The sequence below is a fragment of the Delphinus delphis genome, chromosome X (assembly GCF_949987515.2).
Source record: "Delphinus delphis chromosome X, mDelDel1.2, whole genome shotgun sequence".
Classification (NCBI taxonomy): Eukaryota; Metazoa; Chordata; class Mammalia; order Artiodactyla; family Delphinidae; genus Delphinus; species Delphinus delphis.
Window position 1 is genome coordinate 68,307,203 of NC_082704.1, and position 141,129 is coordinate 68,448,331.

The window sequence follows — 141,129 nt, forward strand, 5'->3', positions numbered from 1 at the left end:
GCTGGGTTTGCTATGGCACCTTGAGTTCTTAGAGGAGAAGCAATGTCTAAATCTTCCCAACTAGAAAGCCTCCTAATTTGGAGGTACACACACACCCCCCATAAGAGGAGGCCCAATTTGGTAATATCTGACATGGAGCAATGAAAGGATCATGACAACAAAGACTCTGAATTGATCTAAAATGGTCACGTAACCCAGCCCTCTCCGCCTTCAGGAAGGTGAGCACCATGGCTTCCCTTAGTCATTCACTCAATTTGGCAATTATTATTGAGGACTTACTACGTGCCATGATCAGCTCCTATCTACAGCAAAGTTTTGCCGTGTGTTTAACAATCTTTTCCCCTCTATCTGTCTCAGAAGAAATGGAGAACAGATCACCAGCTCTGTCCTTATTTAAGAGTTACATTTTTGAAGATGGTATAGCACACTTGTCATATAGTAGGTGCTCTACAATTATTGAATGTTACTTCATCAGCTTCTTCCTTTCTAAATTAAAAAAAAAAAAAACCCTAGTCCTTTGGCACATTGTTTTTGCTCTTCTCCAGACCCTCTGCAGCTTTTCTACATATGCTGAAAATGTGTTGACCAAGGGCAGACCCACGACTGTTTTCAAAGGCCTAACCAATACTAGGTAGAGTGGAGAAAGTTGAGGAGCATGAGAAAGGTCATATGTTACTGGACTGCATTCTAGATCTGTTTCTAACACTGTGACATTGTGCTTTTCTGAGCCCATTTACCCAATTATAAAATAAGTGGGTTGGACTACATGACTCTGAGGTTACTTCTAATTCTAAAAATTCAGATTCTGATTACTTCCCAGGGATTCCATCCTAAATTTTTGTTATGATATGCTAGTATTTATTTATTTATTTATTTTGCAGTATGCGGGCCTCTCACTGTTGTGGCCTCTCCCGTTGCAGAGCACAGGCTCCGGACGTGCAGGCTCAGCGGCCATGGCTCACAGGCCCAGCCGCTCCGCAGCATGTGGGATCTTCCCGGACCGGGGCACGAACCCGTGTCCCCTGCATGAGCAGGTGGACTCTCAACCACTGCGCCACCAGGGAAGCCCCAATGATATGCTATATTTGAGTTAGTTTTGGAAAGAAGGAAGGAAGGGAGGGAGGGAGGGAGGAAGAGAAAGAAGAGGGTGGGAGGGAGCAGGGAGGGAAGAGAAAACCAGTTCTACACTACGGACTCAGACTCATTCAACTCGTGACCCACCCTGCCAGCCTCCCCCCAGTTCTTTTTTTCTTTTTTAACTAACCTGGGTCAAGTCAATCATTGCCCATCTCTCTTGTCCCCACGTACCATATTAGTATACTAGTCCTCGATTTTGGTCTTTGTACTGCCTTGTGTTTGTCCCCTCTGAACATCATCCTGTTGTGTTGGTTCATCTCCCTCATTTTGTCAGGGTCACTTTGAAGAATTCTATTCCTGGTTTCTGAGGTGTCAGCAACCCCACCCAACTGTCACACTTGATGAGCAGACTCCTGGTTCAGTCCTTCAAGTCACTGAGAATAATACGATACCATAATGCTAACTCTGTGGAGCCCATTGAATCTGTCCCCCAGGGTTGACAGGGAGCCACTGATCACCATCCTGGAGAGGAATGCTCCAAGAGCCCCAGTGACCTCTCCAATTTTAATTCATAGACCAGGAAACCAGTATCTCTGGGGAGGAGAGGGCCCCTGCTCTGTCAGTCACCCAAGGCCAGGGAGTCCACATATCTGATGCTGCACTGGATTCAGACACGAAAAAGAATTTCAGCACGTTAGAGGGCAGACCTCCTCCCAGCCCCCAGTCCAGGACGAGGGCAGGGTGGTGGCAATGGTGGCAGTGGCAGAGGCAGCGGCGGGTGGTGGCGGCGGCAGCAGAGTGGTGCAGTGAAGAAGGAAGTGTTTTTTTTTGATGTTTCATTAGGAGGCCCGAGGTGCTGAGAGAAGGCTTCAGCTGCAGGAACCCAGAGCGTGGGGGGGGGTAGGGGGGTGGGGACTGCAACCTGATTAAGATTGGAGAGGCCTTCGTGAAGGGGGCCGGTAGTGTGCTGCCCAGACTTGTATCAGCTTAAAGGCACAGGATGCAGAGGGAGGCGCCCTGCCAGGAGGTCTGTTGGGCAAGGCCTGTGCAAGGGAGGCAGGTTGGGAGTGCTAACTGGATTTTTTATTTTTATATCAAGACACTGTGTTTAAAATTTTTACAAAGGACAAACTCCGTGGGTTTCCGTTAGTGTTTTAAGAACTTTTCTTTAAAAAAAAAAAAAAGCCAACAACAACAAAAAACACCACCTTTTTGAAAGAGAAATGACAGACACAAAAGAGACTCTGTAAAGAAAATGGGGCGAACTTCTGATAGCATTACCCCAAGGGCAGAGGCAGAACCCAGATTGTACCCAGGGCACCGATAATCACATGGCCTCCACAAAACCTCCTTCACCAAATTTGCAGTCCCCTGCCTGGTCTAGCTAGGCCGATGCTCCTGGCCTCTGGGGGACGCAGGTCACCCTGTGGTCTCTGCAGCCCTCCGCAGAGATACAGAGGTGGCTGGCAAGTTGCCCCCTAAGGCCCTCCAACCCCATCCAGTGAGAGCCCCTTCCTCCTTCACCCCATGGTTTTGCTGGAACCTGTTTCTTGGGGGCCATGTTCCTTGGTCGGATTGTGTGAGCACTGGGAGTTCCAGAGCCAGAGAGACCTGGGCCTGGAGCCCTCCCTTCCGGAGCTTCTTTGCACCCATCGGTTGGAGAAGCATTTGTTCCAAAATTTTTTTTAAAAATCAACAAAAACAAGACCCAGAAAAAAGACCAAGTCTGGGGGAGAAAGAGCTACTCTGCTCTTTAAAGCTCCCAAGTCTGGAGTTGGTCGGTGGTGCAGTTCCAAGAGAGGTGGAAGGCGAGCACCAAGGGGGTGTCCAGCTGGTGCTTCAGGCTCCCCAGTAGTGTCTGTGGTCAGGCTCGGGGAGCCGGCTTCAGCTGCTGTTCCACGGGTCCTCAGTTCCCCAAGGACTTGTTTGCGTCCCCACTTGAAGGGTTTGTTCAGGTTTACTTCCTTATTTGTGTTGTTGCACATGCGGGTGCATGCCCACATCTGTCTATGTTTGTGCAGGTGGGTCTGCTGTCGGGTGTGGGTGCGTGCGTATACATATATGTCTGTGTGTGTGTGTGTGTGTGTGTGTGTGTGTGTGTGTGTGTGTGTTCGTGGATCCGGGAGGGACAGAGCCGGGATATATGCTGTGCTCTGGGCTGCAGCTATACCCGGGTGGTGGAGTGTGAGTGGGGCAGCCCGGTACTGTTGAACCCTGCGGCAAAGGTGTTATAGGGGTGCAATGTCTGCAGCCCCACCAGGGAGTTGGGGATCATAGTGATAGTGTTGGGGGTCATGAGTGGGATGTCATCAGGGGAGCGCCGCAGGGTCAGCGTGTAGTCGGGCAGTGCAGTGAGGCGCAGGGTGTCATGGGGGGGACCCGCCTCACACTCGTGGTGGGTGGGGCCCAGCTGCAGTGCTGCCAGCTCCTCCTCGGGAGCAGCTCCCAATTCAGGAGCCCCGGCTCCCCTCTGAGGGCTGGGCTGCCGCAGGGGCTCCTGACGCCGCTTGTCCTTCCGATAGTAGAGGGCAGCGAAGGCCAGGACATTAAGGAAGAGGAGGGAGGCCCCCACGGCGATGGTGACGCTTAATTCAGTGGAGTAGTCACGAGGGTTCTCCACCAGGAGCGGCCCTGCATCCTGGTCCCCGTTCCAGGACCCTTGGGCATTCTCATTGCTGTAGGCAGGTGAGATGGCTGGTCGTTTGGTGCTCCAGGTCTTGCCATTGGGCCTGCGGGTGATGTGGGAGCTGTGGGTGGTATCCGGGGGTGGCACTTTGGTGGTTGTGGACGTGTAGTGGAACATGTCATGCAGGTTGTATAGGTGGGGCACCAGGTGTTTCCAAAAGGCCACCTTAGTGGCACGGTAATGATCGCGGACCCTTGGCTTCAGGCCGATGTGAAGGTAGAGCTGGTCTCGGGGATTGTATTTGGACCAGGCCACTTCCTCAAAGCGGTTGGCCTTGGTGTGAATGAACTTGGTGTCCTGGGGGACCGGCTTGTTGGGATCCCTGAAATACCACATGGAAATCTGGGGTCACCACTCTACCTAGACAAGGAAAGGGTCCAGGATTCTTCCTCTCACACCCAGCCCTAAACCCCTTTCCCAGTCCAAAATGTCCCACCGTTTCCATCTTTTTCAGGGTCCTTCCCTCTGTCCATACCCCTGTTTGTCCCCAGGCCTTGAACTCCTATTGCCCGTGACATCATGGAAACCATTTCATCCTTCCCTACGCCCATCCTGTGAGATCAACCTATAGGACGCTTCTTCTTCTTCTCACAAGCTACAGAGCACCCATCAATCTTTTCAGCTGCCCAATTTTTCTGAGCGCCCTTTAAAAGTTCTTTCTGAATGTACTTTATTCCCACTTCACATGGCCTCCGACCATCTAACCTTGAATCCCATAGTTCTGCCAGTAACTCTCACTCCTGCTCAATCCTAATGCTGAGTTCTGAGCCTCAACAAAATTTTTTTACTTTTTTTTTTTTTTTTTTTTTTTTTTTGCAGTATGTGGGCCTCTCATTGTTGTGGCCTCTCCCGTTGCGGAGCACAGGCTCCGGACGCGCAGGCTCAGCGGCCATGGCTCACGGGCCCAGCCGCTCCACAGCATGTGGGATCTTCCCGGACCGGGGCACGAACCCGCGTCCCCTGCATCGGCGGGCGGACTGTCAACCACTGCGCCACCAGGGAAGCCCAGCAAAATTTTTAAGGGAAGGAAATGGCATGAAAGACTAGAAAGGGGGACGTAGGAAGAGGGATGAAGGGGTTACCAATCAAGATTTGGGGACTGTCTTAGGAAGGGAGATGATGGAAGAGGTTTGGATAGAGGAGCAGAGGGGAGGGCATGCTGGGGTCCCAAAGAAGAACCCCCAGTTTCTCCTTACCCGGTCTTGGCAAAGTTGGTCCAGTAGGTCATGACGACAGCACTGAGCATAACGTCATTCTTGGAGAAGTTGCAGGGGAAAAGGTCAGTGGGGCCTACCATAGGGACACCGAAAACATAGGGTACTTCATCCCCATGAGCTGCGTCTGACCAAGCAGGCTTCATGAGGCTCTGGCAGTGATGGTAGAAGGCGTAGAAGTAGGTAGGCGAGCCATAGCGGGCGTGCAGATCAGCTGTCACCACTGAGGGCTCCACCCACTGGTGGTCAGTGAAGAGTGCCACCAGTGTTTTACGGCGGGTCTCAGGATTGTCACGGTCTGCCCAGTCTGTGTACATGAACTTGATGGTCTCCCGCAGGGTGTCCTTACCCTCAGGATAGCCATACAGATTGTCCACAAAGTTGGAGACTGAGTAATCAAAGTCAGTGCCAGAGACACCATCTTCAGGGTCCACCACCCCTTCCACAAACTTGAGCCCCTCACCCTGGTTGACGCCTAGCATGATGTCATAGTTGAGGAACTCGCCCTGTTCCATGAGAATCTCCGGGTCATCAGGAATGACATCACCGTCAATCACGGGGCCAAAGGCCACATGGTAGCGGGCAGGCTGGATGTCCTGCTCTACCAGCTCCTTGGCACTCTTTTGCCGAAGACAGTCCACCATGTCGACGGTGTCTAGCACGTTACAGCCTACCTTGTCTGCCAGCAGGCTGGTGTACTTCACTGGTTGGTAGTTCACAGCCCAGCTGGACAGAGCAGAACCACTTTGGATGATGGCCCTCTGGAAAAGCCCTATAGAAAATAAGCAGCACCAGGTCAGATCTGTCGTGTCTCTCACAGCCTAAGCCTCCCTTGCTTGTCCCTGAGGGACAGATCGAACACCTCCTCATTCCTTTGTTACTGAGGCTGCCCTCTGGGTTGAATGGACTGCAAAGGACAAGTAACCCTTTCGGCTGGAATGATGGGTTAGGACCAGAGGATGGGTTGTTGGGCTCCTTTCCTGACTGATCCCCTGCCTGCTTCTTGCTTCCTTGTTCTGGGTGATGGTTGGTAACTTGGGGGTTAAGGAAACACCAGGAAGAATTAACCCCTTGGGTCCCAGACATCAGCTTCCTTATGCTCCCTCTCTTTATCTCTCCTTGTCTTCCCCTCTTGCTTCCTGCCCAGCTGGGCCCAGCTCTGTGCCAGCACACCACCAGGGAGCTGGCGCTTCCACCACAAAGGGGTCTTTTTCATGAGAGATGAGAAATGCAGACAGGAGAGAGCCTCACATTCTGGGAGTTTAGGGAAAGATTCCCAAGGGCAAAGGCCCTATGGTCTGAAAGTCTCCAGGGAACGTGCCCTCCCAGGCTGTAACCTCCACAGACACTTTCCTTTTCCCGAAGCTACTGATGCCTCAGATCCAAATTTCCCCCTAGGTGAGAGGGAACCAGTCCCCCAAACTCAAAAAGTAGATGATTCTTCCCCCCTAGGCGAAAAAGGTATCATTCTCTCTCTGGCCCCAACATTCCCAAGTAAGGGAGAACCTGGCCCTCAGGTGCACAGTTCTGTTCCTCTAAGAGAAAGGGAGTTTACGGGACTTCCCTGGTGGTCCAGTGGTTAAGACTCCATGCTCCCAATGCAGGGGCCACGGGTTCGATCCCTGGTCAGGGAACTAAGATCCTGCATGCCGCATGGTGCGGCCAAAAAAAAAAAAAAAAGAGAGAGAGAGAGAGAGAGAGAGAGAGAGAGAGAGAAAGGGAGTTTGCATGGGTGAAAAAGAGAGGGAGAGAAATATAGATGAGTACTTAAGTGAGCCTCACTTTTTGAAAGATTATTCTCCATTAATCAGTTACAGAAAAACAGAGAGAATAAATCTTTTTTTTTAGATTTTGTTTTAAAACGTCTTTATTGAATTTGTTACAATATTGCTTCTGTTTTCTGTTTTGGTTTTTTGGCCAGGAGGCATGTGGGATCTTAGCTCCTGGACCAGGGATCGAACCTGCACCCCATACACTGGACGGCAAAGTCTTAACCTCTGGATCACCGGGGAAGTCCCAAGAGAATAAATCTTAAAAGCAGCCAGGTCTCCAGGGACACAGGCCCCCTATGAGACAGAGAATAGCAGCACACCAAGAAAGGCCTTCTCCTCCCAGGGAAATAGTCCCTAATCAGAGGAGGCACCGTTCCTCTTTCCAAACAGAGGCACCCTCACAACTAGTCACTTCACCCTCCTTGGTGGAAAAAAGGAATTCCCGTTCCTGTACTGTCACCTAGAAACATATTCTAAAGGAGGGATGTACATCCAACATTCCCTACATCCCACCTTAGTCTCCCCTCATGGAGTCCCTGGAGGGATAGAGACAGAATTTCTAGGTCAGAGAAGGTGATTTTTCTTCTTCAGAAAGACAGGCCTTCTTCAAAGAGAGACTGCAAGTCTTTCTGTTAGAATATCACTAACTCATAAGGTTGATTTCAGTAATAAACCCTGTCCTCTCTTACGGCCTTCCTTATCTTGGAGAAGGACACTTATTTTGGGAAGATCTCTTTGTGAGAAGCTCATCTTTGCCTCTCAGAGGTAGAAAGGGCTCTTATAGTCCAGAGGTGAAGAGAATGAAGAGAACACTTCCTGCTGAGCAAAAAAAAGGCCCTATTTGGCCCCCTTGGAAGGGTCACTGGCAGGGGGACCCACAGCAAGGAGAGAGGTTTCCCTTCGGGCTAAAAATGAAAGTCTCCCTTAGAGGGGGCTGTACAGCCCGGGGGCGGGAGAGGTCTGGTCTGGAGTCTGATAAGAGCTCGACATCCCTCAGGCAAAGCCCACCCGCAGGTTTGTAATCCTCACTTCGGTCCCATCTCTGCCCCCCCATCCCCACCCCCACCCCCATCAAGGGCAGTTCCCGTCTTGCACAGACTTGTTCTTCAGCGAGAAAGGCAGAGAATGTCTCTTACACCTAAAAACTAATTTCCACTCTAGAGCTCTACCCGCAGTCATGTGTCCTTCCCACACGGAAAGATTTCCCCCCCGCCCCCGCCCAAAAAGAGCCGTTGTCCTTCAGAGAGAGACATTCTACTCCCACGCTCCTCAATAAGACTCCCACATCAGGAGAACATTCCTTTCTCAAGATGTAAATGGGATTCTCTCCTTCCCTCTCTCACAGTGGGAGAATTACATCTTCCCCTCGAGAAACATTTCCCTTCCACTTCTCCCCAAAGGGACACCGAGCTGGCAGGTGAGGGCTGCTGACTCCCCTGGATGCTCCTGGGACATGGAATTGGGTACCCTGGAGCCTGGAGGGACTGGGGCTCAGGGTCGGCGGCCAGCACTTGTCTAGTTCCTGTTTCGTTCCAAGAGCTACTCACCCTCAGAGTGATGCGACAGCGTGAGGAGGCTGACACAGGACGCGCCAATGCCCGAGCCAAAGACGGTGATACGGCGGGGATCACCACCGAAGAAGGCAATATTCTCGCTCACCCAGCGGAGGGCCTGGATTTGGTCAAGGAGCCCATAGTTGCCCTTGGCAGCCTGATCGCCAGTGCTCAGGAAACCTGGATTCAACAAAGGGCACGAGGACAGTGAAGGTGGAGGGATGGAGGATTTGGATGACGGTGACAGTTGGGGGCATGAGGACGGAGGATGAGCATGCAGTGCAGCTCTTTCCACCCAGCTAGCATTAACCATTGCTCCTTTCTGCAAGGACCAGCGCCATCACTATAGGAAGGATTGGCTTCCTACCTCCCACCCATTCTCCAGTTTGGAAGGTGAGGTCTCCAAACCGTTCAAAAGGGATGCCTCCAGCTGGGAGACTTAAACTGCAGGAACTGCAAATGACCAGGACCCAGCATCCTCTGCCCTGATGTACCAGCCGGGACTTTACCCTAGCACCTGGCAAGATAGAGTGGAAAGAGCAGGGACCCTGGAGTCAGTTTGGTTTGAGTCCTGGCTCTACCACTTACTGGCCATGTAGCTTTAGGCAAGTTATTGAGAATCTCTGGGCTCTAGTTTCCTCTTCTGTAAAATGGGGATAAAATACCTCAAAGGGTTGTAACAAGGATAAAATGAACATAAGCGTCTCGAATATGCTCAGCACATTACACATCTATAGTTACTTCTCGTTCCCCATCCTTCTCTCTCTGGAGGAAGTGAAGATCCCAAGAGGCTACAATTCCTAAGCCTTCCTTGCCCCTCCTGTCCAAGTTCATCCATTTCCACTTCCTTCCAGGGTCTCGGATGCCCCCTTCTCTTCATTCTCACGGCAGGTCCTCACTTCCCCCTCCTCCAAGACCTAATGAATCGGAAACTCTGGGGATGGGGCCCAGCAATCCGTGTGTTTAACAAGCTCTCCAGGTAATTCTGATGCCTGCTAAAGTTGGAAAACCACTGGGTTAGACCATCTTTTTCCTCTAGTGGAGAAATGGGGAAGTCAGTGCAGTGCGGTTACCACAGAAACAGGTCTTCCTGCCCACCCACTGGGATTTGCTGCTGAGGAGACATGTCACCATGGAGACTACCTTCCCACCCACCTGCTGGGATTTGCTGCTGTGGAGACTTGTTGCCATGGCAACTACCTTCCCGCCCACCTGCTGGCTATCCCACAGAGATGTCCTATATTCCCCCCCACCCTGCTTCCATTTTAGTCTGATCTTGCTGCTTCATTTTTTCTCTCTTCCCTGATCCTTAGTCTACTTGGAAGGCTCTATCTTCTCCTGCCCTAGGCTTTTAGAAAGGTTCTTTCCAAGTGGGTAGCTGTGGTGCTCCTACACATTGGAAACCTATACCTGGGTGAGTATTTTTTGACCCCACAGTTAAAAGCTCATTTGTAGCCCCTGGGATCAACTTTGTGGGAGGCCATGTTTGAGGAGGCTCCCTCAGCTCACAGAGAGTTCTCTGACGGTCCTGGTAGTCCACGGGCAGAAGCTGACCTTAAACAGACTCAGGCAGGCACAAGACCCCATCACTGTCTTTCTTGAGTCCTTTTGTTTCTAGTTTCTGTAAAAGAGCTCATTTCACCCTCTTCAAGTGTGTTATTAATTTACCTTTGGTGCAATTAAGTATGTAAAGTACTTAGTTATTCCTCCCAGGACCTAGTCACAAGCCCTCTTTAGCCCCAGGTTCCCGATGAGGAAATGAGAAGGAATTAGAGAAAGCCTGAATGAGGATGAACGGAGGAGCTCTTGTTCCTCTAGACAAGAGAACCAGCTTCTCCTTTGCCTGGCTCGTTCACAAGCTGAAGTTGCTCCTGCAAGTCTTAAAGTATGCTGACCAAGATCCATCCCGGCTGTCCAAGCCTTGCGACCCTCCAGCAAAAATCACTATGTGTTTCTCTTAGCCTGCCTGTCCTCTCTCCCTCCTCTCTCCTTCCCCCGTTTTCTCTCTCCCTTTTCTCTTATTTTCGCAATAGCAGACTTGGCTTCGGTCTTTGCCAAGGTATCGTTCAGTGAAATGTGTCAAATACGTCTGTCCTAACCAGCATGAAGAGCCTGCATTTGGGTGCAGTAGATTTCTCCAACATGTACCAATTCCCTGGGTTAGAAACAAAGGTCTGAAAGGGCTGGGTGGAGGATTTGACCATCACTCTCTGCTCCCTCAGATCCCACAAACCTCAGGATAAGAGGCACTGAAGCCTGTGGATGACGTCATGCCAACCATCCTACTACAAGCGTCCTGCTTGAAGTGCTCTATCCAACAGGCTCAGGCGGATGATACAGAAAACGTCGCCGACCACAAGCACACAAAAACCTGTCAGTCTGGGAGAGCGATCACTCGCTACTAGCTCCCCAGTAACTCAGTCACCCACAGAAACCATGTGAGAATGAGGGCTGAAACACCAAACTCCATAAACTGTTAGAGCAAATCTGAGCCAGTCTCCCTGGGCCCAAGTTTATACTGCAGTGCATGGTAAGCTGCTTGTCAACAGAAGACAGGGGAATCTGGCACATTGTATCAAAACCAGGTATCTGTGTCACCCAAGGCTTGACATTTATCAGGTTTTCAGTTTGCCTGAAGGGTACCTGAGCAAGAATGTAGGATTAAATTCTGAAACCCAGAATAAAACTCGGCAAGCCCCTACTTCCTCAGCCCCAGGGATATCCACGTCCTGTATCCTGCTGGGGTCCCTTTCTTTTGTTGGTCTCAAGCCCAGTGGGGGCTTCTCCGATTATAGCTACCCCTCTGCCTTGGATGGGATCCATGGAATAGCCTGTGACATTCTCCAAATACATGAATCACCAAGATGTCTAAAGAAGCACCTTGGAGGAAACCGTCTGCTTGGGCTCAGGGCTCAGAGAAGCTGATGGGAGGGAGGGTGAATGAATGCATATAATTGAGGTCCAAAACTGGCCACCTGTTCTGGGATGTTTTGGGAAACAAAACAACAGAGCCTCAGCTCTACAGCAAAATCCCCAAGATTCAGAGACAGACCCGTGTTCTAAATCTGGCGCCAAGAGACAAAAACATCTTGAATGTACCCAGAATCCAATCAGCGGCTTATTGATTACATTTGTGTTCCAGAGCAGGCACTAAAGGGTACACAGGAAGTGGTGGGGAACTTCTGGCCAAATCTCAGTTTATGGCTCCTTCTGAGGTTTGGGTAATATTAGTTTGATCATTAACTATTTAAGCTCAAAGAATAAAAATCCTACCCCGAGATGTGCTGTTCTGGTTATCCAAACAAGAGGAGGTTATAAGGTGGTGGTGGTGGGGTCTTTTAACCTGAATTTCGTGGATGAGTTTCAGCGGGATCCATGAAATAACTTCTGTGTGTGTGTGTGTGCACACACATGCATTTTTGGGGGAAGAGTCCATAGATTTCATGAGAATTTCAAAGGGGTCCAAGACTCCCCAAAAGGTTAAGAACTTCTGATATACAAGCTTAAAGATTAGAGCAATTGAAGGGTTGTGAAGTAATCAGCAAATCAGGATATCATAGGGAGCGCTCGCCAGCAATAATAGCCTTCCGTGAAGCCCACAGCTCCCAACTGACACTTCAAATCTTGAGTCTCTCCTCTGTCTCCTTTCCGCCTCCTTTCTGTGTGTCACTCGTATCCTCTTTTCTCTTTCCCGTCCTTTCCTTCTCTTCCTTATTTTCTCCTCTCTTCTCCCCCGATGCTCCACTCTCTCTTTTCTTTCATTCCTACCTGGTCCGATCATTTGGAACTGAAGCATATTCTTAGTATTCTCCGTGCTTTCCATTGATCCTTAGAGACTGGAGCTTTCTGTTGATAATTTTTAAAAGCAACCGAGTTGAATATTTCCTGTCACCCTCATTTAGAAAATAAAGTAACACAGTTACTTCTGGCCTTCAACAACCATGCACTTGTGCCTGTGTATCTGTGTGTGATTACGTTTGTATACGCATTACTCTTCAGGAACTATGCAGCCCAAGCGTGTGGGTTTGCAGCCACCTTCATGGTACCATTTTTACTATCAGAGACTCAGATCCCCTTTCTCAACAGGACAGAACAGCTTACAGAACAGAGCCTTGCCATGATGTCTGTGGCAACTCAGAGAGACAGAGGAGCAGTGGCAGAACCATGAAACCCAAAGCCCACTAGACTGTGGAGAGGCCAGGGAGATGCCCTGCATATGTCACACCCAGCATCCAGATGCCGCTGAAGGGAACGCAGGCTCCACTTTTTTCTGGGAATATCATTTCTCTCATCTGAACCCCCAGAAGGTGTCTTGCTATCCCACATAGTATTAAGGGGAAGTCAAGAGAAGATTGCCTTTCCGTGTACGTGGATGCACCCAGAAGTGAAACGCAGCTCTGGGGCCTCTGGGATGCCAACTGCCAAAGCCACAACATACTCAAAAGGAAATTAAAATAGGGTCCTGTCAGCCGACAAGCCCTGGAGTAAGCCGTGCCTAATTGCTCGTTCAGCACCCAGGCCTGCAGACCTGAGAAACAGCCCAGACACCCACTGGGACTCAGGACCCCAGCCTTCCGGGCAGGAAGTTGGCTTCTTTGTGCCACTCCAGGGCTATGGGGCCGCGTGTGCCCTCAGAGGCCTGGGTGAGCATCCGAAAGGGAGCAAGGCCGTGTGTGCTTGGTCGCCCTCTCTGAGGCACTTGTTTACCTCAAGACCTTGGCCAGTTAGGCATTAACAGTTACCAAGGAAGGCACAGGGTAGAGGGGCAGCGTAAATCACCAAAATAAGCATGTGGGTGACAGAGTATGTGTGGGGAAGGGGATATGGGTGTGTATCAGGAGGTATTTGGGAAGTAAGTGTGTGTGTGTGGGAGGAAGATGGTGTAATGGGTGGGAGTGTATGGGGATGTATGTGTGGAGAGAGTAGAATAAATGTGCAATGTGTGTATGTGGGATATGTAAGTGTGGGGTGTGCATGAGTGTGTATGCGTGTATGGATATGGAAGACCAGGTGTGGGGATATGGATGCGTGTATATTCGTGGGGTAGGAATATGTAATATGTATGTATTGGACATATATATGCCAGATGTGTATAGGAAGAGTGTGTGTGTGTATGTGATACGGCTACGTGTATCGGGGCCTGTGGGTGTGTGTTTAAGGGGGGATGTGTAAGCGTAGTGCATGGGATGTGTACGTAGATGTGGAAGCAGGGATATGAGGGGTCCGTGCGTAGTATCTGTGTACTATGGGCTGGGGAGGTGTGGACGTGCAGGTATGGCTCCCACGTGTGTAGGGAGGGGAACGCTGGTTCGTGTTTGTGTAGGGAAGGTGAGGGACATACGTGTGTGTGTGGCTGTTGGAGGAGAGGTGGAAGTGGGGTGTGTAGGGGGACGTGGATCTGCCCGTGTATGTGTGGAAGGAACATTTGTGTACACTTAAGGTGTATATATGTGGGGCTTGTGCGCGGATGTGGACGTGCAGGGTGTGGGTCTTTGTGTAGAGTGTATTATGGGGGTAGAGGAAAGCGTGAGCGTGGGGGCACTTGTGGTGTATGTGGGCACAGATGTGGATACAGAGATGTGGAGGGAGAGATACATGGGAACGTGTGTGTGTGTATGCGTCCATGGAAGGTGAGAGAAATCTGTGTAGATGTGCGGTGTGGATGTGGAGTGTAGAGAGGCATCTGGGTATGTAGATATGTGCATCAGGGAGACTATATGTGTGCAGTGTGTATGGAGTGGTGGGGGAATGTGCATATATGTGAGGGGGTCTGTAGATGTAGATGTCGGGGTCTGTATGTGTATGGGTATGTATGTGTGTTTGGGGGGGTGAGCGAGAAATAGATGCATGCTGGTGGATGTGGGCAGCGTGGACGGTGGACATGTGAGGGTACGTGGGTGTGTGGATATGTGATTGGCTAGAAGGAGTATCTGTGCATGTGTGGGGTGTTTAGGGATGTGGGGTGGGTGGGTCGGGATGAGGCTAGGACACCAGAAAATGAATCGACTCTATAAAACTCAGCCAGGCAAAAGTCTGGAACCAGAGACCTGGCTGGAGACCTAAGAGAAGGTGTGAAGCTTGAATTGAGTTTCCAGTGGCATCTCAACATTCCAGGAACGGCCCTAGGGACACTGTGGGGAAGCCCCGGGCAGTTGGGTAGGGGCTATGGGATAACAACATTGTGGCCATGGTCATTAGCACCAGCTAGAGAACCAAGGCGGCCTGTTCTCAGCTCCTCAGCTTTCTTTCCTCCCTCCTTGAGAACCCAGGCTTCCTTCTAGGCACCCAGCAGGGAACCATACCTAGCACTCCAACCCGATAGTTGAGGGTGATGACGATGACGTTGCCATAACTGGCCAGGACGCTGCCGTCAATCATGTTGCCTGTCCCTTCCATGTAAGAGCCTCCATGGATGTAGACCATGACAGGCTTAGCGCCACTGTCCCGGATGTCTGCAAGGAGAAGGGGTGAGACACAGGCTGGGTAGGCTGCCCTTCCTCCCCCACCCCCGCCAGCCCTGGGTGGGGGGGTGTGGGCAGCAAAGCTATCCCAGGTGCCAGGACACCACCGCCATCTCTGAGGGCAGGACTCATGGGGCTGTTCAGCCCGGAGCTTGAGCATCAGCCAGAGAAAGTTGGACGTCGGTGATGCTTTTAAAGACTCTGGTTTCAAGTGCCTCCCAGTAGAAGGCAGCCAGGCGTTCCTGATACAGCTAGGTCTACAGAGGCCGTGGCTGGGCCTGGGGGACAGGGGGAGGGAGGAAGAGAAAGGGCAGGTCCCTTAGCTGGATCAGTGAGTCCCTGCCCCGGGCACCCAGGAGTCCTGGGACCTGACATGGCTTTAGAGAGCAGGGGCTGGGGAGCCCTGAAACCCCCAGGACTAGACCAGTTACATGGAAATACGGCCATTGGCAGCAGCTGGCCCCCCAGTGCAGACAGAGACAAGAGGGGCGGGAATAGGGGGTGGCACAGGAAGAGAACAAGGGACAATGTGGGGACAGGGGAGTGAATGGCAGAGATGGGGTGTGTGTGTTGTGGCGGGGAGAACCTCACTGACATGGTTTCTCAGCCACGTGCTCGTTTACCCCATTCTCCCCGGGCATCAGGCAGACTTAACTGGAAACACTGGGGATGGGGAAGAGGTGGGGGCAGAACTAAGGATGAGAGAGCCTGCCCCCAGGCAGCTTTAAGATGAAGATGGAGCCTCCGCAGAGGCCACTCAACGAGAGACCTTTAAGCGGCTGCTCCCAAGACCCGAGCAGTGCGGCGACTGGGCTGGGCGGCCACGAGAAGGCTCCCAGCCTGATCACCTCGACCTGAAGCCTCTCGGCCTGTGAGCTGGACCACACTCTGCCGCACCGGCACAGCCCTACCAGCCACCAGTGGGCCCCCCTGAGCTGTGTGGCCCCCAGGCCAGGTCTGGGGCGTGGAGGTAGAAGAGAATGCTCTCTGCTGCCGAGCAAACACAACCTGTTTTCCTGAGGAGGAAGGAAGACTGGTTCAACCGTCACCCAAGGATCTTATGCCATCCACTGACCGGGCTGTGGCGTCCTGGCCTCAGCCCGGTGCTTTGGCCCAGTCCTTGTGGCCCTGTCCTGAACCTAATGCAGCCCCTGGCCCTGAGGCCATCTCTCTCTTTCTGGGTGAAGGCCAAGGAGGTTCTAGGTGGCGCTGTTCCCCAGGCCCTGTGGTTGTCACTGCCTCACTCCTCAGTTCAGCATCCTGCTGGGCCCCTCTTCCAGGAGCCAGCCTCCCCGCAGAAACACAGGGGCTCCTCGCCATTCCGTTTCCTCTGTGCCTCTCCTCGCCCCCGCCCCCCTCAGTCCTGCTTTCTCTCCACTCTCGCTGCTGCTCAGTAGGGGCAGGTGCCCGTGAACCACAGAAGATGGGGGAGGAAGCTGTCTCTGGGCAGTGGGGACCGGGGCGAGGAGGATGCCCTCCCCATGGCTCTGCTCGTGGTGCCCTGTTCCCGCCAGCCGTGTCCATCACCCTGGAACTCCCAGTGGCCGACCAGGCCAAAGATGGATGAACAGCCCAACGGCCTCATACAGGAACAGAAACACACCAACGGACGGACAGACAGACAGACGGGGCTTCTCCCCATCGAGAGGGGGAGGGGCTCTGTGCCATGCACCAGCCGCCACGCCCTGCAGCCCCCAAATACCTTCATCTTCATCCCCGTCATTATCCGCTAAGTCCTCGCCCTGTTTCTTAGCGCCGGATCCTGGGGACCAGACACGGGGAGACACAACAGCACAGAACAGAGAACAAAACAGAGAGAGAATTCAAAAACAGCATGACTGCAGTGTGGCCCAGCAAGCCAGCTCTGGGCCTGGGCCCAGGACAGGCAGGAGGGATGGCAAGAACTGAGGGAATGGGTGGGCTGAGGCCCAGACCTTCATCAGGATGACAGTGTTGCAAGGCCCCTGCTGTGCTGGCCTCCCTGCACCTCTCTGTCCCCAACAGCCTGTCTCAACCAACCACCTTCCCAGTTAGGAAGGAGGTAGCAGCAGGTGGGCCAGGGCACAGAGCCAGAGGCCCACTCAGGGAAAGGACTTCTCCTGGGTGGAAGGGGCTGCACGTGTGTACACAGGCAGGCTGAGCTGGAGAGCAGAGGCAGGCACCAAAGGTGAGAGGCGGCATCGCCAGCACGTGTAGATACGGATATGAGCTGTTAAGGCAGAGCCAGGGACCCCAGCCCTGAGCTATTCGGGCCCAGTGGGCAGGCTCCAGCTGGGCCTCAGCTGACCCTGATTCCCACAGGAGAAAATGGGAGATGAAGCTTTCCCTCCGGTCTTCCTCACTGGGGCCTGCTCTGGGTAATGGCAAATGGGGTTCCTGCCCACAGGAACCAGGCCTGAGAGCAGCAAGCATTGCTCTGAGATCGAAAGAGAGCCAGAGAGGGAGGGAGGGAGAGAAGGAAGGGGAAAAGGAGAAAAGGGACATGAGAGAGAGAGAAAGAGAGAGAGGGGGAGAGAGAGAGAAAAAAACAGAGATAGGAATAATGGTAGCAGCTCCTACCATGTACCGAATGGTTACCATGTGCCAGACACTCTACTTCTGCCTTACTGTCTGATCCTTACACCCCACTGAGGGAGGGACTATCTTTATTCCTGTTTCACTGATGGGGAAACTGAGGTTCAGAGAGGCAAAGTGACTTGCTTAAGATTGCACAGCTAGGAAGTGCTAGAGGTGAGATCCAAACCCAGGTCTGCTTGATTCCAAAGCCCATGGTCTTTCCACTGCACCATGCCACCTTTCTGGGACGGGGGAAAGGGAAGGGAAAAAATAAGTCAGGAAAGAGGTGGAGCATGGGGTGGGGTGGAGGGGAGGGGAGGGAAGGAGAGAAAAGAAGAGACCCGAGGAGAGAAGAGAGACGTTTAGGGCCTGGGTGAGCTATCCCCAATTCTCCTTCTCATTCTAAGGAGGTGAGAAGTTCATCATGAGAACGGCTTTGAGAAAGAGGACCCACCGCCTGGGTGCTTGTCAGTGTGTAGAAACGGAGGTCATTCTGTTGGCACCCCAGGGCTTATCCTCTTGTCTAAGACGTCAGATACTCTCGGCCTGGAGGCAGCAAATAGCCCTCTTTCTCAGCTGGTCTGGGTTCCCTTACAGCTATTAATCACAACAGGAGCCGCCCTCCAATTACAAAATGGCTTTTCAACCAGGGCAAGAGCCCAGCCTGAGGGGCAGAAACTGCCTCCGGCTTCCCGAACCTCCCGTGGCGCCTACCCTCTTAACACCTGACACGACGGTGCTGCCCTCAGAAACCCTGTGGGACATGGGGCGTCATCACCCACACAGCAGACAGCCCCCCGAACGGCAAGGAATCACCCATCCCTAAACATGAATTCCCTCCAACTTGTTGGGGGTGGAGGTTGGGGGACAGGGCTTATCTTCCCCAAGAAATCCTTCGCTTCCCCTGGACCCCGACTTAGAAGATGCATCCCGTTTGCCCCCCTCTGGGAATGTCCCTGGGTTGCTGCCTTGTCCCAGCTTCCTCCTTACAGATGCCTTTGCTCCCTCAGCTTAGCACTCGCTGAGCAACTCCTTGCTGCCACGCCTGTCCCCCACCCCCGGGCCAGCTCGACCACCGTCCCCCAGCCCAACAACTGTGCTGCGGCAGGAGCCCAGCCAGGCCAGCCCTGCCTGCCCTGCACACATCACAACCCTAACCACCTCTGGGGACGGGTCTCCCCCGAGAGGCAGACTTTTTAAGTCTGTTCCAAATGGCCAACAGGCCCTGGATAGGGAACTCATTTGAGCAGCTAAATGACCAGATGCCCTCTCCCACGCTGTCTGGAACCCACTTCCCAGCTCGGCCTGTGGGGCTTAGCTAAACCAGCTGAGTTTCAATGCTAGGCTAGGAGTTTCCTCAGAGTAGCGATCAGGTCTTCAGTTATTTCTAAATCTTTCCTCCACCTCGTATCCCTCCACATCCCAACAGCACCTAGCACGTGACCTTGCCCATAGTCAACAATCACGATTGGTAAGTGTTTGAACTTGACTGGAGCGTCCAGTTGGCTCTCTAGCCAAACTCTCAGGACTGGACTGGACTGGACTGCCCTAGGCTCTTACTGGTGCCCTGGGGGATCATTGCTCCTAGGAAATGGTTAATGTCATCGCCTCCCCCTCTGCCACCCTGCACCCAAGTAAGCAAGTAACTAGTAGCAGTAGGTTTAAGAGACCCTCTTCCTGAAATCTTTTATACGTTAATGGAATGTTAAGACCAGAATAGTCCCCTACCACCTTCAGATGCAGAAACAGAGGTTCTCAAAGGAAAAGACTTGTCTAAGGTTTCACTGTGAGTGAGCAGCAGAGCTGGGACTCGGTCAGGCTTGTGGCTCCCAGACCCATACTCTTTCTGCGGCACCGCAATGCGTCTTCATTCGTGCAAAAACATGTTTACTGATTGCCTTCTGAGTGTGAGGTCCTGGCCTGGGTGTGGGGAGGTGGTGTAACGCTTATCCCCAGGGCAGCAGACCTCACTCAAAGCTTCAGTGAGCATCAAAAGTGCAACAGGCAGATCGCCGGGCTCTGCCCGCAGAGATTCTTACTTAGTAGGGGGCGCTCCGTCCCCTACTCAAGAATCCTGACGACCCCACTTGGGGGAACCCCGCCCTATGATTTCAAAGGAAAACAAACTCCAAGCTTGCCAAAGGGTTGTAGGGACTAGGCTGTGCTTTTCCACTTGTTCCTTAGTCTTACTGTTTCCAATTCGGTTCAACCCATCCACATTTCACCATTTGTTTCAGAGTAGGGGAGGTGGGAAGGACCAGATGGGAGTTGCCTCGCATGCTACAGTGGAAAGAACACGGCCCTGAGGGTCAAGAGACCCAGGTTATGGTCCAGGCCCTGCCACAGACCAGCGACGGGGCCCTGAGCAGCAGCAAGTCACTCCCCTGGGCCTGTTTCCTCATCTGTAAAATTGGGATACCAATTCCTGCCTCATAAGCTTCCACAGAAGTGGGAGGGGGGGATTTTCTGAGGTAAGTGTGCAAGCGCTTTGCAGAAAACATAAAGTGGTATTTGAACAGGAAGAATTATTACACGGGTGGAGGGTGACAGATTCCTCCCGGAAAGAGGGTCAGTTTGCAATTCGGGATCCCGTGCCTCCTTCAGAGTGCACAGTTCCTGGAGACCCCCAAGGTCTGCCACCAGGCTAGCCCGGGTCACTCAGCTAGGCCCTGGCCAGAGGTGGTGGGCGGGGGTGGGGTGGGTGGGCAGGGTTGCTACACTTGGCTACAGTTTGGTCTAAGCTCCACGGCTGGAGAGTTGACTCTCGACTTTCAATCCGGGAAAGAGCACGGAAGGATGAGCTGGTGGCTCCCTCACCAGGCAAAGGTCAGAGCCTCTGGCTCCATCTTGGCGGCTTAGAGTTTCTCCTGAGGTGTCCCAGAGGGAACCACTGGCTCTGTCTTTGGCACACACTTTAGGGTGGACTTTGGGGCTGGGAAGGTTGGAAGAAATGGGGTTGCTGCTTCTGCTCTGGACCTGCCTTAGGCCACCAGAGCCTCCCTGAAGAGCAGCCGGGGCCCTCGGATGAGATGGAGCTTATGCTTGCTCACCGACCGCCCCCTGAGCCTGGGCTACTTGAAGGAAGGCTGGGTCCTCGGGGGCAAGGGCAGGTGGGCAGGCAGCCCTCCCTCTCTCTCTCTCTCCCTCCCCGCCGGCTCGCTACCTACCTCCTTTCCTACAAATTTTCTTGTTGGGCTTTCGGGCGCATTCCTTGGAAATCCGCTTTACTGTAAAATGAATAAAAAACTAAAAAATAACAGGAGGCCTCTGCCCAGGGGCATGCACCCGCACCCCCCCAGGCCCCAAGAGCTGCTCTGCAGGCGGCACGTGGCAGAGAGCCTGTCCCACCATCTCCTTGCTTCTGTCACTTACCTTAGTGTGACCCCCGCGGGAGGAGGCATCAGCTAGTGAAAGAGGAGGCACCTGAGCACTGCCCACCAGGCTTGCCCCCTGCCCCCCTCACACACCCAGCTCCCTTGGCCACACACACCTACCACCTCTCCGAGCAGGTGGAATGGCAACAGGGGGGCCTGGTGGCGCCAGCATCCTCCCGCGGGCAGCTGCCAGCAGTGACCCATACTCCCCCAGGGAACCCCCATCCAGCACCTGGCCCTAGACCTGTCAAAGCTCTCAGGCCTGGCCAGGCCCCTCCTGGTAACAGTGTCACTCACACATGGGAGCTCAGACAATGCTGGGAGAGGAAAGAACAGGGAGGAGGAAGGGGGAGGCCAAGCAGAGTGATGGTTAGAAGCATTTTCACAGACAGACAGATGCATGCAGCAGGGCACACCACCACATGCCAGCCACAAACACAGCGGGGCGGGTGGGAGGCAAGGAGGGCACAGTGCCTGGCCGCACTCACCATCCTCCGTGGGCACATAGACGTTCAGGTAGAGGCAGTCTTCGTTGGGCTCCTGAATGTAAGTAGCGACGATATCCAAGTTGGCCGTGAACCAGACAGGGAGCATGACTTCGGGCACAGCTGTGTGGATGTTCTGGGGGCACACTGGGGGAAAGTGTGTGGCGTTCCGGATGCCCGACCAGGATGGGGGTGGTTCAGGGGGCAGGAAACGTTTCTCGCCGATGGGGGGGGCTGCGTAGGGCACCCCAAGGTATTGGTCCACAGGCCCCAGGATCTCACTGGGCAATGGTACCCGGGCACCCCTTAGCTTCCCAAAGTGAGTATTGACTGTGGGTGCTGGGGCCTGGGTACTGGCCCTCAGCACCAAGCTCAGGAACCACAGGGTGAGGCACAGGCTCCGGCCAACTGTGGGCTTGGGGCTCAGGGACAGCGAGGGCAGGCCAAGCCGCAGCCACATGTTCCGGGCCGGGGGACTGGCAGGAAATGCAGACTCCGGGGTCACAGCATCAGCCCAATAGGCAGCCCCTTCATGGCCACACTGACTTGAACCTCAAAACTGAGCTCTCGAGGGACACCTACAGGTGCCCGGCAACGTAGAGAGCAGGTCTTCCGAGCACCACCGCTTCAGAAAGGGGACTCCCTCAGGGCCAGACAGGCCTGTGGAAAGAGGGAAGTATGCGTCATCCAAGATGGTCGCGGAGGGCTATGGAGTGGGTCTTTGGGGCCCTGCTGCTCTTGGGCTACTCTCCTACAGTTAGGAGAGGTTTCCCATGCCCGGGGTTCCAGGGACCCTCAGACGATCTCCACTGCCAGTCAGAGCCACTTGCTGTGTCCGGGCCATGGCTGGAAAAGCCAAGGGGGTCGACAGATTGACAATTGTTGCCACTGCAAGTTGCCAGTCCCCGACTTCAACTCCTCAGCCAATGGAGCTCATCGGGGTCAGCTGGAACCAGAGTAGCATATGGTAGCAGGCGATGGGAGAACAGGAAATGGAGCTGGGCACGCTGCGTGGACACTGAGCTCCTAGCCCCCCAAGACCCATGACCCCACACAGGGACCTCAACCTCAGGAGACGGTAGGGTTGTGAACCTCACTCCGGGACTAAGGCAGAAGAAGGGAACACAGCAGATAGGCAAAGGGGCCCCCAGAGAGACCCCGTCTCCCTCTGGCAGGGCAGGGGGCAGGACAGCCATTCACCAGAGTCCCCAGACCCTCCTGTACATTTCTCAAAGCCTTCACTGCTCCCACATCCTTAAGCCTTGGTCCTTTCTGTCAGCTATCTCTAATTCACGTGGGGTGCCAGAGACTGAGGCAGAAAGCGTTCTGCCTAGCACCCTAGGCATTGTTGATGCTCAGCCAGTGTAAAATAAACAGCAGAGTGCGGGGGACACACACTCAGAGACTCATAGAAATAAACTCACAAACACTCAAAGAGGGAGTGAGAGAGCAAGCCGGGACCACAGACACCATGATGTTCACTCACAGAGACATACAATCCAAACCCACAGAGATCGCCTCATATAGTCTCACATTCTGAGACAGAGAGCTTCACAGAGCCAGAGACTCACAGAGAGATACATTCAGAGACACACGCAGAGACTTACTGAAACATAATCACACACACATCGCATAGGTAAATATCCAGAGACACATGCAGCATAATGGTGACACATAGGTGGAGACAGGAACAGAAACAGCAACACACTCGAGGCACACAGGCCTTCTGACAAAACAGTTGTACAGTCAACATATATACACAGGCACACACAGACACTTCCGCATGGACACACACACACACACAATTTAGCTTCCCCCTATTTCTCCCGCCTTCCAAGATTGTGGGCCTGCTCCTTTAAGAACTGGCTGAAGGGGTGGGGGGAGGGAGATTGGGAACGCCCGGCAATCGGCCACCGAGAGAGGGGAATGAGAATGTGTGTGTGTGTGTGTGTGTGTGTGTCTCGTGTGTGTGTGTGTGTGTGTGTGTGTGTGTGTGTCTCGTGTGTGTGTGTGTGTGTGTGTGTGTGTGTGTGTGTGTGTGTGTGTGAGAGAGAGAGAGAAAGAGAAAAAGAAGGAGGAGGAGGAGGGAGGGCGGGCAAAGCGACTAAAGGGGTGGGGGCTCGGAGGAAAAGGGGAGCAAAGTATGGGTGGTTAGATCCCAGACGCTGCCCAGAATGCACCCGGGTGGAGGGGAGGAGGGGACGGGGAAGGAAGGGGTAAGGGTAGGGAGGTGGGGCAGGAGGGAGTGTGTGTGTGTGTGTGTGTGTGTGTGTGTGTGTGTGTGTGTGTGTGTATGGGGGGGGATAGTCCGCAGCTGAGTTCACACAATCCCCCCATTCACTGTCTCCATGGCAACTCCGGGGCACAGACCGCTCATTCACACGGCTTCCCCGCCAGCAACCCCCCCACACACACATCATTAACCCCCTCGGTGCCGCCCCTCCCCGCAAATTCCATTAACCCTTTCGGGTGCCTCCCACTCCAGTAACCCTTCCGCACCAAATGCCATTCTCCTTTGAGTCAATTTCCTGCAGCCCCTCCCCCCGTGAACACCTAGACAAATCGACCGACCCCCAAACGCCCTTTGTACCCTAGGACCCACTGTGAGTCTTCAAGGCCAAGATCTCCATCCTGGTCCAACTTGCAATTTGGGAGAAGACAAGGGGAGGCGGCAATGCCGGGGATTAGAATGGCATCTGGGGGTACTTTCTGGGCTAGAGCAGTATTGGGCTAGGGGCATTGTGCAGGAATGGACTGGTGTCAAGAACTGCAGTATTGGGGGCTATGCGGGTTCGGAATGGTATTGGGGGACGGAGCTGCATTGGAATGGGGGAGGATAGGATAAAGGCCTCCATTGGGGGGGGCTGCAGAGAGTGGGGGAGGGAGCCTGGCTGTGAGATGCTATGATGGAAGAGAGATGGGGCTGCACTGCGGGGGAGGGGGGACTGGCAATGTACTATACAGGAATGGGGCTGGGGGCCTTCAGGAGGGATATTTTGATGAGCATGCGGGCCGGGCTGTGGAAATAGAGGGACCATGGGTGGGAGGATGATAAGGGTGCGGGATTCAGGGAGGAGGTGGAGGAGAAAAGCAGGGGAGGATTGGGGGGTCAGGGGTGCTGATGGAGAACGTGGGGTTGAGATGGATGGGGAGCACTGGCTGGGAAGTGGAGCACCCCAGGATTGGGGGGGGGATAGGATCAGGGCAAGGTATGGGCAGCTAGAGGATGAGAGACCGGGGCAGGCGGCCTCACCTGTTCCCCGGGCTGTTGCGAGCGACTGAACCGGGCCACGGACCACCCATATCGCCTCCAGGCCAAGGGCTCCGCACCCGAATCCCCGAGATCTGCTCTCCGGCAGCCTGGCTGCTGTGCCCGCGCACCGAGGGGGCGCGCTGCGCGTGCCCGGACACGGGGGGGCGCGGTCCCTGCCATTAACTCCTTTTGTGCCAGAGATGGCTCAAGTCCTGGGGCATGGCCCAATTCCTCCCAGGCTCAAGCACGCTCTCCTCAAGCTCTCTCCCCACCCTCTCTCTCTCACACCCCTCAAGTCACAGTCAGGTGATCTTCTGGGGCAGCTAGTCCAAACTTTACCTGCAAAGCTTGAGACCTTGAAACAAAGGGAGAAACTGAGGCACTGCCTGCAGGAGTCCCCAGTCACACTCCACGAAGACCCACCTCCACCTCACTTGGCATCCCTCACCTCTCCTCAGCACCAGCACCACTCAAGCAGCAACCAGGAGGTGTGCGTGTGGGAGGGGCACTTTGCCCTCATCCTGTCACTTTCCCAAAGGTCAATGCTGTTCCTTTCTGCTGGGGCATGTCACACTCCGGCTGTCAGCGTGCCAGTTGTCGGACCACTTCAGTCTCTCTCCTCCAGATCTGGCTGTCTTTGTGTCTTGTGTTTCTGTGTGTAGTGCACCTGTCCAGTTTCAGTAACCCCCCACCCCAAGCCCCTCTGAGTGTCCCTTATCCCAGCAAAGCCTCTACCCCTATAGCTCCTCAGAATGTTTCTGTCAGGATAGGACAGGGCAGAAGAAAGCTTTAATCATGTTCAACTTTACCCTGTCGGGGAGTTCCACTCCTTGTGTACGCAACTCTTAAACTTGGTAAGTCCCATCTGAGCAAGGGCTTCATGGACCTCAAAGAGGGAATTTTTTGTAACTTGGGTATTGACTGGTGCTCCTGCTTTTACCAGCACACTTGACACTTCCCAGTAATAGAGTGCAACTACGACCTGGACGGTATCCTGAAGTTGTCAGATCATCTGGTACCACCCACCCATGAGGCTGGGGCTAGCCCTCTTCCAGCTCCAGCCTGGGCATACCAGAAGACTCCATGGTAGTAAACCAGTTGGCTCTACTGGATAGCCTTAGATCTAGGGCCCCAAACCTGAAGGCAAGGGGGCTGAGAATGGCCCCGCTGCAGTTCCAAACGTGACCCCGGAGCAACAGTTTTGAGTTTTCTCTACTGTAAAATGGGAGTGAGCAGGTCACACTGGGTAACTGCCAAGGTGGGTCGTGTGAAAACAAGCAGTTCCGGCAACAGAGCAGAGAGAGAAAAGGGTGCTTCCTTTTGCTGGTTTCTCTTCCTCCTAGAACCATACTGTCCTTCCACCACCTATGTGGTGGCGACACTTGCCAATGGAGGGCAATGTTTCATCCCAGAAATGTGACTCAGGGAAGTTCTCTATCTAGGATATCACTTGGAACGTTAGGGAGACCACAGAAGGTGGCAAAATGGGTAAGCAGTGTCTGTCACCCCCCCACCCCGAAGCTTGTTCGAGACCCAGCATGTGGGATGGGTGGAAGGAGAATCAGGTTCCAGTGACTTTTCCTCTGGCCCAGCGGCCCCCCACCAATCCCAGTGGTGTATCCTCCCATGGAGACAAACTATACAGAAGCCGCACCATCTAGCTGAGAAGGTGAACCACCCTTACTGAGAGACTAAGGCCCCAACCCTTAACACGTTGCCAGGTTGGAGAAAAGAGAGGGTAGTAAGCCAATTAGAATTCAGAAATTTAGGAGGTGGAAGGTAAACAGGGGAGATGATCTGAACAGAATGAAGGTGCTGACTTGCTGGTCCGGCCCGCACCCTTCCGAGAGCCCGCCCTTCCCGGACATGCAGACTCACACACTCCCTTTGCAAAGAAGCTCTGTGTATTGGGTGCAACAGCTCTGGGGTCTCTATATAAATAATATACAAAACCCAACAGCTCAATGCCTCACATTAACAAAAATACTAAAAACTCATTAAAAATGGAGCCTGAGGGAAGAGCCCCAACCACTACTGGTGCTAGCCCAGGAAGGGGACTGGGAATTAAGAGGAAAGGGTGGGGCCCCATCCAGTGCACAAGCAGTTCCTCCAGGTGGCTCAGTAGCGTCCAAATATGTTGGTACTGGGCTGTGGCTGGGTATCTGTGAAAAACCAGAGATTATCAGGGGTGGGAGGCCGAGCAGGGGTGGCGGCGGTCTGCATTGAGGAGAGCCATTCAGGCACCGAGGGAAGGGATGGAAGGCAACGCTTCCCCTCACAACCGGGGCCTGAAGCAATCACCTCAGCTACTTTGGCCTTCCCCGCCCCGCCGGCCCCCCAGTTATTCTGTGGGGCTCTCCTTGGGAAGAAAGGCGGGCTTACTGGAGAGCTGTTGTTGGAGCTGCCGGACCAAAGCTGCTGTCTGCTGTTGTTGCTGGGTCTGCTGAAGCCCCTGGCGCTGGAACTGAGGTGAAAATGGGAAGGGGAAGACTGAACTCGAACCTTCCCCCTTCCTTCCCCGTCCTCATGTCCCCAGCTCTCAGAGGAGGGCCCTGCCTTGCCCCCCGCCTCGCCATGGCTGCACACTGTCCCCAGCCTGGGCCGCTGTCCCAGAGCCCGGGGCTGGAGTCCAGCAGCTACCTGGGGCTGGGACTGGGGCTGGGGCTGGGGAGGAGCTGCCTGCTGCTGCTGCTGCTGGTGTGCCTGCTGCTGCTGCTGCTGCTGCTGCTGCTGCTGTTGCTGCTGCTGCTGCTGCTGCTGCTGCTGCTGCTGTTGCTGCTGCTGCTGCTGCTGCTGCTGTGAAGACAGAAGAGATCTGTCTAAGGAGAGCGAGGGGCTGAACCTCAGTGGTGGAGGGATGGGGATGGGGGGAGAAGCACAGGGTGGGAACTCCGGCTCCGCTGCCCTCCCCGCTCGGAGAGCTGCAGAGAAAATCAAATGTGGAGCACCAAGCAGATGACCCCCAACACTCTCCCACCAGGACCCCCGGAAAAAGGGGGAGGGAAGGAACTGGCTTCTTAAGCCCCCACTATGTGCCAGCTGCCCTGCCGGGGTACGCCCTTACACTGCCTCATTCAGCGCTGAAAACCACCTGGAAGAGCCTGTGCCTCTCCTCCCCCTCCTCCTCTCCGCTCCCAGTCCCCTTCCTCCTCCTCCCCCTCCTCCTCGGGCTCCCAGGTCCCAGGCGAAAATCCTAGGGCCTTACCCGCAGGATCTGCTGCTGCTGCTGCTGCCGGATGTGGTACTGTTGCTGCTGCTGCTGCTGCTGCTGCTGCTGTTGCTGCTGCTGCTGCTGCTGCTGTTGCTGCTGCTGCTGCTGCTGCTGCTCAGGCAGGATGGAAGCCGACCGGACGCCAGCCTGGACACCCTGGGCACCCAGTGGGGTCATAGTGCCTATCATGGGTGTCTGCTGCAGTGTCTGGTGGGAAAACCTACAAAGACAAGGAGGCGCAGAGATCAAGGCACGGGCTGTGGGAGATGGGGGTGCAGATGAGCCCCAGGTCCCTGACCCCAAAGAAACATCAACAGGCCATTTCATTCACTCCTCCTGTCACCAACCAGAAGAGACTTTTTGGCTTCTGACAGATTTCTAGGTTGGGGAATGAGGAGCAAAGACAACACTCCATTTTAGTGTCTCCTAACCTTCGTGGTTAGGAATTTTTCAATTCTGTTGTAGCTGGTTTTCTCTTATGAAAATGAAACACAGTCTCAGCACAAGCTAGGCATTCCATAGACACCACTGAGGTGGTTCTGCTTATCACTGTTGTTGGTCCCCAGTAACCATCAGGGTCTTGAAGACTGTTGTGTTCTATTGCTCCTTACACCTTTCTGACCCCAATCTGTACTTCACTGCAACAGGCTACTGGCTGGGCCCGTCTCAAGTCTTCTGTCACCTTCCGTACGCATCCTCTCCATGAATTCCACATTAATCTCTCAACACGCCCAAATCATCACATCACTTTCCTGATCAAAAGAGTACTTTCTGGGGACTTCCCTGGTGGTGCAGTGGTTAAGAATCCGCCTGCCAATGCAGGGATCACGGGTTCGATTCCTGGTCCGGGAAGATCCCACATGCCGCGAAGCAACTAAGCCCGTGCGCCACAACTACCGAGCCTGCGCTCTAGAGCCCACGAGCCACAACTGCTGAGCCTATGTGCCACAACTCCTGAAGCCCGCATGCCTAGAGTCCGTGCTCTGCAACAAGAGAAGCCACTGCAATGAGAAGCCCCCGCACCGCAACGAAGAGTAGCCCCCCATCGCCGCAACTAGAGAAAGCCCGCGCACAGCAACAAAGACCCAACGCAGCCAAAAATAAATAAAATATAAATAAATTTGTTAAAAAAAAAAGAATGCTTTCTGGGATTGTGTCTCAATCCCTCACCGAACGTTCAAGGCTCTCTCTCAACCTGCACACTCCCAGCTTATCCCTACTCCTTCCCTGGCACAAGTCTTACATTTCAGCCAAGCTCTTCTCCTTCCTGTCCTCCCAGCCACCCTACTCACTCGGGTCCCCATGTCTTTGTTCATGCTACATCCTCTACCTGGGATCCCCCTCCTTCTCCTCCTCCCCGCAAATCCAAATCACAGCTATGCTTCAAAGGCCAACTCAAGTCTGACCTCCTTCACGGAACTTTCTCTGATGACTCAGGCCCACAGTGATATCATCCCGCACTCTTCCTGAATTCCCATTTACTTCGCGGCACCCAACTGCACAGCTGATTATATCTTTCATCACTGTGTTCCCTAAGTGTTCTTCTGAGTAAGTCTCCTCTCCCCAGGTATAGTAGAAATTCTCTGTGGTGAGGGACTTTGTATTTTTTTCAAATAGCTTTCCTCACCCCACCTGGTCCTAGCATAGTGCTGGCCACACAGGGGGCCTAAGGCACGTCTAAGTAAGGGACTTTGCTTCTGGTCCACCCTGCAATGTTCTCCACCCTAAGCTGCAGAGCCTCAAGCCATGACTCCAAAGTCTTAACTAAGGCCTGACAGACGTTCGGCATGGTGGGAGAATGTGTTCGCTGGTCCATTCCAGCACTAAACTGCTCTAATAGTGGCTGGATGACTCCTTACCACACACTGCATCTATGAACCCCCGATCTTTCCTTTTCATAGTCATATATAAATGATTTCCCCTCTTTGGTCCTCGAAGAAATGTTGGGAAGCAGGTGTGAGAACACTGGCCGCCAGGGTCCCTTCCAGCTCCGGCATTTTGTGGCGACAGGCCAGGTGGCCAGATAAGTGTTCTTGATGCCTCCAAAAGTTCTGACTAGTCCCATCACCTCCAGGCCCAGGTTCTCCCTAATTGAAAGCCTCAGTGTGTCTTCACGACCCCCGGCTCCCTTGGGTACCTTTGAGTAGAGGTCAGCCCGTGTCCGTAGGTTGGGGCCTGCTGGTGCACATAGCCACTGGGCCGCTGCTGCAGATGGCGGGTAGGATCTACAAGAGTAGGATTGGTAGAAGAGTGGGTGCTCTGATAAGGCTGGCTGGAGTAGCTGGGGGGCACCATGGTACCTGCGGGGCCTGTGTGTTGCTGCAATCCCACATGAGAAACGTAAGGAGTATAGCCCTGGAGGGAAGGAAGAGAGACGGAGTCAGGGCCAAGACTGTGCAGCGCAGCCTGCCTCAAGCTCCCTGATTCTTACCATCTCGTGCCCTTACCTGGGAGGTCTGCAAACCGTAGGAAGAGCTGGGAGTCATCTGATGGACAGATGACTGTCCCAACATCCCCTGACTCTGCTAGAGGGAAAAAGGAGACAAACTCAAACTCAGGAAGGGCTTTCTGCCACCTCGTTTCTTGTATCTCCTTCTCTGTGTGTCCTTGTGAAGATCCCAATCCCTGTGACCCCAAAAGCCCCTCTCCCTGACGGCCCTCCCTACGGCCCCTCTCACTATCTTTGCCTGGAGCTGTTGGCGAAGGCGCTGTCCCTGGGGCACCGCAGGCTGCTGCTGTCGGTACACAGACGTCTTGTAGGAGGAGGGTTCCAGTCCCATGACGCCAGTCATGGTGGTGGGCAGCACTCCAGGGTAAGGTGGTCGGGTCGGCAGCTTCTGCATCGGTAACCGCACAGGGCGGTACGGGTCCACACGGGGGCCACCTGGAAAGGGGAGCAGGCTGACCTCTTTAGGCTCTTCGTCCCTCTGCGCCCTGCTCAGCGCCCCGGGCATCCACAGCTCCTGGGAGGAGTGGCATCGCCCCTCAGGCGGAAGGCATGTTCGGGTCAGTCCCTCGTGCCTGGTAGCTGGCACTCACCTGCCGGCAGTGGCTGGTTCTGGGTGTAGAGGCCTATGGAGCCCTGCCTGTAGCTAAGGTGGGATATGGAGCCAGGGTTGGTGTGGTGCAGGAGGTCCGGAGGCACTGTCACTCCATAGGGGCCACTCCGGCCTGGGCCCATTCCATAGTCCTGTGTGAACGGCACAGGAGGAAGGGGAGAGGGCTGGGGTCAGGTGGGGTAGGAGGGGGGAACAGGAGCTGGATGTACGTGGTTCCCTGTTCTAATTCTAAAGGTACCCCTTCCCCAGATGCCCCCAGCCCTCCCACAAACCAGTCGCTCAACAGCATCCGGAAGAGAGAGGGGCTGGGGAAGGGGCATGACGGGGCTGTGGCGAGGTGGCAGCGGCGCTCACCTCTGTCTTGGCGGCCGGCTGGCTGCGTTTCTTGCCCTTGGTGGACTTCTTCTTGCGTTCCTCAGTGCTGGGGGGAGCGGCCCCAGGTTTGTCAGTTTTGGGGGGCTCTGGAGCCTTTTTCTCAGGCTCCAGCAGGGCGGGGGCTGGGGGCTCCTCATCTTCCGGCGGCAGCGGCAGTGGCTCCAGGTAATAGGCGCGGGGCCGGGGCCTCAGGTGCGTGTGGTACAGCAGCAGCCGCTGCTGCTCCTCTCCGCGGGCCACGCGCCGGTCCACCCGGACTGTTCCAAACCAGCCCCAAGACAGTGGTGCTGATGGCTTCAAGCCTTCAAAAAGATCCCAGGGGGAGATCTTTTGTTTGGTGGAAACCTGTAGACCCTGCTCCGGAAAATGAGAAACAGTGAGCTGTTGAGACTTGGAAAACAGAAGACAGAAGACTTGGAAAACTTGAGGACTTGGAGGAGAGGGAAAAGTATCTGTTGGCAATAAAAGAAAAAGAAAGTCATGGGTAGATTCAGGGAAGATGGTGAAAGGAAGACACACGGACACACGGAAACACACACACACACACACACACACACACACACAGGGGAGAGAGAGTTAAGAGGAGATGGCGGGGAGCAGAGGGAGACAGAGACAGAGACAGACACTGACAGAGGAAGACAGATACAGAAACAGGAAGGTCGAGAAAGAAAAGCCAGTGAGAGACTGAAAACAGGCAGAGAGAGAGACAGAGACAGGGAGAGAGAGAGAAAAACAGGAAGAGAGAGACAGGCAGAGAGAGAGAGAGAGAGACAAAGACAGGCAGAAAGACAGACAGAGACACACTGAGCCAGGAAAAGAACGAAGAGTATGGCTATATGAACGGGTCGGACTTTGGCTTTTGAACTCCGCGTTCTCTTTCTCCTCTCCCTCTACTCACACAATGATTATGGTTACTCAACAAATACTGTAACTGACAAAGAGAGGGGACAGAGAAAACTGTGCAGAGATGGGTTGACAGGGTCGGGGGGAGAGAGATGCAGGGATAAAAGGGGTGCAGGCCGGGGTGGAGCAGTATGGGAGGCAGGTGGGGCAGAGGAAAGAGGAGGGTAGGGTGCTGAGAAATGGGTGGTACGTATAAAGGTGGGTGGGGGTGATGGGAGGTGCAGAGGGGTGAAGGGAGAGACCAAGGAAAGAGAGGGAGACTCCCAAGATGGGAAGAAGAAATGTGAGGAAAATTAAGTGATTAGCTCAACACCCCAGGGATGGCTCTCGCCCACAGAGCCTGATAAACCTGTTGCAGCTACAGAGGTTAATGCAGGGGAGGCTCTGACCCAAAGGGGAACAAAGGTGGGGAGCGGGGAGCAGGGGATGGGAAGATAATGGAACATGCCTCCTTCTTGAAGATGGAGTCGAAGCCGGCGATCTTGTTGCCTTTGGTGTCGATAAGGGAGCCCTGCGGCTCACATGTGATGACATCTCGGGTCTGCTTGGGCAGCGGCAGCAGCTGGCGAACTTTTTCCAGACTGTCTGACTGGCGCTCCCCCAACTCCTTCTGCAGGCACAGAAAGACAGGACAAGAGTTCAAGGACACAGGAAAAGAGGGACGGGAAGTCTCAGGGGACAGTACAGAAGCTAGCAGGAAGAAGACACTCGGTAAATCCTTACCATATGAATAACAAAGAAAACACGGACGTGAAAGGGAAGGGTAAGGGGCTCTGGGCAGGACGATGCCACTGAGGCTGGACAGCAAACGCAAGGTCAGGGAATAGGGGGCTGAGACCCCAGGCCTCTAGGCCTCGCCCTCGTCCCCTCCTCTCACCCGCAGCTTCTTCACCAGGTTCATGTAGGCACGTTTGTTTTCCTCCATGCTGCCCTGGGAGATGCTGGACATGTCCGCAGCTAGGGTCCCATTGATGAGCACGCTCAGCATGTCCAAGACGGTGGTGAAGAGCTCACTGTGGCAGGAAGCCGGGGGCGGGGGGGAAACCAGAGGAGAAAGAGTTCAGACAGACAGAGACAGCCGGGTTGGACACGAGCAGGGAGCGGGCACCAAAACCGTGTGGGGAACCCCGGACCGCAGAGTCCGCAGTATGAGCCACACCGATTGCGGCGGGTCGTGCACCTGGTGTCAGGGAAGGGGATCCTCTCGGGTACAAAACTGGAGGGAGGGGATGGGGATGCTTTACTTGTTGGACTGCATGTCGACAGTGCCGCTGATGATGATCTCCAGGAGGAGCACAGCCCACTCCGTGGTCTGCTGGGTGCTGCGCTGCACCGTGTCAAACATGCCCCCCACCTGCCAGGGCCACAACAAGTCAGTCAGATGGCTCAGGGGCGGAGTGCAGCATTTAAGGAAAGCTTAGATTAGAACCTGGGCTGGATGTGACTCGGGACACCTGAGGTCAATGTTCCAGCTGTACCTATGATTTGCTACATGATCTCAGGCCAACGACTTAATTCTTGACATCTCTCGGCCTTGGTTTCCTTACTTATAAAATGATGGAGTTGGACCAAAGGATGTCCAGGATCTCATTCAACATTCCACAATAGACGTCTAGGGCTTCTCGGGCCCAGCCAGAATCTAGGATACTGAGGCAGGTTCCCTGCAAGGATCCAGTCTCCTTAACCACTTTCAGGTCCTGCGTCCTTTAGGAGAGCTGGGCTAATACGTGAAGACCCAGAAGAGCCTGGGCCCTCCATCCTCACCCTCGCCTCCCTGGGCTGGGGCTTCTTTGTCTGCAGTCCTAGCCCCACCCCTTTCCTTCGTCTCCCCAGCTCCCTCTCTCACCAGGTTGAGCCGCAGTTTGAGCGCCTCATGCATTAGCTGCTTTGGCTTGCAATCGTCTAAGTACTGGTCATCTCTCCAATTATTCACAATCTAAGATAAAAACAAGTACAACACACAGCTCAGGGATCTTCTCGTTTCCATGCCAAAGCACCCAGGGTGTTCTTGTCAGAAAACACTGAAGATTCAGTGGCCTCTTGGCTGCATCCTTCTCTGCCCTCCTGCCTGGCTCCAGGGCCCAGAGACCTGTACCTGGTGGACCTGGCTGTAGAGGGAGGTAAGGAGTCCCTCGCGCTGCTCGTCCTGACCCTTCAGACACGTCAGCACCAGGGATAAGAAGGGCTGCTGGCTCAACAGGGACATGCTAGAGATGGGAGGAAAAGAAAAAGAAAAGTACAGGACTGTGGGTTGTAGGTCAGGCGACTTGCAACCTCATTCCTCTGAGCCCCAGACTCTACTCTTTTAAGATCTAGCCTTCTTCAAAAAAAAAAAAAGATCTAGCCTCTTGCTCAACTATCACTCTTATCCTCTGTCCACTTTTCTGATTTTGATCCTCACCTCTTTGCCCCAACTTTTCTTCTTCCCTGGGTATGCCTCCTCTCCTTTCTACCCCTCAATCCCGGCCCCCTCGTAGCCGCTTTACCTCTTTTGCTTTTGTCGATCGCGTTCTTTGCGCGAAGAGGAACCCAGGTGCTGGCCCTTCTCCAATTCTTCCCCAGCAGCCTTTAACACATGCCCCTGGACTGAGGTGGGCAGTTTGGCAATGAGAGGAGCCACCAGCCATACACCAGAGCGCTCTAGGGAGCTGGAGAGAGGGCGCGCACAGGGTTACAGAGGAGCCGGGCAAGGTTGGAACAACCCATCCTCTCCTTTCCTGATGGACATGCCTGGCATCTCCAGGTGGCTGAAATCATTTACACTACCAGAGGAGAAAACTCAGAAGGGGATGGGTCCTAACACGTTTCTACCCAACCTGAGCACGGGCTTGGTCTTGCTGCTGCTGGGCATGTTGCTTGCAGTGTTTCCAGAAGACGACCCTGTCTCTGCAGACTGTTGGAAAACCTCGATTGTGGCCTTGGCGATGTTCTCTAAGAGGGAGTTCATCTCCTGAGGAGGATGAAGGGCACAGGGGTGCTAAATAGGTAGCTGGCGGCAAAGGCAAAGAGATGGTAGGAGAGCTGGGAGATGAGGACATAGGAAGGCATCCATGGAGGTTGATAGGAGGGTAACGGACACAACTCTGCTGGGTGTCGTGTCCTCCAGCACCTCGCAGTATCTCTCCAATGCCCCACTGTCTTCTTCTTTACATACCTCCTTACAGCTGTGGCCAGAGAAACAGCCTCTATGGCCACCGCCACCAACCTTCCCCACAGCTCAGAGCCCCAACAATCCCAATCCATGTGCCTTATCATCGGCTCCAAACGTCCGCCATCTTCCCATCCTCTCTGATCTCCAGAACCCAAAGGTAGGACCTAGGTTCTTCTATGGCGGCCCGCCTCCCTGACATGTGTCGCTGGAAGTAAGCATGGGAAAGAGAGGGCCCGGGCACCACTCACATTGTTAGGGGTCTGCTTGATCATGAGCTGCAGCTCCAAGGAAGACTGGCGCATGGTCCACTGGTCCAAGTTCTGTGACAGAGACCCCACCCACAAGCTAGTCATCATTGTGTCATCCCAGCCACTCAGCACCCCGATGCCAGCTCCTGATCTCTCACAAACTTGAATCACATATGCCTGGAGGTCTGAAAGGGACCTCTATGTCCCCTCTTTAGGGAAGATCATACCTAAATAGTCCAAAATGACTGAAAAGTCTATCCTATTTTAAAAGTGGTTCTGGAAAGATTTCACATCTTTCCCCAGTTTCCTGTTCCAGAGCCTCACATTCCTTAGCATCAGGAAGTTCTGCTTAATGCTTAACCTAAATCTTTGATGTTGAAGTTGAAGCTCGCCGCTCCTGTTTCCAACCAGCTGCTCAAAGTCCTTTACAGACCCGAAGGCTAGTCTCAGCTAATCTCTCTTTGGCATTATCTCCTCCAGGCTGAAGAGGCCTCATTCCTTTAGCTTTTCCTCAACGGCTTTATTTTTCCACCCTCCAGTCACATGAATGTCTGCAGCAGCGTGGTGAGGCAGGAAGGGCACAGGCAGACCTGGGCTCATATACTGACTGGGCTCATAAACTTCCTAGCTGTGTGAGTTCCTGAACCTTGGGCAAGTTACTTAACCTCTTCAAGCCTCAGTTTCCTCACTGGTCAAATAGGGATATTCTTACCTACTTCACAGGGCTGTAAAGAGTAAATGAGAAAATGTACGTAGAGTGCTGAGCATGGTACCCCACGTGAAGCAGCCGCTCGATAAGTAATAGCTCTTCGGTAGTATTACTACTCATGACAGAGCCACGACCAACATGCCAAACATACAAGGCCAAAAACTAGGCCTCCCAGATGCTATGCCTCCCACTGATAAGCTGGAGTCCTACTCCAGATAGCTGTGCACTCACCCAACAGTTCACTCTCCAGTCTAGACCATATTGGCTTAACTTCGAAACCCATGCTGGAGCTGTTTCTCTCACCACCTTTCACCCACATCCTCGAGTGAAGCCTTCCTACTTCACTCCCTCTCTCTTTTCCTCTCAAGGTCCCCATCGTCTCACCCCAGGCTCAGGCCCCACTGCTTCCTCCAAGACCCCCATCGCTTTGGCCTACCTGGAGAATACGCTTAATGCGTTGCCGCTGGGGGTTTTCCCCATCCTCATTGTCCAGCAGCCGATGTGGGTAGCAGATGAGCTGCATGAGGCGCTGGGCCTGGGCGCTACTCAACACTGGGTCTTGCAAGTCATTGCTGTCCTCACACAGCGATTTAAGGCAACGTTCTCCTACCCATTCCTGAGGAAGCCGAGAATCGGGGGACTGGGGCAACCAGTAAGCAGGTTAGGAATAAGGGGGATGGACTGGGGGGTTGGTGAGGGACATGATGTATGGCAGGGAGGTGGTGCGATCACGGTAGGAAACAGGACTATATTATATAGCGGCGTTTAGGAGGTGTGGGGGGAAGGTGAGACTGACCTGCTGGCAGATGCTGCGTAGCACGTACTTGGCATAGACATCCAGACTGGCTGTCTCCACAGAGATGTTGCGGCCACCCTGCCTCCGACCGCCACTGCCACCTCCTCCCTCCTCCTCTGGAAGTTCTTCTGTTCCTCCTGTCACAGTGAAGCCTGAACCCTTCAGTTCCGCATCCCCTGTGGTTCACAGGCAGGAGATAGGGAGGGCAGAGTGAGATCCGAATGCTGTGTGGAGACCCACCCCGGACCCACAGAAGCAGCAACTCCCCAGATCCTGCCCTATGGGACAGAAATATACTTCCCTCCCTCGTCTCCTCCCCAAAGGTCAGAGAGACCACCTTCAGGAGAGAGAAAGACTGTCCTTTGTAGTTTAGCTGGCGCTCCACCCTATACACACTTCTGGCACCACTCCCTTCCTACCCCCATACCAAGTACAAACACAGCCTTGAGAACAGCAAACACAGCTCCATCCACAATGCGGTTCTGGGAGGCAGCCAGCAGGTGGCGGTCACAGGAGGAGCGGATTCCTACCGTAGGCTTGTCTGGGGAGACAGCTGAAGTCAGGGGAAGCAAAAGTAGAAACGGTGTGGGTGGGGTGGCCACACTTTCCACGGCTGGCCGGCTCAGATCAAGGTCACTTACTTCCGTCCGACTGGCAAGGATTGAGTTGAGGTGTCTTGAAAAGGTGGAGGAGGATGCGGCAGGTAAGCCGGGCCCCCGGCTCAGAGTCCTGTTCACTGCAAGCTACAGAGAGGAAGACAAAGCAGAGGGGAAAGGATGAAGGCGGACTGTATGTGGATCTGTAGGTGGTGAGGGGCTAAAAGGGAAGCTGAGGCCAGGCGAAAAGAGATAAAACATTGGAGGAGAGGTGGGGTAGCAAACTGTTCTGCAGTATAAGGGGAGTACCTGGAAGGGTCAGGAACCGGAAAGATCGGGGCTGCAAATGCAGGGTTAGAAAGACGCCCCTCCCAGCCTGAGGCACACCACAGGACTGGCCTCTGGTGCCACCAGGAGCCCCACACTGAACAACCAGAGTGCGACCATCCAGTGTGTATTGAGACTGGGGGGGTCTAGACATTCTAGGGGTTATGGATTGGTAGTTCACCAGCATTAAGAAGCGAAGGGATGGCTGCACAGCGAATCAGATCCTCCAGGAGCAAACACTGCCGAGCGATGAGGATGGCAACAAAAGTGGCCAGGGAGTCGTGAAAAGACAGGTCACTGACCTGGAGGAAAAAAGCAGACAGACACCAGGACTCAGTGTGGAGAGAGGGCGGCTACTCAGAGCGCTTGGCCTCCACTCTGCAAAACTCTGTCCCTCCGCTCCTGTGATTACTGGGAGCAGACCCCTGCCCCGGGACATGCCCGGTGTCCAGCACTCCCCCACCCCCAGTCTCACATCTACATTGCAGAGGAGGTCGTTGAAACCACAAGTGCCATTGTTAGAGGAGCAGCACAAGGCCTTAAGCACTCCCAGCCACTCTGCACTCAGTGACTTGCAATAGCCGGTCAGCTCTGCACACAGGATTGCGATGTCATTCACCCTGGGGAAAAGTACAAATGCCCTCAGGAAAAACCTTGTTCCCGGCAAAACCTCAGACTCATTAACTTTTCATCTCCACCCCGGCCATAACCAAGGTTGCAGTACCTCCCAGGCATCTCATCCCTCCCAATATCAGGCGGGAGCGTGGTGCCCATTCCTCACTCAGTACGCCCCATACCTATCGGGATCATGGTGCCCCACACAGACGTGCATAAGGGCATTGCAGACAAAGCTGTAGCGGTTAGCAGGGTTCTCACTAAGACTCTTGCCTAGCCCTGTGTAGGTGAAGGTGTGAGCGGCAGGGTTCTCCAGAGTGTCAATCATGAACTCAGGTGCCCAGCGCATGTTGGATTCTGACGGCTCCACGTTGCAGTAGATGGTGTTCTTCACCTTGGAGCAGAAGTCGCTGCAGGGGTGGGGGAAAGGAGAGAGCAGCGTTGAGGAAGGGCTAGTGAACTAGAGGGATGGTCAGGAAAGGCGAGAAAAGAAAGAAAAAAAAGGAGAATGTGAGGGACAAGGGGCCTTAGGGCAAGAAAAGGGGAAATGGGACAAAGCAGACCAACCGGGCAGGAAAGGAACCCAGTGAGAAGAAGGCACAGGGGCCTCTGGAGGCAGGGAGGAGGAATGTGGGCCCCGCAGACATGGGCTGGAGGCAAGGCTGATGAGGAAGGAGGCCCACTCTCAGGAACCAAGAACACGCAGAGGACACCATCCCCAAATGACCCTTCAGAGACAGCAGGGTCCTGGGCTGTGCTCTGCTCCTGAGTGGGGCAGTAATGGGAAGGAGACGGGACGAGGTCCCAGTCTCTACCCCTTACCTCCCACCTCTCTTACCTGAAGAGCTCCCCAAATTTGCTCTTTAAATGGCTACAGGAGGTGTACAGATCATAGAGATAAGCAAGGATACAGCGTTCTGCGGAGGAGCCATCGGACCGGTTCATCCCATGCTTGACTACGCCACACAGCCTGTCACGAAGGGGCAAGGTCGGGAGGTGTGCCTGAAGCAATGGCAGGCCGGGGCGCAAAGATTCCCACCCCTTGGCAATACTCTCTCCCCTCCCCACCTGAATGGCACGCACTTCCGCACAGTGAGAGCCCCACATGTTCTTCGCAGGCCACTTCCACCAGCATTCACCAGGGCCCTGCACCAGGGCCCTGCATTTTGAAGCCCTGCTTACCCCTCAAAGACCTGTGCCATCTGGTCCTGGTTGAGGATGAGGCAGGCGTGATAGTGCCGCAGGACAGCCACGATGCACAGGCACAGGCTGGTGGTGTAGCTGCCCACCAGATCCGAGGATTTGAGAAGCAACTCGGCCTCAACTACACTCAGTTCATTCAGTAGCTAGAGCAGAGTGAGCGGGGGTTGACAAATGAGAAGAGGCCTTGAGTATTACACATAACCCGCCTTCCTGTGAGAAAACTGGAGCCCCTTCCTGCTGGAGCTGCCTCAGCCTGGAAGGGCCCTGGTGCCATATCCCACTGTCCTTTATTCTAGTAACGACAAGTCACGTCAATGATGTAACCAGTCTCCGGGATACAATCCTATGAACCTCACGATGGGAGGACAGTCTGTGCCCAGTGCTCTAATCCATCTCTCGGGTCTCCTCAGGGAGCACTTGAGTCTCTATTCCTGCTGGCTTAGCTCATGGGCCACTCCCCCCACACTAGTCTTTCAGTCCCTCCAAATAGCCTGGGACACTGGCTTGAGCCTCTCCTCCTGTCCTTATGACCCTGTACAGCACAAACTCCTTCCTCCACCCTCATCTCCCCAGCTTCCCCACCTGAATGGCAAAGTCGATGAGGCCACTGATGCTGAGTGAATATTCCATGAGGTCGAAGATGAACTGCACATGCTGCACCAGAGGCAAGTGGTACGACATGCCAAGGGCAAAGCTCGTGATCTGCTCCAGAACATTCCGGGAGACCTAATAAGGGCAGTGGGAGTGAGACAGGAATGGAGAGAGGTGGGAAAAACCAAGGAAGCAGGAAAGGATGGTGGAAGGGGATGAGACCAGGAGGCTTAGCCTGCCTGAGGGGGGAAAAAAGACAAGGAGGAAAGGAAAACGGGACAAGGAGGCCGGAATGTGGGAAGGGGGCTGGACTTAGGCCCTCACCTGAGCTGTGACCTGGTGTTGGTCATAATGTGAAAGGTGCTGGAACTTAGCAAAGATATCCTCGGCAGTGGGGAAGGCTTCAGGCCGGTTGCGCCGCCGCTTCTGCCCATCCTCCCCACCTGAGGGGACAGTTGAAAGGGACCAGTCAGGACAGGGAAGATAACTAGGTGACTGGGGGTGGGGAGGGGGGGTATGGAGAGAAGGCTATTGGGGGGGCAAGGGGAAGGAAGGGAGGGAGGGAGAGAGGGAAGGAAGGAAGAGGGAAGATGGGAAGGGAGGGTCAAGGAAGGGGCGGGGAGGGATGAAGGGAAGGGGACAGTGAAGCAAAGGTTTGGAGGACCACAGACTATGTGGACCTTAGAGGAATACGTACAGGGAAGTGCTAGGTTGAGGGAGGGAAGGGAGAGGGAGGGCGGGCAGTATGGGGCTTACTGTGAGGTACCTAAGAATGTCAGGTCTCCAGGATTCAGAGGCACAATAGGAGCAAGCTGGTCTGCAGAGGGGGGGAATGAGGGGGGAAGTTTCAAAAGGACTAGAGCTCTCAGGAGACTCCAAGAGACAGGACATCGGGACATGACTGGGAGTTCCCTACACTGGGGAAGGGAAGACTGACTAGGGCGCTTTTTGGGGGAGATCCATTTAAGGTGCCTCAAACCCACCAGTTTCTGCTGTCCCTTTGCGGTTCAGAACCTTCAGGATATCCTTGGTAATTTTCTTGATGGCATGGCGGGCATCATCTCGCTGCTTTCCCACCCCAAACAGTACGACCAACCGCTGGTTGCACTCATGGCTGCATGACTCCTCCTGCATCCCAGCGGCACCATCAGACTCCAGCACGGATCGTTCTCCCTCCTCTTAAAAGCATGCTCCATGCCCCTCAGCATCCCAGTGCTCAAGCCCTTCCCAGCATACCACACCCTTAAGAACAGCTCCAACCCCTCAGCACAGTCCTTGGACAGAAACCTGGGCTCAGAACAGATGGTCGCAAGGTGTTGGGGAACGGTACCTGGGGGATGGGAAAGTGCGTGGCATACTGCACATGCCGCGGCTGGTCATAAAGAACCCCAAGGGTCCCTTCTAGCTTCTCCTTGGGTGGGGGCTTCACCTCCTTCTCAACATCTGGTTTCTCAGGGGATGGACTGCCCTTCCCCTCACAGGGCATAGTGGGGGAGAACAACTAAGAGAAAGGCGAAAGGGCAGAACATTTAGAGGAAGACAAAGGGATGAGGGGGCACAAAGAAACTCCCCAAAGTGGCATAACGGGAGGACCTCAGGAGCTGGATTCTCCCACACCAGGATCTAACTTACTGAGAAATCAGGCTTCTCCATGTCCTCAAAGAGCACACTGGAGCTAGGGTCGATGTCCATAGACTCCGAGAGGCCTGGATCCTGACGGCAGAGAACAGAAGCGAAGCTGCTTTAGCCCCGAGGAGCTGCTCCCCACCATCTAGAAAAGTTGACCAGGGAGTCGAAGAGAGGAGACCATATTGGGAAAAGCACCAGTTCCAGATGCAAGCCTTGACTGGTCCATTAACCACCACAGGCCTTGGTTTCCTTCAGCTTTAAAATGAGGATAAGAATACCTCACAAGGGGGAATTCCCGGCAGTCCAGTGGTTAGGACTCAGCACTTTCACTGCCATGGACCCTGGTTGGATACCTGGTGGGGGAACTAAGATCCTGCAAGCCGCCTGACACAGCCAAAAAAAAAAAAAAAAAAAGAATACCTCACAGGGCTGCTGTGAGGATCCAATGAAAAAAACTGATATGAGAGTGCTTGCTAAACTGCAAAGCACTAAGCAAATCTTACCCTTGTCACTAGGTAAAGGATTCTCAGAGGATTCCAGGAGCCAGGAAGATGGGACTGTCAGAAGAAATGATCTAGGGCGAGGAAAAGCCCCCTCACCTCCAGCTTGCTGCTGCTGCTGCCCTCAGCCTCTTTGCGCTCAGGGTCATCGGCAGGGTCATCAAAGGGAGAGGGAGGCCGGGGACCAGGGGCTCCGAAGGCAAGGTCCCCTCGGGAGATGAGGGTGCAAGTGTACATGTTGTGGGAGAAAACATCATGTCGAATCAGTTCACAGAAAAGCAGTACCAAGTTAAAGAACTCCACTCGCTCACTCTCACTTCGGGGGTCCGCTGGAGAGAGGGGATGAGAAAAGATGAGTTAGGGGAGCACAAAAGAGATGGGCAGAAAGAGAGAGAGACACACCTAAGGCATGGTGCTCCTAGGGTTCCTGAAGTAGGCAAGAATAGCAATGACTCAAAAAAAAAAAAAACCCGAAAAACCAAAAGCCAAACCAAAAACAACAACAACAATAAAACCAAAACTGTTGAAGGATAAAGTGTGGTTGGTTACCCAAACTCCTGCCCCACACACCATCTCATAAAGGAATACAGCATCTCTGCTATTTATACGTGAAAATGCTTCGATCGTATGCTCCTTTTATTCTTCTCTTTACTTCTCTACTCTGTTAAACTGTAAGATGAGCAAAGGCTAGAATTATGTCCCAAAGTCATTCTGCATAGAGCTCAAGACAGAAATATATCCAGAAGGCCCTTCATATGCTTTCTGATGACAGGGATGGGTGAGTCTAGGCAGAGGTAACCAGAGGGTGGCAGGGGTCCATACTCAGCATGGGAGCCTGTGTATCCAGAAACTGCAGGAGGACATCCTGGAAAATGGGAGCACTAGGAGCAGAAAGGGAGCCAGAGGCTATGGAACCCTTCTCATCTGCGGCTTCCGATTCTCCACAACGCTGTAAGATGAGAGAACAAACTGTAGGATTGGGTTTTACCTGTTTCTTCACTCGTCCATGTGCAATCCTTGAACTACTGCCTATTTTGGATCCATCCCAAGCTTTTCACTTCTACCCTCCCCCCCTTGACTCCCATTTTCTTTACCGTCTCCCAGCTGCAGCCTTGGTCACTTCTCTAACTCTGACATCGATCCACTCCTTTCTACTTTTGCCTTATGTCCTCAATTTTCCCTGTACATTCTCTACCCCTTCTTCACTCTCACAACTTCAACTTTGGTCCCACTACCAGCTCAATGTGGCTCCAACCCCAGCTGCCACTGCCCCATGGGCCCCCTAACCTCAGCCTCAATCTCTGCCTGTCTCTTCTCCAGCAGCTTGGCTACCACCATCGCACGATGACGACCAGAGCGCTTGCAGCTGACAGCCCATTCACACAGTAATGATACCACAGCATCATCATCTGAGGAGATCTGGAGACCAAAGGAAGACCAAAAGGGTGAGTAAGGTAGAGCTGGGGACAAAGAACCGAGTTCCAGTCTCCCAGCGACTAGGCCCCATCTTAAAACATCCTAGGCCCAGTAAGACCGGCTGTCTCTTCAGACATCCTCTGGTTTCAATGCCTTGCCAAGCCTTCCCCTCATATATAATGTTGCTCTTGCTGTTTTTCACTTCTTCTCTTCCCCTTCTTGCTTATTACCTCGTGCCCATCCTTGCTAGGCCCCAATCCAAAGATTCGATTACAGAGGGAATCAAGAGAGTTGCTGAAGTCAGAGCGCTCAAAACTATGGCTGTCCAGCACTTCCAAAGTATGGAGCACCCGTCCAATGGTGAAGCCTGAGGAGGAAAGTGGTAAAGGGGACTTTAACTAGAGGCCCGATGTACTCCAACTTTCAGATCTATATGTCCTTACCGTCCCCATCCTTTCCTCAAACATCCTTCTTACTGTCTGTCCTCTGGCACCCACCTGCAGTAGCTTCTTGGCACTTATCAAAAGACCAGCGAACCTCAACGGCCTGTCCTCGCTCCTTGATCTGCTGCTCAATCTCCCGCAACTTTGCACGGACCTGCAAAGAGGAAGGCTTTAAGGATGTAGCAAGGCATACAAAAAAGGCCGGGGCTCCAAGCTAAAAGAATAGTAGCAGACTCCGAGTCACTATTTCTGAAAGAGTAACTTAAGCCTCTCACATCCCAGTTGCCTGGGAGTACCAGGCTATTGGTCAGACTTACCTGCTGAGTGAAGGCACTGTTGCCCTCTGGCATGGGCAGGTTGGAGGGGGCAATAGGCAGGTGGTCAAGTGGTGAGCCAGTCTTGATTCGGCTATCAGTCAGTGAGTAGTGCCAAACCAGGGCACTAGGACAACACAGGAGGATGGTCTGCCAGACAGGAACAGCTAAGTCAAACTCAGTTATCACGGCTACCTGTCTAGAAGCCCATTATAAGACCCAACCCTTCAGTTTCTGATCCAAAGTTATTCTGAGCCCCTGAGGTGGCATCACTCCATCTCTGAGCCCCTCCCCTCATCCACTCTCCTAAAAGGCTTTGGGCCTCCTATTTAGACCTGGAAGGGAACTAACTGAAAAGGAACTAACACCCCAGAAATGAGAAGCCAACAATTTCCAAGCAAGTACTCAGTGCCTACTCTCGCCTCCAATTTAGAACCAGTCCCATTTTCCAGGACAGGCACCTGAGTCTTCTCAAGATGCCTTTTAATACTTCCATGGGCCCACCTAGTACCTACCTGAAGGATACAGCTGAGGCCAAAAACTAGGGGCCGGTGCTGAGGGCACATAAGCAGGTCACTAAAGGGTGTAGAGGGTGTGCTGCTAGTTGGGGGCTGAGGAGCAGGGGTCGTGGGCAGTGTGCTTGTTGACTGAGCAGACATCACATGAGATGAGTGACTGCTCATGCCATCCAGCTGCAGGGCCAGTCTCCGCGTACAGAAGTAGGCAAGGCGGCGGGAGAGGTATGCAGACTGAACGAATTCCCCAGAGTACTGTGAAGACACGACGATCAAAACCCCCCAGTTGGGGACTTCCCTGGTGGCGCAGTGGATAAGACTCTGCACTCCCAATGCAGGGGGCCTGAGTTTGATCCCTGGTCAGGGAACTAGATCCCACATGCATGCCGCAACTAAGAGTTTGCATGCCACAACTAAGGAGCTCGCCTGCCACAACTGAGGAACCCTGGAGCCACAACTAAGACCCGGCGCGACCAAATAAATAAATAAATATTAGGAAAACAAACAAACAAACAAAAAACAGTTCTCTCCAAGGGACATTGCTTTCACGTCTTATATCTCCTCACATCCTCCCTAGACCCCCCCAAATCCTAGGCCTTACTCGAAGCAGCAGGGGCAGCAGCAGTTTAAGCAATTCATCCTCTCCAGGGCGGATTTTCTCAAAACACTCAAGTACCCAGGTCAGGAACTCATGTCTGTCCAGCATTCCGTCCTATGGGTACAAGGGATGGGAAGAGGATTAGTTTTGCCAAGGGACTATTAGAGATGAGGCAGAGAAAGTAAATGAAATAATAAAGAGAACCACGAGTGGGGCAAGGTGGCAGGCGGATTCTGTTCTATGCTGGCAGAGTGTGAGGTCAGGCTCAATCCCACATCCCACACGACATGCCTTCTTCCTACCTGAAACATGAACATGGCTAGCTTCTCATTGTAGTCCCACTGCCGGATTGCCACCTCTACATCATGGGGCAAGGGCCCTATAGTAGAACCACAGCCCCCACTTCCGGAAGGCCCTGGCCGGTAGTATTCAGCCATCTTTTGCAGCTGCTCCCATAAGTACTTGGTGATGATCTGAGTCCATTCTAGGGGAAAGATGGGAAAAGGGCTATTTTATACTGTCCCTTTGCTTAGAACACCTTCTGTCCCCCACCCCCAGTCACCATACTTCTAAATCCTATTCATCCCCTTAGGCTCAAGTCAAGTGCCACCTTCAACAACAAGGTCCTACTGTAGAGCACAGGGAGCTATATTCAATATCCCATAATAAACAATAACGGAAAAGAATATGCAAGAGAGTGTATATATATATATGTATATATATGTAAAACTGAATCACTTCGTTGTACACCAGAAACTAACATGACATTGTAAATCAACTATACTTCAAAAAAATTAATTAAAACAAAACAAAGAAACAAATGCCACCTTCCTAAAGCCTTCCCAGGTGTTCCCAAAAGAAAGTAATCTTTTTGTTCACTGAATTCTCAAAGAAGCTTCTGCCTCCACTTTTGACACTACGCTTCTATATTCAATTATGGGATTCGTACATATGCCTTAGCATCCCTACTAGACTATAAGCATCCTAAGGGCAGGGATTAGGTAGTGGTCATCTTTATAGCCCAGTACATGCACACAGCAGATACTCAAGATACTTGATGCTTACTAATTGAGTGAATGCAAGATACAAGCAGAAGCAAGGAATACAGATGAGGAAGGAGAATAATTGCAAGGGTCTCTCTACCGCTCCTTGAAGCGATCAGTGGTGGGACCTCTGGTATTAGGAGTTACTCACCCATGAAAGGGTCAATGACGTGTCTCTTCTTAACCTTGGTCTCTGTGATCGCTGCATAGTAGGCACAGGTCATCTTAATGAGCCAGGCAGCCCGCATCACAGGCACTGTGTACTTGGCCAAGTACCCAAACACTTCTTCCTTCTTACTGAAAATGGGGACCTGGATGGACATCGCAAATAGTGAGACCTCTCTCACCCCCATGAGCTGGCACCCGTGTAGCTTCATCTGGAAATCGGAGGGTACTTGGTACCCGCGCTCCCCTCCTTGGCCTGAAGAACAGGAAACAGTACCTCACCTTTTTGGCTAGTTGTGTGAGTGGCTTGGTGCCAGCCAGATCGGTGAACCAGGTGTTAATGGCACTCTGGGATCGTGCAGTCACCAGCCAGAAGTTGTCCTTCTGGTTCACTTGGGGCTTCCTTCTACCGGTGTCAGGGAGGGTGTTACAACGTAACTTCTCTGCAATAATGCTGCTGAAGTTGGAACTGATCTGAGGGAAGAAAACTACACCTCAGGGTGGGAAGAAGGGGCAAAGAAGTGGTCGTGCCTTTGATGGGCAAATGCCAATGTGGTAGCATTAGGTTATGAAGGAAAACTCGGCCATTTAGGTCATCCCTTTAAGTCTTCCCAACCCAGGGCCTTTGCTCCTTCTCAGATTCTTCCAGCCTTTTCCTTCAGCCTGGCAGGGTTGTCTCACCTTGGCAGGATTGAAGTTGACGTTCTTGGCACTGCCATGTTCATCCCCAGAGACAGCTGGCTGGTTATTGAAACCTTGTTTTACATTCAAGGCCGTTAGTTCATCCTGAGGCAGGAAAACAACATTTTAGCTTTTTTTTTTCCCTTGGGGGTGGGGGTGATGGGAGAGGAGGGTAGAAGAGAGGGGAACAAGCCGGGGAAAAGGTAGGAGAAGGATTCGGAGAACAGATTGTGATTTAAAGCTAGGCCCTTATATTCATTTGGACCCCACCCTCACTAAGATTCCCAATTCCCCAGAGCTCGCTCAACAGCACTGTGCCCCTGCGAGCTTGCAAGCAGCCGTAGCTCACCCAACCGCCTCAGACAACTTTCTGAGGTGTGTGTGTGTGTGTGGAGAGGGGGGCGCCTCCAGCGGGGCCCCGACATCACTCCCGGTTCGCGCCCAGGAACCAACCCCCACCCCCACTAGGTCCTACTCTCCTACACCAGCCCACTTTACTCTTCCCCCTTTCGGGACTTGCGCTCCCACCGAACCGCCCCGCCCCCCCCTTCCCCGAGCCATCAGTTCTTCCTCCTATGGCGATCGCTGGCCCCTGGCCCCGTGGGAGCCCGGATTTCTGAACGCACCTCCTTCTGTTTGGGATCTTGAGGGTATACATCGGGAGGCCCCAGCCGCGGCCGCTTCAGGGGCCGGTGTTCGTAGCTCAAGATCCCGAAGGCCGCCATCTTGCCCAGCCCGTAGCGCCAGAGGCGCCAGCCGGGCCCGGCCGCGGGGGAGGGGGAGAGGGAGCCGAAAAGGGGGGCGGCGGTGGCGAGGACGGCAGCCGAGAGACAAGGGGGCACATTAGAAACTCTCGATCATTGCCGGAAACTACCGAGGGAAACCGAGGGACGCCGGGAACCATCGGACAATACCGACAGCAGCGGGGGTGGGGGCGGGGCCCAGCCCGGCGTGGGGCGGAGCTCCGCGCTCGGGGAGCTTTTCCACCCCGGCCGCCGGAGAATCGATTTCACTCAGTCAAGATCCCTGCAACGTCCGCCAGCCAGGCGCTGGGGATACGAACCTGCGAGGCGGGAGGCGGACGCGGCGCTGAGCTCCGACTGGAACTGGATTCCCAGCGCCTCGCTCAGTTCTCGGCCTAGAATAAGTGCTCTATCGTCTGTGCGTTGCTTAGAAACTCTGCCTTTTGCAAACCGCTTCTTTGTTTCTTAGTTCCTGCATCTGAAAAATGGGTGTACTAACACCTTCAAGGGACTGTTGCGAAGATTAGAAACTACGTATGCATAAGAAAGCACCTATTAAACCCTGAAAGGTCGGCTCTAATCTTTATTAGAAACTATGTATGCATAAGAAAGCACCAATTAAACCCTGAAAGGTCGGCTCAAGGTCTTTATGGTCTAGCACTGAGGTTCTTAACCTCTTCTGCTTCACAGTCCCTTTAAAATGCTGATGGAAGCTATGGCCCTTCTTCCCAGAAAACTGCACGTAAAGATATACAAAATGTTAGATACTTTGCCGGGAGATTCTTAGACCCCCTCTTAAAGTTCACTCACATATCTCCTAAAGGTCCATGAACTCCAGGTTAAGAACGCTTGCTGTATCGAAAGAGGCACCTACTGAGTGTCAGATGCTTTTCAGACATTGTCTCCTCTAATCCGCAAAAAACTCCTATGAGTTAGGGATTATTATTGTCTCCATTTTGTGGATGAGGAAGCTGATTTTCAAAGAGTGGAAGTTTGCTTGCCCTATATTATATGGCTACTGTGTAACAGAGCTGAGACTAGGATTTTTTCTTGTCTCTGTCTCTCACTCTCTCTCTTTAAAGAAGTGTATCATCTCATAGCTGTTCTTTTTTTTTCCTGCCTTTTTCAATTGCAGTATATTCGATGTACAATATTATATCAGTTACAGGTGTACAACATAGTGATTGACAATTTTTAAAGTTTACACTCCGTTTATAATTATTATAAAATATTGGCTATATTCCCCGTGTTGTACAATATATCCTTGTAGCCCATTTTATACATAATAGTTTGTACCTTAGTCCCCTACCCCTATATTGCCCCTCCCCCCTTCCCTCTCCCCACTGGTAACCCCTAGTTTGTTCTCTGTATCTGTGAATCTATTTCGTTTTTGTTATATTCACTACTTTGTTGTATTTTTTATCTTTTTTTTTTTTTTTTTGGCCGCGCGGCTCGCACGATCTTAGTTCCCCAGTTCCCCCACCAGGGATGGAACCCGTGCCTCCTGCAGTGGAAGGGCGGAGCTCTAACCACTGGACCACCAGGGAATTCCCTGTTGTATTTTTTTAGATTTCACATATAAGTGATATCATACTTTTCTTGACTCTTGATATTCTTTCTATGATGGTATTGCCTTTTAGAGAAAAGATAGAGTGCTGTAATAAAAGTAACAAATAACAATAAATAAAAAATAATAAAACTAGCACATAACAAATAAAAGTAACAATAACACAATGCTATTGAATCACAATGGAAAGACAAATTAATTCTGATTGGGGAGAGGAAGACATATTGGAGGAGGTAACATTTGCGCTAACCCTGAGGAATTTAAACCCACGGAAAATTAGGGTGGGTTAGAACATAAGCATAGTGCCTGGCACATATTAAAGGCTCAGTAAATGTTTACTAAATAAACTATTTATGTAAATAGTGTCTCCAATCAGCTCTGCATTTGGGGGAAGATACATCTGGCAACAGAATGAAGAGTGGTTTAGAGAGCAGGGGGCCTTTAGAAAGGGAGGCCAGTTAGTGGATTCTAGTACTAATCGTGACTAGAGGGAATGAAAGGCTGATTTAGCACCATGGCCGTGGTCATGGAAAGGAGGACACGACTGGGAGAAACACAACAGAAGTAGAGCTGATAGGATTCTCAGGGTGAGAGAGACGGAGGAATCGAAGATGACTTTGAGGTTTGAAGTCTGGGTGACTGAGAGAGTGATGATACCATTAACTGAGATACGGAACACAGGAAGAGAAGCAGATTCAGGGGGAGATGAGGAGTTTGAAGCCAGTATTGTTGTTCCTTCATTTCCAGAATCTACTTCTAAGTCAGACCTCCTCACCAGTCACAATGGGGACCCAGCCCTCGCAACAGCTAAGGGTGGCTATTCTGGTTTGGATAAGGTCAGGGGAGAGATAGCTATAGATGTGCCCACGGGAGCCAAGACTGCAATTTCCATCCAGCCAAGACAGTAGAGCTTTGATAGCGGTTTCAGGGTGACTGAGCCAAGGAAGGAGCATAGCATAGGATGGAGGGAGGTTCAGACACTCCACTATATGGGATAAAATAATTTAGATGAGAAGGTGGCCGGGAATGGTGGTGGTGATGAGCAGATCCTTCCCGGGATCTAGGTAGTCTGAGGCTTCTTGGGTCTGTGACAATTTTGGATACCCAGCTTTAGTCTCTACTTAACACCACATTACAGTGGTGGTGTTACTTCTACAGATTAGATTAACACCTAATCTCCCAGAGGATTTAGCCTGTGTCATAGCACACATTCACCACACCCTCCGTAAAGCCCTGGCTTCTAAGGTTCTTTCCACCGGAAGTTATGACAGAAGGAAATGTGTGGGTGGGGAGGGGTAGTGGGTAAGGGGCCCAGGTTCCTGACACAGTCTACACCCAGAGAACGAAGAGTAAGCGCCATGTTGAAGCCACCATTGCCACTCAGATCCCTCTTATTCCTGCAACTGCCTCTGCTGGGGGTGGGGCTGAACCCAAAGGTCCTCACGCCCAATGGGAATGAAGACATCACAGCTGGTGGGAAACCTGGGACTGGAGGAGGTTGGTGAGAAGGGAAGCTGTGGGAAGGGGTCCTACTGAATTCTGGAACCTGCCACTGGACATTAGGATGCGGGCAGAGTTTTAAGAGTACCATGGGGAGGGCAAGGGGAAGGGTTCCCTGCCTCACGCTGCTTCTTCTGACCATCGTGTCTTCTCTTACCCTCCCCCACTTCATTTTCTCCCCAACCTAGATTTCTTCCTGACCTCTACACCCGCTGGGACCCTCAGTGTTTCCACTCTGCCCCTCCCAAAGGTTCAGTGTTTTGTGTTCAATGTCGAGTACATGAATTGCACCTGGAACAGCAGCTCTGAGCCCCAGCGCACCAACCTGACTCTGCATTATGGGTATGAGAAGGGGAGAGGGAATCGCACGGGGGAGGAAGAGGAGGTGGGCTAGATGTGAGAGACTGCGTGGGGACCAAGAGTATCCCAGGCTCCCCACTGTTTTCTCGTGGGGTGAGTCATAAGTCAGTTCAGAGGAGCTGAGGCTGGGCTGTGGAAATCCGGAGTACCCAAGTTTACCTCACTGTTCTTCTTCCTTGAAATCCTTCTCTAGGTACAAGAACTTTAATGATGATGATAAACTCCAAGAGTGTGGCCACTATCTATTCTCTGAAGGGATCACTTCTGGCTGTTGGTTTGGAAAAAAGGAGATCCATCTCTACCAAACATTTGTTGTCCAGCTCCAGGACCCATGGGAACACAGGAGGCAGCCCGAACAGTTGCTAAAACTGCAGGATCTGGGTAATTTGGATAGGAGGGTCAAAGGATATTGTGGGGTATTGAGGAAAGGGGTATATAAACTAGTGTTCTTTCACCATAAGGGTACTTGGGGAGAAAAGAGGCGAGGAATAGAATGGGGAAGGGAGGAGGGCTCAGGCGCACTACCTTCAGGATCCTGACTTGTCTAGGCCAGGGGAATGACCACACACGCACACATATCTCCAGTGATCCCCTGGGCTCCGGAGAATCTGACACTTCGCAACCTGAGTGAATTCCAGCTAGAACTGAGCTGGAGCAACAGACACTTGGACCATTGTTTGGAGCACCTGGTGCAGTACCGGAGTGACCGGGACCACAGCTGGACTGTGAGTGAGTGGGGATAGCAGCTCAGGCTGAGCAAGTGGGGATGAAGGATTCAATTAGCCAATAGGAAGGTCTGATCCCCAGCTCCTGTTCTGTGCCTCCCAGTTCCCCTGCCCACCTTCCACCCTCCTCTGACTCCTTTCCCTCTCATCACCAGTGAGTTTTCCTCAAGGTTTCCCTACCCATGCTCTTCCCAAAGCCAGAAAGGCAAGTAAACAAAGGCAAGCCTTTAAGGAGGCATTAAATTCTAGGCAGTGAAGGGAGCAGTGTGGCTTGAGTAGTCAAGAGAGGAGGGAGAAACTGGGAAGAACCAGAAGATGACCTGGGGTGGGGGTGGGGGGCAGCAGTTTCCATTCTCCCTTCTTTTATAGACACCCATCTTTCCCTCACCCTCTTTCACCTCAAGGAACAAGCCGTGGATCACAGACATAGCTTCTCTCTGCCTAGCGTGGATGCACAGAAATTCTACACGTTCCGTGTTCGAAGCCGCTATAACCCACTCTGTGGAAGCGCTCAGCAATGGAGTGACTGGAGCTGCCCCGTTCACTGGGGCAGCAATACTTCAAAGGGTAAAATGGGCCTAATGCATCACCCCAACCCATGAGCCCAGGAACCTTTCTAGCACCACTGTCTTTTGCCCTACCTCCCTACCCCTAAGCCCCCAAACTTGGTGGCTCATCTCCCCTCACTGTTCAACTCCAACCCCCAGGAAGCAGGATTTTTCTGTGTAGGGTTGGATCAGTGTGTTGTTACAGTAGGGGGGTGGATTGGGAAGGAGGCTGAGGGGGTCCTCAAAGGGGATACAGAATGTATAAAATTTCCCCGCAGCATTCCCAGAAAGCCTGCATGGTAAAGATGGCTTTGGAATCAGGCAAATCTAGGGTTTAAACCTGCCTCTGCCACTTCCTACCTCTTTGACCTTGGGCACATCACTCACCTCTTTGATTCTGTTTCCTCATCTGTAAAATGGAGATAATAATTGCTCCCCGCCCCGCTCAGGAGTTATGAGGATTAAGTATACAGATAGCGTCTGGCACAGTGTCTGGCACCAAGTTGGGGCTCTAAATGTTGGCACGTAGTAGGGGCGCTACAAATGTTCAGTCTCTTTTCCTTTCCTCTTTTCCATAGAGAATCCTGAGAATCCTGAGACTCTTTCGTTGTTTGCATGGAAAGCTGTGCTGATCCCCCTTGTCTCCATGGCATCTATCGTGATCCTCATCTGTTTGTACTGCTGGCTGGAACGGTGAGAATTCGGAATCCCAGAAAAATGAGGTGGGGGCTGGGAATAGGGGAAGAGGGTTGTTACCGGGTCTCCAGGAGTAGAGGGCGGGACAGTAAGGAATGAGGGATCACCCAAGTGGGCATGGTGATGGAAGGAAGATGCAGGCGCAGACAACACAGAATCGCTTCATTCCATGTGGGAGAACTGCGAGAAGGGTAATAAAAGAGCGTAACTGATGTGTTCCTGCTCCCTCTTTCTCCCCACTCAGGACGATGCCCCGAATTCCTACCCTCAAGAACCTAGAGGATCTGGTTACTGAATACCACGGGAACTTTTCGGTGAGAACATTGTCATAGGCAGACTGCAGTCTGTCAATGGCCAACTGCCTGCCAGCTAGACAGACAGAGCATGGGGGGCAGAGGGGAGGGGAGGGAGGCCTGCACTAACAGGATGTGGCCGACCAGTTGGGGGATAGGCTAGACGCAGAGAGACACCCAGAAGAACTGATCCTAGATTGGTTGAGGCAGATGGAAACAGTGGTATTGAGGGCCCAGGAGTGTGTGTGTCCCTTCTGTAATCACAGTGGTTGCAGATCTTGGGAGAGTTCCCCTGGCACAGAGCCTGGGTCTTCTACTTCCTGCTCCTAATTGAGCCCTGACCTGGAGATATCTGTCTTTAGGCCTGGAGTGGTGTGTCTAAGGGACTGGCAGAAAGTCTGCAGCCAGACTACAGTGAACGGCTTTGCCACGTCAGTGAGATCCCCCCAAAAGGAGGGGAAGGGCCTGGGGGCTCCCCCTGCAGCCAGCATAGCCCCTACTGGGCTCCTCCATGTTACACCCTGAAACCTGAGCCCTGACACCCTGACAGAACCCCAGGGCCCTGTAGCCCTAAATTTTACTAACTTGCCCTTGTCCAACCAACCTGGGTCCAGGGCTCACCTCGCCCCCCTGTGGCAGATTTTGAATTTTGTGCCCCCTATAACTGCCTTCTCATTTAATATCTCCTACTTGAGAATTGCCCCTTTGCCCTGTCCATGTTTCTCATCTCCCCCAGCCCAGCCCTTCCTCCTCACAGCATTGCTTCTGCTGTCCCTCCCTCCCTCCCCCTTTCCATCTACCCTTCAACTGTTCCAGAAACGAATGAGAAATAAAAGTTCTGTTGATAATCATCAAGGAAGTCTGCTGTTGGGGGGGGGAAGCAATGGAAACGTGGGGTGCAATGCGGGTGGGAGGCATGGTGCCGAGGGGAGGAAAGAGGCGCGGTGGACTCATGCCGCGGAGGCAGCGGCACTACAGACTCACTCGAAAAGAGTGCTGTTCCAGAAACGGACTTTTCTCTAGGTGTCCTACACTCCTTCTAAGGGCCAGTTTAGAGTTAGATTTACCATGCTGCCCCCATTTTCTGTTGTTGTTGTTGTTGCCCCCATTTTAACAAATCTTTTATAGACCCCACTCAGGTTCTTCTTTCCTTAGCCTTACCTCACCTTCTGTCACACATACCACTTCTGACCTCATAATCCCTCAGCTGCAGCCTCAGGCCCTACCCCTAGGGATGCTGCTTATCCACAACTGCCCATAGCTCTCTCCTGTTTGCACAGTCTGGACCTCCTCAGCCAATTTAATCCATCTTCCTCTCCAGTCCCCCGACCTTATGGGCCCACTTGGCCCCCCAAGGCCTCTAGAACACCCTCCTTCTGCCATGACTTATTAAGACTCTCTGAAGAATGAGAAGATCTTCAGAGCATGTTCATCTATGTCGAACATGGAGGTGAGGGGTATCACATAGCTGATGTCTATGTGTAGGGTTGGGGATGTTGGAGGGCAGTGGAGATCACAGAGGTGGTATAACTGCGGAAGGACCACATACCCCGTGCCATCTCTTCTCAGATAATCAGCAGTTTCTGGCCAATACTAATTGTTCTGTCCTCCTGTTGCTGCAATATGTCCGTCATGAAGTGGGGGTGCCTAAAACAGGTGAGGAGTGTGGGGAGGAGACTCATGGCCAAGGATCAGAAGTAGCAGGGTCATCTCTAGCCGTCAAGTCCTCCTCCTGCCAAGAAGAGAGCTTCTTGAATCCAGACAGCTTCCTCCAACACGTTCTGAATAGGATCACTGGCCTCTTTTGCTCCCTCTCTCCCTCCTTAGCTGCCCCAATTACCCTGTGGTCTCCCTCCAGACATCATCGATTTGTGTGATGCAATGGGGACAATGCAGATGTTTTTCCTGAAGAAGACCCTTGGAGACTATGCCAACAAATTCCTTACAGCTCGAGACACCTACTACGTTTGCAGGGTGGAGTATGGGTTAGCAGGTAGCGGCTTGGGAGCATTCCCCAGAGATAGAGCAAGGCCCCAAAGATGGACTGTGGACCTGGCCCTTCAAATAGGGCCCCTAAACCAGATCCAAATTGACCGTCTCTAGTCAGCCTAAGGAAAGGCACTGCCTCTATGACATTGGTTAGGTTAGCACATTCTATGCACCGCTCCCCGCCTCCCCTGACCTGACCTAGGGATGGACCAGAGAGGAGAAAATAAGTTACACCAGCTCAAGGCAGTGTTGAGTGTTAGGGTCCTGAAATCTTGGGCTTTGGAAGGGTGGAGGCTGGGTGACGGGGGCTGGGGATCATGCACTGCCGTGTTCACAGGAACTGTACTTCAGAATGTCTACAGAGCTTTTGTGCCCCTCCTGAAGAACCCAGATCCCAAGCTAATTGGTAAGGAGCATGGTGGAGGAAGAAGGCACATGGAGGGTACTGTATAATGGTGGGTGATGGAGAATATAGGGTGGGGCTGGTGTAGTCCATCAGGCAGGATCACAAGATCCTAGGAAAAGGGGAATAGGGTCTAGGGCCACTTCAGAAGGGATGGTTAGCTCAAACCAGGTGCAGTGTGCCTGTGTCACTCATCCTTCCTCGCTGTTTCTCAGCCATCTCCTCAGTACATCTCCCTATCCCCACCACATCATTCCCATCTTTCCCTTCACCTTTCGCTCTTGGAGTCTTGGTGTCCCGATTGCCACTGAAAAGAGCAAAGCTTGGGCACCTTCAGGTCACTCCTCAGCCTAGCTTTAGGCCCGGTTACTCCAAGTGATCATTTGAATGATGGGAGGGACAGGATGGGAAGGGAAGTTCTCCAGTCCTCGGAGGTGGGGGTGCCTTTTCCTGGTTCCTAGATGCCTTGCATACACAATGTGACCTCCTGCGGAGGGGTCAAATAAAAATGCTTAGAAGACAAGAAGCCAAGAAACGTGCTCGAACTGAATCGTCAATGAAATCGTCAATGAAATCGTCAATGAAATCGTCAATGAAATCGTCAGGGAAATCGTCAGGGAAATCGTCAGGGAAATCAGTGAAACTCCCAGTAAGCCTTCCCAAACATGGTCTGTCTCAGCAACCTCCTTTCCCCCGCCAGTCTACCGAAGGCTTCTCCACCCTGGCCCTCTGGGATGAATTTCCTTTCCAAATCCAACATCCATGCCCAAGACCTGCCTCTCACCTCTTTTGTCCTGCCTTCGGTCCTAGTTTGTAGAAAGCTTCCCTGCAGGGGCCTCTTTCTCTACTTACTGACCCTATCCTTTTCCAGTCCAAATCATCAGGACGCTCAGATGGAGGAGGGACCACTCGCAGTGGTCCACCCGTTAAGACCAAAGCGAACTTAACTCGTAGTAGGGATAAAGGTCGCCAGCAAAATAAAGTGACCAACTGAGAGCAGCAATACTAGGTATGAAATTACTGGCATTTAATGTGAGGTTCCTTTTTTCAAGAAAGACTTCTTCTCCCAATATCTGCACCAAGGCTTAAGTCTGCGCCAGGCATTGTGGAGGCTCTCAGGGTGGGTAGGAGCAGCGAGGGCAAGCACATGGGTGGGGGTGAGGAAAGACAGCGAAGTCTAGCACAATGAGCCTTTGAGGGACAGAGTGGGGGGTGGGGTCTTCTCCAACCAGACTACCTCCCCCTGGGAGACCTATCACAGCCCGCCTACTCCTGCTGGGGTTAGGTGACGGATGGGCATCCCCCACCCCCCGCCCCCCCCCCCCACCCCGCCACACTCCACCAAGTCCCCGTCTGAAATTCCCCCACCTCCCATCAGTCTGCCTCTGGGCAGTCCCTACCTCCCCCTCCGCTATCCGCGGGGAACAGCGAGGCAGCAGAAACCAGAGCTGGTTATAGGCATTTATTGAATTTATTCATTTATTGATTTGACACACTTCCCCACTCCAATCTAGCACATGATACAATCTGGGTAGGCCAGGCGCTGACACAGGAAATGATGGGAACCCACAGCAGGGGCGGGGGAGGGGACAATGCAAAGGGGACTGGGGGAGGGGCTGCTTTGGGGGCTAGGGTGGAGAAGGAGCCCCAGATGGCCTTTCCTAGCAGGTGCTAGTAAACCTGATCCACATTCCCCTCCATCCCTGCTCATTTCCCAGACCCTCAGCCAAGCTCCCCAGCTCCCCTTTCCCTGTTCCGCCCCTCCCCCTGCCTGCTACTGCACACACTTCCACATAACCCCTGCAGTCAGGCAAGGGGAAGAAGGGCAGGGACAGCTGTCTGGGGCCTTGAACAGGGAGGTCTCTGTGCCTAACTTTACCACCCTAAATCCTTCCCTCCTTCTCTTCTCCCCCCTCCCACCCCCTTCCCAGGCCACAAACTCATTCCTGGCCCTCAACACACTCTCCCACCATAGCACGAACCCACAGGGGGTCACACGAGAGTGTGACTGTACCCCAACACCACACTCCCAGGCACAAGGTGACAGAGTGAGGGGACCTGGCTTAGGGAAACTCCAAGCTAGTTCCGTGTAGGCCATGTTTTACACCTGGTCCTCACGGGAGCTCTTCCCCTTGCCCCCTGCTCTCTGCTGACCTGGGGTTCTCTCCCCTATTTCCCCCATGTTTCCCGGAGTAATGTCTGTAGTGTTTGCATCAGGTCACTATGACAAAGCCTTCAGAAAGAAGAAAGCATTCTCCCCATCACTAGCACCTTGCCACTGTTAAAAATCTCTATATTTGTGTTTATATTTCTTTAAAAGTTTATAAAAGGCCTTTCTGTTATCTGTAGCCGTCCAAGGGTGATTTGGCCTGGTGAGCCACTCCAGGCTTCAGACCTCGGCCCTTCCAGCTCCCCATTACCACCCCCCCAGTCCCACACCACTGGCCCAAGGGGCCACTGCATAAAAATCCCAGGCTCAACCCAGCCTGGACCAGCTCAGATAAGACTCTACAAAAAATCCTGCTCCCAAAGGCAGGGGTAAGGCCACTGGTGACTTCACATTTCCAACAGTACTGCCCGCCCCTGCTACAAAACCTATGGGGTGGGAATGGGAGGGGCCCAAGGATGGCTCCTGAGAGGGGGGCCTTACCCCCTAATTGGCACAGTGAGAATAAACCCTCTCCCTTTCCCCCTCCCCTTTCCCTCCCCACCCCCAGCTTTATAATTTCCTCAACACCCAGGTGAGCAGACCCTACCCTAGCTCTAAAGCAGGGTCCCAAATTCCCAGGGAGGGGTCAAGGGTAAAGAGTGGATATGGGCACGCCTGGCTCCGTCTCTGAAGCAGGGAATAAAGCTGCCAGCCAATGGCTCAGGGATCTGTGGGAAGAGAAAACGGAGGACAACGTAAGAGGCTCATCTGGGGCATGACAACTTTCCACCATCAAGATCCACACCAAGGAAAACAGAGACGGCCCCTTCCCCACCTCTCCCATGCTACCTTGTAGGGGTGAGCACTGCTGAGGGGCCTGGAGGTCCCATCTGGAAACTATGCCACTCTAACATGACATCGCCCTTCCAGTTCCCCGGGACCTCCAGCTACCCCTTGTTCTAGCTCTCCTTTGCTCAATCACAGGACTAGCTGGACACCTAGGAGGAGGTATAGGTTGTGAGATGCTACCGTGATTCGGCGGTGCCGTACCTGGCTCAAAGTTGAAGTCCAGTCCTTCGCCCCCATCCATGAGGTCACTGATGATGTTATCCATGTCACACTCCAGATTCTCCATGTACATATCAAGATCGAGATCCTGAGGCATTCGGTCTTGGCTTGGAGCTTCAGTAGGAGGTGTGAGCACAGGAGCCCCCAGGGGCTTGGGGACGGGAGCACCCGCCATGACTGGAGGCGGTGCTGGTGCTATCATCGGAAGGGTGGGAACCAGACCACTGGGGCCTGGAGCCTCTAGGGGCTTAGGACACAGGCCACCCCCTGTGCCTAGCTTACTGGAGGAAGGTATCCCCCCCAGCAACAGAAGTGTCGGAGCCTGGGACAGAATGGGATCTACCTGGGTCATGAGGACATCAGCAGGAGGTGGTGGCGTATCAGAGGTGAGCAGGGCCTCCAGGGACTGGGAGCTTGAGAAGCACCCTTCTCCTGCTGACAGGGGCCCCTCTGCTGGGCTGAAGAGGGAGGTGCTGTAGGTGTGTAAAGGGCCTGAAACCCCAGGATGCTGCAAAGAGAAGCCAGAGAGGCTGCTCCGAGACAGCAGGGAATGGGGAGATGTGAGATTGAGCCCATCTAACAGCTCCAGATCTTCTTTTAGGGTGGGAGGGACACCCCCAGCATAGCTGCTGGCCGAGGCTGGCATTTCCTCTTCCGCCAGCACCTCAGGCTCTGGCCTCCTGGGGGAGGGCCGGGTGCTGACAGTGCTAGCATTGGAACTGCTTCGTGGACGGAAGGTGCTCCACACATCAGCTTCCTCGCGGTTTCGAGAGCAAGGGCTGCCTGACCACTTGGCAAAGTGGCCAACAGGGCTCCTCGGAGTGGCACCTTCGGGCGGAGCTGGCAGCACAGCTGGTTTCTTCTTGGGGGCCTTGCTGCGGCCCCGGAGCAGCTTGCTGCTGCTATCCATGGAGGCTGCCCGGCGGCGGGGCGCCTTGCCACTCTTGCCTCCCTCTGGATTCAGCATCCACCAAGAGCTCTTGCCGGTAGCCTCGTTGTGAACCTTGATGAACTTGCTGTGCAGGGACAGGTTGTGGCGGATCGAGTTCTGGAGGGGGCAGAGGCAACAGGAAAGGAAGGTCAGCGGCCGGCAGTGCAGTCTAAAAGGACGCTGGGATGCAGCGGGGGCATTCCTGGAGACGCAAAGCTATTCAAATCCAGGGGGAAAAGAGGCAAAGGTAGGGGTGGGGGGTGGTGGCAGGGGATGAGACCACACACAGTTCCCACCCGAGCAATGAGCTAGTCAGAGGGCACCGTGCCCCCCTCCCCGCACCCCCCCCCAAGAGCTCACAGCACTCTACCCCTCCCAAGTCTCTGGTGGCTGTCTGGGGCTTGTGGGCGTTGAGAAGACGCACTCCTGGTTCAGCAAGAACTAGGCTCAAGTGGGAAAGAGCGTTCCACAGCTCCACCCCTTTCCTTGAGTGCAGGCTTGGGTGGAATTTACAGGACAGTGGCGCAACAGCAGCCCAGGACAGACCCACCCTGTCCTGAGCCGGTCCTCGAAACTGGCTGAGGGGCTGGAACCTCAGCAAGGCTGGTGCTCCACTCTGTACAGGGCATTTGGGCCCCGACTCTCTATAGGATCGGCAGATTCCTTTTTTCTGATTTCTCCCAATTCCTGGACACACAACCTCAAGTACATTCAGGCCAGGCTTCTCTCTGTGCCTCAAATACACCAGGCCCATCCCTCCCCTCCCTCCCTCCTTGTCCGGGGAAGGATCTCCCCCCTCTCTAAATTCTACTAGCTCGTCAAGATAAAGCTGAAGTCCTCTCTCTTTTCTAAAGTGGTTGCTTGACTTCTGCAGCCAAATTTCTTGTACAGCATTTTTCATCTGTTCCACACAAATTTCCCCAATCTATATTATGCTGTTTATGGTTTCAAGTAATTCGTCTTATCAAGTGTAAACGCCAGGACACGTTGTCCAGGTGGGCAGCCCCCAGCAGTGCCCCCCTCAGAGTGCCAATCTCCCAGTACATAATCAATATTTGTTGCCTGATTGGTGGGTGGCCCTCTGGTGACGGATGGTGAATCTCCCCTTGAGGCTCCGTCAGCTCTTGAGTGCCTTGAGTATTAGAAGCTGTGTTCTTCCTTCCTCCCTCGCTGCTGATTTTCTGCTAGAGATAAGTTTTTTTCTCCAGGGGCCCAGGGAGCTGAGATTGGCAGCTTCTTGAGCCCCCAGAGCAGCTTATTTCTACTGGCTGCTCCAGGCTAGTTACACCATCCTTTTGTGTCCGCCCCACCCCACCCTCCAGGAACCTCCCTTCTCTTTCCTACCTCCTTTTCCCCACTTCTCCTCAGGAATTTGTGCATAGGATCTCCAACCTTAGAGGCATTTGACCTCCCACATGAAGGTCTTTAGTGTTTAGAAACTTGGGAGGAGCCCAGAAGGGCTTAGAGCAACTAGCAGGTTGAGGCTATGGACAGTCAGAAATCACTTCATGTGTTTCAGACTGATGCTCTAGATAAGGAGACCCTCTGCCTGGGGAAAGATGTTTAAGCAGCCTCTTGCTCCAGGGCTCTTTAGAAGTCATTGTCTGTAGTAATGGCATTCCAACTCCTCTGGCTGCGTTAATGTTTTTGGTTCCTTCAAGGAATCACACTTGTCCATCCAGCCTGGGCTCTTAGTAACTGAGAACCACGGTGACTTTTGGCACTGTGATTCCCCGCCCCCCGCACCCCCTGCCTTCCCATCCTCTAACTCTGGGTCTACTGAGAAGGCTCATTCCTTTCCCTACTACTCAGTACCCACGAGTGCCATTTGTTCATCCTCTCTTCTTTAGGCCTTGGAACTAGTACATTGTACAGCCTCCTACCTGGAGAGGTCGGCTCCCTAGAAGCCTACCGTTCTAACCTGTTGGAAGGGGGGTGACTGCTAATTGCTCCCCCAGCCACCTAAATTAAGCCTTCTTGTTCTAGGTGAGTGCCGCCCCCTGGTGGAGTGGTAGTAACCTTGGCACATCACCAGGGAAGCCAGCTCAGTCTTGAGGTCTCCCCCTTGGAGTGGGGTGGGGGTGGGGAGTGGGAGGTGAGGGCCTTGGAGGCCCCAGATTTGGCCTGATTTGACTTTGCCATCATTCCATGGCAGCATGGATTAGCAGAAAGAGCATATGATTTATAGTTAGACCTGAGTTCAAGTCCTCATTCTATCGATTTTGGCGAGTTTCCTAACCTTTCTGTACCTTAGTTTCCTAATATGTAAAATGTGGAATCTCAGAATTGCTGTGAAGATAAATGAAATTAAAATTTTTAATTACTTTGTAAACTAAAAAACCCCGTACAAGTGTAAATTCTAAGGAGGGACTACACTACCACAGCATAACTAACGACTCATGGTTATTTCTTCTACCCTGGAAAATGAACCTAAGAGAAAAGAAAAACAGCTGTGTAGGCTGGGTCCAAGGAGGGGAGCTCTGTATGAGCTGAGACTGTGGTGTGGCAGTCTACCCAGAAATAGTGCCAAGGGTCTCAGTCAGCTGTCCTGCTTTCTGTTCTGCCCAACCCCTAGGGATACTGCGGATCCGATCCCTTGATCTCTTATACCTAGGACCAGACCCTCCTCTGCTCACTCAACCCTCTGCATTTCCTTGCATGCTGATCTCACCACCTATGGGGGTACAAGGCGTCAATAGGAGTTAAAGCTCCCAAATCTTGTGATTAGAGTCCCATATTTCTCAGGACAAGCTTTCAGAGCATCTAGCGAGATCTTTCCTCGCAGTTTCCTCGTGGAAGGCCAAGGGAGCTCCCAACCTTGTGCTCTGAAGTCAGAGCCCTATCTATTTTTTCCGTAAATATTCCTCAACAGTAAATGAAAACTTCCCCCCACAACTTGGATAGCCCCTTACTAAGGAGAGTTTCTTGGCATTATATAGGGTAAACCGAGACAGCCCACCCTTTTTTCTTAGTGCATAAGATCTGCTACCTTACCACATGGATATCACTCTTTTTACCTTTCGCCACTTCACTCCATCTTCTTGGGTAGCAGAGTCCTAGAACAGTACTTCTACCCTGAGGTATTGGGAGGCAAGCAGGGAATCCAAGTGATCCCACAGGAATGGGAGAAAAGGTGTTGGGGTGGGAGGTGGGGGAGGAGGGAAGGCTAGGTTCCTGTGGGGAATCCACACAGTTCCTGCTGTACATAGGATAAAGACTTCTCTGTGGGGATAAGTGTTTGGGGCAGGCCAAGCCAAAGTGCTGGGAGTGTTGAGCAGTGAGCAGAGAATTCAATTTTCTCCAGGGCAAGGACAGTGTCTTATTCATCTGTGATCCTCCAGCATCAAGCACCCAGCGGCATATACTATGTCTTAAGTAAATGTTTGTCTAAATGACGACGGAAGGTGGACCTCTGGGCTAGGGGTGTAAAAGGGGCCCCAGAGTAGAGGTAAGGAGACTGGGGGGACCAGGAGCAGACGGGTATTGGGACGGAGGTAAGGGGGTCATAGTTACCTTCCATCCTGCTGAGCTGTTGCTGTCACCCTTGTCCTTGAAGTAGGGCACTGTGCGGACCATCCACTCATAGATCTGGGCGAGTGTCAGTCGCTTCTCGGGGGCGCTTTCAATGGCCTGGCTGATGAGTTCTGCATATGACTGATTTCCCCAGGCATTCCGGCGGGAGCCTCCCTTCCGAGGACCTGTTACGGCCCCCAGGATCCCAGGCTGGGGGCCCCCTGCCGGGTCAGGGAGCCGGGAGGGCAACAGGGTCGGCTGGGAGCGCCCCTCCGAGCGCCCCTCCGTGTGTACCTTCTCTCCCAGACCTGACTCCACCTCGGCCGGCTCGGACGGCTCGGGAGCGAGCTCTGGTCGGGGAAGGGGCCAGGTGCAGGAGCGGGGACGGCTCTGGGGTTCGAAGTCGGGATCGAGGTCTACGAGCGCGGCAGCCTCTCTGGCTGAATTCTCATTCACTGGATCCATACGTGGAGTTGGACCTCCGCCGCTCAGCGTTCAGAGGAGCCTGCCACAGTCCCTCGCGATGCCTCCCCCCAGGGGGGAAGCACCGAGGGCCAGGAGGCACATTCCTGCCAGTCCTCAGAAAGTCTCGAACTTCCCCCTCGCCCCTGGACGCTAGCCCCTAAGCTGTCCCTTGCACACAGTTAGTTCTCTGATCCTCTCCTCCACTACAGCCTGCAGCCTCGGAGCTCTTTCCGAGACACCACCTGTAACCTTCGCCTAGCGAAGGCACTTTTTCCCCAACCTCTCACTCAGCTTCCTGCTCTTTTAAACCTGAGGCACCGTATCCCCTCACAAATCGCGCTCCCATCACCGAACGTCTCTTTAGCCGCAGTTCCCTCCCCCTTTTAAGTTGCTGCCCCCCGGACACTCCTCCCGAATTTCCTCCACCCGGATCACTGCCCTCCCCCACGCCCCGCTCCCCCGCGTCACTCGCCCCTCCCCTGACTCCCCCTCCCCCCGCCTCTTCCCTCCCCCCAACTCTTACTCGGGTCCACGTCCCCGCGGCCCCAGCCTCTCGAATTCCCGCACCAATCCCCCTATCAAACCCCCCCACCCCCCGCCCCCCGGGTTTCCCTTTTGTTTTGCTCCAAGCTGCGGCCCCCGCCTGACGTCTCTGTTTACCACTCGCCGGGGCAGCCATCTGCGCACGCGCCTGGAGAGCGGGTTGGGAAACAGAGTTCTCTAGTCGTGCCAGCCTGGTCGGGCTTGGGGACTACATCTCCCGTCCTACTTCGCGGCCAGGAGCCCGATCTGGGTGGCAGGAGAGCGGCGTGGCAGGATATAGAGAGGGGGAACATTAATTATTAGAGGTCGTCGCGGACTTTTTCTTTTCTTTAAAAATCATTTTCTTCCTTTTCTCCCCTTCCCCCCTCCTCCCTTGTGATTCGGGATCGCCTAGATGAGCGTGTCGAGAGATGTTAGACCGTTCCGTCTTTCCATTGGAAGAGGGCAAAAGGAAAAAATGCGGTCTCTGCAAGAAGCAGAAAACCGAGAAGCACGAAGCAAAGAACTGACTAAAGAATAGGCTTGTTTTCGTGTTGAGGAGATGGGCGGAGGGCTTGGGGAACATAAACAAATGGTTAGCTGATGATGGTGTCTCCCCCACCGCTCTCGACTCCCCATACGCAGTTCCCATTGATAGTGCGGTTGCTAACCAGTTTTCTCCACTGGCTCTTCTGGCCTCTCCTCAAATATTGATATTCTCCAGGTTCCCATCTTCGGCGGCTTCACTTCTCATTCAACAGGTTCCAAACAGAACTCATTATCTGTTCCTGCACCCACACCCCTATCCTCTGGATACTCTTATCTCTGAATTTGGTTAATGGTTGTCCTAATCTACCCAGTCTCCTAAGCTAGATTTACCCTTCATCTTTTCATCTCCCTAACCTCCCACATCCAAATCCCAGTTCAGGATCTTATTTATCACCGGACTAAATTGCAGCATCGTCTTAATCAGACCTCCCACCACGAATCTTTTCCCAACTGCAGTTTATGTTCTGTGCTGTCAACAAAGTAACCTTTCTAAGAAACACTCCTGGTAATAACTAAAATTTATGGAGCACTTATTATGTGCTGGGCGCTGTGCTGACTGCTTTATATAAACTAGCTCCTTTACTCCTCAAATCAACCCTGTGAGGTAGGTACCCCTGTCATCCCCATTTTCCAGACGAAGACACTAATGCTCAGAGATTTAGTGACTTGCCCAAAGTCACACAGCTAGGAGGCAGGAGAACTGGAATATCACCTATATGTGATCATAGCATTTCCCTGCTTAAAACTTCCTTTGATTTTCCCCATTGCCTATGTGATAAAGTTCAAACTCCTTAGCAAGGCATACAGGTCTCTTCAGATTCAGGCCACCTTTCCTGCTTCCTCTTTCACTGGGCACATTAAGTTCTGACCAGTTCGAGTTTCACACTATTTCCTGGAAATGCCATACATACCCTTTTATACCTTTCCCTCCACATCCTGGGATGTCCTCCCTCTCATCATCCCTTCCCCAAGTCTCTTATTCTGGAAAACTCTTACTCAGCCTTCCTGGTCTCCCTCACGTACAGTTAGTTCTCTGTCTTATGCATTCCCAAGCATTTTGTGCAGGCTTATGTTATATAGCATAAACCATATTATACTGTAATTATTTGCTTATGTGTATGCATGTCTCTTTCACTAAACTGTGAACTCCTTGAAGGCAGAGACAAGTTTTATGTATCTCTGTGAGCCCACATAACAGACATTCAATAAATGTTTGTCAAATGAATGAGGTCAGGAATCGAGTGACCATCGCACTTGTGCATTTGACAACGTTTTAATAAATGTATCATATTTATTTACTGCCTGGCCATGTCCCATTTTTCCTGTTAGATGACAAGCTCCTAGGGGTAGAGACTGTAATTTAACTTATCTGTATAGTGCCTAGCATTATACCATTGGCAGTGTTGCTTGATACGTGCTCTGTGATGACCAGGCTTTCCTCCCATCACGGTTGTAAAGCCATACCACCTGAAGTTTTTCAGAGGCCGCAGCACATTAGACCTTCAAAGTGATATTAGTCTGCTCATGGCAACATAACCATCTTGGTTCTACATATCCCTGCCTTCTTCTATTCCAACACGCAGTTGTCATATAGAGGGTAAAGAGAAGACTGTGTATTCCCACCTGAGGTCCAGACTAGAGGGACAGGAGATAGTTGCTCACAATGTCTGCGAACATTTCCTGCCTACGCCTCTTCCAGAACAGCCTGGAGTACGCGGAAAGTGCTGCACGAGCAGTGAATTTGGTAGAAGAGGGAGCCTGGTGGGCACTAGGTCACAAGGAGCTCTCTTCTAACTGAAACAGGTGTGGTGGCAGATCATGAAGAGCTGCTGAGACAGGGAAATGGCAGGGTGGGGCAGGCACCTGTCATGGCTTGAGTTATATCTTGTGTTGTCTCCCTTTGTGCATTTGTTTGGAAAGGTCCACCTCTCTACCAACTCATGTCCATCACCTTAAATTTCCAATTCAAAGCTCAAAACTTACATGCTCTTGGAAACTTTCCCCAACTAGCCCAACCTGACAGATCACTTAACAACTTTGCATCTCCTGAGCCTCTATGAACTCAGTTTGTATTCTTTCATTTTGTGCTTGGGGTTACATGGCTTTTCATTTCATGAGGGCATATTGTCTCCCCAACTAGAGTATAAATTCTTCAGTCAATCCACAAACGCTTATTGAGCCTTTACTGTTAAGATGAGGGTATACCTTGTAACTCCAGACAGATGAAAATGACCATAAACCATAGGACCTCCAGATGCTTTAGGAGGGTGAGCTGAAGGATCGATGGAATGGTAAGAACACCAAGACTTTAAAGCATGCATCCAGAGAGGTCAGAATTATGCACTTTATTACTGTGGCAGTGTTGGAATATACATTAGTCAAGAGAGAGAGTCAGCATGGTGGCCTTGGAAAATAGAAGAGACATTGGTCATGAAAGAGGACCAACACAGATGCAAACTATTATACATAGGGTGGATAAACAACAAGGACCTACTACTGTATAGCACAGGGAACTATGTTCAATATCCTGTGATAAACCGTAATGGAGAAGAATATGAAAAAGAATTTATATATGTATAACTGAGTCACTTTGCTGTACTGCAGAAATTAAACACAACATTGTAAGTCACCCATCCTCCGATAAAACTAAAAAAAAAAGAGGACCAACAGCAAGCCCCCAGAAAACTGCTATAGTTATAAGTTACAAACAGAAATATGGTAGGATATGGGGGGCACAGGCCTTTTTCCCAGTTGCAAGCCAGGAGTTTATGATCTCAACTGGCTCCCCATTCCCACGTGTTTTTTTCCTCTTGAAGGTCAAAGATGTTTGGCTCTCTTGCCTCTTTCACCACCACCACCCACTCTTCTACCTGGGTGCCACCCCCCAAGCCTGCTGCCAAACCGGCTTTATTCATTTGAATTGAGATAGACATTTCCCCACTTCTTTCTTACCCTGCCCAGCTTTGAAAACACCCCTCCCCCCATCTAGGGTTTGCATAGGGTTTTTGCTAGTAACTACAGAGAAAGATGAAGGGGTTAACAAAAATAACAATGAGAAAGCTCAAGGAACCTCAGCTTGTCCCTGGTCTTCACAGACGTGTATGGAACATCCATGTTTTTGTAGCCCTCTTCCCTAAATCCTTCTTTTATGTGTTTCCGTGAAAGATTTCTTGTTCTTCTCGTAGAAGCCAACAACACCCTCCCAACCCTGTCGTTGTTTTTAAAAATCTTTTTAGTTAATAAACATTTCGTAAGAGCCTACATTTCCAGACACCAGGCTACGTGCTTTTGCATAAAGTACACCCCAGACTAAAGTCCTAAGATTTAGCCCCAAGTAGATTTGAGTTGGCACCACTACTAAGATCGAGGCAGCTTTCAGTCCTTTCCAAACCCTGGAAGTCAGTCTGATGTAGTAAAAAGAGCACTAGGTTGAGTCAGGAGATCTGAGTCCTTGTCGTTGTTCTGTCACTAACAGTTGAATAATGATAATAATTACACTACTGTTAATAAGTAACATCTATTGAGTTTTTATTATGTATTAGGCACCGTGTTAAGTGCTTTACACAGATTATCTGGTTTAATCCACACGATAAGCATGCAAATTAAATGCTATTGCTATTTTCATTTCACAGAGGAAAATGAGACTTAGAGAGGGTACAGGAACCTACTTAAGATCCAGAGTTACTAAGTGGTAGGGCAGACGTGCAAATCCAGGCCATCTGACTCCAGAGCCTATACAAATCAATTCACCTCTTTGGCTTTGTTTTTTTCCGTTGTAAAATGGGAATACTGTATTAGGTGATCTCTAAAGTCTCTCCTAGGTCTAAAATCCTATTTTCTGTGATGTTTGATATGGGTACAAGACTCCAGATTGCCCTTTTGGCTTTAGACTGCCCTGAGCTTACACTTCACACCCACACAAATTCTGTCCTGGTCCCCTGCAGGAATAAGGTCCACAAAGCTTCATCTCTCACATTTCTGGCTCTTTGAACTGACCTTTGAGCTTTCTCATTAACCATTCCTATAGGCCTCTATGGTTTCAACCTTCGAATGGCATGATACTTACTAGGCTTATTACCAGAAGAGCGTCCAATACACAAAAAGATGCTTGTATTTTAAAATTGCATGAAAAGAGCTAGATGTGATGCTTTATATGCTATATGCTCATAATTTTGTTTAAAATACATTGAGAAAAAAATAGGAAGAAATACCCAAAAGTGTTAACAGTGGTTATTTTTTCTTTTTACTTTCTTATATTTTTCCAGTTTTCTTTGTGTATAACTTTTAAAATGTGGGAAATGCCTTATGTTTTGCTCTTTCTATAAGGGATTTGAGGCACTTTACCAGAAAAAAAAAACAGTACAAATGTCATCAGATTATAGAAGTAGAACATCAGAGGCATGTAGAGGAAAAAGCAGCTAATGTGCGATGACTGAACATTAAATTAATCTTCTGGGCCGCCCAGGGGAACGGGGAAAACACAGTAAATTACACAATTCTTCTTATCAGAAAGAAAGACACGTGGCAATTCCTCAAGAGAGATAGAGATTTTCGTCACTAAATTCTTTTTTCCCCTCACTTGAAAAGACAGGGCTACAGCAAACAAAATTTTTTGAAAAAAATAAAAGATTCGTAATCCCATTGCCCTCATGCAATTTTCATCTTTGCCTATAGCTTTCCGTCCTTGTCCACAGACACAAATAATTTTTCATAGCTGCAATTAGACCCTATGTACCATTCTGTGTTGTTTTTTTTCAATGAACATATCATAAACACGTTTTCATATTTAGTCTTCCAGAATTACAATTTTTAACAGCTACATAATGGTTCATCGCTGACACTAAATTCCATAAGAAATTTCTCATGTGGGATTTACCATAAGGGACAATGTCCTCAGTAACAGTTTTATAATGCACACAGAAGAGATTTTCATATTACTTTCTTGTAACTACCCTGGCTAAAAGCCAAGGGTATAACATTAAAGCATTTCTGCAGGGGCTGAGCTAATATGGTTCAGGCATGTAACCTTCTGGTGCTCTAACTTGATCTGAGGACACAACTTAAAATGCCACCTAAAGAAGTGGATGGATAGAATGTCCCTTATAATATATTCCATAAATATCTCTTCTCACAGCCAGGCTTTTGACAGGACCTCAGAGGCTGACTACATTTATTCTCTGATGAAGCCCAGAAGAGTTGGTATGCTCTGTTGTTGACTGAGGCAGGATCCATATGTTTTGGAAGCCAGATGAACAGGTGGTTGGGTGACAGGGTTAACATTCTGCCTTGAAAGTTGAGAAGCTTGACCAGTGTTGTTGCCTGCGTGGAAGTTGACCTTGCATCCCCATGGAGGTAGGGTGCAGGTGAAGCCAGATTTGTCTTAGGAAACAGCTTTTGGAACTGAGTTCCACACCACAGAGGAGAGTTTTTTTTTTTTACCTCCTTGGCCGTGCCGCATGGCATGTGGGATCTTAGTTCCCCGATCAGGGATCAAACCCGAACCCCCTGCACTGGAAGTGCAGAGTCGTAACCACTGGACCGCCAGGGAAATCCCCAGAGGAGGCATTTTTGATCTGAACAATTTTCAAAGCCCATAACCAGTCAGGTGTCCTGGGCATAAGAAGGGAATTCTCGTAAATATTCCAATGGATCCTCTGTTTTTAGGAACTGTAGGGTCCCAGTGTGTCTGCCAGTATGAATTAGCTGCAGAATGGGGTTTTATATTGACCAATTGAATCTTGGAGACTGTCACCAAGGACAATTGAAATTTTTTACATAAATGAGATTGAGCTGTTATTTCTGGCACTAATTGTATACAAGAGCCCATTGCCTCTTAAGAACTACATCTAATGTGTGATAACACTATGTCAGCAGAATAAAGGTGGATTCATTTTTTTAAATTAATTAATTTATTTATTTATGGCTGTGTTGAGTCTTAGTTGATGCACGGGGGCTTTTTCTAGTTGCGGCGAGCGGGAGCTACTCCTCGTTGCGATGCGCGGCCTCTCACTGTGGTGGCTTCTCGTATTGCGGAGCATGGGCTCTAGGCACGCGGGCCTCAGCAGTCGTGGCATACAAGCTCAGCAGTTGTGGCTTACGGGCTCTAGAGTGCAGGCTCAGCAGCCGTGGCCCACAGGCTCAGTTGCTCCACGGCATGTGGGATCTTCCCGGACCAGGACTCGAACCCGTATTCCCTGCGTTGGCAGGCAGACCACTGTGCCACCAGGGAAGTCCCCGGATTCATTTTTTATTTAAGAATTTTTATTGTATTAGCATTACAGCCATAAAACCAAAAAAAACTTTTTAAAAATAGGGAAATATGGGCTTCCCTTGTGGCCCAGTGGTTGAGAATCCGCCTACCGACGCAGGGGACGCGGGTTCGTGCCCCGGTCCAGGAAGATCCCACATGCCGCGGAGCAGCTGGGTCCGTGAGCCATGGCCGCTGAGCCTGTGCTCCGCAACGGGAGAGGCCACAACAGTGAGAGGCCCGTGTACGACAAAAAAAAAAAAAAAAAAAAAAATAGGGAAATAGAATAAAATAATTACCCACAAACCCACCATCTTAACACAACTATCATTAGGATTTTGTATACTTCCCTTATTTTTTTCACCACCATATTTTTACATATTTATATTCACGTTATGTATATAAATTTGTGTCCTGTTTTAATAATTGTAGTTACACAAGTAATACATGAATAGATTTTTCTTTAAAATTTTAGAACATTACAGAAAAATCTAAAAATCCCTTTAAAAAAAATCCCTTTGGTCCCTTATCCCATTCACCTTTCCTCCCTCCTTGAAGTTAGCACTGTCATTAGTTTGATATGTACTCTTCCAGACCTTTTAAAAAAATACTCTTACATAGGAAAAATGTAGTATTGTTTTGTGTGCAATAAATGATTACATTCAGCAACTGACTTTTTTCACACAAAAATGTTTTTGAGATCTATCCTTGTTGATACTTCTAGCTCATTCCCTGTAACTGTTGTATTGTATTCCATTTAACGAATATGTCACATTTTATTTAGCCATTCCCCAAGGGAGAATTCTTGTGTGTGTGTGTGTGTGTGTGTGTGTGTGTGTGTGTGTGTGGCAAGAGGGTTAAAAGGTCTGCTAAACTGCCTTAGTTTCCCTGGTGTCACTTGGAGCACATTGATGCAAAGAGACAACCTGAAGTAAGAAAAAAAATAAGTCACTTTAGGAACCCTCCTACACTGTTGGTGGAAATGTAAACTGGTACAGCCACTATGGAGAGCAGTATGGAGGTTCCTTTAAAAACTGCAAATAGAGCTACCATATGATCCAGTAATCCCAATCCTGGGCATATACCCAGAGAAAACCATAATTCGAAAAGATACATGCACCCCAATGCTCATTGCAGCACTATTTACAATAGCCAGGACATGGAAGCAACCTAAATGTCCATCAACAGAGGAATGGATAAAGAAGATGTGGTACACATGTACAATGGAATATTACTCAGCCATAAAAAAGAATGAAATAATGCCATTTGCAGCAACATGGATGGACCTAGAGATTGTTATACTGAGTGAAGTAAATCAGACCAAGAAAGACAAATATATGATATCACTTATGTGTGGAATCTAAAAAAAGGCTACAAATGAATTTATCTACAAAACAGAAATAGAGTTACAGATGTAGAAAATAAACTTATGGTTACCAGGGGGTAAGGGGGGGCAGGATAAATTGGAAGATTGGAACTGACACATATACACTATTACATATAAAATAGATAACTAAGAAGGACCTACTGTACAGCACAGGGAACTCTACTCAGTACTCTGTAATGGCCTATACGGGAAAAGAATCTAAAAAAGAGTGGATATATTATGTGTATAACAGATTCACTTTGCTGTACACCTGAAACTAGCACAACATTGTAAATCAACTATACCCCAATAAAATTTTTTTAAAAGTCACTTTACATGCAGACGCAGAGATGCCTGATCCTCAGATCATCATCCTGCGAGTCTAGATTCACAGTGCTGTCCAATGGAACCTTCTATGATGATGGAAATATTCTATATCTGCTCTGTTCAATACAGTAGCCATTAGCCACATGTGCTTATTCAGCATTTGAAATGTGGCCAGGCAACTGAGGAGCTGAAGTTTTAATTTAATTTAAATTTGGTGACATGTGGCTAGTGGCTACTGTATTGGATGGTGCAAGACTCTAGCGTACGGTAATGGAAGCCACAGTTTTTTACCCTACAAATTATATCATCAGGAGCTCTAAGACAATTGCATCCACCCTCTAAAGGTCAATGAATGATGCTAAGATCTTGTGTTGGTCCCTTTACATGTCCTACTTTTAAGTCTCCTTGTTCCTGATTTCCAGGTGGGTTAAAAGATGGATTATCATACAGAAAAGACAAGGTTGCTGGAAATCCTTTCTGGGAAATGACTATACTCAAACCAAACCATGTAGAAATTAACTTCTAATTCCAACACTCTCGCATGACATTTAATAATCGAACCCCCCCCATCAGCCATCCCACTAGCCCAGTGAAAGTTTCAAGGATGACGGAAGCAATATACAAAGTCAACAGAATAATATGAATATCTTAAAAACAATCTTGGCTATGAGCTGTCGAGTTGTTTGTCATAAATGGGTTTAGACCCGGAGAGAACTAATCTACTTTCTTGTTTTCCATAAATGCCTCTGGGACTTCCCGAATCCCCATCCAGATCTCCTTTATCACCCAGAATGTTCCCGACTGTCCCACATAGTCTGCTAAATCTATAGCTCACGTAGATAGGCACGTGGTTATGCAATTTGCTCCCAGAGTAGGCTCCAGAATGTCCAGACCTAGTGTCCAGTTGATCTTCCCTGGCAACATCAGGCAGATATGACAGCACATGTGGGCTGAAGAAATACATAGTGTGCCCCTGGGGAATAGTGAGGCACGAGGCACAAACACACATACTCTTAATACAGATAATAATAAAATAACATGAAAAATATGCTAGCTATGCCTGTAATAAAAATCCATGACCAGCTCCTCTTTTTCATGCGGGTGCCAATGTATGAAAGTATGTATATACATATACCTATCCTCTTGTCTTTCCCTCCCCCCTCCCGTTTCCTGTTCTTTTATGTTTACTTTCTCTGATCTCTTTGCTTAGTCTCTTTCTTCTTCTGCCTCTGGCAGTTTCCACTGCTGATCCCCTTTCTTCTTTTCCTGAGGCCAGTCTTATAGCATCCTTCAACAAGGTCATGCACTTAGTTAATCTATGAGTGGTATCAGGCCATTAAGGTACAAGTTAAAGAGAAAGGAGGCTTAAACACAGTCCTGTTTTACTTGTGATTGTCGTCTGGTGTATCAGGGGACCTCTACCTACCCTTAGACTTTCTATTTTAAACTTTTTAAAAAAGAAAGTCCCCCCCCACTCACTATAGGAATAATGCTGCTTAAATAATGTGTTTATTAAAGAAAAATTGTGAAATACAGAAAAGAATTGTTTAAAGTAACTGTAGTTCCATCACCCAGTGAAAACCACAGCCAATAATTTGGCTATATTTCTTTCCAGCATTATTTTCCCCTTCCACATAGATTTTTTTTTTTTTTACAAAAACAATGTAATCACACTATACATACAATTTTGTATTTTTGGTTTTGTCTTTTTCCCACTTAACATATAAGTGTGTTTTCAAATGATTACACAGGTTTATAAATATAATTTTAGTGCCTACATAATATTCTATAAGTTGGATGCACCATAGTTTAATCATTTCCACGTTACTCATCATTTATCTTGAAGTGGTATTGAATGAGGATTTTCACAAGCATTGATTACCAAGGATCTATGTTAAGCACATATGGATAGCCTCCAAACAGTAATTGCCCATGAAATCACAGGAAAATGATAGTTCAATGAAAGCTTCAGTTTTTCAAAGCACAGTAGATTTCTCCATAAAGTTTAAGAAAGTATAATAGTAGTCAATCTTATAGTAGTGTCAGGACCTCCTTCTCGATGATGACAGCCTGGCATAGTAGAAAGGAAAAAATACTTTGGAATCAGACTTTCTTTTCTTTATTCGATAATATTAATTGAGTGCTTATTGCATGCACTGTAAATACACCAATAAGGAAAACATGATGCATGCCCTAATGGAACATATAGTCTAGTGAAGTCACAGACAATCAACTCATGTAATTACATACAGCATGATAAATGCTAAGATTGGAGAAATGTGGGGGGCTATTGATGTATTAGTGAGGGACACCTAACTTGGACTTGGGGGATCAGGAAGGCTTCCTGGAGGAAGTGGCGTTTAAGCTTAGTTGTGAAGGATGAGTAGGAGTTAGCAGGCTGAAGATAGGGAGGGGACTAGAGGAGAGACTGTGTGTTCCAGACATAAGGAACAGCAAGAATAAAGGATTATAAGCATGAGAGAGACTCTCTTTATCTGAAGAGAGTCTTTATTTTGCCTTTGTTATTGAAGAATATTTTTACTGAACATAGAATTCTGGGTCGCCAGTGATTTTTTCCCCCCAGTAATTTAAAGATGTTTTTCTACTGTCTTCTAGCATCCACAGATTCTGAGGAGGAGTCCATTGTTATTTGAATCATTATATGTAATGTGCTGTTTTTCTCTGGCTGATTTCGAGATTTTCTCTTGATCTTTGGTTCTCAGCAGTTTGACTATGATACACATAGGTGCAATTTTCTCCATATTTATCCTGTTTGGGCTTTGCTGAGCTTGAATCTTTAAATATATGTCCTTCACCAAATTTGGGAAGGGTTCAACCATTTTTTCTTCCAATACTGTTTCTGGCCCCATTCTCTCTTTTCTCTCCTTCAGGGATGCTAATCACACCTATTTTAGACCACTGATGTTCTCTCATGGGTCTATAAGGCTCTGTTCATTTTATTTCAACCAACTCTCGTCTTCAGATCAGATAGTTTTTATTGCTGTACCTTCAAGTTCACTTACTCTTTCCTCTGGTGTTTCATTCTGCTATTAAGTGCACCTAGTTAATTTTTTAAATTTCAGACATTGTGTTTTTCAGTTTTAGAATTTCCATTTAGTTCCTTTTTATATTTTCTATTTCTCTGCTGAAGTTTCCTATCTCTTCATTCATTACCAGGGCATTTTTCCTCTCCTCATTGAGCATCATCATCTCAGGGTTGGCCTCCATGAATTGTCTTTCCCTTGAGAATGGGCCACATTTTCCTGATTCTTCATATAGTGAGCAATTTTAGAGGGTTTACTGGACATTGTGAATGCTATCTTGTGGAGTCTCTGGATACTGTTATACTTCTCTGAAGAGTGAGGATGCATTTGTTTCAGCAGGCAATTAACTTGGTTAGATTCAAACTAAAAACCCTGCCTTGCCTGTGGTGGGTGGCAGCTCAAATGTCAGTTCCATTCTTTTAGTCTTAGATGAAAGTTGTTTTCAGTCCACCCTGTGCATGTATGGTTTAGGATAAGTCTTGGGAGGAATTTATACAGATAATTTAGGGCTCCTCCTCAGGATGTCTTTCTGATATATCCCCTCATTTTCTAGAGACTGTCGTTTCCCCAGATCCTGTCCTCTGGTTCTATAGGCTAGAAAGATGAGGGCTTCCTGTTGTAGTTTTAGTGATGTGGCTGATGACTACAGCCTGTCCTCAGGCTAAATCCATAAAAATAGGAACCCTGGCCCCTGCTGTTCCCTTCTTCTAAGTTCCAACCTCCATCCAATATCCGCCTAGTTTTGTTTACTCTCTGGAGCTTTCATGTGTGTGTGTGTGTGTGTGTGTGTGTGTGTGTGTATTTTGTCCAGAGTTTATAGTTGTTACCGGTTGAGAGTTTATTCCATCAAACCTGTGAGAGAATCTCAGATGAGCTTACTTCACATTTTGGGGGGAAAATCATTGCCCCTTTCTTTTTCACCTTAACATTTCTCTATATTATTACCCATATTCTCCTCTTGCTTCAGAGAAAAAGAAAGGCTAACTTGTTTACTTTTCCCCATCACCTCCTATTTTTATCAGGAACTACAGTTCTTCCAACCATTTATTCAGTTATTCAACAAATATGTATTGAACCAGGCATTGAACTAGGCATTATAGGTAAGAAGAGTAAGTCAAAATAGACCCTACTTCACTGAGACCTCTCTCTTCAAGGTCATCAAACATCTGGCTTCTTAATCACCAGATCAAATAACCTTATCTCAGTCTTATCCTTTCTAACTTCATTGATCCATCCTCCATTGACTCTGGTGACCAGTCTCTCCTTAAAACTCTCTTCTTCATCTTCCAGTTCTCTCACCTCATTGATTTCTCCTCTCATTTTCCAATTAGAGGAATTCTCGGAGATTTTGTCCTTGGTTGCTTTGTTCTCTTGTCCTTAGTAGTCTTAATCTTAGTGTTTCAACTACTACTTACATACCCAAGACTCCAAGTCTCTGTCTGCAGTCCTGACATCTCTCCTGAGATTGAGACTTGAATTTCAGCTGTTTGTCTCCACTTCGTTGTCTAACAATCACAGTAAACTGCATGTAGTCAGAATCCAACTCATTATGTAGCTCCTGAACCTATTCTTCCTCCTATGCTTCCTATATTGATTAATTTTGATACTGGAAGTGTATAATTAAATAAGAGCTGAATCAGGGCTGTTGCAAAAGGGATTTTTGCGTTGGGTGGGAAGTTTGACAATAGGGAAATCTCTAAAGTCCTTTCTAATTCTGTGATTCCATTATGGTCCCAGCACAGTGTTATCCATTTCCTTCAAGGAGCTTGCAATTGAATCAGGGGAGACAACAACTGAGTGATAGCTAGTCCTGACTTCAAATGCTGCAGGAATTCAGAGAAAGGAGATAGTGTGCATTGAAGTAGTAAGAGAAGCCTAAGCTAAGGTATTCAAAGGTAGAAGCTGTATCCTCTATTTAATTTCTATCCCCACACACCATTCTCTACACAGTGTAGAAGCTCTATAAAAACTCTTTGAATGATTTTGTAATCATCATTAATGTTTATTGAGTACACATTGAGTGCATAGCTCTTCACTAATGATTCAGGGGTTAACCAAGATTTGATGTAGTCTCTGACCTTTCCCAATCAATTAGTCAACCAACAAATATTTGCTGAGTGCCTATTATTTGCAATACACCATGCTAGGCATTATGGGGGATACACGATGCAAGAGAAATAAAAGTCATAGTCTCTTCCCTTAGGGAGTTTACGGTATGGTTGGTAAGATGAGACATAAATGTACACAAGACTAATTAAAAATGCGAGTCAGAGCCAAATGAACGCTACAGACAAGAAGTCTGTAAAAAATTTCAAAAGTACAGATTACTGTAGACTGGATGAATATGGAGGCTTTATGGAGGAGGTGGGACCTGCACTGGGCTTTGAAGGATGGGCAGAAATTAAATAGGCTTGAAGTTATCATAGGTATTAAGAAGATAGAATTCAATACAAAAAGTTTCAGATTAAAGGCCAGATGAAGAACATCTAGGCAGGAGCAGGCAACTTACACCAGAATGTTACTAAGCTGTTGTTAGTGACATTCTACCCCTTAAAGTTTTTTTTTTTTTGGTCTTTATTTCTCTCCTTTTTCCTTTCCTAATTCTTTTTCCATCTTACACCCTTTATGATGACTCCTTTTTAGCCCTGTATGGGCTAAAAGGATCTTCTCTGGGCGGCAGGTTGAAAACCTGGGCTCCAAAACCAGACTGGCTGGGTTCAAATCCTGGCTTTACCACTAATTAGCTGTGTGATTTTGGGCAAATTGCTTAATCTGTCTGTGCCTCATTAGTAAAATGCAGCTATAAAAATAGCACCTATGTCATAGGATTGTTCTGAGGATTAACTGAGTTAAAATACATAAAGTGATTAAAAGAGTGCCTGGCAGATAGTAAGTGTTCAATAAATGTTAGCTTTTATTAAGGGAAGAAAGCTGGCTAATTGCAACATTATCATCTTTCCAGGTCTTATTGTTGCTAGATGATTCATTATATAATTAACAAACACCTGTATGGAAGCTGGAGGCCAAACTCTTGTCAGCTAAAGGGTTAGGTCTTTAGCAACACCTGATAAACATGCATAGCTACTCACACACTTAGGCCGCACCACTTTTCCTCAGATTGCCCTCACCCTTAGGCGATCGAGAGATACTTTAGTAAAGTAAATACAATCACCAACTTAAGTAGACAAGTTGAGTATTTAAAGGACTTTTCATCAACATTGGAAATGTTTCATTAACATTTCATCCAACTTTCAGAAGGGATTTAGTTAAAGTAGAGACGATCCCTAGGGAGGCGCCAGGTGAAATTAGGGTTAAAGGAACTTCAAGAGGAGAAGTCACTACTAGTAGTAGGCAGTTGGATGGATGTGTGCAGAAGGAGAGCGGGGCTCCATAGAAAGGCAGGTAAATTCTGGATCAACATTCCCTGGAGTAGACTGTATGTCATGAGCCCTGCTCTCTGGATTTCCTCTCTACACTACCTCTTTTACACTCAGACCCTCCCCCTACTCCCTCCCTGCAGTTCCAGACCCCTGCTCCCAAGAACACAAACACTCCAAATTATAGGGGCTCTTGATTTGCCAATTCCTCAGGACAGTCTGAATAGAGACTAGAAAGAAGTTCTTGTCAGTATGATTGCGTATGACTGATTCGGAGATTGTGCAATCTCCTTTGGGAAAAATTTAAAGGCAGAAAGATGGATAGATGTATGTTTAAGGTCCAGTATTGCCTGTGGGCAGGAGGATGAACTAATGAGATTCCTTCCAATTTGAGGATCCTAAATCTCTCTCTCTCATTCCCCTCCCAACACTGGACTCCTTTTGGCAAAGAATGAACATAGTCAAAGAAATCCAATGAGAGGAAAACGCGCATTGCTCTCACATCATGCTCTGATGTCACCTGTTTGCCAAGAGATTTGCCTTGGCTATTCTATTCTATTCTCTCTCTCTCTCTCTCTCTCTCTCTCTCTCTCTCTGTGTGTGTGTGTATGTGTGTGTGTGTGTGTGTGTGTGTGTGTGTGTGTGTATAGGAGCCAGCTGATAACAGCTGTCAATTGCATTATTACTGCAAAACATTTAAGTAGCCCAGTACCCTGCTACTCTCCTCTCCATGTTATCAAATGTTTCTCTTAAAAAAAAAGACCGTGTATTTACACCTCATTGTGAATTTAACTTTCGCAATTCTCCAAGGGCTATTTGATTTTAAGCCTTTTCCTATTACTTACCTGTATATTCAACTTCTCTCTTTCTATGAAATTCTTCCCCCCCACGCCAGTCGTTAAACATATTCAAGCCTCCTTTCTCTTTAAACAAACAGACAAACAAATCCTTCTTTGTCAATGCATTGCTCTCTAGCTACCACATTCCTCAAATCTTGGGCAAGCTTCTTTAAAGAATAGTCTGTACTAAATGTTTCCACTTCACCTCTGATTCAATTCTTTTTTTTTTTTTTTTGCGGTACGCGGGCCTCTCACTGTTGTGGCCTCTCCCGTTGTGAAGCACAGGCTCCGGACGCGCAGGCTCAGCGGCCATGGCTCACGGGCCCAGCCGCTCCGCGGCATGTGGGATCTTCCCGGACCGGGGCACGAACCCGTATCCCCTACATCGGCAGGCAGCCTCTCAACCACTGCGCCACCAGGCAAGCCCTGATTCAATTCTTAATCTGCTGCAATCTGGGTTCTACTCCCAGCGCTCTACCAAACCTCTCACCTTTAGGTAATTGTCAAATTGAGTGTACATTTCCCAGGTTTTATTTGACCATTCTACTGTATTAAACACTGTTAACCACCTACTTTCCTTTTGGAAACATTTTTTATCCCACTCCTTCAGATCACTATTGTCTCCTGGTTCTCTTTCTACCTCTCCGAAAATTCCTTCCTGGGTTTCCTTCACAAGCTTCTCTTCCTGTGCCTGTCCTTTAATTTTTTTCCCAGATGGAAATAGTTTTATTTTTTCTGATTAAAAAAAGGTACATGTTTATTGTTAAAAATCAGGTCCTTTAGAAAATTATAAATAAAAACATAAAACTGAAACCCCACCACCACAGAGGTAACTACCACTAACATTTTTAATTTATATCCTTCTAGTCTTTAAAAATTATCATATATATCATATACAGTAATACAAATGGTATCACATTACAATATTTTTTTCACAAATAAGATCTTTTATTTGTCACCATTAAAAGTCTGAATTTTAAACAGATTCTTGGACTGGCAGCTAATATCCATCAACTCATTCAACTTTAGCACCTGTCTCAACCCCAGTAGCTTTTCGAGAACTACTACCTTTTTTTCCCCTTTTAAAAATAATTTATTTATTTATTTATTTATTTTTGGCTGTGTTGGGTCTTTGTTGCTGCGCGCGGGCTTTCTCTAGTTGCGGAGAGTGGGGGGCTATTCTTCGTTGTGGAGCACGGGCTCCAGGCACATGGGCTCAGTAGTTGTGGCTCACAGGCTCTAGAGCGCAGGCTCAGTAGTTGTGGCACACGGGCTTAGTTGCTCCGCGGCATGTGGGATCTTCCCGGAACAGGGATCGAACTTGTGTCCCCTGCATTGGCAGGCAGATTCTTAACCACTGTGCCACCAGGGAAGTCCCAGAACTACTACCTTCACCATGCAAACTCACCATGTTGCTCCATGAGTTTTCCCAATTCAAACTTGGGCTTGTTCAGCATTTTTACTTTTCTAACAAAGACACCATGGAGCGGATAAATAGATTGGCAAGTGTTTTCTATGTCTTTTCCAATGCTGTCTGGAATCAATTTATTGACTACCTCTTTCAAGTCACTTGTCTGCACCTCTTGGGTCATGATTTCCATCATCTTCTTCCGAATTTGGTGGACCTGCTGGTGCTGGGCATAAGAGGTCTTCCGAATCTGATTGTTGCATTTTTTTAGTAAAACCCACACAGAATAGATGAAGCAAATAACCATCGGTAGTCTTGACGTCAACGTGAGCTTCAATCATGGTACTTTCTTCTTGGCTCTTTTTTTGCTGCCTTTTGTAAGGCGCTTCTTCTTGCTGACCGCCATGGTGTACAGTATTTTTTTACCAGCTTTTTTTCACTTTTTTCGTGGGCATCACTCCATATCAACGAATATAAGAACATTATTTTACATGGATACATAGGAGAACCCTGAATTTGGCCATTTACACAAGACACTGAGTTTTATGATCGAGGTGAAAATTTTGAGCCAAAAGTTTTGATAAATAACATTAATTTTTTTTTTGGCGGCGCCCCATGGATTGCAGGATCTCAGTTCCCCCATCAGGGATTGAACCCGGGCCCCAGCAGTGAAAGAGTTGAGTCCTAACCACTGGACCGCCAGGGAATTCCCATTTAAAATATTTTTACAATACAAAAGCACTTAAACATAAATGAAATGAAAATGAAAAACAACTCTCCCTGCTGTCCCTGACTCCTGTTCTCCAGTTCTGCTCTCCAGAGACAACCAGTATTACAAGTTTCCTGAGGTCAAAGGTGTTGTTTGTTTTTTTAATACATACTGTCAATTAGCTTCCCAGAAAGATTGTACAGATTTACACTCTCATCAACATTGCATGCCTTCATCAATTTTTAAATATTCTGTCCTTGCCTCTTCACATTTTTCTTTCTACACTGTATGCTAATAATTCCCAAATCTCTAATTCTAGTCACACCCTCGAGGTCCAGGCCTGTATTTCCAGCTGCCTCCTGGACATTTGGATGTCCTACAGACACCCCAGATTTATCCAAATTGAACTCACTGTCTTCCCTCCCAAGCTCACTCTTCTTTCTGTAGTTCCAATTTCGATTGGTGATACCAGCAATCCACATAGTTACCTACCTCAGAAACCTAGGAGTCATTTTATCTATTTTCTCTCTCTCCCATCAAATAGTAATAATAGCTAATAGTTACTGAGGACTTACTATTTGCACATATTTTATTTCATTGAATTCTCACAAAAGCCCCGGGGTAGCTTTTAGTCTTATTTCCATTTTACAGAGAAGGAAAACTTGTTGGATAACATGCTCAAGGTTATACATCTAGGAAGCAATGATCTAAACCCAGGCAGCCTAAGTCCATAGCTCACACATTTAAGCCCTACACTATACTACCACCATATCTATCAGATACAACTCCTATCTATTTTATTTCCTCAGTCTCAGCCTTCTCTCTTCCCTTTTCTCCATTCCCACCACCATCATCTGATTCCAAGTACTACTGTATCAATAGATACTCATAATTGGTCACACTCAACTCAGACACATCTTCCATGTTGCTTGCAAAATAATCCTTCTAAAACACAAATCTGATCATGCCTTTGTGTGTGTGTGTGTGTGTGTGTGTTGTAGATACTTCAGTGGCTTCTTATCGTCTACATTATAAAACCAAAGATCCTTTGCTTAATATAGAAGGATCATCCTCATCTGCCCATCCTCAGCCAGGCTACCTCTCTAAGCACTTCCACTACACAACCTGAATTGGTGATAATTGCCTAAAAATATCATGCTGTTTCTTATCTGGATGACTTTGCATATGCTATTCCCTCTGCAAGAAATTACCTTTCCCCATTTCCATTCCTGTTTGTCTTTTCATGTCTGTCAAACTCAGATGTTTCCTCCTCCAGGAAGCCTTCCTTAATTCCTCCACTTACTCATGTCCTATGTGCTGCTTGGAATATTCACTTATTTTGTATTTGTCACATTATATTAGTTTATTTACTCGTCTCCTTTTCTAAAACATTAACTCCTTGAGGGCGGGGACTCTCTTATTGAACTCTAGGTCTTTAGTGTTTAGCATGGTGCCTGACGCGTAAGTAGTTGCTTAGGAGATATCACTTAAATTGAATTAAATAACTTAACTGTGAAATTATAGGGCCTTGTACTCCGTTGAAAGAATTTCAGGCATCAATGATATGGAAAATTTTTTTTTTGAGCAGAAGAGGGCTGGTGCAAGGAGGAGAAAGGATGACCTAAAATCACCACCTTTACTGTGGGCACTACCCTCTTCATGTGGGCCATGTGCAAATTAGTCATACAAATATTAGTATTTCTATAGATATTCTCATGTAGACACATATTCTATCTCCATTATGGGCTGTAAGCAACCTCAGAGCAGCGCCAAATTTGGAGTTTTGCAGAGTAGCGACAGAAGGTGTTGAAATAAATGCCCTCAGTTTGCTGAGAGATGTAATATCCGAGTACACCTGAAATTAGCTTTTATGTGGCAACAAGTGGAGGATGAAGATATGCCCAAATTTTCCTGAAAAGTGAGAATGAGAAATCATCTTTGTATACCCCATCCTCGCTGCTTTCCTGACACCATAAGTAGCGCTCACTGAGTGCTCAATTGTGTGTGAGATGACTTGAAACTACTAGTGGCACAAGTGGCCGGGCTGCGTTTTAGGTTCTTAGTACCATTGTTGAAACCCCACCGTCGGGAAACCACCATTCTATTTTCGCGCAAAACCAGGACTTATTCAGGTCACGGGGCTTCGGCCTATCACTGTACGGTCCTAGCTTGCGGGGCAGTGCCCACTGCTGATTGATGCACAGTATAAGACAATTTCTTGGCTTGAGGAGCAGCGATTGGCGGATCTCCCCTGTAGTGCTTCCTAGGATACTGGGAGTGCGTATTGGAGACGCAGGTTCCGGGGCGGCCACAAACACTGCCCGGAAGTCTGAATGACGCCTCCTCGGTACAGGACTTCCAGCCGTCCGCTTCGCCTCTATTCAGGGTGCCGGGCCCCGGGCCGCGACGGCGTGCGCGTGCGCGCGTGCGTGCGTGGGCGCGCGTGCGCGGCGCCGCAGTCTGTGGGTTGGCTGGTTATTTTGCAAGCGGGAGGGGCCGTGCGCGCTCCTGCCTTCGGTCTCTGTCCCCCATCCCCCCTTCCCCGGTCCCGGTCTCTCCTTCGGAAAGATGTCGGACACGGCAGTAGCTGACACTCGGCGCCTTAACTCGAAGCCGCAGGACCTGACCGACGCTTACGGGCCGCCAAGTAACTTCCTGGAGATCGACATCTTTAACCCACAGACGGTGGGCGTGGGCCGCGCGCGCTTCACCACCTATGAGGTTCGCATGCGGGTGAGTCACGGGGTGAGGGAGACAGCTGAGGGAGGACCGGGCGACTGGGCGGGGAGGGCGGGGGTGGGCGGGGGGTGAGGCTGCCATAGGGACGGCCAACGGTGGAGAAGACGCTGGAGGGGTCATTTGGGGGTTAGGGGCTTAATAGGTTTGCAGAGAGGTCTGCCCACTCGGTTGTGGCCCGAGGATACAGAAAACTCCTGAGGGGGGACATCGGACCGGCGTGAGGGAAAACAAGTACCCATGAGCAAGAAGTGAAGCATGGCTGGAGACGGTGGGGAAGGATGGAGAGGATTAGAGTGAGGAATCCCAGGAAATAGGAATCAGGACTGTAGCGACAGAAGGAGGGAAGGAGGAGTGGAAGAGGGCTGGGGGATGGAGAGCCAAGGCGATATGCTGCAGGGTCCCATAACTAAACTAGGTTGTGGGAAGTCAGTCTGAAGAAGGGGGACAGGAAGGCCCAGAGGAGCTTCTTCTTAATGAGGTCTCCGTGAATGATGGAGTTGAGCAAAGCCTAGATTAAAGGGAAGAGAGATTCCAGGAACGGGAGACAGGACAGTGGGCTTGGTGGAGCAGAAATAAGAAGGGGAGTCTCCTTGAGACTGAGTGCTTCCCAGACTTGTGTAGAATTAACATCTGAAGGAGAGAAGTGTTTAATGCTTAAGTTTTCTCAGGTACTACATGCTCACTGGAAAACCTGACCTTGCACTCGGATTGGCGGATTGTCAGTCGCTACCCTCATCCTGGGCTGACCCTTTAGATTTGAAGTATCCAGAATATTTATTTCAATATTTACTGGCTCTCATTTGGCATTTCTGTGTATGAATGGCCATTTGCTCTTTCTGCTCTAGATTAACCTTTTGGATTCATTATATTAGTCCCTAGTCTGTAGTTAACTTTAATATATGACATTTCAGGACTGCCCCAGGAGTGGTTTCTTCCAGTGTGCATTACAGAGGACTTTATTCTCTAGTTCTTAGTCCACGATGCAAGGATGGAATGTGCAGAGTACATGGTTTGCAGTTTCTTTGGCCCCATTGAAGTGGTTACAAGCAAAAAAGTTTGAGAGCCATTTCCTAATTTTCCTTATGTTTTCTTCTCAGACTAGAGGGCCAGAATATTCTCTATGGACAGCATGCTGCTCAAACAGCATTTGAAGACCTAAAAGAGTGTATGTGCTTTTATTTTTGAATGAATGAATTGAATGAGAGAGTGTGCTCTCCCACCTGGGCTTTGAAACCTAATTAAGAAGCGATGATCTCCAAATTCCAAGTTTGGCAAAGTCCAAACTGAAGAAAGAAACGCGAATAGAAAAAAATGAGAAAAACTTGTCTATATAAGAACTGTTTGAAATCATCTCTTTGGGGAAGAATGGACATTAGAGCCCTCAAAATATGATGAAAGCTGGGAACTGTTAATGGCAGAGAACTTAATTACCTGAGGAATCCTGGGCATAACTTGTTCAGTGTAAGAACTCTCTGCTGTGGGGTTTTGGAGACATTGTCTTGATGTATTACCCAAGAGCTGTAGGGATTATGAATGGAATTGTTCTCTACTTCAGGCATTCTAATAAAACAGGAATTGTTCATCTAGTGCCTACTGTGTGCCAGGCACTGAACTAGGTTTTAGTTTCTAAATCCTTACAAAAACACCATTTTACAGATAGAAAACTGAGGAGGAATGCAGTTTAAGTAATTTGCCCAAGTACACATAGCTAATAAGTGTCATGGTTGAGATTTGAACCCAGGTCCGTCTGACTCCAAAGCCCACCATACTCTTTCCACTACACTTTAGTCTCTTTGGCAATGCTTAGTTGCAAAACTTTAGTGTGCAAAATCTTTTTTTAACCCACTAAGTTTTTCATCAGTCTTTTCCACAATTACTAATTGTATAGTGATTGATGATAGGCTTGATGGCAGTTCCTAATTCTGTGGGTTTGAGTTAATTTGTATTTATGTTAATTTTGTATGGCCATATAGGCTTTTAATATTTTTGTTGAACTCTGTTTTGGGGAAAATTGGTGAAACCATTTGGTTTGAAATTGCTAATTTAAGTGACTGATCACGGTAGGCATTATAGGGAGCATGAGACTCAAGAGAATGGGCTTTGGGAATTAAGCATTGTGTATGGTAGAAGTAGATGGCACTGCCTTGTTTCTTTGTATAATAGCTCAGGGAAGGAGTACCCACCCCAAGAAATAAGGAGTCTGGAGAGGTATTCTGGTGGCTTAACAAGATATGTATGGAACTTTTCAAATGTCAGTTGTCCTGTGGACTTGAACTTTGCTTCTTTCTCCCCTTTCCCTTGATTTTGTGTTGATCAGAGCCAAAGGACTCTATATGCTGTACTACACGATCGTGTCTCCCTCATATAATTTGTAGGTTGGAGTTGAGAGAGTATCCTAGTACATAGTATCCCCTTCCTTAGATGGCTAGGTGCTGAGATGAAAGGCCGTTACTGTCACCATCCTGTGGGGGTGGGGAAAGAATAGCATTTTTGTAAGTCAAAGGAGGAAGTTCACAAAATGGCAGTGGGTGGTTTTGCTGTGTCTTGGAAGAATCTACTCAGCACTTTTTTTCTTTTCTTAGATCCTTCTGTTGGCTTCTGTAAAGGCCTACTGGTTAAGGTTCTACTGTTTGAGGATCACAGTATTTGTAATGAACTCTGGTGGAAACCTGGAATCTCATGATACTGAAGGGCTTTTTTTCTTGAATGATTATTTTTACTCTCAGCTTTATTGAGATATAATTGACAGATAACTTTGTGTAGGTTTGAGGTATAGAATGTGATGATTTGATACACATATATACTTTGTGCAGGATTCTGAGAATGTTCTCTATAATGGCTTATTGTGAATAGGTAATACGTGCACATGGTACAAAATTCAAAAGGTATAAAAATGATATACTATAGTTATTGAAAAAAATCTGTGTATAAGTGGACCCATGCGGTTCAAACCTGTGTTGTTCAAGTGTCAACTGTACTTAAAAATGAAGTCTCCCTCTCTCCCTCTGCCTTACAGAGGTTCCCCTTTCTGAAGAAACCACTGTTTCCATTTTCTTATTTATTCTTCTAGAAAATAGTTTAGGTAATAAGATATTACTTTACATATATCTCACTCCACTTCAACCCATTGACATTCCTGGGACCTTGATCCTGAGTAGAGTTGTAACTAATGTAAGTTGGCCAGTTATTTGGCTTTTGATGCCCTATACCTAGAGCTAGATCCTGAAAAGACAGTTTCCAGACTTGAGGACTACAAAGCATGACATAGTGAGGAATGTGTGAAGCTCTAGCATAGCTCCAATGCTCTTTACCTGCTCTGAGTTAGCTGTGGAGAAAGGAGAGAAACTAGCTCCCTTTTTTCCCATCTACTGATTTGAATTGACTGGTGGGAAATATAGCCAGTATTAATACATTTGGCCATTTCTACTTAGAACTTGTAGATAGGAGTGAGGATCAGGGCTTTTTGTTTGTCGGAGGTTCCTGTTGCCATTGGAGCCTTGGGAAAATTCTCAGTGATTAAGATGTGGGAATAAGCCGATTTATATCAGGGAGCGAGCCATGGTAAGCCAACTTAATGTAAGTGCTATTTCTGCTGCACTTTCTGGATAAGGAAAGGGTAAACAGATATACATAGGGCCACTATTAATCAACTGAGTATTTACTGAGTAACTTGCATAATCTGCATTTAGGGAGATGCAGCAGTAGTCATGGCTCCCGATTTCAGTGAAATTATAATTTAGTTAGGTAGCAAGACTAACATAATGCTTGAAACAGTGGTGTGTCAGGCAGTACTAAAGTCTGTGTGTCATAGGAGTTCAGAGGAGAGGGAGACCAATAAATTAAACTGGTGTTGTCAGGACAGATTTCCTGGATGAAGTGGGACTTGAGCTGGGCTTGTAGAATGGAGAGGATTTGGACAGGAAAAGCAGAGGAAAGCATACTTTGGAGGTGCTTATCTCTTGTTCTTTCCAGGGAACTTAAATTCACTTTTCAACTGAAAATGTAATGCATGCATATGATAAATTCAAATTGCACAATGAAAAATGTGACCTACCCATTCCAGTTGTCTAGTCTTATTCTCCAAAGTCAATCATTGTTATCAGTATTTTTCATAAATATTTAATTCATAAATATATATACATATACATATCCCTTTTAAAAACAAATAGAGGCAGGCTGTATATACTGTCGTGTGCCTTGATTTTAATGCTTGATATCTTTCCATACTGGGACATATATATCTTTTGTATTCTTTTCATAGTTGTATTCCACTGTACAAGTGTACTATAATTTATTTAATCAGTTATCTGTTGATGGACATTTATTATTATTACAAATGAGAAAATTCAGTGAAAACCTTTGTACATACATATTTATGTACAACTTCAAGTCTATTTGTAGGATAAATTCTAAGCAGCAAGGGACTTCTAATCACCACCTGTGACAAGGCTGGATGTGGTAAGGATTGGTATTCACCTGGTGGTGTTTTGAAAGGGTTCTAGGAACATGGTCCATAGGAGCTGTTTCTTTCTTAGGACCTGTCCAAGTGGTTGCGATAGGTGGCCATCACAGGCTGACATTTCTTACCATCTCTCTTCTCTCACATTCTTTCTTCCCTGTAGACAAACCTACCTATCTTCAAGCTGAAGGAGTCCTGTGTACGACGGCGCTACAGTGACTTCGAGTGGCTAAAAAATGAGCTGGAGCGAGATAGTAAGGTATGGCCCTGTTTCCTGTGTGGCACCCTTGAGAGAGGAGATCTGCATAGGTTTATAAAATCTTGAAGGCAACAGAGAGGGTGAACACACTCTGTCTACCAAATCCCAATATATTGGATCTGGGTGATACCCTTTGAAACTTGAAAGTGGTAAGTTCAGGAGAAATTGTAAAGAAAAACTATTAGTTGACTTAGTGGCTAGAAAAGTCATACAACTTAATTCCTTTAGGTGCTAAAAATGGAAAGTGTAGCTAAATTTTTGGATGGTAGTGGACTGTCAAAGAAAGTGAAGAATATTTGGAGTTTACTTCCTTTCTTTTGAGATGGTAAACCTGTCCTCCCACAGAAACAGAACTGGATTAATTTTTGACCTGAGCCACCCCCTGACTGTTCTTATAACCTCAGTTCTTGCAAGTTGCTGAACTATGGCATAGGATGGACCCTATGCCTAATAGGAAATGAAGTGTGTAGTGCTTTACCACCTTATTCCGTCTCTGTGCTCTCCCGTGTGACTGATATTTTGCGTCTGCCTACAGATTGTAGTACCACCACTGCCTGGGAAAGCCTTGAAGCGGCAGCTCCCTTTTCGAGGAGATGAAGGGATCTTTGAGGAGTCCTTTATTGAAGAAAGGAGGCAGGGCCTCGAACAGTTTATTAACAAGTAAGCCAAGTTCCTGGGGATTCCTTTTGCTACTTTTGCCATTTTGGTCTTTCTATATGTTTCGTCTCTTTCCTCTTTTGTAATGGGTAATATGATGTGGTGCCGATTGTGTGCTGGGCTCACTGGACAGTAAAACTCCATTCCTTTGAGCAGAATTCCGATCCTGTACCTCAGGGCCTGAGAAAGCGCTGCATGTTGGATGTGTCTAGGGATTTCCCCCACCTTACACCTCTATCCCCTTCCCTTCTGCAATATTAGGGTTGAAGTGGTACCCTGCTGCTGTCCTCTACTTGCTTGAACTTCAGGGCTGACTTTGCCCTTCTTCCCCTGTCCACATCCACAGCCCTGTCCCTCTGCAAATTCTCTCTGATCCCAAATACAACTGATAACCGTCTTGGTCTCTTTATAGAATTGCTGGGCACCCACTGGCTCAGAACGAACGCTGCCTACACATGTTCCTGCAGGAGGAGGCAATTGACAGGAACTACGTCCCTGGGAAGGTGCGCCAGTAGGAGCCCCTCTCACCACTTGCCCTCTACTTTCCTGCTGAAATGACATTGGTTTTTACACTAAGCCTCTCTCTCTCTCTCTTTGATCTGAAGTTGGCTCTCCATCCCCTGGCCTGATAGACTGTCTGGCATTGTGTTCCTTGGTACCTGACTATACCATGGGCACTCTGCTAGGATCTTCTCCTCTGAGGAGAGGTGGGAAACCACAGGCAGATGCCCTTTGCTTGGGGTTGGGGGGTGGGTGGGGGGATTGGACTGGAAGGCAATTTCTTGGGCATTTACCCATGCCAGAAGGCTAACCTTGCGGGGGGCGGGTCTTGTGCTGGTGGGGCACTTGGGTACATACTGATGCTGCAAGTCCAGGGGATTTTTCTTACTCTTAGGTTTAACCAGGAACACTGAGCAGGGAAAGACCCTGCCTTTCCTACCTGCATGAACTTTTTTCCTTGTGGGGAAGGTGGCAGAGACCGAAAAGCTCTCGTTTTCTCTAGGCCCGTTCCCAGTTTTCTCAAGAGTTTCTTTTGTTGTACTTTCTCTCTCCCTTGTTGCTTTTCATGGCAGTAATTCTAGAGTCTAAGCAGTCTGTTGTGTGGAGCAAGGTGTGTGGGTTTTCTAGGCCCATCATCATGGCTGCTTCAGAGTCAGAAGAAAGCCATAGGGCAGTTGGGGAGCTCCTGTTGCCTAGCCCCTTTCCTTTGTGGCTCCCCGCTCTGGCTGCCTATTCTCGCTCACCAGCAGGTGAGTCAGAATGGGCTGGGCCGGCAGTTCTCCCTCCCCAAGCCCTTGCTACTTTTATGGGTTAGCTTTGCAGATTTGGAGGCTTGAGGGCTAGGGGAAACTCACCACTGCCAGGTAACTCCCTGAAGGGTGGGAGTGGATCATTTTCTAGGTACCTCCCAGTGGTAGGGAAGGGCATCACCACTCTCTTCCTTCCATTCTCCCTTCCCCCCATCCCATTTAGTGCTGCCACGAGACAGAAAACACATGAACAAACCACACAGTCTCTGACTTCTCCTAAGCACTTTGAGCTATTGATGGGGCTTAGGGGCAAGAGTTGTCGCTGCCCTCCCCAGCTTGGTCACAGGGTTATTGAACTGCCTGCACTTGTTTCCCATGGAACCCCAGCATTCTCCCCGGAAGCTGAGCTAGGGTTAGCACCTGGGTATAGATTTCTTAAAACTTAGAGTCTGAGGCAGCTTCTTGAGGCTGGTGACTTTCCTGGGCTTCTGTCTGGGATGTAGTGGTTTGTTTGCTGGGGCCCGATATCTGTCCCAGGTGGTGGGATGGGAGCAGGTTAACTCTGGTGTCAGGTCAAAAGTGGGGCTCTTTGCTTACACACCCTATCATGGAAGGACTGGAATTCTTTATATAGGGTCCTGAGGAAAAGGATTACTGATTCTGACAAGACCCTGATCGGAGAGATTAGGATTGGATTTTGATATGGGGTTTGGAGTCCATCTAAATGTTGAAGTTCCCTGACACAGATCAGCTCTTCAGCTGCCGGGCCTGTGCCAGGGGCTGAGCAGCCCCTAGAGTGAGGCTCTGCTCCCTTTCCCACCTTCCCAGTGTTGGTGTTGTTGCTGCCTTTTTCATTTGTATCCTCTGTTATTGACTTTTTTTTTAAAAAAGATTCCTCCTTTCATTGTGCACAAGTGCTGAGAGCCTGAGGCCCCATTTCTGCTGTGTATATATCCTGACTCGGGGCTTTTATTCAGCAAAATGTTCATTCTTCTGTCAGACAATGTCATATTCAACTCTGTTCATATTAAACCACTGTGAAGCAAGCCTCTGTTTTCCTGCTTAAGTTGTAAATTTAGTACTTTTTAGTTTCTAGGATATTCTGGATATTGTGCAGAAATTATACAACATGGTCAATGTCCTGAAGTGATAAGTAATTTTTACATTTAAATTTTAAAAAAAGCAGAATCCTAGCTGCCTGTAGCAGTATTTACCTATCTTTCTTGCAACATGCAATTGACTTTGTCACAGAGGTAATGCATCTGCTTGCAGGAAGTAGCCATAGGTCTCAGTAACTGTGGTTTGGGTCAGATTTAGTAGATTTGGTTTTTAAGCTTGTGGGTGTGTGCTAATTTGGGCAAAATATATTTATTGTGTGTGTGTGTATAGGTATATGTATATGCTATCTGTGTACATAAATACGTTTGTGCATACGCTTATCCTCCGACACACCCTCACACCCCTTACAAACACTATTTCTTTCATAGGCTTTTTACCTCAATTGAGCTGTTTTTCTTACACATAGATTTGATGCAGGCAGAAAGGTGAGTGAACTCTGAGAATTTTTGATGGATGGATATTTTCACTTGACCAGTAGATTCTGAAATGGCTTCATCCACAAAGTGGGTTTTGGGAAAGGTTTGTGATGAGAGGTTAGGTAGGAATCTTGACATTTGGGGAGTCAAAGGTAGTTTTAATCATGTAGTTGAGTGTGGAAAGAAGGTATAGAACGTGATGTGGTCAAAACATTATGAATTAAGATGACTTAACAATGGTATTTGGGTACAAGTAGAAGAGTGGGGGCTGAATTGAAGAAGTTAAGAGGTTTTGGTAGTTCAGGAATTAGATGACTAAAGATATATGAGAGGATAGGGAAGAATAGCTGTTTCTGTGAGATAAGAGAAAGGAAGAGTAATAAGAGAAATGCAACCTTCACAGGCAGCAGTGTTGGAGAATGAATAGAGAATAACTAGAAAAAGCAGCTGTAAAATAAAATATTAAGCTGGGCTGTGATGGGGCGGGGTGCTTGAGGTAAAATAAAATGATTACATTCTCTTTCTTCAAAGACCTTATACTTCTTATACTTTAGTTCAGGAGATATCTAAACAAGACAAAAAAATGCTAGAGACAAAATAAAAGGTCCAGATGCATCTAGTTAGTTGTCTAAACTTTTTTAATATCAGGTAAATTCCCTCTTTGGAGTCAAATGTAACGGTCCTGAAAGAACCCCAAATCCAAGCCCATCAACACTGAGAAGGAGAAGCATACTTTTATAAGGAATTCAAGTTTATGCATGCATCTAGGTATTTGCTACTAATTAATCCCCTTTATCCATAGCACAGAAAGCAGCTCAACCTTTCACTGGGACCTGGGGGACAGAGACTAACAAAAATTTTTGAACATAGTAGCTACAACCAAAAGAAGTCTAAATCCTCACATTCCACAGATGCCTTATCCACCCTTTGAACCATTCTTTGAGATGAGTTGAGCTAGTAAAGGGTGGAAGAGGTGGACAGCATTCAGGCTTCTCTGGAGTTTTTGTTGGATGAGGTGTCCTATTTAAGCCACTTCCATCTTCAAATACATGCTGTAATAATTTAAGTAAAATTACTTTTTTGCTTTGGAAATGCAGACCAGCTGCTCACTGAAATGGATATTTCTTCCCATCCTTGAGGACTGTTGAGTCATCTCTGGTCTTCTCTTCTTAGACACAATAACAGTTCTAAGTTTTCCTCACTTCACTCATTTTTAACCCTTTTATCTTTATTATTCTTAAATCTCTCCAAGGTCCTCATATGTCCCTAAGTCATAGAGTCTAAAACTGGACACCACTTTAATTATACCCTGAAGTTTAGGTGGTTGTTAGTCCATTTATACTTCACAGTGTTCAAGTTTACTTTTAAAATGTAAACACTTTGTGACTAATTTAGCTTGTGGTTCTCTGCCACTCCCTTCCCGACCACCCACCACCCCTCATTCTTCTTATCTGTTTTCTTGCCTTGTACAAAAAAAATTGTTCCCTATTTTACTTTTATTTTCTCTCTCCCTCCTGTCTGTCTGTCTACCTGTCTATCTATCTGTCTGTCTCTGCTATTGAGAACAGAAAAGTCATTCCTTACAAAACAGACAAAATGGGGGTAATTATTCACATTATACAGAATAAAGGATTCTTTAAATCATGACAGGGTTTCTTTAAATAGGTGCTTCCTATGGTGGTTTTAAGTGTTTGTATATAGATCAACAACTACTTAATGTAGAGAAACTGAAGGTAAAGGATTAAGAGGCACTGCCAATTGAAGAACAATCAGAAATTGGATAAAACAGTAGTTCTTAAGTGAACAGTAAAATAGTTAGATTCACAGAAATTTATGCATTACTTTTCAAGAAAATTGTTATGCCAATAATTTCTTTCATCCAGATACAGTCAACTTTTGATCATCTGTGCTAGTAGAGGGATATACTTTTTTATTTTGCTATGCATTTTCTAAAATTTAAATATAGGGATGTCTGATATTCATAAGACTTAAAAAATATTCCCTAATACGTCATCAGAATAAAGACTCAGGAAAATCTGAAAAGTAGTAGAAAGAGTAATAGGCCTGGAATAGAAACCTGGGTTCTGGAGCTGGCTATGCTATTAGCTGGCTATAGCTCCTTAGGCAAATTGCTTCACCACTCTGGGCCTGTTTTCTCAGCTTTAAAGTGAGGGGATTTGACTAAATGATATCTGAGTTATCTTAAATCTCTAATGCTTATGATTTCTGACCCTTGCCAAGGAGTTGAGAAACCCTGGAGGTGATGCCACCAAAAAGGTGAAAGCACAATTTCCCTGTGTGATGGAGTTTGCTGTAGTGCAGTTAGTTTTCTCTCCCAGAAATGAAAGACTCTTCACTTATCCTGATTAGATTTTGTTTGCCTATATCTTGTTGTGTCAAATCATGAGTACCCCCATTGAATCTCCGTGGTGATTTGATTTACAGCTGCCCTAATTTTATCATAGGTCTTCTAGCTGAAATTTTTATTTATTATTTTTTTTAAATTAAAAAAAATATTTTTTGGCCACACAGCATGCAGGATCTTAGTTCCCCAACCAGGGATCGAACCTGCGCCCCCGCAGTAGAAGGGCAGAGTCTTAACCACTGGACCACCAGGGAAGTCCCTAGCCGAAATTTTTTAATGAAATAGTCACCTCATAACTATATGTAATTATTCTTATTTAAAATATATAAATTATAACTTGATCTGATTACAAAATATATAAATTATAACTTGATCTGATTTAAAATATATAAATTATAACGATCTGATTACAAAATTATAACTTATCTGATTACAGAAAATTACAGTATTATAAATTATAACTTGATCTGATTATAAAAGTGCCTATTTTGTTAAAATGTTTTATTGTGATAAAGTTCAAAAGTAATTAATGCTAATTGACAAAATTGAAACAAAACATAACTATGTAGAAAGTGAGATTTCTCCTTATTCCCTAATCCTATTCCCATTCCTCAAGAATAACTTAATTTGGTATGTGTTTTCCTAGACTTTTTTCTATGCACAAATATATGTATATGAATATATACGTATATTCATACACACATATACAATCATCGAATATATAGTTTTTTGAAAACAATGGGATATTTTATGTAGTATTTTGCAACTTTATCACTTTGTAATATAGTGTGGACTTCCTCTCACATTAGTACATGGAAATTTACCTCATTTTTTTAAATAACATTTCATAGTGTAGTTGTATCATCAGTCACTATTATAAGTAACGCTGCATATAACCTTGCTCGTGTGTTTTAAGTGTTTCTGTAGGATAGATTTTGAGAGAAGGAATTCCTGGGTCAAAGGATGTGTGCATTTTAGATTTTGATACGTACTACTAAGCTACTTTCTTAAAAAGTGCCGTTTAGGGCTTCAGTGGCGCAGTGGTTGAGGGTCCGCCTGCCGATGCAGGGGACACGGGTTCGTGCCCCGGTCCGGGAAGATCCCACATGTCGCGGAGCGGCTGGGCCCGTGAGCCATGGCTGCTGAGCCTGCGCGTCCGGAGCCTGTGCTCCGCAACGGAAGAGGCCACAACAGTGAGAGGCCCGCGTACCGCAAAAAAAAAAAAAAAAAGTGCCGTTTAGATTCCCACTTACAGCAAATGAGAATTTCTGTTTCTTCCCAAAAGTGGAGAAATCCCTGTTTCCCTATAAGTAGTTTTTTTGCCAAAAGTGGAAGAATATTAAACAATTCATAATTATCCAAACTAGTTGGTGGAAGTGGTATTTCTTAGTTTTAATTTGCATTTTCTGGCATATTTAGTTGTAATGATACCACTACCAGGTTTTCAAAAATTTCTCCACACATTTCATTTTAGTTGTTCTAGAAGCAGTATTTATTACTGCTAATTGAGTATCCCTACACTCCTCGCTATAGAAAAACCAATAATCTCAATTAAAGGCCCTGGATGTTCCTAGCCTTCTTCCCACCTAAATTTGGGGGAAATGAAACAACTAGCCCAGTGGCAAAGCAACGTATCTGAGGCATTCTCATGACCAATACTTTTCTCAGGTTGGCACTCGTTGAGGCCAGTCCCAGAGCAGCACTGACAGCTCAACCACAGGCTCATCTGACCTCAGGGCCAACCTTCTTGGAAACTCAGGGAGATATCACTTTGCCTCTTGGGCCACGATTCCTCCAGCTTGGATCTCCTTTTCGGTTATTTCTCCCAGATCCAAACCTTAGATTACAGGTAGGGACGGGACAAGGACAGTGACGTAGATCGAGACGGCGACTGAAATAGGAAGCCGACTTACCAGGCCTTGGCTCTTCTGGTTGGCTACCCACACGTCAGTCAGAAATGAGCAAACTTTTAGTTGGTCTTACGCAACGGGAGGCACATACTCTCCTCTGATTGGCTTCTTAATCGAGGGGGTGGGCCATAGGGAGACCTGCTGGTTGGCTGGAATGGAAGACCAATGGGGACCCTGTGGCGCTGCTTTCGAAAGCAAAGCCTTCCTCTCGGCACTTGGAAGAGTCGGCGGGGTTGCCTCGGACCTCCTTCGGCTTGTTTGGTAATTGCCTGCACCCCGCAACCTAGCTACCCTCTAATCCCCACCCCACCCCATCACCCCGGGCCCTGTCACGCTTCGGCGTCTTAGAGTGTCTCCGGGTGTGCCGCCGCGACTCTGGCTGTAGTCTCCATGTATAGCACTTAGCGGGGCCATGCCTTAGCCTGCAGGGCTCCTTCCACCACCGCCAGCCCGGAGCTCTTCCTCTGATGCGGCCCAGGGAGTGGGGGTCGGGGACCCGGACTGGGGCAAGAATTTGCTGGCAACAGGAAGAGGTTTGTGACGCCGGAAGCGGGAGAGGCTGGGCTGTGTGGCGGTGAAGGCCTTTGAATTAATCCCAGGAAGGGAGCAGGAGGTGCCTGACTCAGAAAGTTCCGCCATCCAGGCGGTCACCACCGTTTGAGCCATCCATTCCCTCCGTCACCTGATTTCACCCCTCGTCGCTTCTTCCTAGACTCATCAGCTCCAGAAGCCCTGCAGCAAATACACTGGCCCTCTCAGCCTGGATTCAGAGCCAGTGCACTTTCTTTCTCAGTGTCAATGGACCTGACCTCGTTGCTTTATTCCTTTTCCCCAATAATTTTTAATTACACTAGTACATTTTCCTTGGGGGGGAAAAAACCCTCAAAACATTATACAAGGATAGTGCTAAAGTACACACTGGCCATTACCCACAATCCTAGTCCTCTTCCCCTTCCCAAAGGTCAGCAGTTTGGTATGTATCCTGGTAGCCTTCCAGGTTTTTTTCTTTAAGAAAACGTGTCGTGTCTTTATTTCTACAAAAAGTATACCATACTGTACATATCCTGAAAGTTTTTCATTAAATGTTTTGGAAACATTTTAATTTCACTACATCAAGATTTACTTCACTTTAAAAAAATGTGGCATAATACACCATAGAATGGCTACTAAATGGTTTATTTAACCATTCCTTATCGATAGACTACTAGATTTTTCCAATTTTTTTGCTTTTACAAGCAGTCCTGCTATGAACATTCCTGACATGACTTTTTTGTCAGAGTTTCTCTCGGGAAGTGGTTCTCAAACTTTTTTTTTTTTTTTTTGCGGTACGCGGGCCTCTCACCTCTGTGGCCTCCCCCGCTGCGGAGCCCAGGCTCCGGACGCACAGGCTCAGCGGCCATGGCTCATGGGCCCAGCCGCTTCGCGGCACGTGGGGTCCTCCCAGACCGGGGCACGAACCCTCGTCCCCTGCATCGGCAGGCAGACTCTCAAACACTGTGCCACCAGGGAAGCCCTGTTCTCAAACTTTTTGATGTCAGGACCCCTTTACACTCCTAAGAGAATTTATGTGGGTTTATATCTATCACTATTCAATGTATTAGAAATTAATAGTGAGAATTTAAAATTTTTCATTAAAAATAACAGCAATAAGCCCATTACATGTTAGCATAAATATTTTTAGATGAAAAATAACTTTGCCAAAGCAAAAAAAATTAGAACAGTAAAATTGTGTTACATTTTTTGCAAGTCTCTTTAATAGAGTTAATATGAAACATCTGGATGTTCATATCTGCTTCTGTATTTGATCTATTATGATGTTTTGGTTGAAGTATATCACAGATGTAATTAGAAAAACAAGCAGTATTTTAATAGCCTTTTCAGATAATTGTGGATATTCTTTCATACTACATCAATCCTCAACAAGTGGTAGTTTCTTAAAGATTACATTTTTAAAGATTAATGTGGATTTTGAAACCGTATCAGTCAACTTTTCATATTTTGTTGCATTAAAATCCATTAGTCTGGGCTTCCCTGGTGGCACAGTGGTTGAGAGTCCGCCTGCCGAGGCAGGGGACACGGGTTCGTGCCCCGGTCCGGGAAGATCCCGCATGCCGCGGAGCGGCTGGGCCCGTGGGCCATGGCCACTGAGCCTGCGCGTCTGGAGCCTGTGCTCCGCAGCAGGAGAGGCCACAGCAGTGAGAGGCCCGCGTACAGCAAAAAAAAAAAAAAAAAAAAAAAAAAAAAAAAAAAAAAAAAAATCCATTAGTCTACCCTGTACTTTAATAGATCTTTTATCGGGTGCATGATTTTATAACATGCACTGGCAATTTATTTATTTTTGCTGAAGAGTTTTTTTTTTTAAAAAATAAATTCATTTATTTATTTATCTTTGGCTGCGTTGGGTCTTCATTGCTGTGCGCGGGCTTTCTCTGGTTGCTGCGAGCGGGGGCTACCCTTCATTGTGGTGTGCGGGCTTCTCATTGTGGTGGCTTCTCTCGTGCTGCGAGCAGGGGCTACTCTTCATTGTGGTGTGTGGGCTTCTCACTGTGGTAGCTTCTCTTGTTGGAGAGCATGGGTTCTAGGCACGCGGGCTCAGTAGTTGTGGCTCATGGGCTCTAGAGCGCAGGCTCAGTAGTTGTGGCGCACTGGCTTATTTGCTCTGTGGCATGTGGGATCTTCCCGGACCAGGGCTCGAACCCTTGTCCACTGCATTGGCAGGAGGATTCTTAACCACTGCGCCACCAGGGAAGCCCTGCACTGGCAATTTAGAAAATGTTGGTTTCACTGAGTTATGCAGGTCTTTCCAATGTTGACACAGTGTCAAAAAATCACATTCATTCATATCACCACTGCTCTCATCAGAAGTCGTTAAGTATTGGAAAGCTGCCAAACCTATGGTGGAGGTGCAAGTTTTCCAAAGTTCTAATTTTTGCTCCAAAGCTCAGATTTTATCAGCACTGAATATTGTCAGTTGTTTTTCTTGAAGTGACAGGTTCACTTTGTCCATTTTGAGAAAATACCTGCCAAGAACACAAGTCCGAATAGCCATGGTAAAATATTAGAAAGCCATGTACTCAGCAATAGAGATTTAATAATTTTTACTGCTTCATCAAGGACATTCTTAAGTGTGCAGTGGTGAAAAAATACAGTGACTACTAGTACAGTTTGGTGCTACTGCCTTTTACCCACCTTTGCTTTTTCTATTTCTCCCACCTTTGCTTTTGCACCATCAGTGCAAATGTCAACACAGTAAAAAAGGCAAATACATCTTAATACTTTTATGAAAATAGTTTTGAATCTCATAGACCGCCTGAAAGGATCTTGGGAGCTTCCAGGTATCTGTGGACCACCTTTTGAGAACATCTGAACATCTGCTCTAGGGCATATACCTAGGAGTGGTATCGTAAACTATATGCATTTGTAATCTTAGTAGATATTACCAAATGCCCCTTCAACGTGGCTGTACTAGTCTATGCTCCCCCCAGCAGAGTGTAAGAGGTCTCAATTCTTTTTACTCTTCCCAACACTGAATATTACCAAACTTTAAATTTTGCCAATATGATAGGTAGAAAATAGAATCTCATTGCTTATTTGTAGTACTCTGATTAAGAGGGAAGTTGAACATCCATTCATATGTTTATTGGCAATTTGTATTTTTTCTGTGATGTGCCTGCTCATATCCTTTACCTGTTTTTCTATATTGTTTGTCTTTTTCTTATCCAGGATAAATAAAGAAAAATATTAGTCCTTTGTTTTATATATATTGCAAATATTTTCTCTCAATCTCTTGCCTTTTAACTTTATGGTATCTTTTTTTTTTTTCCTTTTTTTTTTGTGGTATGCAGGCCTCTCACTGTTGTGGCATCTCCTGTTGTGGAGCACAGGCTCCGGATGCACAGGCTCAGCGGCCATGGCTCACGGGCCCAGCCGCTCTGCGGCATGTGGGATCTTCCCGGACCGGGGCATGAACCCGTGTCCCCTGCGTCGGCAGGCGGACTCTCAACCACTGCACCACCAGGGAAGCCCTATGGTATCTTTTCCTGAGTAGAAGTTTTAAATTTCAAGGTCAGATTTATCTTTTGTTTTTTGGCTTTTGATTTTTGTGTTTTGTTTAATAAGGTCTTCCATATGCCAAGGTCATAAACATTCCTCCGTGTTTTCTTGTACAGGGGTTTCTGTGTGTTTGATTACATCTTTGATACAGCTAGGATTTATTTTTGTGGATGATGTGAGTGACTTATATTTTTTTGTTCTTTATTTTCAAAGGACCATCTTTGAAAATAGATGAGAATACAGCAGAGAATACAGCAAAGAATAAAGGGAATTTAGGATTGTGAATCTCCAGGGTTCCTCAATTGAAGTCTTGTCCATGATGTTTTCTGACCTTAGTAGTTGGCTGCATTCAATGGGACACCTGATGAGGGGGTCATTTCCTGTAAAGAAGGATCCTATTCAGAGTCCAGCATCCCCACACCCAGCTCTCATCTGCCAATCAGTGGGAACTTCCTATATGGCAGTGGCTCTTTCCTGGCCTCCACCCTCATGCTGGGAAAGAGGTAGTCTATAGGTGAGCTAACATCTTCCTAGAGAAATCCTCATCTGGGATGAAGGGAAGGGAAGAAGCAGCCTAGTTCCAGGTATCTTTTGGAGGGTGGGAGTGGGAGAGTACCTAGCCCATCCAGACAAACAGCCCTTAAGGCAAGATAGAAGAAAAATCACCAGGTGGTCTCTTTAGACTTACTCTGGAGAAGAGGTTCCTTGAGTTTTTTCTTGTCATGATAGAAAGTCCTAAGAGGTTTCTTTGGGTCAGCCATCTTTTCCTTAGGATTCAGTTTGTTCCTCTATTTTTTTTCCTTTTAAAGTGGGTATATTAGTTTCCTATTGCTGTTGTTACAAATTACCACAAACTCAATGGCTTAAAACAGCACAGATTTATTGTCTTACAGCTCTAGATGTCAGAAGTCCAAATAGGTCTTACGGGGCTAAAATCAACGTGTTGGCAGGGCTGTGTTCCTTTTGGAGGCTTTCCGGGAAATCCGTTCCTTGTCTTTTCCAGCTTCTAGAGGATATCCGCATTCCTTGGCTCATGGTTCCGTTCCATCTTCAAAGCCAGCAATCTCCACTTCAACTTCTACTTCTGTCTTTTCATCTCCTTCTCTGACTCTCCTGCCTCCTTCTTTCACTTACAGGGACCCTTGTGATTATGTAGAAGCCACCAGGATAATTTCCCTAACTTTAACTTAAATCACTGAAATCTTTAACTTAATCACATCATCAAAGTTTTTTTTCTTCTGCAAAGTCTCTTGCCATGTAAGGTAAAATATTCACAGGTTTTGGGGATTAGGACATGGACATCTTTGGCTATTTAGCCTACCACAGTGGGTTACTTCAGCAGAAGGCTATGCTTATTCATTTGATATTGATTCATAGTGGGTAGAGAAGCATCTTTTAGGCTTGCAGGATTATACGCAACAGAATTTGTAACCCTCCCATAATAATTTCCCAGTCATATACTATCTGCCTTTGGTTGGATTATAGAGGCAGTACGAGGTAGAAGGGAGAAGCTCACAAAGGAAGCTGAGGAATGGGAAGAGATGTAAGAGGAAAACCAGGAGGGTGAGGTGTCATGAAAACCAAGGGAATAGAGTATTATTGAAAGGAAGGAAGGAAGGAAGGGGTTACATTTAATACTGTATTAAATGCTGCTGAGAGAGTAAAGTAAGATGAGGACTGAAAGGCATCTGTTAGATTTAGTGACCTTTGCAATAGCTATTTCCGTGGAGTGATGGGAAGTGGGAAGAACATTGAGTACAGAGCTCATTTAAGAGTTTTCAGGGACTTACCCGGTGGTCCAGTGGTTAAGACTCCGTGCCTCCATTGCAGGGGGCACGGGTTCTATCCCTGGTCAGGGAACTAAGATCCTGAATGCTGTGCGGTGTGCCCCCCCCCCCCGCAAAAAAGAAAAAAAATCATTAAAATTAATAAAGTTAAAAAATTATATATAAAAAAGTTTTCAAATATTTTTATGAAACAGTAGAGAATGGCACGATGGAGTTGAGAAAGGATTTTTTCCCCTCTTAAAGGTGAGTGACTTGCATCTACTTATAAATGATGATGGAAAGGACCCAGTTGAGGGGGTAAGGTTTAATGATATAGAAAGGACTGAATTCTCATGGTTTCAGTAACCTGATTCCCGAATGTGGTTCTAATCAGACCTCTCTCTCAAGTTCCAGACCTGTATAATCCAACTTCCTACTGAACATGTCCACTTGGAAATCCTTCTCAAACTTAAAATGTCCATTATTAAATAACACTTTGTTGCTCCTTGCCTGCCTCTCTTCATCAACTCCCACTCCCTTTTATCATTTCTCTTCTGGATTGCTAAAGTAGCTTTCAAAGTGGCCTTTTTGTGTCTACAACTACTGTCCAATCTATTTTCTGCACAGCACCTAGAGTGATCTTTCTAAAACAGGTAGGTGACTCCAGTAAGCTTTAAAAATTCCCTACTGTGTTCAGTGTAAAAGTCAAATCCTATATTCATCTACATAGATTCTATGCTTCAAGCCTGATGAACTATTTCCAGTTCCCAGAGAAAGCTATGTTCTTTCATGCCTCCATGCCTTCACACATACAATTCCCTCTGCTTATAATACCTTCTCCATCTTTTTGTTCCCATTCACACTTTTCTTGGCTAGTTTCTACTCATCTTTCAAGGCTCATTTCAGGCTTTCCTTTCAACTTCCTTTTGGAGGCCTTCCTTGGTTTTCCCAGGCTGGGAACTTAGGTCTCTCTGTATCCCCACAGCACCTGTGCCTTTTTTCCTTACCATACTATATATTTTCTGTAGTTGACCCATTCTTTTAATTTTTTATAAAAAGCATTTTGATTCTTCAAGTAATACATGAATATATTTTTATTAAGTCAAACATTATAGATAGTTCTTCTTTCCAGCCCCTGCAATGCAGGTCCCTGTCCCAGAGGAAACCAATGTTACTAGGTTGGTGTTTGTTCTTCCAGATCATCTTCTGTGTATTTCAAACTAGAAATATATTTTTTGTTTATTTTTTCCTGCATAAGTGATATACTCCACACTGTTCCACAGCTTGCTTTTCCACTTGGCAATATACCTAAGGGAATGAGGTAAATCAGTGTTTCTGATACAAGACATGCTGCATAGTATTCTATAGTATGCATATAGCATTTCCCACTTCCCTTTTTTTAATTGTGGTAAAATAAACATAACATTTACCATTTAATAATTATTTTCATTTTTAAAATTGAAATGTAGTTGATGTGCAATATTACATAAGTTACAGGTGTTACTGGTCCTTTACCACATGCAGTTTGAGAATCACTGAGAGATAGTTTCTAGTTTTCTGGGTTTTTTCCCATTAACTCTTTTAAAAAAAATTTTACTACTAAAACTTTTATATTGTTTTCTTATGGAAGTATAACACATCTTTATTGTAGAAAATAAGAAAATACAAATAAAATAAAAGAAATAGCAACACAACATGTCATTATGTAGATGTCAATCTTTTTTCTATCCATGTCTAAAATTTATCTCATGGTCTCCTATTGATGTACACTTGAATTTTTTGTTATTGTAAACAATACTGTAATAAACACCCTGTGTGTTGATCTTTTTTTTTTTGCATCTCATTATTTTGTTAGAATTAGTTCCTAGAACTGCTATTAGTGGCTCAAAGCATATTGCATTTTTAAGGCTTTAAAAAACTTTTTTTATTGAAGTATAGTTAATTTGTAATGTGTTAGTTTCAAGTGCACAGTAAAGTGATTCAGTTATACATACATACATATATATATGTATAATACATATACATATATATGTATATACATATATGTATAATACATATATTATACATATGTATATACATACATATATATGTATGTGATTTTTCAGATTCTTTTCTGTTATAGGTTATTACAAGATACTGAATATAGTTCCCTGTGCTATACAGTAGGTCCTTGTTGTTTATTTTATATATTGTATTGTGTATATGTTAATCCCAAACTCCTAATTTATATTTTTGTGGACATATGCAAGTGTTTCTCTAGGGTAGGTAATGAAGAATAGAATTACTGGGTTGGAGGGTATGCACGTTTTACATTTTCATAGATGGTACAAAATTGTTCACCAAAAGGCTGAATATTTCCAACAACAGTGTATGAGAGCACCTATTTCCCCATACCCCTGCCAGCAATTGATATCAATCTTTTTAAACTTAAAAATCTGTAAGGCAAAAGCTGATGTTTTGATTCATAGTTCTGATTATTAGCCAAATTATATGTCTTCCTTTCATATGTTTATTAATATTTGTATTTCCTCTTGTATTATTTCCTTGTTATATCTTTTGCTCATGTTTCTATTGAGTTGTTTTTTCTTATTGATTTGTAGGAGTTCTTTATTTTGGGGATATTAGTTATCTGTTGTCTATGTATGTTGCAAACATTTCCCCCAATCTACCCTTCTTTTGTATTTATTTTTTACGTCTTTAGAATAGAAACTTTAAATTTTGATGTAGTCAAATATGTATCATTCTTTTCCTTTATGGCTTTTGCTTTTTTTGTCTGTTTAAGAAGGCTGTCCCTACTCCAAGGTTTTAAACATAGTCACTTATATTTTCTTCTCATACATATCTTCCTCCTTTTTTAAACAGCTTTACTGAGGTATGATTGATGTACAATAAACTGTACATAAAGGATATAATTTGATGAGTTTTGACATATGTACACGCCCATTAAACTATCACCACAACGAACATATCCATCACCCCCGAAAATCTTCTTGTTCCTTTGTTCTCATACATTTCTAAGTGTGTATGTTTGTGTATGCATGTGTGTGCTAGGATTATTTTTTTTCATTTTTAATTAAGGTATAATTTGCATATAGTAAAATTCTCTCTTTTTAGTGTGCATTTCTGCATGTTTTGACAAGTGCATACAGTTGTGTAACAACCACCATAATCAAGATATGGAATAGATCCATCACTTCAAAAAATTCCCCAGTTCCCCTTTATGGTCAAGGGGAACTCCCTACTTCCTAGTACTCACTACCTATTTTCTGTCATTATAGTTTTACGTTTTCAAAACTGTCATATAAATGAAATCATACAGAATATAACCTTTTGAAACTGAGTTATTCCAATCCACACATTGCCTTTAAATTGTATCCATGTCATTCCTTGTATCATCAGTACTTTGTTCCTTTTTATTGCTAAGTAGATTCCAATGTATGGATATACCACAGTTTGTTTTTCCATTCCCCAGTTGAGGGACGTTTGGGTTGTTTCCAGCGTTTAGTGATTACAAATGCAGTCACTGTAAACATTAGCATCAGGTTTTTGTGTGAACACAAGTTTTCATTTCACTTGGGTGAATGCCTAGGAGTGGGACTGCTAGGTTGTGTAGTCAGTGTGTGTTTAACTTTGTAAGAAAGTGCCAAACTGTTTTCCAAATTGGTTATACAATTTTGTATTCCTTTCAGTAATGTATGAGAGTTCCAGTTACTTCTAGTTCCCCAGCACTTGGTAGTGTCAGTTTTTGGTTGTTTTTTTTTAAGATGTTCTAATAGGTATGTAATGTTTTTTTTTAAAATAAATTTATTTATTTTATTTTTGGCTGCATTGGGTCCCTGTTGCTGCGCGCAGGCCTTCTCCACTTGCGGGGAGCAGGGCCACTCCTCGTTGCAGTGCACGGGACCCTCATTGTGGTGGCCTCTCTTGTTGTGGAGCACGGGCTCCAGGCGCACAGGCTTCAGTAGTTGTGGCACGTGGGCTCAGTAGTTGTGGCTCACGGGCTCTAGAGCGCAGGCTCAGTAGTTGTGGCACATGGGCCCAGCTGCTCCACGGCATGTGGGATCTTCCTGGACCAGGGCTCGAACCCGTGTCCCCTGCATTGGCAGGCGGACTCCCAACCACTGCACCACCAGGGAAGCCTTATGTAATGGTTTTTCATTGTGGTCTTAATTTGTATATTCCTGATGACTTAATGATATTGAGCATCTTTGGTATAATGTCTGTTCAAATCTTTTGCCCACTTAAAAAAAAACTGGATTGTTTTCTTATTATTGAGGTTTTTTGGGTTTTTTTTGCGGTATGTGGGCCTCTCACTGTTGTGGCCTCTCCTGTTGCGGAGCACAGGCTCCGGACGCGCAGGCTCAACGGCCATGGCTCACGGGCCTAGCCGCTCCACCGCATGTGGGATCTTCCTGGACCGGGGCACGAACCCGTGTCCCCTGCATCGGCAGGCGGACTCGCAACCACTGCGCCACCAGGGAAGCCCTATTATTGAGTTTTGAGAGTTCTTATGTATTTTTGGGTACAAGTCCTTTATCAGATATGTGATTTGCAAACATTTCCTGTCAGTCTGTAGCTTGTCTTTTCATTCTCTTAGCAGTATCTTCTGAAGAGCAGAAATTCATAATTTTGATGAAGGTCAGTATATCCATTTTTTCTTTTATGACTCATGTTTTTGGTTTCATATCTAAGGAATCTTTGTCCAACATAGGTTGTTTCTGAGTTTGTTTGTTAGGTTTTATTCTTTAAACTGTTTAGAATTTATTTTTGTGAGTGGTGTGAGGTATTGCTATAATTTAATTTTTTTCCAAACAGGTAGCTAATTGTCCCAGCACTACTTATTGACTTTCTCCAATGATTTGAAATGCCACCTTTATCATATACTAAATTCCCCTATACACATCAGTGTGTTTCTGGACCATCTTTTTGTTTTGCTGATGTATTTGTTTGTTCTTATGCCACTATTAATGTCAATATCAATATCAATATGAAAATTACTGCTAAGGCTTTATCACAAATTTTGATACCTGGTAAGGCAAGTTTTCCTCTGTTGTATTTAAAATATTTCTTGACTAATCTACCTCATTTTTCCTTCCATGAGAATTTTTAGAATCAGCCAATAAATTCCACAAAATATCTTGCTGAGATTTTAGTTGCGATTACATTGAAATTTCAGCTTAATTGAGGGGGAGTTGATATCTTTACGTTATTGAGTTTTCCCAACAGGAACGTGGTATATCTTTCCATTTATTTAGATCTTCATTTATGTTTTATACTATTTTGTAATCCTTTGTTTACTTCTCTCTTTTTCTTATCTGTGAATTTTTTGAGTGTACCTGCTGCCATCCATAAACCTCATGTTAAGTATCCCTCATCAAAAGTGATAAATCCTATAATAGTGGTTGTATAAACTGCTATAGGATTTGAGGGAAGGATTTCATAACTCTACCACAGGGTATTAGGGAAAGCCTCATTAAAGATAATCTTTGGTCTGAGACTTAAAGAATGAGTAGGAGTTTCCTGGACTTTCAAGGGTGGGGTAAGGGCATCTTACACTGAAGGATCCAGTTAACCTGAAAGCCAGTTTATCCTGCAAGCCTCCTTGATCATTTGCCTTTTTGTTCACTCTTTTTTGAGCTTCCAGCTACCCTTCCACACCTTCCCTTACCCCGTTCATCCACCCACTGTTGCCTCTCTTGCCAATTCTTTGCACGGTGTTTTCTGCAAAACTGATTTCATTGTAAACAAACTCAAGTGTACACTAAATTTCCTCCCCCAATTCTCTTTTCAGTTGCTTTAACTGAAGCCTTGCTTCTCCCCAAGGATACACCTCCCTTATTGCTATGGCTCTTGAGTAAAAGCCTCATGTTATTTGTTTAACCAGTGTCCTTACTGATGAACATTTAGGTTGTTTCCAGCTTTGTTTTGTTTTTGCTATTACAATGCCACAATGAACATCCTTACATCTATGTTTGAGTACATGTGAATGGATTTGTAGGATAGATTTATGGAATTGGAACTGCTGAATTAGATGGCATGAGAATTAAAAAATTCGATAAATACTGCCAAATTAATTTTATCCAGAAAGTTTGTTCTAATGTACATTCTTACCAGCCATACATGAGAGTGCCCATATTCTTACACCTCACCATTACTGGAGAGTTATTTATCTTTTTCAGTCATTAGTCATTTTTATTTGTTCCACAGGAGAAGTTATCATTCTTATTCTTCACTGTTTTCAGACCATTGCTTTCAACTCTCAGATTAAAAGTTTCTCCTTTGAGGCTCATGCCTTCTGGTAGTATTACTTTTTATTCCTTCTTTTTTTTTTTTGGTCGCGTCCCATACCTTGTGGTATCTTAGTTCCCTGACCAGGGATTGAACCCGGCCCCCTGGCAGTCAGAATGTGGAGTCCCAACCACTGGACCACCAGGGAATTCCTGCTGGGAATTCTTTATTCCTTCTTGATGTAGTCATTTATTAACTTCTTTTATATTTCCGTATATTCTTTGAGAACTCGGGCATCTGGTTCTTATTCTCCCCTCTTCCCAAACTCCAGCTCTTCACCTGCTAGCCGATCACAATGCTCTGAGATTGGACTGGCCAAGCAACACCCTAGCTTCACAGTTCCCTGGCCACAGCTAGTGTTCTTCTCCACTCTACTTCTGTGACAAAAATCTCTCCACCTGCTCCTGGATTTGGTCATTTCCCAGAATTACTCTACTGAAAATGTAAAATTCCATTATCTCATTCTTTGTCCTTGACTTTGGTTTGTTCCAGCTTTCTCACTACCTTAATCCTTTGTAATTGCCCTTCAGATCCATAACCCCTCCACTTTATTTTTCAAACGTGTTATTATTATTTTAAACATAATATGTGTTATAAAAGATTTGCTTAATAATATAAACCTACAACCTAGACAGTGTAAGTCTCTGGTAATTCTATCACTCTGAGATAACCCCTGTTAAGAATTTAGTGTAAGTCTTCCAGAGTTTCATCTACACATATACTTTCAGATAATTTTTATAATAAATGGGTACACACTATATTATATTTTATTTTAATATTTATTTATTTATTTGGCTGCATCAGGTCTTAGTTGCAGCACGCAGGATCTTCATTGTGGCATGCGGGATCTTTTGTTATGGTGCACGGGCTTCTCTCTAGTTGTGGCTCATGGGCTCTAGAGTGTGCGGCATGCAGGCTCTCTAGTTGTGGCGCGAGGGCTCTAGAGTGCACAGGCTTAGTTGCCCCGCAGCATGTAGGATCTTAGTTCCCCCACCAGGGATTGAACCCGTGTCCCCTGAATTAGAAGGTGGATTCTTAACTGCTGGACCACCAGGTAAGTCCCCGCATGCTATATTTTGTACACCATTCTGCAACTTCCTTTTTGCATAATATATTTTGGACATTTTTGTCTTTTTATACATACAGCATCAATGCATTCATGTTTTCTAAATTCAAACTTAATTTTTTATTGAGGTATAAATGGACATATAACATTATAATAGTTTCAGGTGTACAACATGATTCAACATTTGTGTATATTGAGAAATGATCACCAAAATAAGTCTAGTTAACATCCATCACTATACATAGCTACAAACTTTTTTTTCTTGTGGTGAGAGCTTTTAAAGATTTACTCTCTTTTTTATTTTTCCTGCATTGGGTCTTCGTTGCTGCATGTGGGCTTTCTCTAGCTGCGGTGAGCAGGGGCTACTCTTCGTTGTGGTGCGCGGGCTTCTCATTGCGGCGGCTTCTCTGGTTGCGGAGCACAGGCTCTAGGCACATGGGCTTCAGTAGTTGCAGCACGCGGGCTCAGTAGTTGTGCCACACAGGCTCAGTAGTTGCAGCTCATGGGCTCTAGAGCTCAGGCTCAGTAATGTGGCACACGGGCTTGGTTGCTCCAAGGCATGTGGGATCTTCCCGGACCAGGGCTCGAACGCTTGTCCACTGCACTGGCAGGCGGATTCTTAACCACTGCACCACCTGGGAAGTCCCTTTTTTTCATTTTTTTAAAAAATTTATTTTATATTGGAGTATGGTTGATTTACAATATTGTGTTAGTTTCAGGTGTACAACAAAGTGATTGTTATACATATTAATATATCTATTCTTTTTCAAATTCTTTTTCCATATAGGTTATTATAGAGTATTGAGTATAGTTCCCTGTACTATACAGTAGGTCCTTGTTGATTATTAAAAAAAAAAGATTTACTCTCTTAGCAACTTTCAAATATGCAATACAGTATTATTAATTACAGTCACCATGCTTTACATTATATCTCCATGATTTATTTATTTTATAACTGGATGTTTGTACCTTTTGACTCCCTTTACTCATATTGCCCCCCACCTCTGGCGACCACTAATTTGTTCTCTCATGTCTATGAGCTTGGTTTGTTTTGTTTTTTGTGTGTTTGTTTGCTTTTAGATTCCACATACAAGTGAGATCATATGGTATCTGTTTTTTTCTGACTTATTTCCCTTATCATAATGCCTTCAAGGTCCATCCATGTTGTCACAGATAGTAAGATTTCATTCTTTTTTGTGGCTGAATAATATTCCACTGTATATATTTCCCACATCATCTTTATCCATTTATCCATTGATGAACAGTTATTTTTTTATTTCACTTTTGAGTTTTTGCACTTTTCCTGATTATTCCATGTAAGGTGGAAACTATGTATGTTTAAAAGACATACACAAATCTAGTACATCAGTAACTGAGTTTTTTTCTTTTTTGCTATACTATTTTTACAACCGTGGGTGTGCTTGATACGCAATATAACCATCACAGAAGCAAACGTGGGGCAGAATACTGGTAAGGAAAAGAAAGCAAGAGAGAGCTACCAGATGTACAGACAGGCTTGTTCCACATCATTGATGGACATTTAGGTTGTTTCCATATCTTGACTATTGTAAATAATGCTGCACTGAATATGGGGGTGCATATACCTTTTTGAGTTAGCGTTTTCATTTTCTTTTTTATTTATATATCTTTATTTTATTTTTGGCTGCGTTGGGTCTTTGTTGCTGCACGTGGGCTTTCTCTAGTTGTGGTGAGCAGGGGCTATTCTTCATTGTGGTGCGTGGGCTTCTCATTGCAGTGGCTTCTTTTGTTGTGGATCATGGGCTCTAGGGCGTGCGGGCTTAGTAGTTGTGGCTCGCGGGCTCTAGAGCGCAGGCTCAGTAGTTGTGGTGCACGGGCTTAGTTGCTCCGAGGCATGTGGGATCTTCCCGGAAGAGGGCTCGAACCCATGTTCCCTTCATTGACAGGCAGATTCTTAACCACTGTGCCACCAGGGAAGTCCAGCGTTTTCATTTTCTTCAGAAAAATACCAAAAAGTGGAATTGCTGGATCATATGGTAGTTCTATTTTTAATTTTTTGAGGAACCTCCAAACTGTTTTCCCTCATGGCTACACCAGTTTACATTCCCACCAATGGTGCACAAGTGTTCCCTTTTCTCCACATCCTTGCCAACACTTGCTATTTCTTGTCTTTTTGATAATGGCCATTCTAACAATTGTGAGTTGATATCTCATTGTGGTTTTGACTTGCAGTTCCCTGATGATTAGTGATGTTGAGCATCATTTCGTGTGCCTCTTGGCCATTTGTATGTCTTCTTTGAAAACATGTCTATTCAGATCCTCTGCTCATTTTTTTAAAATTAATTAATTAATTAATTAATTTTTGGCTGTGTTGGGTCTTCATTGGTGCATGCGGGCCTTCTCTAGTTGTGGCGAGTGGGGGCCACTCTTTGTTGCAGTGTGCAGGCTTTTCTCATTGCGGTGGCTTCTCTTGTTGCGGAACATGGGCTCTAGGCTTGTGGACTTCAGTAGTTGTGGCATGTAGGCTCAGTAGTTGTGGCTCGCAGGCTCTAGAGCGCAGGCTCAGTAGTTGTGGCACATGGGCTTAGTTGCTCCAAGGCATGTGGGATCTTCCTGGACCAGGGCTCGAACCTGTGTCCCCTGCATTGGCAGGCGGATTCTTAACCACTGCACCACCAGCAAAGTCCCCCTCTGCTCATTTTTAAATCAGGTTTCTGTTTTGTTTGTTTGTTTTTACTCTTGAGTGTATGAGTTCTTTATATATTTTGAATATTTACCCCTTAGCAGATATATGAGTTGCACATATGTTCTCCCATTCAATAGGTTGTCTTTTCATTTTATTGATGGTTCCCTTTGCTGTGCAGAAGCTTTTTAGTTTGAGGTAGTCCTACATGTTTGTTTTTGCTTTTGTTGCCTTTGCTTTTGATGTCAAATCCAAAAAATCATCACCAAGACCCAAGTCAAGGAACTTACCACCTATGTTTTCCTCTAGGAGTTTTATAGTATGCAATCTTACATTTAGGTCTTTAATCCATTTTGAGTTTGTTTTTGTATATGGTGTTAGAAAATGTTCTAATTTCATTCTTTTACATGTAGCTGTCCAGTTTCCCCAGCACCATTTGTTGAAGAGACTGCCCTTTCTCCATTGTATATTCTTGTCCCCTTTGTCATAGATTAATTGACCATAAGTGCATGGGTTTATTTTTGGGCTATTTATTCTATTCCATAGATCTATGTGTCTGTTTTTATGCCCATACCATACTCTTTTGATTACTCTAGCTTTGTGATATAGTTTGAAATTGGGAAGTGTGGTACTATGTTCTTCTTTCTCAAGATTGCTTTGCCTATTTGGGGTGTTAACTCACTCATTTAAAAAATATTTTATTTATTTATTTAGATGAATAAAAATTGTATATACATATGTATTTTTAAAAATTGTATATATTTAAGGTATAAAATGTGATGTTTTGATAAATGTATACATTGTGATATGACTACCACAACCAAACTACTTAACATACCTCCCATAGTTATCTTTTTTTGGTGTATGTGGTGAGAACACTTGAGATCTACTCTCTGAGCAATGTAATACATTTTTATTAACTACAGTCACCATGCTGTACATTAGGTTTCCAGAACTTATTTATCTTATAACTGAAAGTTTGTACCCTTTGATAAAAAAAAAATTATCTTCTCTTTCCCCACCCACCCCCCAGCCTGTGGTAGCCACCATTCCACTTTCTGATTCAATGCCAACTAATTAATTTTAATAGCTGCATAGTGTTCCATTGTATATACGGACCATCATTTTATTTAGCCAAATCCACTGATAGACATTTGGGTTGTTATAATGTTTGACTATTACAAGTACTGCTACATTCTTTGTACACATAACTGTGTGCCTATGTGAGTATTTATGTAGGATGAAGTTTTAGAAATTATTGCTATGTGAAATGGTATGCACATTTAGAATTTTAATTATAGTCATGTAGCCTTCTAGAGTCTACCATTTTACACTCCTTACCAATAGGATATGAAAGTATTGATATGTTTTTCCCACATATTTGTCAATATTGGGTATTATCAGTCATTTTTCATCCTTACCAATATGATAGATGAGAAATTTCTTGTTCTTTCTTTCATGTTGTTTGTAATCCATTCTGTTTGCACTCAGCAGTATGTTCTGAACTTCTTTATGTTCTGAACTTCTTTCTGTGTCAATGAATATAGACTATATCATCATTTTAAGTGGCTGTGTAGCATTGCATTGTATGGATGTGACATAATTTTATTTAATTTTCTCCTAATGGACTTTTTTTTTTTTTTTTTTGCGGTACACGGGCCTCTCACTGCTGTGGCCCCTCCCAGCGCGGAGCACAGGCTCCGGACGCGCAGGCCCAGTGGCCATGGCCCACGGGCCCAGCTGCTTCACGGCATGTGGGATCCTCCCGGACCGGGGCACGAACCCGTGTCCCCTGCATCGGCAGGTGGACTCCCAACCACTGCGCCACCAGGGAAGCCCCTGGACATTTAGATTGTCTTCTTGCTATTATAAGCTCTTGTGATGAACATTCTTACCCATGCATCTTTGTGTACTTGTCTGGTTCTCTCCTTAAAGTAAAATGTATTACTTATTAATGCATTTATTAACCAACATTTATTCCAAAATCTATAGCTTGTAAGGAACAATTTTTGTGTAATGCTTTTTTTGCTCAGCATAATGTTTCTGAGGTTTTCCCATGTTAATCGTGCATATCAAGTTTTCTCCTTTTCATTATTGAGTGACATTCCATTGTATGAATACACCACAGTTTGTCCTTTCTTTTATTGATGGACATTTGAATTGTTTACGTTTTTTAGCTATTATGACTAAAGCTGCAATGAACATTCTAGTACAAGTCTTTTTGTAAACATATGCTTTTTTTGTTTTTGTTCCTTTGTTTTTGGTAAGTATCTAGAAGTGGCATTTCTAGACTGTAGGGTAGAAGTATATTTAAATTTATAAGACACTTCAGAACAATTCTCTTAAGTGGTTGTACCATTTTATATTCATATTGACAATGTATAGGAATTCCACTTGCTCTTCATCCTGTCCAACATTTGATATGGTCAGTCTTTTAAATTTTAGCCATTTTGGTGTGTAGTAGTATCTCATTATAGTTTTAATATGCGTTTCTCTGATGACTAGTGATGTCAAGCACTTTTTCACATGCTTATTGACTATTCATACATCTTTCTTTGTGAAGTGTCTATTTAAATATTTTCTCCATTTTTCAAATTGGATTGCTTGACTTTTTAAATTATTAAATTGTAGGAGTTCTTTTTTCTGTATTTTTAAATTAAGACTTTAATTTCTTGGGAAATTCTTAGGTTCACAACAAAATTGAGGGGAAGGGGCAGAGATTTCCCATATACTCCCTGTACCTATGCTTACAGATGAAGTTTTTATACGTGTTGCTGGCAGAGAGGTAGCGAAACGAGTATACTCATGCAGTGCCTGTGGAAGTGGTTCCTTTAGCTCCTGTTAAGACTGTGCGGAAGACACCTCCTGTTGTACCTACAGGTCTGGTTGCTATGACCACAGACCATCTGGTAAACAGAGATGCCATTTATCTTTCTCCTACATTGTGACTTTCAACACATTCTATATATTTTGACATCATTTTCTAAGATAGGAGTTCTTTCTATACTCTGGTAACAAGTTCTTTGTCAGGTATATGTTTTGCAAATATTTTCTCCTAGTCTGTCACTTACCTATTCATTTTCTTAGTGGTGATTTTTTTTGTGTGTGGTGATTTTTGATGAACAGGTTCTTTTAATTTGGTGAAATCTAATTTATAAGTTTTTTCTTCTATGATTACTGCCTTCTGTGTCCTTTCTAAGAAAGCTTTGCCTATCCCCAAGTCTCAAAGATCCTTTCCTGAGTTTTCTTCTAGAAACTTTATAGTTTTAACAGTTATCTTTTATGGCTAGTTCCATGATCCATCTTCAATTAGTTTTCTAAAAATTTCAGCTTTATTGAGGTATAATTGACATTCAGTTAGTTTTTTGTGAATGGTGTAGGGTTGGGGTTGAGGTTTATTTTCTCTGTATTGATATCCAGTTATTCCAGCACCATTTGTCGAAAGACTTTTCCTTTCCCCAGTTCAATATTGCTTTGTCAAAAATCAAATTACTTTATATGTATAGGACTCACTGTTCTGTTCCATTGACCTATTTGTCTGTCAAATATTGTAGCTTTGTAGTAAGTCTTAAAGTCAGGAATATAGATCCTCCAACTTTTGTTATTCTTTTTCAAGATTCCTTTGGATATTTTAGGTCTTTTGCATTTCCACAGACATTTAAAAATCAGCTTGTCAATTTCTATTTTTAAAACCTGGTGGGATTATTATTACAATTTTATTAAATCTATAGATGAATTTTGGGAGGTTTAGCACCTTAACAATATTGAGTCATTCAGTCTAGGAACATGGTATATCCATTTATTTAGGCCTTTAAAAATTTCTCGTTAGAATGTTTTGCAGCTTTCAGTGTAGAAGTTTCTAGATCAGTTTTAATGGATGTTATCAAATGCCTTATAGAAATGTTGTACCAGTTTGCATTATCACCAATAGTACATTTTCTCATACTTTCATCAACACTGGATTTTATCAATGTTTTTATTCCTTGCCAGTCTCATAGGTTAAAAATTATATTTCATTTTTATTGGCATGTCTTTGACTAGTGGTGAGGTTAAACATTTTTTCAAAAACTGTATTTATTGATTATCTGTATATAATTTTCCATTAATTGCCTGTTCTTTTTCTTTGCCCGTTTTTCTTTTGGGAGGAGTTCATCATTTTCATGTTGATTCGTAATGATTTATGAAAGCTCTTTGTAAGTTAGGGAGGGGTGTGTTTGTGTGTGTGTGTGTTTCTGTGTGTCTGTGTGTGTAAGTGTAACTAGAGAAGTAAATAGTATTGTCTTTACAACATGAAGAAATTGAGGCTGAGAAAAGCTAAGCCCAAGGTCATGCAAATAATAAGTGGCAGAGCAAGGATTTGAATCCTGGCCTGTGTGACACAAAATACCATGTTCCTTCTTTTACATAAAGACTATTTTTAGTCTCTTTATAACTTTTTCAAGACGTGTAGAGCTTCCCTGGTGGTGCAGTGGTTAAGAATCCATCTGCCATTGCAGGGGACACAAGTTCAAGCCCTGGTCCGGGAAGATCCCCCATGCTGCGGAGCAACTAAACCCATGTGCCACAACTACTGAGCCTGCACTGTAGAGCCATGAGCCACAACTATTGAAGCCCGCGTGCCTAGAGCCTGTGCTCCGCAACAAGAGAAGCCACCGCAATGAGAAGCCCACGCACCACAACGAAGAGTAGCCCCTGCTCGCCACAACTAGAGAAAGCCTGCGCAGCAACAATGACACAACACAGCCAAAAATTTTAAAAAATAATAATTAAATAAATACATTTATTAAAAAAAGACTTGTAAAAATTCTTTAAGATTATTGTCTCTTTGGGGAAGAGATCAAAATGGTGGAGTATGAGGACACTGAGCTCACCTACCCCTATAAACACATCAAAAATACATCTACATGTGGAGCAGTTCTCACTGAAAACAAACTAGAGAGAGGCAGAAAGACTCTGCTGCAACCAAAGCTGTAAAGAAAGATCCAAACGAAGTTGCGTAGAAAGGGAGGAGAAGTGATCTCGTCAGGACCTGTGCACCTTGGAGGGGACATAGAAGAGGAGAGGGATTATGTGGACTTGGAGATCCTCCCTGGGGAGTGAGCAGTTCAAACCACATATTGGGCACCCCAGCCCTGGGGTCTGACACTGGGAAGACAAGTCCTCTTAGCTGCTTTGAAAGCTAGTGGGACTAACAGGAGGGCTGTAAGAAACATAGTCTGTGCCCCTGAAGAGCATGCACACACTTGCTTACTCCCAAAACAAGGCAGAGGAAGCAGATCAAAACTGCCTGGGACTCTGGCCAGTATCCCACGAACTCCCCAACATGTGCCCTGGCCCACATCTAGCACCCACTATGACCTCTCTTGCTCCAGCACAGCTCCCCACTAGGGCGAGGGCTGCTGTTGCTGAGGAGAGTGTACAGTGTACTAATTGAATTAGTAATTAAAAAGAATCCCAGCAAACTAAAGTCCAGTACTGGATGGCTTCACAGGGGAGTTCTACCAAACATGTAAAGAATCCTATCCTTCTCAAACTCTTCCGAAAAACTGAAGAGGATGGAACACTCCCAAATTCATTCTACGAGGCCACCATTACCCTGATACCAAAACCAGACAAAGACACTACAAAAGAAGAGATTACAGGCTAGTATCTCTGATGAATATAGATGCAAAAATCCTCAACAAAATATAAGCAAACTGAATTCAACAATATATAAAAAGGATCATATATCATGAACAAGTGGGATCTATTCCAGGGATGCAAGGATGGTTCAACATTCGCAAATCAATCAATGTGATACACCACATTAACAAAAGGAAGGATAAAAATCACATGATCATCTCAATAGATGCAGAAAAAGCATTTGACAAAATTCAACATTCATTCATAATAAAAACTCTGATCAAAGTGGATATGGGGGAACAAATCTCAACATAATAAAGGCCATATATGAAATACCCACAGCTAACATCACACTCAATGGTGAAACGCTGAAAGCTTTTCCTCTTAAATTGGGAAAAAGACAAGGATGTCCACTCTCACCACGTGTAGTTAACATAGTATTGGAAGTCCTAGCCACAGCAATCAGACAAGACAAAGAAATAAAAGGCATTTAAATTGGGAGGGAAGAAGTAAAACTCTCACTATTTACAGATGACATGATACTATATATAGAAGACCCTAAAGTCTCCATCAGAAAACTACTAGAACTAATAAATGAAATCAGTAAAGTTGCAGGATACAAGATTAATATACAGATATCTGTTGCTTTTCTATACACTTATAATGAACTATCAGCAAGAGAAAGCCAGAAAACAATCCTGCTTAAAATCACATCAAAAAGAATAAAATACCTAGGAGTAAACTTAACCAAGGAGGTGAAAGACCTATACACTGAAAACTATAAAACACCGGTGAAGGGAATTGAAAACAATACAAAGAGGAAAGATATCCCGTGTTCATGGATTGGAAGTATTAACTTTGTTAAAATGGCCATACTACCCAAAGCAATCTACAGATTTAATGCAATTCCTATTAAAATACCCATGGTATTTTGCACAGAACCAGAACAAATAATCCTAAAACTTATATGGAAATCAGAAAAGACCCCCCCCCCCACCCAGTAGCCAAAGCAACCTTGAGAAAAAGAACAAAGCTGGAGGTATCATGCTCACTGATTTCTTGGCACAAAAATAGACACAGGTCAATGGAATAGAATAGAGAGCACAGAAATAAACTCATACGCTTATGGTCAGTTAATCTATGACAAGGTAGGCAAGAATATATAATGGGGTTAAAGGCAATCTCTTCAGTAAGTGGTGCTGGGAAAACTGGACAGCTGTATGTAGAAGAATGAAATTAGAACATTTTCTCACACCTCATACAAAAATAAACTCAAAATGGATTAAACGCCTAAATGTAAAACCGGAAACCATAAAACTCCCGGGAGAAGACACAGGCAGAACACTCTTTGACATAAATAGTAGCAATATTTTTATGGATCTGTCTTCTAAGGCAAAGGAAACAGAAGCAAAAATAAAATATGGGATGTAATTAAACTTAAAAGCTTTTGCACAGCAAAGGAAACCATTGATAAAATGAAAAGACAACTGAGTGGGAGAAAGTATTTGCAAGTGATATGACCAATAAAGGGTTAATAATCCAAAATATATAAACAGATCATACAACTCAGTATCAAAAACAAACAACCTGATTTTTAAAATGGGCAGAAGGCTTGAATAGACATTTTTCCAAGGAGGAAATGCAGTTGGCCAACAGGCACATGAAAAGGTGCTCAACATTGCTAATCATCAGACAAATGTAAATCAAAACCACAATGAGATATCACCTCATACCTGTTAGAATGGCTATCATCAAAAAGGCCAAAAATGACAAATGTGGGCAAGGCTGTGGAGAAAAGGGAACCCTGTTACACTGTTGGTGGGAATGCAGTACAGCCACTATGGAAAACAGTATGGAGGTTCCTCAAAAAGGCTTATTTCCTGTAAAATGGAGGCCTTTCACATAGTCCAAACTTATTCTTGAGTGGAAATTGACCTGGTCTGGCTCCTTCTCTGTCCTCCTTGGTGACAGAGGCAAAGAGAAATGTTTCAGGGAGCCAAGACTATTCTACTTTAATCATAGAATCTTCATTGAATCTAAGGAACTTTAAGGGTCATCTAGTTCAAGCTTCAAAAATTTGACTGACAAAAACCTCCTATTAATGTACCCTTCTCTTTTAATCTGCTAAATCAGTCAACAAGTACTTATACACCTTATTAAAAAGGAGGAAATATGCCTTATTCTATAAGGTGCTCTCAGAATTGCAAATAAGCATAGGGAAAGGTTATTGTCTTAAAATTAAATATGAAGGATAAAAGCAGCTATCTGAAAGCATACATCTAACAGAATTAACCTACCTTAAGAGAGAGTTTCTAGGTTTTCTTTTAATGAGACTAGAGTAACTTTCAAGTTTCCATCAAAGACCAGAGTGTAGTCTTAGGAAGAAGAGAATGAAATGTAATAACGCAAAGAAATCCCAACTTACTCAACTGCGTTATAACTTGGCCATCTGACATAGTGATCCATGCATAGAAGGGGAAGGGTGGTTATCAGCAAGGAGCCTGGAAAGGAGAAGAGTGATATTTTGTTTCTTTAGCCTTTTCTGAGGGTTCTTTCTGTTATTTGTTTTAAATTACACCGATAATATGTGAATACTTCTTCCTGTAAATAATATTAAAACATTACAGGTAAGAATAAGTGTCCTTTCACCAATTCTCTTGCCCCTGGTTCTGGTTAGGTAGGCTTTTTTTTTTTTTTAACATCTTTATTGGAGTATAATTGCTTTACAATGGTGTGTTAGTTTCTGCTTTATAACAAAGTGAATCAGCTATACGTATACATATATCCCCATATCTCCTCCCTCTTGCGTCTCCCTCCCACCCTCCCTATCCCACCTCTCTAGATGGTCACAAAGCACTGAGCTGATCTCCCTGTGCTATGCGGCTGCTTCCCACTAGCTATCTATTTTACATTTGGTAGTATTTTTAAGTCCATGCCACTCTCTCACTTCGTCCCAGCTTACCCTTCCCTGTCCCCGTGTCCTCAAGTCCATTCTCTATATCTGCGTCTTTATTCCTGTCCTGCCCCTAGGTTCTTCAGAACCTTTTTTTTTTTTTAGATTCCATATATATTTGTTAGCATACGATATTTGTTTTTCTCTTTCTGACTTCACTCTGTATGACAGACTCTAGGTCCATCCACCTTGCTACAAATAACTCAATTTCGTTTATTTTTATGGCTGAGTAATATTCCATTATATATATGTGCCACATCTTCTTTATCCATTCATCTGTCGATGGACACTTAGGTTGCTTCCATATCCTGGCTATAGTAAATAGAGCTGCAGTGAACCTTGTGGTACATGACTCTTTTTGAATTATGGTTTTCTCAGGGTATATGCCCAGTAGTTGGATTGCTGGGTTGTATGGTAGTTCTATTTTTAGTTTTTTAAGGGACCTCCGTACTGTTCTCCATAGTGGCTGTATCAATTTACATTCCCACCAACAGTGCAAGAGGGTTCCCTTTTCTCCACACCCTCTCCAGCATTTATTGTTTGTAGATTTTTTATTGATAGCCATTCTGACTGGTGTGAGGTGATACCTCATTGTAGTTTTGATTTGCATTTCTCTAATGATTAGTGATGTTGAGCATTCTTTCATGTGTTTGTTGGCAATCTGTATATCTTCTTTGGAGAAATGTCTGTTTAGGTCTTCTGCCCCTTTTTGGATTGGGTTGTTTGTTTTTTTGATGTTGAGTTCCATGAGCTGCTTGTAAATTTTGGAGGTTAATCCTTTGTCAGTTGCTTCATTTGCAAATATTTTCTCCCATTCTGAGGGTTGTCTTTTTGTCTTGTTTATGTCTTCCTTTGCTGTGCAAAAGCTTTTAAGTTTCATTAGGTCCCATTTGTTTATTTTTGTTTTTTATTTCCATTTCTCTAGGAGGTGGGTCAAGAAGGATCTTGCTGTGATTTATGTCATAGAGTGTTCTGCCTATGTTTTCCTCTAAGAGTTTGTTAGTGTCTGGCCTTACATTTAGGTCTTTAATCCATTTTGAGTTTATTTTTGTGTATGGTGTTAAGGAGTGTTCTAATTTCATTCTTTTACCTGTAGCTGTCCAGTTTTCCCAGCACCACTTATTGAAGAGGTTGTCTTTTCTCCATTGTATATTCTTGCCTCCTTTATCAAAAATAAGGTGACCATATGTGTGTGGGTTTATCTCTGGGCTTTCTCTCCTGTTCTACTGATCTATATTTCTGTTTTGGTGCCAGTGCCATACTGTCTTGATTACTGTAGCTTTGCAGTATAGTCTGAAGTCCAGGAGCCTGATTCCTCCAGCTCCATTTTTCTTTCTCAAGATTGCTTTGGCTATTCGGGGTCTTTTGTGTTTCCATACAAATTGTGAAATTTTTTGTTCTAGTTCTGTGAAAAATGCCATTGGTAGTTTGATAGGGATTGCATTGAATCTGTAGATTGCTTTGGGTAGAATAGTCATTTTCACAGTGTTGCTTCGTCCAATCCAAGAACATGGTATATCTCTCCATCTTTTTGTATTATTTTTAATTTCTTTCATCAGTGTCTTATAGTTTTCTGCATACTAGGTCGGCTTTTTATAGAAATATCTTGAGTAGAGAAGGGTATTTTATCAGGCTCTTATAATTTGATGGGTATATATCCTTTGTGGATATAAACTCCTTTTGTTTTAAAATTGTGCTCACAAATCCACCTTTTAATATATAGTCTGGACTGCCGAATATGCCTGCCCCCCTAGAGGGACTGTCCTGTACAGATGACCTGGTGCTGGTTCTTAAAGTAATTCTGCTTCCCTTTTGTAAATTAACACTTTGGCATATAATCTGGCTAATTGTGGGATTGACTAATTTGGCTTCCTAAGCACCATACCTTGGACCACTGAGATGCCACAAAGATATTGCCTACCTAGGAGGTCATTCTTCTGTAGTTGGCAACAAGCCTTCTGACCTTAAACAGCTCTTTGACTTCTGTACGTATAGTGTGGGATGCAAAGACATTTTAAAAAGCTCCATGAGGAGCTTATAGTTTTACTGAGAAGAGTAGACATGCATTTAAGGCATTTCTTGAAGAAGATAACACTATATATTTATAACATAGGACAGTATTTCGTAAAGGGTTAATTGGGCAGCATGGATGAATGCTATGCAAATTCATATTCTCTTTCAGTTCCTGTCCTCTCTCCTTCTTTACCTTCAGTCACCTTTTATTTCCTCACCTCTTGCTCTTCAAGTCATCTGACTTCTCTTCTGCCATTGGCCTGGAGTTGCTAGTGGTTAAAGATATGAGGCCACAGGCAATGTGTTATGCTTTGCGGTTTTGTTTTGTTTTTTGGCCGCACCATGTGGCTTATGGGATCTCAGTTCCCTGACCAGGGATTGAACCCAGGCCACAGCAGTGAAAGCCTGGAATCCTAACCACTAGTCCACTAGGGAACTCCCAGTTTGTTTTTTTTTTAAATAGGGTTATCTTATCCATTCCCATGGCTTCAACTGCTTACTATACACTCACTTCACACAAGTGTATGTCCAACCCAGACCTCTTTCCTGAGCTTCAGACCCTGTGTATCCTTCTGCCTATGTGGATAGGCATCTCAAATTCACCATTTCCCATATTGAGCTTGTTCTTCCCCTTTCCTTCTAAACCTGTTCCTCCTCTTGTGTTCCTTATCTCAGAGAATGGCACCACTGTCAACTCAGTCACCTAAGCCTGAAACCTTCATACCATCCTCCCTCTAGTTATTCTACCACTAAATCCTTTTAGTCCTATTTGCTAAATAGCTGTTGAATCCATATACTTCTCTCTACTCCTACTGCCACTATTCTGGTCCAGGCCACCATCACCTCTCACCTGAACTACTGCAACTGTCTCTTAATTCATCTCCCTGCTCCCACTCTTTCCTACCCCCAAATCATTCTCCACACTGTAGCCGGAGAACACTTTCTAAAGCACAACCCTTCCGTGGCTTCCTAGTCCCCATAAGAGAAAGTCCACAATTCTTTGAGTAGCTTCCAAGGCCCTACATCTTGCTCCTGCATCTGCTTCATTTATCAAAACTTTCCATCTCAAACTCTTTTATCTCAGTCATTCTAAACTCCTTCTTCCATTCTTGGACAACTCCATGCTCTCTTGCTCTCGAATCCAAACCTTCACACATGCTATTCCAGTGTCTGGTTGTTCCACTTTTAGTGATGCTGTGATTGAGCAGTGAGTGCAGATTGGTGACCACTTGATCCTCCCACTGTAAAGTTCCCTATTTGTCTTCTATTAGTTTTAGCATCCAGTGGTGATCATTATGTGAATCAGTTATTTCATAAGGGGCTTCAAACTGGTGATTTTTCTAGTTCTATCATTCTTTCTACATCTGTTAGCTGGAATTCTTTCATAAAGAATTTTCCCTTACTGACTAGGTCTATTTGGTATACTGAAATACAGTTTGTACATGATTGGTGACGTAAATGTTTAATTCTTTTGTGATTATATTTTTAAACGTTTATTTAAATTAGTGACTTGAAGTTTGGGACAATTTTATCAGAGAAACCATTTATGAGTAGTGGTTGTGTTTCCAGAATAGCAGATAAAAGCCTACTTAATCCACAGGGTAAATTAAACATTACACATAAGCAATGAAAAATAGAAAATATTTTTGTAATATTAGTTATTAAACAAATGAAAATTGAATGAGTTTTTGAAGTTTAACTTGAGTGCTAGTACTTGAGAGAAAGGCAGTTTCACTTAGAGGAAGATGTAGATGCATACTTATGGTGATTTGAAGGGGTCCACTGAGTATTTTCAAGAGCTTTTAGAATTTGATGGCACTGGTTCTTATGTTTAATTTCACTAAGCATTTAAGCTATTTCCATTTCTGTGACTGATGTAATACCAACACTTCTGTTATACTCAGCAACCAGGGCCCACAATCAGGGGAAATTTTCAGCTTACAAATGAAGAGAGGCACATTTTCCCATATGTCAAGTATTAGAAGGGAGTTAAAGAGGTGAATGTGGGTGAGTGTACCTGAGACTAGAGTGGTAAAATATAAGAGGAAGGACTTTAATGCTTGGACATAGGTGTGGGGAGGGACCAGGGCCAGAACTAGGGTGAAGCAAATGAGGTGCCTGTAGTGCCGATGCTACACTTGCTTGACCCTGAGAGTGAGTGCCTCCTTAAATGTTGTGCTGTAGGACAGTGACTTTGAGCTCTGTCAGTGGGAAACAGACCAGTGAGAGCCATGGAAGGACTAGGTGCAAGAGTTCCTGGGTACAGGAGTTCGAACCTCACCAAAGACTCTAAGGCTACAGATGAGAACCCAGACATTATGTGATAGGAGAATAAGGTTCAAAACCAGAGTAGACTGAATATTGGAGGTCAAGAAAGGCTTCACAGAGACCTGTGTTGGATTCAGAAAGCTCTCCTCAGGTCAGAAAGGTTTGGGAAGAAGTGCGATAACAAAGGACAGAAGAAACAGTGGATGCAAAGGCATGGAGGTATGAAATAGGTTTAGTGGCTGGAATTTAGGGAGCAGTAGGAGATGAGGTTGGGGACCACATTATGGAGGGCTTTATAGACCATGCTGTAGATTTGAGCTTTATCTCTGTGGACCTTGGGGAACAATTGAAGTTGTTTTTATACTTGGAAGTTACATGGTCAGATTTGTGACTTTAAAAAATTATTAAATGTTTTCACATGTACTCATAAGTAAAGAAAATTGTATAATGGACCTTCATGTACCCATTAACTACATTCAATAATTATCAAGATTTTGCCGATCTTGTTTCAGCTATCTCTTTTTTTCTTTCTTAAAATTTGCTGAAGTATTTTAAAGCCAATTCCAGACATCATGTTATTTCACCTGTGCATATTCAGTAGGCATGTCTAAAAAGTACAAACATTTTCTTATATAACCATGCTGTCGTTAGGCTATCTTACAAAATTAATAATTCCTTAATAGCATCTAATACCCTGTCCATTATAAAATTTCTCAGATTATCTCAAAAGGTTGTCTAACGGTTGGTTTGTTCATATAAAGATCCAAACAATGTTCTTATATTACAATTGGTTATTATCTTTTTTATCAGCTTATTGAGATTGCTATAGATTAAATGTTTGTGTCACCCCCCACAATTCATATGTTGAAACCTAACCCCCAGTGTGATAGTGTTAGGAGGTGGGGCCTTTGGGAGGTGATTAGGTCATGAGGACAGAGCCCTCATGAATGGGATTAGTGCCCTTATAAAAGAGACTCCAGAGAGATCCCTCACCCATTCCACCATGTGAGGACACAGCGAAAAGAGGATTGTCTATGAACAAGAAGCGGGCTCTTACCAGACACTTAATGTGCCAGTGCGTTGATCTTGGACTTCCCTGCCTCTAGAACTGTGAGAAATAAATTTCTGTTGTTTATAAGCTACCAAGTATATGGTATTTTGTTATAGCAGCCTGGATGAACAGACTAAGACAAGGTGTCATTGACAAATAAAAATTGTGTATATTTAGGGAATTCCCTGGTGGTCCAGTTGTTAGGACGCTGTGCTTCCACTGCAGGGGACCCGTGTTTGATCCCTGGTTGGGGAACTAAGATCCTGCAAGCCGCTCAGCACAGCCAAAAAAAAAAAATTCATATATTTAAGGTGTACAACTTGATGATTTATTTTCATTTATTTATTTTTTGCGGTACGCGGGCCTCTCACTGTTGTGGCCTCTCCCGTTGTGGAGCACAGGCTCCGAACGCGCAGGCCCAGCGGCCATGGCTCACGGGCCCAGCCGCTCCACAGCATGTTGGATCTTCCTGGACCGGGGCACGAACCCGTGTCCCCTGCATCAGCAGGCGGACTCTCAACCACTGCACCGCCAGGGAAGCCCTCTTAAGTCTCTCTTAACCTAAAGAAGTCTGCACCTCACTTTTTCTTTTTCAAGCCATCGACTTGTCACAGAAAGTGTGTCAGTTGTCCTAGAAAATCCTGCATTTTGGACTTGTCTGTTATCTTTCTTACACTGTCATTTACTTTATTCTTCTATACACCCCATATTTTTCTATAATGGAAGTTAGCTTTAGAAGCTTGATGATATTCAGGTTCAATTATTTTTTTTTTTGTCAAGAATATTTCACGGGGGTTGGTGTGTAATGCACTTTGAATCATATCTGGAGGCTCATGTCTGCTCCATCTTTAATGAGCAGGTGACAGTCTGATTCCTTCTTTATGATGTTTCCCATTAACCTTTCATCTAATAGTTTAATCCATTGATGATCATTTCCAGAATTAATTATTTCACTAGGAATTTCAAAGTGGTGATTTCCTAATTTTATCTTCTACATTAGTTAGCTGGAATTCTTCGGAAAATAAACTTTCCCTCATCAGTTATGGCTATCGAGTTACCTGCACAGAGAGGACAGGAAAGATGCTTAATTCTTCATCTTGGACTTTATTGCCAATTTTTAGAATAAAGGCTTGGTGCCCTGATTACTTACTTTCAATGATATCCAATGAGTTGTATGTGTCTGTTCTCTCTTTATCATTATGAGCTGGTGTTTTTAAAAATACATTCAGTGGGTTTCAATTGATTGCATTCATTATCCTTGTTAATGCTCAAATTGTCCCATATCTTGCCCAAATGTTACCTCCTGTATCCTTTCCACACTACTCATTAGGTTTCTAGAGTTTGCTTGATTTTTGGCACGAAGATTATCATGTATATTTCCTGCCTGAGACCTGCCATTTCTCTAAGGAGCCTTAGTTTATTTATGTTTTCTTTTTTAACAATAGCTTTATTGAGGTATAATTTACATACCATAAAATTCACCTATCTGAAGTATACAATTCAGTGATTTTTAGTAAATTATATAATTGTACAACTATGACCACAATCTGACTTTAGAACATTTCCATCAGACTACAAGATCTTTTGTACCCTTTTCCCATCAATTCCCTTTCTCACCCCTAGCCAACCACTAATCTACTTTCTGCCTCTATAGATTTGCCTTTTCTGTAGAATTCATATAAATAGAATCATACACTATATAACCTTTCGCATCTTGCTGCTTTCACTTAGCATTAGTTTTTTTTAAAAAAATTAAGATGTAATTCACATACCATAAAATTCACCATTTCAAAGTATATAACTCAGTGGTTTTTAGTGTATTCACAAGGTTGTGCAAACATCACTACCATCTAATTCCAGAACATTTTCATCACGCCAAAAAGAAACTCTGTACCAGTTAGCAGTCAGTTCCCTTTTTCCCCCTCCCCCCAGGCCCTGGCAACCAACAATCTACTTTATGTCTCTATGAATTTGTCCACTCTGAACATTTCATATAAATGGAGTCATACAATATATGACCTTTTGGTCTGGCTTCTTTCACCTATCACAGTGTTTTCAAGGTTCATCCGTGTTATAACATGTATCAGAACTTACTTTATTCCTTTTATGTCTGAATAGTATTCCACTGTATGAATATACCATATTTTGTTTATCCATTTATCAGTTGTTGGATATTTTGGGTTGTTTGGGACATATGGTAGGTAACTCTAAGTTTAACCTTTTGAGGAACTGTCACACTGTTTTCCAGAGCAGTTGCACCATTTTACATTCCCAGCAATAGTGTATGAGAGTTCCAGTTTTTTCCACATCCTTGCCAACACTTGTTTATTGTCCATCTTTTTGATCATAGCCATCCTAGTGGGTGTAGCCACTTTGGAAAACACTTGGCAGTTCCTCAAAAGGTTAATTTCAGGTTCTGATCCCTACCCACCCCTCCTCTGAGGTTTCTGTGGTGACTTGCCTCGACTAATTCTGTAGATTCTGTCTCCTCTTCAGTTTGTAACCTATTAATGTTTCTACTCTTTTTATTTATAAGCCTGGCTTCCTAGGTGTCATACCTGGGTCAGGATAGCTTAGTGTTCAGCCAGTGATTTGTTAGAGATTGTCTCTAAACTCCTTGGGCCAGTATTGTCTTCCACCCTTTGTTGATGGAATTGTGTATAGGTTGGGAAGTATAGTCGAAGTTCAGGGAGTTTACAAATCTTCCCTGATTTTTACTTTCTGCTAGGCCTTCTCATGTCTCCTCTGTACCTGTGTAAGGCTTCACATTCAGACAGGGAAATGTAGGTAACTAGGACCCTCTCCAGTACCTTGAGCTTGAGTGCAGCCATGTACATATGTATAGCCTTCTAGACCCCAGGGATATGAGTGAGCTTATCAAGCCCTACTAGGGTTGTCTTATTCTCTGGATCTCTCTGCTAAACTTTCAGCAGGCCTGCTGTTCTGTTGCTTGCCCCAACCGATGTTGTAATCTCAGGTAACTGTGATGTTCATTTTCTCTGATCTAAGGAGTTTGCTATTATTTTCAACACCCCTGGGCATAGAACTTTTTTTGAGCTCATTCCTATACAAGTAATTCCCCTCCAGCAGCCAAGTTGTTGGATTTTATGGCTTGACTTGGCCTACCCTTGTAAAATCAGCTCCAGTAGAGCTGGGGAGGGAAGTGGGAATGTGAACAGCCTCAGGCTAAAACACCATAGATTCCCACTGTTCTTACCCAAGGTTCAATAAGTTTTCTTAAATACTTCTTAATTTATTATTTAATTTTGATCTATTTCCAGAATCCTGAAATGGTTGTTTTTGACAAATTTGTACAGTTGTATCATTGTTTTGGGGGGAGACAATTAGCTGAACCCCTCATTCTGCCATTCCTGAAGTCCTGCTTAATTTATGTTTTATAAGATCATTCTGATAGCAATGGAAGATCACTTGGGTGGAGGGAAAACTAGTGGTCAGGAGTAGAGGCTTTTACTCAGTAGTAGTTTGTAATCTATAAACAGGAATAGCAAATAGAGATAGTTGGGTTGATTTGTGGGTGGGGATTGGCAGGATAGGTATGGTGGAAAATCAAGGGGATAGGAGAATTGAGAGCGCTGGTTACTGTCATTGAAGTCCCACTGTCCATGGAATCTTTCCTAGGTAGAGAAGGAAGTGAAGTCCAAAGGGACATTGAGGCCTTGGAGAATAGGTAAGAGGGTTGATGAATCAAAGGCCTTGGGAAAGTTGAAGGGTAAATTCAAATAGTGTAAGATGTAGGACAGGTAGAAAAATGGGTAGTTCTGAGTGTGGACTCTGGTTTTGGAGGTAGAGCCATTCCAGGTGGCACTACAGAAATGGATGACTGAAATGGAGTTGAGCTGAAGAAATTAAAATAGGATATGTCATAGAGCTGCGAAGTTTGGATGTTAGATCATCAAGGGGGGATAGTGAAGGCTTTCAGGATGAAAAGGGGAAAGAAAACCGTTGGTACCAAAGTCCTCAGTGAGTGTCAGGGAGAGATCTGGAAGTTGACATTTAACATTAACAGGATGATAAAACTGAGTAGTATAAATTTTGAAGAAAGAAGGGCTGTTGAGAGAAGATGTTAAAATAATACTTTGGGGATCCAGCGAACAAGACATGAGAAGATGCTAACTTGGTCTTGACTTATGTGGAAGGATGAATAAAGGAAAATGAGTAGCTTCCAATTATGAACTTTGCAAGGGAAACCGAATTTTGGATACCCAGAGTTAAGGAGAAGAGATAGAAATTGAATGGATGAACAAGACCAAAAGCAAGAAGGTTTTAGGAAATGGTGGATAGTTCTTTTTTTTGCTTAAGCATAGGTGTAATTAGGAGTATATTAGAAGATAATATTGGAATCTATGTGGTTAGTTTGAATCTAAAATATAACTAGGGTTATTTTTAAAATATTAGTTAGATGGTACACTAAGGAAACTTTTTGAAATTATTTTGTTTAGATCTTAGGGAAATTCTGGAACTGGTATTGGTAGCTGGGAAACAATTTGACAGCATTGGAATATTTTGACTGTGACAAATGTGAACTGGTGTAGGTTTGATAAGTTATTAATGCCACCATTGGAATTGAAGGTGACTGTAAATCATAATTTTGATAGGAATGTATCCAGTAGACTGATGAGTTTAGGTGTTTTGTAATTAGAAAATTGAAGCTGTAGGGCTTCCCTGGTTGCACAGTGGTTAAGAATACACCTGCCAATGCAGGGGACACAGTTTCGAGCCCTGGTCCAGGAAGATCCCACATACCATGGAGTCACTAAGCCTATGCGCCACAACTACTGAGCCTGCGAGCCGAGAGCCTGTGCTCTGCAACAAGAGAAGGCCCCACTCACCGCAACTAGAGAAAGCCCGTGCGCAGCAACGAAGACTCAGCACAGCCAAAAATAAATACATTTGAAAAAAAAAGTTTGCCGTCTATCAAAGAAAAAGATTGGAGCTTTAAAAATGTATTGACTTTTTGAGAGTCATGTACCACAATGTTCATTGCATCTCTATTTACAATAGCCAGGACATGGAAGCAACCTAAGTGTCCATCAACAGATGAATGGATAAAGAAGATGTGGCACATATATACAATAGAATATTACTCAGCCCTAAAAAGAAACGAAACTGAGTTATTTGTAGTGAGGTGGATAGACCTAGAGTCTGTCATACAGAGTGAAGTAAGTCAGAAAGAGAAAAACAAATACAGTATGCTAACACATATATATGGAATCTAAAAAAAAAAAATTGGTCATGAAGAACCTAGGGGCAAGACGGAAATAAAGACACAGACCTATTAGAGAATGGACTTGAGGACACAGGGAGGGGGAAGGGTAAGCTGGGACAAAGTGAGAGAGTGGCATGGACATATATACACTACCAAATGTAAAACTGATAGCTAGTGGGAAGCAGCCGCATAGCACAGGGAGATCAGCTCGATGCTTTGTGACCACCTAGAGAGGTGGGATAGGGAGGGTAGGAGGGAGGGAGATGCAAGAGGGAAGAGATATGGGAACATATGTATATGTATAACTGATTCACTTTGTTATAAAGCAGAAACTAACACACCATTGTAAAGCAATTATACTCCAATAAAGATGTAAAAAAAATGTATTGACTTTTTGGAATAATCTATTCTTTTCCAGAACCATATGTAATTCACTATATATAGAAGACTGTGTAGGATCTGCTTTAGTGTGAGGATTTTGATCTCAGTTGCCCTGACTAACTCTATTTGATGTGATTGTGTCTATGTATAAGAAACATAGGAGCGTAGGAGAAGAGAAAATGTAAAGCAAAAATGAGACTGAATTGTAGATGTAGAGCTCCAGCTATGAAAACTTTAAGAAGATTAACTGCTGTGATGGTAATCTGGTGTATTTTCAATTCTAGCTATCCTTTGTTATGAACTGAAAGAACATTGAAATAATTGGATACTGAGGTGCATAATTGCTGGCAATGGGATGGAGGAGGGGAGTTGGTTAGCTGGCAAGAAGCCTTATAGCTGTTTTTATATTAATACTGTGTATTTGGCATTGGTTGATAACAGCAGAAAAATTATTTATGATTATGCTGGGGACTTGTTTTATTGATTCTACTCTGTAATAATATGAAAGAGTTTAATGGTTACTCTTATAGATGTAATATTTCTCTTTTTTTGTCATTCCAGTAGCCATCAGGAAAGAGATCACAGAAAAGCGATTGCCTGTACAGTCGTCTTCATCATTTGTGACCTGGGATATTGAGCTCTTGGGCTGTCAGAATTCCAGTTCATGAGGCAATCTATGTCATTCTGGTCTAGCCAGGTGAGTAGTCCCTATGGACTAATTCCTTGTTCTCTGAAAAGAACAAGAAAGAAAAAAAGCAAAGGAGGGGAATATGGAAAAATCTAGATATGAATCTTAGGCCCTAGAGTAGAAGTTAAGCCTTGGGCCATAAGCAGCAAAACAGATGGAGATGACCCTGCGGGTTATGTACAAGTTCACTAGAGTGGTATTCATGAAAAAAACGCTGGGAGAATTACGTCTGTTTTGAGACCTGGCTTGACTTCAAGAATGAAGAAACTTAGATTGAACTGCAATAAAAATACCTATGAAGGCAAGGTTAAATAGGAAGGAAGTATGCTTTGAAGTTAAGATGGATAGAAGTTTAATTTTAATGAAGTATCTTTTTCTTTCTTTCTTTTTATACCAATATTTTATTTTTTTGTTTGTTTTTTAAAATTTTTATTTTATATTGGACTATAGTTGATTTACAATGTTGTGTTAGTTTCAGGTGTACAGTAAAATGATTCAGTTATGAAGTATCTTTTTCTAAAGAAACATCAGCTCTCTATAGATGATAATCATATTTTAAAGATTTCTTTAATATTTAATAGTTAAGAGAATGAATCCCAGCTCTTTCACTTACTAGCTATGTGATCATGGGAAAATTGGTTAACCTTCTCAAACTTCAGTTTCTTTACCTATCAAATAGATTATTTATACTTACATGGTTATTGTACGAATTAAATGAAAAAATATATAAAGCATAAACATGATGCCTAGCACATACATAGAGCTCAATATACAGTCACTATTATCAGGCATTGGAAAGGAGAGTATATGAGATGGAAGTTCAATACTGTGATAAATGATTCTTCACAGGTAGGCATGCAATCAGTTATTTCTTGTCAACAGTTTGCAGCAAGAAGTTTCAGGGTCAGAACATCTTGGAGATCAGGCTAGTGGGTGCTAATTAGGCCAGTTTGAAGGAAGGTAGCTTCCTTTGTTTCCTGAGTTTGTAACAAATTAGGTGTTCTACACTTTCCTTCCAGAACAGTGCTTTTAACATTAGTATTTTTAGTTAGATTTGTCATTAGTGTTTTTAATATTTTTGTTTGTTTGACTTAGATCTTGAATTTTGGGGAAGATGGCAAAATGAAGGACAGGTCAGGTAGATAGACCATGCTAGTTGAAAACAGAGAAGATGGTAAGAGTATAAAAGGTAAAGATTTCTCCATAGTTAGTACAGATCACCTTTTGGATTGAACTCATTAGGTCACTTGTCTGGGTAGAGTGAAACAGAATGCCTGGAGTTGAAGTGCCACAGGGAGTCTAAAACAGAGGTCCTAATGAGGCTCTCTGGCCAGCCTATTCAAGTTAAGGAGGAGGAGTTAGGCTTCTCAGTCTAGATAGCAAAGGAGGACATGGACTGTGCTTTTTATGGACCTAGTTTTGCTAGGCCTAAAAAGGAGCCATGCAAGAGAAAGTATAAAGGTACAGGATTTTTTGTGTTGTTATTTCACGTTCTATTTGAAGAGTCTCTGATTTAAATTTGTTTTTCTTTTTAAATATCCTTTATTTTTAGAGCAGTTTTATGTTCACAGCAAAACTGAGCTATAAGTACTGAGAGTTCCTGTGTACCTCCTGACCCCATGCATGCACAGCCTCCCCCACAATCAACATTCTGCCCCAGAGTGGTGCATTTCTTATAATCAATGAACCTGCAATGACACATTATTATCACCCAAAGTCCATAGTTTATATTAGGGTTCATTCCTGGTATTGTACATTCAGTGGGTTTTGACAAATGTGTATGATGACATATAGCCACCATTATAGTATCATACAGAATAGTTCCACCACCCTAAAAATTTTCTGTGTTCTTCCTATTTATCCCTCTCTCCTAACCCCTGGCAACCACTGGTCTTTTTACTGTTTCTATAGTTTTGATCTGATTTTTAAAAATAGCTTTATTGAGGTCTAATTCACACACCACAGAAGTCACCCATTTAAAGTGTACAATCCAATGTATAATTTAGTATATTGATCTTTTCAAAGAACCAGCTTTTAGTTTCATTGATTTTTCTCTACTGATTTCTATTTTCAGTTTCATTGATTTCTGCTCTCATTCTTATTATTTCTTTTCTTCTGCTTACTTAGAATTTAACTTGCTCTTCTTTTTCTAGTTTCCTAGGGTGGAAACTTAGATTACTGATTTTAGATTGTTCTTCTTTCATGCATTTGATGCTATGACTTTCTCTCTAAGCACTGCTTTTGTGGTATCCCACACATTTTGATAAGTTATGTTTTCTTTTTTTTTAAGATTTATTATTTGTTTATTTATTTATTTATTTATTTTTGGCTGTGTTGTGTCTTAGTTGCGGCACACAGGATCTTCATTGAGGCACTCAGGATCTTTTGTTGTGGCGCGTGGGCTTCTCTCTAGTTGTGGCGTGCGGGTTTTCTCTTCTCTAGTTGTGGCATGCAGGCTCCAGGGCGCATGGTGTCTGTAGTTGTGGTGTGCAGGTTCTAGAGTGTGTGGGCTCTGTAGTTTGCAGCAGATGGCCTCTCTAGTTGAGGTGCATGAGCTCAGTAGTTGTGGCACGTGGGCTTAGTTGCCCCACGGCATGTGGGACCTTAGTTCCCTGACCAGGGATCGAACCCACATCCCCTGCATTGTAAGGTGGATTCTTTACCTCTGGACCACCAGGGAAATCCCCAAGTTATGTTTTCATTTTCATCTAGTCAAAATATTTTTAAATTTCTCTTGAGATTTCTCCTTTGACCCATGTATTATTTAGAAGTGTGTTGTTTAATCTCCATATATTTGGGGATTTTTTTCAGTCATCTTTCTGTTATGATTTCTGGTTTCATTCTACTGTGGCCTGACAGCAGAAATTCTATCATTTCTATTCTTTTAAATTCTGTTCTTTAAATTGTTAAGGTGTGTTTTATCCTGGTGCATGGTCCATGTGAGCTTGAGAAGAATGTATATTCTGTTGTTGTTGTATGAAGTAGTCTATAGATGTCAGTTATATCCAGTTGATTGATGGTATTGTTGAGTTCAACTACATCCTCACTGATTTTGTGTCTGCTGGATCTGTCCATTCCTGACAGAGGGATGTTGAAGTCTCCAACCAAGATATTGGATTTATCTATTTCTCTTTACAATGCTATTAGTTTTTGCCTCACATAATTTGATGCTCTGTTGTTAGGTTGTATATACATTAAGGATTGTTATGTCTTCCTGGAGAAGTGCCCCTTTTATCATTATGTAATGCTCTTCTTTATCCCAGATAACTTTTCTTGCTTCAGAGTCCACTCTGTATGAAATTAATATAGCTACTACTTCCTGTTTTGTTGTTGTTAGTGTTAGCACAGTGTATTTTATTCCATGCATTTACTTTTAATCTATGTGTGTCTATATTTAAAATGGGCTTCTTGTAGACAGCATATAGCTGGGTCTTATTTTTTTATTCACTCTAACAACCTCTGTCTTTTAATTGGTACATTTAGACCATTAACATTCAAAGTGATAATATTTATCATATTCATTAGTGTTTTCTATTTGCTGCCCTTGTTCTGTGTTCCCATTTTCATCTTCCATTCTTTTTCTGTCTTCTGTGGTTTTAACTGAACATTTTTTATGGTTCCTTTTTGTCTCCTTTCTTAGTATGTCAATTATACTTTTTTTCCCCTTTTTAGTAGTTGCCCTAGAGTTTTCCATATACATTTATAGCTAGTCCAAGTCTACTTTTCAAATAACACTACAGTAGACCTTTGAACAACATGCACAGGTCCATTTATATGCAGATTTTTTCCAATAATTATACAGTTAGCCCTCTGTATTCACGGGTTTTGCATCTGTGGATTCAACTAACTGCATATTGAAATTTCCATCTGCGGTTGGTTGAATCTACAGATGTGAAACCCGCAGATGTGGAGGGGCAACTGTACTATGCCATTTTATATAAGGGAGTTGAGCATCCACGGATTGGGGGCTCCTGGAAACAATCCCCTGTGGATACCTAGGGATGACTGTATACTGCTTCACAGGTAGCATGAGTGCCTTATAATAACAAAATAATCCTAATTCCTCCCTCCCATTCTTTGTATCATTGCTGTCACTCATTTTGCTTCATTATAAACACACACACACACACAAGCATACATAATTGAATACACTGTTGCTATTTGAGCAAACTGGTATTTAAGATCAATTTAGAATGAGAAAAATTTCTTCTGTTCCTTTTTTTATTTCTTCTCCTTCTGGTACTCCCATTATGCATATATTACACTTTTATTTTTGTTGACCCACAGTTCTTAGATAGTCTTTTCCTTTTTTTAAAAAAGTCTTTTTTTTTTTACTTTGCTTTTTATTTCTGGAGGATTCTATTGATATATCCTCAAGTTCAGAGATCCTTTCCTTAGCCATGTGCAGTCTACTAATGAGCCTGTCAAAGGCATTCTTAATTTCTGTTACAGTGTTTTTGATCTCTAGAAAATCTTTTTGATTCTTTCTTAGAATTTTCATCTCTCTGCTTAAATTACTCATCTGTTCTTACACATTATCTGCTTTTTCCATTACATCCCCTAGCATATTTATCATAGTTGTTTTAAATTCATAGCCTGATAATTCTAGCATCTGGTATGTCTGAGTCTGGTTCTGATGTTTGCTCTTTCACTTCAAACTGTATTTTGCCTTTTGGCATGCCCTGTAATTTTTCACTGGAAGCCAGACATGGTGTATGAGGTAAAAGGAACTTTGGTAAATAGCACTGTAGTAATGTACTGGTAAGGTACGGTGGGAGGAGAAGTGTTTTATAATCCTCTGATTAAGTCTTAGTCTTTTAGTGAGCCTGTGTCCCTGGGCTGTGAACCTTATGTGTCTCTCAGTTTTTTCTCCCCACTTAGGTGGTACAGGGTGTTTAGAGGGGGCAAGAGTTGGGTATTTCCCTTCCTCTAAGTTGGTTAGGCTCTGATGAGACCCCAACAGATTAGGCTCTGGTGAAATAGTTTCTCTTAAGGGTAGAACAGAATGGTCTAGCATATTTCAAAATGATTACTTTCTCCTCCTCCTACTGGAATCCTGAGAGTTGTGGGTTCCCCATGACTGGGTCTCCCTGGCTTTTTTTTTTTAATCTCTCAGGCTTGTCGACTCTGATACTCCAGCATTTCATCAATAGTTCAGAGTTTTCTACCCCAGTACTGGTTCCCATGGAGGTTTCTGCTCATGGGTTTCTGTTCTGTCAAGTTGTGATTCTCTGTATCTGCCTGTTTGTCTTTGCAATTTTAGGGGCAGTGTTTGCCTTGTTACCTCACTGACAGATCTAGAAGAGTTGTTGATTTTTTTAGTTTGTTCAGCTTTTTACTTGTTAAGATGGAGTGGTGACTTCTCCTTATATGCCAGACTAGAAATTGGAAGGCTCCTTTGTCAATTTTTAATTGGATTATTTGTTTTAGTATTAAGTTGTAAGAATTTATATATTTTGATATAAGTCCCTTAACATATATATGATTTGCAAATATTTTTCTCCCATTCTGTGAGTTGTCTTTCCACTTTCTTTCTTTTTCTTTTTTCATTACTCCCTGGAAGTCTAGTACCTTCTTTCTTCATTGTCCTGGAGAAGCTCAACCTTTTCCTCTAAATTTGAGTTATTTCTTCCCCCAGATGTTTTAACCACTTTCTATCCCAGTACCTTTTTATGAGCTGCCATCTCTCAAACAAGATCTGATGGCAGGAACTGGGGGATTTTTGTCTTTCATGTGTTTGTCAACGTCTTATTTTAGGTTATGTCACAGAACAGTCATTAAGGTCCTTGACTTAGGGAGCCTAGATTCTGGACACATTCGTGTGGCTACTGATTTAGAATGGGGAGGGTCTAATACCTCTCATTTTTTGATGTTTCACAGAAGAGAGAATAAAACACAAATTATTGTCTAAATAAATCATCCTCTGAATTCTCCTCCCCAAGTAAATTTTTGTGCTTTAAAAATAGTTTCCCTGCTGAATTGTCTCTTTATAAGTGTCCTGTGCATCTCAGGTACCTGTGCATCTGCCTTCTCTGAGTAGTTATTCTCATAGGTAAAGTGGTATCTCTTATTTATGTTATCTCTGAGCATTTTGAATTTGGGTATGTGAGATTACCTTCAAGAATAAAATTAGATAAGTTGATTGCAATTGGAGAGACCTTCATAATCCTGGATGTCTTGTACTTTAAAACTGTAAGAAAATTAATTTAGATGCAGTTTACAGCTATGACCTCTTTATTCTCCTTGTCCAAGTTCTTTAGCCCCTGCTTATATTTTGGGAGCTCATGTCTTATTCTCCTGGGATCTGACATGGACTATCTTGCCATGGATCCTTTTACTGATGGAAAATCTTTTCACTTAATTGATATGTCCTTTGAAATACCAAAGTTTAAAATTTCTGTTAGTCCAGTACATCTATTTTTTTCTTTGATTACTCATGTCTTTGGTGTCATACCTAAGAATCCATTGCCCAATCCAAGGTAATGAATATTTACATTTATGTTACATTTAGGTCTTTGATCCAATTTGAGTTAATTTTGTATATGATGTGAGATAAGGGTCCAACTTTATCTTTTGAATGTGGCTATCCAATGTTCCCAGCACCATTTGTTGAAAAGACAACTCTTTCCCTATTGAATGTATTTGGCACCCTTTTCAAAAATCAATTGACCACAGATACATGGGTTTATTTCTGGACTCTTAATTCTATTCCATTGATCTATATGTCTGTCCCTAATTCCAGAACCACACTATCTTGATTACTGTAGCTGTGTTTAGTAAGTTTTGAAATTGAGAAATGTGATTCCTCTAGCCTTGTTTCATTTTTTCAAGATTGTTTTGACCTTCTGGGTCCCTTGAATTTCCATATGAATTTTAGGTTCAGTTTATAAATTTCTGTGAAGAAAACAGATGGAAATTTTGTGGAGATTACTTTAAATCTACACATCAATTTGGGGAGTATTGACATTTTAACAATGTCAGACATTATGTTAGACATTAGACATTATGTCTAATATTGTTAAAATGTCTAACAATATTATGTCTAATATTGTTAAAATGT

General features: G+C 45.9%; 6 protein-coding genes across 13 annotated transcripts; 3 read left to right on the forward strand and 3 right to left on the reverse strand.

The window, feature by feature from the left end:
- Positions 1–1,970: 1,970 nt before the first annotated feature.
- Positions 1,971–21,638, reverse strand: NLGN3 (neuroligin 3). 3 transcript variants are annotated; one of them, XM_060002531.1, is made up of 7 exons: positions 21,182–21,638; positions 20,487–20,546; positions 16,466–16,525; positions 14,605–14,754; positions 8,297–8,482; positions 4,960–5,749; positions 1,971–4,085 (listed from the first exon to the last, which is right to left on the reverse strand). In XM_060002531.1, the coding sequence occupies exons 1-7, from the start codon at positions 21,636–21,638 to the stop codon at positions 3,242–3,244; spliced, it is 2,547 nt and encodes an 848-aa protein (XP_059858514.1). In that variant the 3' UTR covers positions 1,971–3,241. The 3 variants fall into 3 exon arrangements, with proteins under 3 accessions (XP_059858514.1, XP_059858512.1, XP_059858513.1); XM_060002529.1 differs by lacking the exon at positions 20,487–20,546 and having other exon boundaries at positions 1,972–4,085; XM_060002530.1 differs by lacking the exons at positions 16,466–16,525; positions 20,487–20,546 and having other exon boundaries at positions 1,972–4,085.
- Positions 21,639–26,260: 4,622 nt separating this feature from the next.
- MED12 (mediator complex subunit 12) lies at positions 26,261–48,296 on the reverse strand. 5 transcript variants are annotated; one of them, XM_060002599.1, is made up of 46 exons: positions 48,146–48,296; positions 47,520–47,624; positions 47,121–47,312; positions 46,825–46,984; positions 45,933–46,114; positions 45,634–45,744; positions 45,033–45,287; positions 44,521–44,667; positions 44,258–44,357; positions 43,991–44,127; positions 43,632–43,763; positions 43,167–43,293; positions 42,444–42,673; positions 41,848–41,928; positions 41,546–41,716; positions 41,199–41,343; positions 40,982–41,032; positions 40,540–40,658; positions 40,207–40,350; positions 39,604–39,767; positions 39,260–39,391; positions 38,604–38,831; positions 38,282–38,426; positions 37,988–38,108; positions 37,525–37,626; positions 37,311–37,424; positions 36,884–37,059; positions 36,524–36,703; positions 35,379–35,450; positions 34,796–34,929; positions 34,466–34,627; positions 34,075–34,186; positions 33,826–33,915; positions 33,224–33,333; positions 32,857–32,992; positions 32,428–32,589; positions 31,056–31,430; positions 30,682–30,832; positions 30,330–30,526; positions 30,090–30,167; positions 29,943–29,997; positions 29,780–29,867; positions 27,637–27,862; positions 27,072–27,227; positions 26,814–26,895; positions 26,261–26,593 (listed from the first exon to the last, which is right to left on the reverse strand). In XM_060002599.1, exons 1-46 carry the CDS (start codon positions 48,242–48,244, stop codon positions 26,550–26,552), a joined length of 6,480 nt encoding a protein of 2,159 aa, XP_059858582.1. In that variant the 5' UTR covers positions 48,245–48,296; the 3' UTR covers positions 26,261–26,549. The 5 variants fall into 5 exon arrangements, with proteins under 5 accessions (XP_059858582.1, XP_059858581.1, XP_059858583.1 ...); XM_060002598.1 differs by having other exon boundaries at positions 30,321–30,526; XM_060002600.2 differs by having other exon boundaries at positions 29,780–29,997.
- A 2,882-nt stretch (positions 48,297–51,178) lies between these two features.
- IL2RG (interleukin 2 receptor subunit gamma) lies at positions 51,179–54,772 on the forward strand. Of its 2 annotated transcripts, none has more exons than XM_060001722.1 (8): positions 51,179–51,326; positions 51,518–51,671; positions 51,883–52,070; positions 52,275–52,414; positions 52,819–52,981; positions 53,541–53,655; positions 53,903–53,972; positions 54,314–54,772. In XM_060001722.1, exons 1-8 carry the CDS (start codon positions 51,188–51,190, stop codon positions 54,488–54,490), a joined length of 1,146 nt encoding a protein of 381 aa, XP_059857705.1. In that variant the 5' UTR covers positions 51,179–51,187; the 3' UTR covers positions 54,491–54,772. The 2 variants fall into 2 exon arrangements, with proteins under 2 accessions (XP_059857705.1, XP_059857706.1); XM_060001723.2 differs by having other exon boundaries at positions 51,180–51,330.
- Positions 54,773–55,376: 604 nt separating this feature from the next.
- On the forward strand, positions 55,377–57,337 carry CXHXorf65 (chromosome X CXorf65 homolog). The gene is made up of 6 exons (XM_060002044.1): positions 55,377–55,401; positions 55,521–55,607; positions 55,810–55,944; positions 56,278–56,346; positions 56,805–56,904; positions 57,208–57,337. Exons 1-6 carry the CDS (start codon positions 55,377–55,379, stop codon positions 57,335–57,337), a joined length of 546 nt encoding a protein of 181 aa, XP_059858027.1.
- A 716-nt stretch (positions 57,338–58,053) lies between these two features.
- Positions 58,054–64,850, reverse strand: FOXO4 (forkhead box O4). Its single transcript, XM_060003127.2, has 3 exons — positions 64,005–64,850; positions 59,543–60,608; positions 58,054–59,220 (listed from the first exon to the last, which is right to left on the reverse strand). The coding sequence occupies exons 1-3, from the start codon at positions 64,467–64,469 to the stop codon at positions 59,213–59,215; spliced, it is 1,539 nt and encodes a 512-aa protein (XP_059859110.1). The 5' UTR covers positions 64,470–64,850; the 3' UTR covers positions 58,054–59,212.
- A 20,446-nt stretch (positions 64,851–85,296) lies between these two features.
- Positions 85,297–91,711, forward strand: SNX12 (sorting nexin 12). The gene is made up of 4 exons (XM_060003077.1): positions 85,297–85,590; positions 90,219–90,314; positions 90,850–90,974; positions 91,384–91,711. Exons 1-4 carry the CDS (start codon positions 85,426–85,428, stop codon positions 91,484–91,486), a joined length of 489 nt encoding a protein of 162 aa, XP_059859060.1. The 5' UTR covers positions 85,297–85,425; the 3' UTR covers positions 91,487–91,711.
- The last annotated feature ends 49,418 nt before the right edge of the window (positions 91,712–141,129 follow it).

Coding starts and splice junctions, on each gene's coding strand:
- IL2RG (XM_060001722.1), top strand. CDS start 51,188: ATGTTGAAGCCACCATTGCCACTCAGATCCCTCTTATTCCTGCAACTG. Junction 53,656..53,902: donor TTGTACTGCTGGCTGGAACG/GTGAGAATTCGG, acceptor CTCCCCACTCAG/GACGATGCCCCGAATTCCTA. Junction 53,973..54,313: donor AATACCACGGGAACTTTTCG/GTGAGAACATTG, acceptor ATCTGTCTTTAG/GCCTGGAGTGGTGTGTCTAA.
- NLGN3 (XM_060002531.1), bottom strand. CDS start 21,638: ATGTGGCTGCGGCTTGGCCTGCCCTCGCTGTCCCTGAGCCCCAAGCCC. Junction 8,483..14,604: donor CTATCGGGTTGGAGTGCTAG/GTATGGTTCCCT, acceptor TGTTGAATCCAG/GTTTCCTGAGCACTGGCGAT. Junction 5,750..8,296: donor GCTGTCGCATCACTCTGAGG/GTGAGTAGCTCT, acceptor TATTTTCTATAG/GGCTTTTCCAGAGGGCCATC.
- MED12 (XM_060002596.1), bottom strand. CDS start 48,244: ATGGCGGCCTTCGGGATCTTGAGCTACGAACACCGGCCCCTGAAGCGG. Junction 44,128..44,257: donor GTGCCAAGAAGCTACTGCAG/GTGGGTGCCAGA, acceptor TTTCCTCCTCAG/GCTTCACCATTGGACGGGTG. Junction 42,674..43,166: donor TACACAGGCTCCCATGCTGA/GTATGGACCCCT, acceptor CCCTCTCTCCAG/CGGACCCCCGAAGTGAGAGT.
- SNX12 (XM_060003077.1), top strand. CDS start 85,426: ATGTCGGACACGGCAGTAGCTGACACTCGGCGCCTTAACTCGAAGCCG. Junction 85,591..90,218: donor CCTATGAGGTTCGCATGCGG/GTGAGTCACGGG, acceptor TCTTCCCTGTAG/ACAAACCTACCTATCTTCAA. Junction 90,975..91,383: donor CTCGAACAGTTTATTAACAA/GTAAGCCAAGTT, acceptor GTCTCTTTATAG/AATTGCTGGGCACCCACTGG.
- FOXO4 (XM_060003127.2), bottom strand. CDS start 64,469: ATGGATCCAGTGAATGAGAATTCAGCCAGAGAGGCTGCCGCGCTCGTA. Junction 60,609..64,004: donor ACAGCTCAGCAGGATGGAAG/GTAACTATGACC, acceptor TGCCCCCTCCAG/AACTCGATCCGCCACAACCT.
- CXHXorf65 (XM_060002044.1), top strand. CDS start 55,377: ATGTTCATCTATGTCGAACATGGAG. Junction 55,945..56,277: donor GGTGGAGTATGGGTTAGCAG/GTAGCGGCTTGG, acceptor CCGTGTTCACAG/GAACTGTACTTCAGAATGTC. Junction 56,347..56,804: donor CCCAGATCCCAAGCTAATTG/GTAAGGAGCATG, acceptor CCTGGTTCCTAG/ATGCCTTGCATACACAATGT.